The sequence below is a fragment of the Piliocolobus tephrosceles genome, chromosome 8, assembly GCF_002776525.5.
Source record: "Piliocolobus tephrosceles isolate RC106 chromosome 8, ASM277652v3, whole genome shotgun sequence".
NCBI lineage: Eukaryota > Metazoa > Chordata > Mammalia > Primates > Cercopithecidae > Piliocolobus > Piliocolobus tephrosceles.
In genome coordinates this window covers 53,777,933-53,915,201 of record NC_045441.1, presented here as the reverse complement: position 1 = coordinate 53,915,201, position 137,269 = coordinate 53,777,933, and the positions used below count along the sequence as shown (strand labels likewise).

At 49.2% G+C, this 137,269-nt stretch overlaps 11 protein-coding genes, 4 long non-coding RNA genes and 1 pseudogene across 19 annotated transcripts in view; 5 read left to right on the top strand and 11 right to left on the bottom strand.

Moving 5' to 3' along the window:
• Positions 1–23,771: 23,771 nt before the first annotated feature.
• On the top strand, positions 23,772–24,389 carry LOC111551859 (annotated as a pseudogene).
• A 9,418-nt stretch (positions 24,390–33,807) lies between these two features.
• On the bottom strand, positions 33,808–36,981 carry HOXA1 (homeobox A1). Of its 2 annotated transcripts, XM_023225892.3 has the most exons (3): positions 36,371–36,981; positions 36,073–36,167; positions 34,127–35,603 (listed from the first exon to the last, which is right to left on the bottom strand). In XM_023225892.3, the coding sequence occupies exons 1-2, from the start codon at positions 36,722–36,724 to the stop codon at positions 36,108–36,110; spliced, it is 414 nt and encodes a 137-aa protein (XP_023081660.1). In that variant the 5' UTR covers positions 36,725–36,981; the 3' UTR covers positions 34,127–35,603; positions 36,073–36,107. The 2 variants fall into 2 exon arrangements, with proteins under 2 accessions (XP_023081659.1, XP_023081660.1); XM_023225891.3 differs by having other exon boundaries at positions 33,808–35,603; positions 36,073–36,981.
• LOC116418891 lies at positions 36,901–41,463 on the top strand. Of its 2 annotated transcripts, none has more exons than XR_004229094.1 (2): positions 36,901–37,206; positions 40,578–41,463. It is a non-coding gene; the product is annotated as an uncharacterized LOC116418891 (long non-coding RNA). The 2 variants fall into 2 exon arrangements; XR_004229093.1 differs by having other exon boundaries at positions 37,071–37,206; positions 39,867–40,715.
• Positions 41,182–44,027, bottom strand: HOXA2 (homeobox A2). The gene is made up of 2 exons (XM_023225890.2): positions 42,935–44,027; positions 41,182–42,290 (listed from the first exon to the last, which is right to left on the bottom strand). Exons 1-2 carry the CDS (start codon positions 43,317–43,319, stop codon positions 41,551–41,553), a joined length of 1,125 nt encoding a protein of 374 aa, XP_023081658.1. The 5' UTR covers positions 43,320–44,027; the 3' UTR covers positions 41,182–41,550.
• Positions 44,028–47,076: 3,049 nt separating this feature from the next.
• HOXA3 (homeobox A3) lies at positions 47,077–67,936 on the bottom strand. The gene is made up of 4 exons (XM_023225887.1): positions 67,799–67,936; positions 63,467–63,549; positions 51,018–51,663; positions 47,077–49,632 (listed from the first exon to the last, which is right to left on the bottom strand). The coding sequence occupies exons 3-4, from the start codon at positions 51,541–51,543 to the stop codon at positions 48,827–48,829; spliced, it is 1,332 nt and encodes a 443-aa protein (XP_023081655.1). The 5' UTR covers positions 51,544–51,663; positions 63,467–63,549; positions 67,799–67,936; the 3' UTR covers positions 47,077–48,826.
• Positions 67,937–69,435: 1,499 nt separating this feature from the next.
• Positions 69,436–71,706, bottom strand: HOXA4 (homeobox A4). The gene is made up of 2 exons (XM_023225893.1): positions 71,036–71,706; positions 69,436–70,489 (listed from the first exon to the last, which is right to left on the bottom strand). The coding sequence occupies exons 1-2, from the start codon at positions 71,649–71,651 to the stop codon at positions 70,143–70,145; spliced, it is 963 nt and encodes a 320-aa protein (XP_023081661.1). The 5' UTR covers positions 71,652–71,706; the 3' UTR covers positions 69,436–70,142.
• A 10,247-nt stretch (positions 71,707–81,953) lies between these two features.
• On the bottom strand, positions 81,954–86,539 carry HOXA5 (homeobox A5). Its single transcript, XM_023225889.1, has 2 exons — positions 83,948–86,539; positions 81,954–82,979 (listed from the first exon to the last, which is right to left on the bottom strand). Exons 1-2 carry the CDS (start codon positions 84,840–84,842, stop codon positions 82,729–82,731), a joined length of 1,146 nt encoding a protein of 381 aa, XP_023081657.1. The 5' UTR covers positions 84,843–86,539; the 3' UTR covers positions 81,954–82,728.
• A 2-nt stretch (positions 86,540–86,541) lies between these two features.
• Positions 86,542–89,339, bottom strand: HOXA6 (homeobox A6). Its single transcript, XM_023225894.3, has 2 exons — positions 88,147–89,339; positions 86,542–86,801 (listed from the first exon to the last, which is right to left on the bottom strand). Exons 1-2 carry the CDS (start codon positions 88,586–88,588, stop codon positions 86,542–86,544), a joined length of 702 nt encoding a protein of 233 aa, XP_023081662.1. The 5' UTR covers positions 88,589–89,339.
• Positions 88,009–96,784, top strand: LOC111551827. The gene is made up of 3 exons (XR_002734477.1): positions 88,009–88,251; positions 92,448–92,554; positions 93,152–96,784. It is a non-coding gene; the product is annotated as an uncharacterized LOC111551827 (long non-coding RNA).
• Positions 94,565–97,528, bottom strand: HOXA7 (homeobox A7). Its single transcript, XM_023225895.1, has 2 exons — positions 97,016–97,528; positions 94,565–96,064 (listed from the first exon to the last, which is right to left on the bottom strand). The coding sequence occupies exons 1-2, from the start codon at positions 97,392–97,394 to the stop codon at positions 95,751–95,753; spliced, it is 693 nt and encodes a 230-aa protein (XP_023081663.1). The 5' UTR covers positions 97,395–97,528; the 3' UTR covers positions 94,565–95,750.
• Positions 97,529–103,279: 5,751 nt separating this feature from the next.
• Positions 103,280–106,362, bottom strand: HOXA9 (homeobox A9). 2 transcript variants are annotated; one of them, XM_023225942.2, is made up of 2 exons: positions 105,703–106,362; positions 103,280–104,681 (listed from the first exon to the last, which is right to left on the bottom strand). In XM_023225942.2, the coding sequence occupies exons 1-2, from the start codon at positions 106,280–106,282 to the stop codon at positions 104,443–104,445; spliced, it is 819 nt and encodes a 272-aa protein (XP_023081710.1). In that variant the 5' UTR covers positions 106,283–106,362; the 3' UTR covers positions 103,280–104,442. The 2 variants fall into 2 exon arrangements, 1 of the variants encoding a protein (XP_023081710.1); XR_002734487.1 differs by having other exon boundaries at positions 104,566–104,681; positions 105,100–106,355.
• Positions 106,363–109,714: 3,352 nt separating this feature from the next.
• LOC111551865 lies at positions 109,715–112,757 on the top strand. The gene is made up of 3 exons (XR_002734488.1): positions 109,715–109,813; positions 110,110–110,573; positions 112,153–112,757. It is a non-coding gene; the product is annotated as an uncharacterized LOC111551865 (long non-coding RNA).
• HOXA10 (homeobox A10) lies at positions 111,416–115,159 on the bottom strand. Its single transcript, XM_023225941.2, has 2 exons — positions 114,194–115,159; positions 111,416–113,017 (listed from the first exon to the last, which is right to left on the bottom strand). The coding sequence occupies exons 1-2, from the start codon at positions 115,149–115,151 to the stop codon at positions 112,743–112,745; spliced, it is 1,233 nt and encodes a 410-aa protein (XP_023081709.1). The 5' UTR covers positions 115,152–115,159; the 3' UTR covers positions 111,416–112,742.
• A 7,233-nt stretch (positions 115,160–122,392) lies between these two features.
• On the bottom strand, positions 122,393–126,162 carry HOXA11 (homeobox A11). Its single transcript, XM_023225918.2, has 2 exons — positions 125,316–126,162; positions 122,393–123,909 (listed from the first exon to the last, which is right to left on the bottom strand). Exons 1-2 carry the CDS (start codon positions 126,019–126,021, stop codon positions 123,677–123,679), a joined length of 939 nt encoding a protein of 312 aa, XP_023081686.1. The 5' UTR covers positions 126,022–126,162; the 3' UTR covers positions 122,393–123,676.
• LOC111551847 lies at positions 126,162–130,150 on the top strand. Of its 2 annotated transcripts, none has more exons than XR_002734483.2 (2): positions 126,162–127,128; positions 129,458–130,150. It is a non-coding gene; the product is annotated as an uncharacterized LOC111551847 (long non-coding RNA). The 2 variants fall into 2 exon arrangements; XR_002734482.1 differs by lacking the exon at positions 129,458–130,150 and adding an exon at positions 127,552–127,714 and having other exon boundaries at positions 126,406–127,128.
• A 5,050-nt stretch (positions 130,151–135,200) lies between these two features.
• HOXA13 (homeobox A13) overlaps positions 135,201–137,269 on the bottom strand; it is a 10,490-nt gene continuing 8,421 nt past the window's right edge. Inside the window, exon 3 of the mRNA XM_023225946.1 lies at positions 135,201–137,269. This exon is cut by the window's right edge and continues 1,991 nt beyond it. The gene's annotated coding sequence lies outside the window, so the exon portion shown is untranslated.

Sequence of the window (137,269 nt, the reverse complement as noted above, 5' to 3'; positions counted from 1 at the left end):
TTATTATGTGTAAATTTAAATAAATAAAAGAATATTCACCATGTAATTTCTTTTTATTACTTTTTTTGTCTTTTTGTTTCTTTATTGGGTTTTGTTTTGTTTTGTTTTGTTTTGTTTTGTTTTGTTTTGTTTTGTTTGAGATGGAGTCTCCTCTATCGCCCAGGCTGGAGTGCAATGGCATGATCTTGGCTCACTGCACAACTCCACCTCCCAGGTTCAATCGGTTCTCCTGTCTCAGCCTCCTGAGATAGCTGGGATTACAAGCGTGCACCACCATGCCCGGCTAATTTTTATATTTTTACTAGAGACGGGGTTTCACCAGGTTGGTCAGGCTGGTCTCGAACTCCTAACCTCAAGTGATCCACCCACCTCGGCCTCCCAAAGTGCTGAGATTACAGACACTGAGCCCAGCCCATTTTTTAACACTTAGGGACAGGGTCTCACTCTGTCACCCAGTGCAGTGGCATAATCATAGCACACTGCAGTCTCAAACTCAAGGGATCCTCTCACCTTAGCCTCCCAAGTGGCTATGACTACAGGCATGTGCTACCATACCCGGCTATTGTCATGTCATTTCTTTTATCCCTGTTACAACTAGTAAGACATAACTTAGAGATAACTTATACATGATACATATGTATTATATAAGACATAAGTTGACAGCCAGGTGCAGTGGCTCATACCTGTAATCCCAGCACTTTGGGAGGCTGAGGCAGGAGGATTGCTGGAGCCCAGGGGTTTGAGAACAACTTGGGCAACATGGCAAAATTCTGTCTCTACAAAGAAAAATATAAAAAATTTTAGCCAGGGGTGGTACACGTTTATAGCCCCAGCTGCTCAGGAGGCTGAGGTGGGAGGATCACTTGCGCCTCGGAGGTAGAGGCTGAAGTAACCATGATCATGCCACTATACTCCAGCCTGGGTGACAGAATGAGACCCTGGAAGAAGAAAGAAGAAGAAGAAAGAAGAAGAAGAAAGAAGAAGAAGGAGAAGGAGAAGAAGAAGAAAAAAGAAGAAGAAGGAGAGGAGGAGGAGGGGAAGGGGAAGGGGAAGGGGAAGAGGAAGAGGAAGGAGAAGGAAGAAGGAAGAAGGAAGAAGGAAGAAGAAAGAAGAAAGAAGAAAGAAGAAGAAGAAGAAGAAGAAGAAGACGACGACGACGACGACGACGACAACATAAGCTGACAAACAGCAATATCACTTGTTGAGGCACCAGCCTCCCTATGGCTATGGCTCTTCCCTAAAAAATGCAATGCAGGCCAGGTGTGGTGGCTCACGCCTGTAATTCCAGCACTTTGAGAGGCTGAGGCAGGCAGATCACTTGAGGTCAGGGGTTCGAGACCAGCTTGGCCAATATGGGGAAACCTTGTCTCTACTAAAAATGCAAAAATTAGCTGGGCATGGTGGCACATGCCTGTAGTCCCAGTTACTCAGGAGGGTGAAGTAGGAGAATCACTTGAACCTGGAAGGCAGAGGTTTCAGTGAGCTGGAATCGTGCCACTGCACTCCAGCCTGGGTGACAGAGCGAGACTCTGTCTTTAAAAAGAAAAAAAAAAAAGCAATGCAATGCTTCATAATAATTTCAAGGCCTTTATGTTCTTTCCTGCATATTTCTGCATATCCAAATCCAATATATATTCCTCAGCTTATTTCAACTCCATGCAGCTTCCCAGATCCCAGAATCTGGGAGTAACAAATTTTCTCCTTTTCAGAATTCCCATTTTCCTCTTATGGCACTTCATATTCTACTTAGTGTAAGGGCTTATCTCCAGTAGATGGTAAGCACCTTGTAACCAGGATTCTCGTCATTTCCACTTTAAGTTACCCACAGAACTCGGAATAGTGCTTGGTATGTAACAAAAGCTCCAAAAATATTTATCAAATGAATAAATCAATAGCTATTTCCAGTTGCTCTTTCCACCCTGCCTTGTTTCAGTATCAGTGGACAAGCTGTTCATGCTGGACATGCTGCTAGAGGTCAAAGCCTCAATGGGACCTTTTGAATTACAGGCTGCAGGGGAGAAGCCTCACTGACAACTTGGTAGAAATTATGCCAGATATTTTACTTAAAAAGATATTGATGGGCAGGGGCAGTGGCTCCCGCCTGTAAACCCAGCACTTAGGGAGGCCGAGGCAGGAGGATAACCTGAGGTCAGGAGTTCGAGGCCAGCCTGGCCAACATAGTGAAACTCCGTCTCTACTAAAAATACAAAAATTTAGTCGGGCGTGGTGGCAAGCACCTGTAATCCCAGCTACTCGGGAGGCTGAGGCAGGATAATCGCTTCAAGCCTGGAAGTGGAAGTTGCAGTGAGCTGAGATCGCACCATTGCACTCCAGCCTGGACAACAAGAGCAAAACTCCCTCTCAAAAAAAAAAAGGAAAAAGAAGATACTCTTAAGTTGCAGGTCTAAACTTTGATTTATAATCTGTCTTACAACAGTCCTAATTGAAATTTTTAGCGTAAAAATTCCAACCACCAGTTTCTTTTGGAACCTGGTTATCCCAGCATATCAATCCATACATAAGAAATTGGTGCAGGCTGGGCTGGGCGTGGTGGCTCATGCCTATAATCCCAGCACTTTGGGAGGCTGAGGCAGGTGGATCACAAGCTCAGGAGTTCGACACCAGCCTGATCAACATGGTGAAACCCCATCTCTACTAAAAGTACAAAAATTAGCCTGGCATGGTGGCACGCGCCTGTAATCTCAGCTACTAGGGAGGCTGAAACAGGAGAATCACTTGAACCCAGGAGGCAGAGGTTGTGGTAAGTCAAGATCCTGCCATTGCACTCCAGCCTGGGGGACAGAGTGAGACTCCGTTTCAAAAAAAAAAAGAAAGAAATTGGCTCAGGCTAACCAAACTGACTGGGTTGCCTGTGTTGAAACTCAAGATAGTATTTTAAAACATTAAAACAAATTTTGAGCTTCACATGCAATTTATAAATAGTTTTCTAAGGAATTCAGTTTCCAGAAAATAATCGTGTTGAAATCCCAAGGGAGAAAACCTTACTTTCAAAAAAACAGACAACTGTTAGACAATCAGATCCACAAAATCGGCAGCTGCAGCAGTTTTCAAAATGTCTAAACTGCTTCAACAGGAAGCCAGCCAAAGTTCTGTCCATTCAGGCATAGAACAAACTTACCCTTTTAATTCCTTTCTTATTGTGTGGAATACTGTAATATTGTTGTATTGTGAATGCTCTCTAGGCCTGATACTGGGTCAAAGGTGTATTTGGCTTCTAGGGTTTTAGGAAAAACGAGTTTAAGCTTCCGATACCCCAGCTTATTTGGATTTATAGCTAAATCTTTTCTAGCTGTATTAAATAACAAACAAAACAAGGCCAATTTTTCTTTAAAAAACTTTTGATACTGTGGTATGTAGGGGTAAAATGGCATGGTATCTGGGATTTGCTTTAAAATACTTAAGCAAAGGGGGAAAAGGAGATGACAGATGAAGACAATTACAAAATCTAGATAGTAATTTTATTTGTGTGGTGAGTAGATGGGAGTTCATTGTACTACTTCTCTAACATTTGTGTACGTTTGGATTTTTTCTTTTTGAGTGTTACTTTATTGCAATAACAATTTTAAATTAAAAACAGAAATCTGGACAAACAGGGCCTAGAGTCCTGAATCACTCTTGAGAACTGCCGGGTGTATTCCATCTTAGTGTATCTTAGTTCAACTCTAGACTCATGTCCTTAAAGTTTGCATGCTGGCTCTCAGCTTTGTTGTTTCCTTTAAAAAAAAAAAAAAAAAGTGTTCGCCGGGTGTCGTGGCTCACGCCTGTAATCTCAACACTTTGGAAGACTGAGGCAGGCGGATCACCTGAGGTCAGGGGTTCGAAACCAGCTTGCCCAACATGGTGAAACCCTGTCTATATTAAAAATACAAAAATTAGCCAGGCATGGTGGCGTGCACCTGTAATCCCAGCTTACTCAGGAGGCTGAGGCAGGAGAATCACTTGAACCTAGGAGGCGGAGGTTGCAGTGAGCCGAGAACAAGCCACTGCACTCCAGCCTTGGCAACAGAGCAAGACTCCATCTCGGGGAAGAAAAAAAAAGGTGTTTTTTTTAGCAAGGCATGATGGCACGTGCCTATAGTCCCAGCTACTAGGGAGGATGAGGTGCAAGGATCTCTTGACCCAGGACAGAAGCTACAGTGAGCTATGACTGTGCCACTGCACTCTAACCTGGGTGATAGGCAAGATTCTATCTCTAAAAATAATAATAATAATACATTTTAAAAATGTTTTTTCAGGAAGTCCAACTCAAAAGTGAGATGTGCCTGTGGTCCAGGGCACTAAAACACAGCCAGAAATTTCAGGATGGTTCATGACTTCATATCTCATCTCTAAGTTTCTGGGGACACAGTATCTTCTTGGTAGGGGTAGACTGCTTTCTATTTGTGGTGGACATGTGTTGCTTTTGCTGTCCAGGATTTACACTGTTTCCTGCGATTAAAAAAGTCCCTAGATTTCCATTTGGGGATCCATCCTAGCCCCATTCTCAGTCCATGATGAGGCTAATTCTACCTTTGGATTTGGGGGTGGAGTTTAAGATCAAGAGTAAGTCAATCAGAGCATCCCATTCCCCCAGCCACTGACTTTTTCATAGATGAGCACCTGACCTAAGTCAGGCCAGTAAGAATTAAGGGAGGTTCAGGTTTCAGACTTAAACCTATATTTGTGCTGCCAGGAAGTGTACTCTCTTTCTCATGTGATTTGGTATTGGGTTAATGTGTTCTTGTAGGGCTTGAAGTCATCATGGATAGCCTGCCAACTAATTAAATACAGCAGAAAGTAGCAATGTAGCCAACAGATGTGAAAAGAAGATAGGTTCTAAAGACGTCATGTGAGCTCTGACCAGTTGCCCTTGAAGACTGTCCCTGTCCTTTCTGTTATGTGAGCCAATAAATTACCTGAGGAGTGCTGGCTAATCCGTAGTTTAATCGCTTCCTCTTATAATTAAGCCACACTGTATAGTCAGATAGCTTGATAATATAGCACTTTCTAAGGTTTGCACGCCAAAAGAAGATGCATAAACTTAAAGCATAATTCTTACTTATCAAAATACATGAATGAGTTCTGGAACTGTGACGTCATGGTCATTAAATTCTGTGATTAATTCAACTCATATTGCATGCCTATTTTGTGACTGTGCTAAGTGCTGATTCTAGCAAGATAAGGGCAGCTCAGCAATGGAAAATAAATGCAGTCCCTAAATGTTTTAATTTGCTCAACTGACATATCTACTTCTTTTTGAAACTTTTATAATGAAACTTTTTTTTTTTTTTTTTTGAGACAGAGTCTTTCTCTGTCGCCCAGGTTGGAGTGTAGTGGCGCAATCTCAGCTCACTGCAAGCTCCACCTCCCAGGTTCACGCCATCCTCCTGCCTCAGCCTCCCGAGTAGCTGGGACTAAAGGCACCTGCCACCACGCCCGGCTAATTTTTTGTATTCTTAGTAGAGATGGGGTTTCACCGTGTTAGCCAGGATGGTCTCAATCTCCTGACCTCGTGATCCACCCACCTCGGCTTCCCAAAGTGCTGGGATTACAGGCGTGAGCCACCACACCCTGCATATAAGGAAACATTTTAAGAGCATTTCAGTAATGTAACTGTTACTAGTCAGACTCCCTCCTAGATATTTGGGGGTCCAAATGACATATGCAGGCTAGGTTTTTAAGAACAGGGGTGGGAATTTGAGTAAGAAACTCTATGGCTGCTAAGTCTAGAAACTATGAAGATCCCAAAGACAGCTTCTGGAAAGAAAGCTGAGAACAAGCAACACAATCCCACCAAAGCAATAATATGAGGGGAATGTACATAGGGTAAGAGAGAAATAAATGGGAGTCAATGGAGAAATCAAGAGCAACTGGTTGGAAGAGACGATGGAAGAAGACGGAGAACCTCTGAGACCCTGGTTACTACATCTTCAATCAACACTTGGGAAAGGGCTATGGAGGTGCTAAGCTGTTTCAGATAAATACTAGAAAAATATTGGAGCGCCATTTTTAAATTTTTACTACTTTAGTGAAAAAAAATGTACTCATCTAAATGAAAATCAAAGGTCATAGGAAGAGGAAGAGAACCCACAGATTTCCCTTTTTTTCTTTTTTTTTTTTTTTTGGAGACAGAGTTTCACTCTGGTTGCGCAGGCTAGAGTGCAATGGTGCAATCTTAGCTCATGGCAACCTCCACCTCCCAGGTTCAAGCGATTCTCCTGCTCAGCCTCCCGAGTAGCTGGGATTATAGGCATGCGCCACCATGCCTGGCACATTTTGTATTTTCAGTAGAGGCAGGGTTTCTCCATGTTGGTCAGGCTGGTCTCGAACTCCCGACCTCAGGTGATCTGCCCGCTTCAGCCTCCCAAAGTGCGGGGATTACAGGCGCGAGCCACCGCACTGGCTTCAGATGTTACTGTTACATACTTCTGCTTCTTTAGATGGAAATAGCAAATTAGCCACACCATTCCAATGTCCTTCCAAAATGCCTTTCAGTACTGCAGAAACTAGAATGCTAAATTCACATTTTCCCTACACTCCCCTGCAGCAAGAGTTCTAGGACCCAATAAGATTCAATCATGTGAGATCTAAAAGGTGGAAGATATATGATGGCAATCACCCTGCTGCCCTCTCTGTATGGTTAGGGAGGAGAGATGCTGGGTTTTTCTGCAGCAGAATTCCAGTGTCCTGTCACTAGCTCTGTGAGGCTATTGTAGTGAGTTCTTAAATTCTACAGTTCCATGGCAGCCTCCTGATTCCTCATCTTCATGATCAAGTAGCAGCTAAAATGTCAGGTCAGTTTATCAGTATTACTCTGGGAGTCACTCCTGCAAGCCCAACCTTGAGCTCACTACTCCAATTTTATGAGGACCTAATTCCTTATATTTAAATCTCTTTCTTCGTAAAAAGATCTAGAATGATTTCTGTTTCCTGAAACTAAATGCTGAAGCATTCTACTTTCTAAAGCATTATAGATATGTGATGATAAACAAGTCAAACCAAAGATGCATCTCATTTACAGGGAGGTGTCAGTTGGACACAAAAAAATATTACTTGGAAAAAGCATTGGGGTATATGCAAGTGAGCAAAGTGGCAGAGCATATTAATCTCTGAAGCAGCCAATAGTAAGACTGTGTTACTGTCCTCAGCTAGACATGTTTCTATGGGGCAAACTTCCATAATGCCAAGCCATTTGTTTAGCAGTGTTAGCCAAGTTAATGAGGTCACTGGTACTCACTTGTCATTTTCCCATTGTAGGCACTTACGCACAATGTGAAACATTAATGAATTGAATAGGTCACCAAATACAGTGGTCTGGTCAAGATGTAGCTGTTTGTAAAAGGTTATGAATCAGATCAAAATCCTCGTTTGTCACAGAGCAAGGGAGGCAATGCTCTTCCCTTAGCCACAGATCTCTCCACACTTTTCAGAGAAGAACTATTATAGAACTGTTATAATAATTACAGTATTATTAGAAAGTATTACCAATTAGAATATGCAGATCACTACCTGTTTCTCTCATAAAAAGCACAGCAAGGAATAAAAAACCATAAAATGCTATCCTGGGAAAAGGATGGGCTTGAAGGTAAATATGAAAGTTGAACTTAGCATTCTTTAATGGCCCTAGAGGAAAAGTGATTCAACTAATATTGGGATTTGTTAGGATTTAATTAAAAACCTCTATCACTTTTCAGTGCTACAAGTATGAGGCAAGGTCTTTTTCTTCCCTCAATGGAGTCAGGCTGGGAGCTCCAGCTCTATCCTGTATTTAGCACTAATTTAGGGTCATATACCCTCAAAAGACCTGGGAGTCCAGTTCCCATGGAACCGCCCATGGAACTCCCAAAGCGTCTCCAGCAAATTCCCAAGGCAGGATCTACCTGCAAGCTGCAGTAGCCTTTGAAAAACTAAAAGAGAAATTTGAGGAGCAGAGTATGAGGATTATTCATTGCTTGTGAATAATTTTTTTCTCTTTTCTTTTTTAAGATAGGGGTCTACTCTGTCATCTAGGCTGAAGTGCAGTGGCATAATCATAGCTCACTGCAGCTTTGATCTCCTGGGCTCGAGTGATTCTCCAGTCTCAGTCTCCCAAGTAGCTGGGACCACAGGCACACACCACCATGCCTGGCTAATATTTAAATTTTTTGTAGAGATGGGATCTCACTGTTTCCCAGAGTTGAATAATTTTTAAATGTATTTTACACTTAGAGAAGATTGTACCAAAATCATCCATTTGCATTTTCACTGAATGACATATAAACATTTTAGTTATTATATATATGCTAAAAGTATAAAAATTTTGTTTATATCTTTTTTTTAGTATATCTACTTTTCATTTGTGAGAACCCTAGAGGAAAAAGTGTTACCAAAAAGAAAACAACCGCCAAAATCTCTACTTTAATGAATAAAAGCTAATGAAGTAGGCTGCATTCCTATTATTTAGTTTCTCTAAATGTCTATTCCCTTATTAATAACTCTGCTTTATTAAAGTAACTGTCTCAGCTAGGCGCAGTGGCTGATGCCTGTAATCCCAGCACTTTGGGAGGCTGAGGCGGGCAGATCACCTGAGGTTGGGAGTTCGAGAGCAGCCTGGCCAACATGGTGAAACCCCGTCACTATTAAAAACACAAAAATTAGCCAGGCGTGGTGGCGGGTGCCTGTAATTCCAGCTACTCGGGAGGCTGAGGCAGGAGAATTGCTTGAACCCGGGAAGCGGAGGTTGCAGTGAGTCGAGATTGCACTCCAGCCTGGGAAACAGACCAAGACTCCATCTTAAAATATATATATATATATATATATATATATATATATATATATATATAACTGTCTCACATAGCATTTCTGCAACAAGGTAGCAGGGCAATCAAGCTCAAGTCCATATTCTAAAGTTCTGTTTGTGTGCTTCCCCTATTAAACTATCATCATTAATCCAGCTGGAAAGATGTTAGGAAGTTTAAATGTAAGCACACCTTAGGGTTAAAGAGCTACCAAACAAAGGGTATATTTTATCATAAAATGCCACATGTGACTTTATGCACTTTAGAGTATATCATTCCACCCACATAAAATCAACTATTGATATGTTTGTGTAGGTGTACAAAATGTATTTACAGGCCGAGCATGGTGGCTCACACCTGTAATCCCACACTTTGGGAGGCCAAGGCAGGTGGATCACTTGAGGTCAGGAGATCGAGACCAGCCTGACCAACATGGTGAAACCCCATCTCTACTAAAAATATGAAAATTAGCCAGGCATGGTGGTGCACACCTGTAATCCCAGCTACTCTGGAGGCTGAGGCACAAGAATCACTTGAACTCGGGAGGTGGAGGTTGCAGTAAGCTGAGATTGCAGACTAAGACTCTTTCTCAAAAAGAAAGAAAGAGAGAGAGAGAGAGACAGAAAAGAAAGAAGGAAGGAAGGGAGGGAGGAAGGGAGGAAGGGAGGAAGGGAGGAAGGGAAGGAATATATACATTTATATACAGTGGCTGGGTGCAGTGGCTCACGCCTGTAATCCCAGCATTTTGGGAGGCAGAGGTGGGCAGATCACAAGGTCAGAAGTTCGAGCCCAGAAGTAGAAACCCCATCTCTACTAAAAATACAAGAATTATCCAGGCATGGTGGTACATGCCTGTAATCCCAGCTACTCAGGAGGCTGAGGCAGAAGAATCACTTGAACCTGGGAGGCAGAGGTTGCAGTGAGCCAAGATTGTGCCACTGTACTCCAACCTGGGCAACATACTGAGACTCCATCTCAAAAAAAAAAAAAAAGGAAAAAGAAAAAAATATATATATATATATATATATATAATAGTATCAATATTTGAAAACATGGTTAAATTGGAAAATTTTAAATAGTATTTTAAAACTTACTGTTTTTTTATAAATGTTAACTTTCCAAAGGAAGAAGCAAATAAAATAAATATTAACCACTCACATCTCTATTTCAAAATATATAATAAAAGAGCATGGCGTTTGCATCACTGTTTATCACCTATGTGTCTATCAGACTTTGCAAGTGATTCTGCAGTTGTTGCACAATGGGAGTTTCTAGGCCCGTGAGATATCTGATTCCTGTGCTCTGCAACAGATCTATCTCCTGAATCCAGCAGAGATCAGGGTCATTCTTAGGTCATAGTGGTTAAAGACGGCTGTCAATTCACTGCTTGGGCTAGGTTTCAAGTCTCCTTTATCTCTGTTATATTGATGATTCCTAGTGGTAGCTTAAGAAAGTAACCATACTATCAGTATGCATCTCAATGTTCTGTTGTGTAGCACCAAAGTGACTGTATTAAAAGCTCAGAGTACTGTATATGAAAGTCGGCTACCCTTTAAAAACTAAGAACTGGAACAAATATATTTGAATAAATAGTTATGGTTCTATGCTGTGCTACAAATTTTTAAAAGGGAGGTTATAATAAAAGGTTGAAACTAGCTGATCCTGCCTCCCTCTCAGTGCTAAGGTAATTATTATTCAGTCAAAAAATAGGCAGTGAAAATAAGTAATTGCATAAGAAGATATTATAATCCTGAGCGTATACACCTGGTGTTATTTTTATGAATACCCTTTTGGATCCCCATGCCTGTGCAACTTAATGTTCATCACAATTCTCCATGGCAAAGTAAAAAGATAAGTCTTAATTGTAAATATGTGCATGCTTTATTGCCAATGCAATGGCATGAACACATTTAACAGAATTGTCATTCCACTTAATTACTCTGATTTTGACAGGGACCTATTACAGATAAAATTGATAGCATGAGTAATAAGGACCATAAAAAAAAAATCACTGCTTTCTGGCTGGGCACAGTGGCTCACGCCTATAATTCCAGCACTTTGGGAGGCCAAGGTGGGTGGATCACCTGAGGTCAGGAGTTTGAGACCAGACTGGCCAACATGGTGAAACCCCATCTCTACAAAAAATACAAAAATTAGCCAGACATGGTGGTGCGTGCCTGTAATCCCAGCTACTTGGGAGGCTGAGGTAGGAGAATCACTTGAACTCAGGAGGCGGAGGTTGCAGTGAGCCGAGATCACGCCACCGCCCTCCAGCCTAGGTGACAGAGTGAGACTCTGTCTCAAAAAAAAAAAAGAAAAAAAAATCACTGCTTTCTCTTCAAAGGATGAGTATTAAGATCTTCTTCCATATTCTCTATGGCTACTTGCATTAGGTGAAGAAAAAAATAAAGCATAATAATAGGATAGCTATCCTCAAATTGCTTCCTTCCAAGTTGAGTTATGTTTATGATACGACAATGATGCATGGTCATTTCTTTAGACTAAATGGGTTAGATCTGTGACATCTAAAGAAAAGCAACAAATGAATAATAAGTAGGCAAGTGGACAAAAATAGAGGAAAGTATTCTCCCAAATTAATTATTTATGTGTTAATCATATGTGCTATTTCTCAGTTTTTTCTCGGTGATATTTAAAGGTATTCATTACACTTTTGCCTGAGACAGGTAATAAAAGTTCAGGAGCGGAACACTAAGCTTAAGAGATGTACAGATAAACAGGAGGGATGAGAGGACTATGGTAACAGTCAGTCATTGCCAGAAATTTGAAATTGGCATTAAGAGGAAACCAGCAGCTCTATTCAAGTGACAAAGTAGTGGTGTGGTTCTTGGCATCCTGGCATGTATAGCCAAATGGAAAGGTGCCAGGTATTGGCTGGAAGAGCATAAACTACTGATTTTCTCTTCCAAAAAATAAGCAAATTAAGGGAAGGAAGAGTTTTAGCAGCACGGCACCAATGTTTTATGTAGTCACATTAAACTGTCTGCTACTTGAGTTCATTTTCCACATTCTAGTTTATGATTCACTTTTCAAAAAGCTAGTGTCTTCATAAAATGTCTCCATACGCCTCACACCCCTGCTCATGAAGAAAAAAAATCTAAATTTCAAAATACACCTATAAATCAATTACCCAAATAGGTAATGAATCAAAGCATCTCCTTTTTGGTCTTTTTTTTTTTTTTTTTTTTTTTTTTGAGAGGGAGTCTCGCTCTGTTGCCCAGCCTGGAGGGCAGTGGTACAATCTCAGCTCACTGCAACCTCCGACCCCTGGGTTCAAGTGATTCTCCTGCCTCAGCCTCCTGAGTAGCTGGAACTGCAGGCATGTGCCATCACGCCCGGATAATTTTTTGTGTTCTTAGTAGAGATGGGGTTTCACTGTGTTAGCCAGGATGGTCTCGACCTCCTGACATCATGATCCACCCGCCTCGGCCTCCCAAAGTGCTAGGATTACAGGTCTGAGCTACCAGGCCCAGCCTCCTTTTTAGTCTTTTAAACTTGAAACTGTCATTCAAAATAAGCTCATATTTATTTGACTATTGATCAAATGGATATCTTCAATAAAAATATTTTTCCCAAGCTACTTTTGTCTTTCAATTTAGAAATGGTTTTATGCTATGCCAATAGGATGAGATATTCAGAGGATTAAATCGATAGACTATAAATCATATGTAAAAATAACTTTAGGTCACTACCCTGACACAACAGATTTATTATTAAAGTAGGTAACTCCATAGCAATTCATATTAGTTTTTATAAAGTAAGAGACAGGGAGAGATCAATGATAACTTTGGCTTACTGCTGCTTTTAATGGTTCATTTATAACAGCTACTTATCTCCTATTATTTTAGCTTGCTATAATAATGCCAAGTCAAGAAAAAAGATAATCACCATTATGGGAATATATATTTAATTCAAGTCTGATTGACTGTTCTTTAATCTGATTCATGTATTTGTAGAGTGGCCAGAAGTACTCTAAAAGCATAGTGATTCTTAGGTACACATAAAAACCCCATTAAACAGTCTATATCAAGTTTAGAGTAAAACATATCTGTCGTTTGGGCTTTATTTTCATAGGTATATTATTATTAAACAACCACATTGCAGGGCACACCCAAAACCCACCAGCTCAAACCCAACTGCTACTATCAACATCAAGGATAACAGCCAAATCTTAAATGGACCTTTTAGCCTCACTACGTTTCCTGGAGACTACTATCTTTGCAAATAAAAAGCAGATTTTTGCTCTACACATGCACATGGATCCACATTCCATTCCTGGATTCTCTACAATCATCTTGCCATTCTTGATGATTAATTACCCTGATTGCAGTGGAGATTTGATACAGGTTTCCAAAGGCCATCTCAAATGAAGGAGGAATAAGCTCACAGATTTCGTTTAAGAAGGTTGAACAAGGGCAGTCCTCACCAACCAATCCCCCATATCTTTTCTTCCACGTTAACTGCTATTAAATAAATATTAAAGGACAGGATTAGGGTTATAGAATTAGGGAGGGAAGGCTCCCCAGTACCATCACTATGGTGGAATGGTAAATAAGGACTCAAGTCTTCTTGACAATATAAGGTAGCTCTACCACTGTTCATCCCTACTGCTTGCCTTGTTAAGTCTCTGCCCAGAAACATAAGGAACCTGACTGATATCTCCCGACTCTCTACATCTCTGAATGACACTATTGGTGGTGTAGATGCAATTTCAATCCAAAAGCAGTGGTTACAGTACATTCTCGAAAAAGCTAAAATTAATAAGACTGGCAATACCAAGTGTTGGCAAGGATGTGGAGTAACTGGAACTCTCATACATTGATGGTGAGAGTATTAAATTGATACAACTGGCTGGATGTGGTGACTCACACCTGTAATCCCAGCACTTTGGGAGGCCAAGGCAGACAGACCAGACTGGCCAACATGGTGAAACCCCATCTCTACAAAAAATACAAAAATTAGCCAGACGTGGTGGTGCGTGCCTGTAATCCCAGCTACTTGGGAGGCTGAGGTAGGAGAATCACTTGAACTCAGGAGGCGGAGGTTGCAGTGAGCCGAGATCACGCCACCGCCCTCCAGCCTGACGTCAGAAGTTCAAGACCAGCCTGACTAATATGGTGAAACCCCATCTCTACTAAAAAATAATACAAAAATTGGCTGGGCATGGTGGTGGGCACCTATAGTCCCAGCTACTTGGGAGGCTGAGACAGGAGAACTGCTTGAACCTGGGAGGCAGAGCTTGCAGTGAGCTGACATCATGCCACTGCACTCTCGCCTGGGTGACAGAACAAGACTCCATCTCAAAAAAATAATAATAAATAAGTAAATAAATAAAATGGTACAACCACTTTAGAAAACTGTTTGGCAGCCTCTATGAAAGTTAAACACATACCTAGCCTATGATCTAACAATTCCACTCTTAGGAACATAGCCAAGAGATATGGATACATATTCTCACCAAAAGACATTAACAAGAGTGTTCACAAAAGACTTACTCAAAGCCAGGTGTGGTGGCATGTGTCTGTAGTCCCAGCTACTCAGGAGGCTGAGGTGGAATGATTACTTGAGCCCAGGAGATCAAGGCCAACCTGGGCAACATAGTGAGACTCCATTTCTAAAAAGAAAAGATTTACTCAAAACAGCCAAAAATTAGAAACAACCAAAATGTCACCACAGTAGAAGAGATAAATGAAACACAGTATATTCATACAATGGAATGTTACACTGTGATTTTTTTTAAAGGACAAACTATTACTAGCTATAACATGAATAAATTCTACAGATATTGTATTAAGAAAATAGACACACATGCCGGGCGCGGTGGCTCAAGCCTGTAGTCCCAGCACTTTGGGAGGCCGAGACAGGCGGATCACGAGGTCAGGAGATCAAGACCATCCTGGCTAACACGGTGAAACCCTGTCTCTACTAAAAAATACAAAAAACTAGCCAGGCGAGGTGGTGGGCGCCTGTAGTCCCAGCTACTCGGAAGGCTGAGGCAGGAGAATGGTGTAAACCCGGGAGGCGGAGCTTGCAGTGAGCTGAGATCCGGCCACTGCACTCCAGCCTGGGCAACAGAGCAAGACTCCGTCTCAAAAAAAAAAAAAAAAGAAAAAAGAAAATAGACACACAGTAGCTACCATATGAATCTATTTATATGGAATACAAAAATAGGAAAAGTAATCCAGCAGTAAAAGTCAGAATAGTGGGGGTGAGGTGTGAGGGGTGGGAACTGACTGGAAAAGGACACAAAAGTATCTTCTGGGGTGCTAGAAAAGTTCTATATCTTGATCTAAGTAATCAAGATACACATCACAACAGGTATGATCAAGATACACATCAAATACAGGTATGTGATGAATCTTTTTTTTTTTTTTTTTTTTTTTGAGACGGAGTTTCGCTCTGTCGCCCAGGCTGGAGTGCAGTGGCAGGATCTCAGCTCACTGCAAGCTCCACCTCCCAGGTTTACGCCATTCTCCTGCCTCAGCCTCCCGAGTAGCTGGGACTACAGGCGCCCGCCACCTCGCCCGGCTAGTTTTTTGTATTTTTTAGTAGAGACGGGGTTTCACCGGGTTAGCCAGGATGGTCTCGATCTCCTGACCTCATGATCCACCCGTCTCGGCCTCCCAAAGTGCTAGGATTACAGGCTTGAGTCACTGCGCCCGGCCTGTGATGAATCTTAAAAGCATTATAGAAAAGAGACACAAAAGTCTATACGTAGTATGATTTCATTTTGGAAAGGGCAAAACTGTAGGGACAGACAATAGGTCAGTGGCTACCAGAATATTTGGGTAAAAGGAGGGAACTAACTGCAAAGGGTTAGAAGCAAACTTTTGGGGATCATAGAAACAGTCCATATCTTGACTGTGGTTGTGGTTATCTGACTCTACACAGTTATCAACACTCATCAAACTATACATTTAAAAGGATGACTCTTAAAGCTCAATTATAATTCATTGCCTACTTTGAAAACATTCTAACAATCTAAACACTTAAGATTAGTATACTTCGGCTGGGTGTCATGGCTTACGCCTGTAATCCCAGCACTTTGGGAAGCAGAGACAGGCGGATCACCTGAGGTGGGGAGTTCCAGACCAGCCTGACCAATGGAGAAACCCCATCTCTACTAAAAATACAAAAATCAGCTGGGCATGGTGGCACATGCCTGTAATCCCAGCTACTCCGGAGGCTGAAGCAGAAGAATCCCTTGAACCCGGGAGGTGGATGTTGCAGTGTTCCGAGATGGCGCCACTGCACTCCAGTCCGGGCAACATGAATGAAATTCTGTCTCAAAAAAAAAAAAAAAAAAGATTAGTATACTCTATGTACTTCCTATACTATGTGTATATTATACTTTACTTTTAAAAAGTTTGAAAGGTAAAGAAAAAAAAAAAAGAGGTTAAGTGGTTTGTAAGGCATGCATTCCAGTCCAGACTTTGCTACTGCTATGTTATGTGAAATGCTTTAATTGTTGCTACTGAATAAAAATACAGAAAGTGTTAGACCTGGAACGGGCCCTGAAACTCACATAATCTCACTTTGATCTACAGAGGAGAAATGATCTCTGAAATATCACTAAGCTAGTCAGTTGTGGAGGCAGAAGTGAAAACCTAGGACAACTGACTCTCAGACTCTAGTTCAATTCCAGTTCAAGTGAGATTTTTAAAAAGTCAAACTAATCATTTAACACTACAGAAGTAGCAAATTTTCAATGAATTGTGTAATACTGGGCCTCTGTTTACACATACAGTCATGTGCCACATAAGATGTTTTGGTCAACAATGGTCAGGCACGGTGGCTCATGACTGTAATCCCAACACTTTGGGAGGCCGAGGCGGGTGGATCACCTGAGGTCAGAGGTTCTAGACCAGCCTGACCAACATGGTGAAACCCCATCTCCACTAAAAACACAAAAATTAACCAGGCGTGGTGGCAGGTGCCTGTAATCCCAGCTACTCGGGGGACTGAGGCAGGAGAATCGCTTGAACCCAGGAGGCAGAGGTTTCAGTGAGCCGAGATGGCACCATCGCACTCCAGCCCGGGGGACAAGAGCGAGACTTTGTCTCAAAAAAAAAAAAAAAAAAGATGTTTTGGTCAACAGTAGACTTCATATACAATGGTGGTCCTATAAGATTATAATGGAGCTGAAAAATTACTATCACCTAGTGATGTCATAGCTGTCAGGATATAATGAAATTAATTTAAAAAAAATAAATTTAGTGGGCCAGGCACAGTGGCTCAGGCCTATAATCCCAGAAATTTGGGAGGCTGAGCAGGTGGATTGTCTGAGCTCAGGAGTTCGAGACCACCCTGGGCAACATGGCAAAACCCCATCTCTACTAAAATACAAAATATGAGCTGGACATAATGGCACATGCCTGTAATCCCAGCTACTCAGGAGGCAGAGGCACGAGAAACGCTTGACCCCAGGAGGCAGAGGTTGCAGAGAGCCAAGATCACGTCACTGTACTCCAGCTTGGGCTACAGAGTGAGACTCTATCTCAAAAACATGGCAAAATCCTGTCTCTACTAAAAATACAAAAATTAGCCAGGCATGGTGGCACTCACCTATAATCCCAGCTACTCGGGAGGCTGAGGTAGGAAAATCATTTGAACCTGGGTGGTGGAGGTTGCAGTGAGCCGAGATTGTGCCATTGCACTCCAGCCTGAGCAACAAGAGTGAAATTCCATCTGAAAAAAATAAAAATTTAAAAATAAATAAATTAAGTGTAGACTAAGTGTACAGTGGACTTTTTTGGTTTGTTTCGTTTTTTTCGTTTGTTTGTTTTGTTTTGTTTTTTTTGAGATGGAGTTTTGCTCTGGAGTGCAGTGGCAGATCTTGGCTCACTGCAACCTCCGCCTCCTAGGTTCAAGTGATTCTCCTGCCTCAGCCTCCTAAGTAGCAGGAATTACAGGTACCTGCCCCTATAACTGGCTAATTTTTGTATTTTTATAAGACATGGGGTTTCACCACATTGGCCAACCTGATCTCGAATTCCTGACCTCAGGTGATCCACCCACCCTGGCCTCCCAAAGTGCTGGGATTACAGCCATGAGCCACTGTGCCTGGCCAGTGTACGGTGTTTATTAAGTTTACAACAGTGGATAATAATGACTTGGGCCTTCTCATTCACCAACCACTCACTCCCTGACTCATCCAGAGCAACTTCCAGTCCTACAAGCTCCATTCATGGTAAGTGTCCTATACAGCCACACCATTTTTATCTTTTATACTATATTTTTATTGTGTCTTTTCAACATTTAGATACACAAATACTTACCACTGCATTACAATTGCCTACTGTATTCAGTATAGTAATAAGTTGTGCAAGTCTGTAGCCTAGGAAGAGCTATACCATATAGCCTAAGTGTGTAGTAGGTTATATACCATCTAGATTAGTGTAAATACACTCTATGATGTTTGCACAAAGATGAAATAATCTAACAACACATTTATCAGAACATAGTCCTGTCATTAAGCAACATATGACTACATTTGCTTTCCACTTCCAAAGATGCCACTGTACTACTTCAGCCTGGGCGAGAGAGTAAAATCCTGTCTCAAAGAAAAAAAAAATTATTATTATATATATGAGTTATCAGTGATCCTTTGATAATAGCAACTTACCCAAAAATGTACATTATGATAGCCTCCATTTAGGAAGCTCCAACTCAAAACTAAATCTTGCCATACCATCTACCCCTTCCTGTCTGGAGCCATCTCCAATATCACTTAGTCATGCAAAGTACCCAAACTGCTCTACTACTGGGAGAGGTATTTTAGGTACAATCTAGATTATATGACTCCTTTACTAACTCTTCTGAAAATTTAGTTCCTCTGAAACAAAGTCAACATTTTTAAGTCCACACATTCACAAACACCCCAGATCTTATCAAATTCTATAATATAAGACGGTGTTCATCGTGCTATATAGTTCCCAACAATATTCTCATAAAATTACAAACAAGAGCAGTTATGCCATACTTCTCTTGAAAATTGAAACATTAAGGAAATGCTAAATCAGTAATCCCTAGTTTCTCTTTCTATGCTCTGTAGCTATCTAAATGACCTTTTGACCCCCCCTTCCCTCCCATCCCTCACTAAAACCCAAACACTAACTTCTCTCTGACCTCCACCCCCTGCAAAACAGAAAAGAAACTAGTTTGTTATTTACACTTTTTGATTGACTGACTAGTTACACTTTAGTTCCTTTGATGTTGTTGTTGTTGTTGCTGTTGTTGTTGTTGTTGTTGTTGTTGAGATAGAGTTTCACTCTGTCACCCAGGCTGGAGTGCAGTGGTTCAGTGACTGCTCACTGCAGTCTTGACTTCCCAGGCTCAAGCAATCCTCTTGCCTCAGCCTCCCAAGTAGCTGGGACAATGGGTGTGTACCACCACATTCTGCTAATTTTTATTTTATTTTATTTTTAGTAGAGACGAGGTATCATTCTGTTGCCCAGGCTGTTCTCCAACTCCTGTGCTCAAGTAATCCTTCCCCCTCAACCTCCCAAAGTGCTAGGATTACAGGCATGAGCCACCACACCTGGCCCACTTTAGTCCTAGTAAGTTTTAGCAGTATGTTAATTCAAGCAATATTTACATTTTAAGTCATTTTATCCCTTATTGCATAATGAAAGGCCAATTGCTTCTCCATTAAAGAATTCTGACCTTCAATTTAACTTCAGTAAGCAAGTGAGAAAATATTTTAGAAACAAGGAAGAACTTGCAACCACACTTTGTATTCCTAGTCTTGGGGAGGCATGAACATTAGAATAGCTGAGAGGAGCTGGGCACAGTAGCTCATGCCTGTAATCCCAGCACTTTGGGAGGCCGAGGCAGGTGGATCATGAGGTCAGGAGATCAAGACCATCCTGGCTAACACAGTGAAACCCCATCTCTACTAAAAATACAAAAAATTAGCTGGGCGTGGTGGCATGTGCCAGTGGTCCCAGCTACTCAGGAGGTTGAGGCAGGAGAATCTCTTGAACCCGGGAGGCAGAGGTTGTGGTGAGTCAAGATCCCACCACTGCATTCCAGCCTAGGCGACAGAGCAAGACTCTGTCTCAAAAAAAAAAAAAAAAAAAAAAATAGCTGAGAGGCTATAAAGAAAGAACCCAAAGGATCATTTGCTCATTTAATCACTCATTCGTGTATTCAGTAAACATTTACCAATGGTCTACCATGTGCCAGGTATTGTACAAGGCAGAGAGAATCAATGATTAATAAGATATGGTCTCTATCCTGAAGTATTTTGCAAGGAGGAGTCACAAACATATTAAAAATATTTAAAGCCCAAAAGTGAGAAGTGCTCTGACAAGTAGAAAACACTGAAAAAGAACAGGAGAGATGGGATTCACTCCCCCTGGGCAGTCAGAACAGGTTTCATAAGGACAGATCTATGAGCTCAGCTTGAAGGAATGTGACATGTTAAAAGGCAAAGAAAGGGTTGAAATGAGTTTCCCAAACTTTCAGCCAAATATGAAAGGAGACAGGATGAGGGGAATGGGTTACCTTTCTTTGTGCAGAGGGAATTTAAGGCCAGAGAAGATAATGGCAAGGCCAGAGAAGCTAATGGCAAGCCCAGTGTCTACCGCAGCCACAAAGAAAAAGGGCTGTGGCAGCAGCTGGGCCCTTTCCTCTTATCTGCAGTCACACAGAGAAGACAGTTGATGACAAGCCTTGCCAAGATGCCCTTAGCCACTTTAGGGGAGGACAGGTGCAAACATTTTCATATAAATCCATGCTCAGCCTACACTCTTTAAAAAGTTATGTTTGTATCAGGATATATCATTGGAACATAAATTTTATCCACATCCTTTAAAATAGTTATTACAATTTGGTTTTGCCCTGTTTTTCACCTAAGAATTTCAAAGCCTTTGTTGGTGTTAGGATAACAAAGGTTTGTAATCAAACAACATCCTTGCCTCAAAATAGCTTCCTTCTAGCCAGGGAAGTATTAGAGGGGGTCTTGCCTAGCTATAGCAGATAAAGGCTTATTCCTGGAAACTTGTTGAAGGCAGAGAAGCTCCTATTCCATCCTCCCTAAATTCTAGCAAAGCCAGGCGTGTCTCTACAAAATCCAGTGCTGACCTCTTTTGCACAATTTCTTGGCCTAAGCAACTTTCTTAGGTCTTTAACCCTCCCTTGCCCCAAAATGTGCAGATGAATAGGTTGTCATAAAGCATATTTGATGTTATTTTAGTCAGTGTCTAATATTTTTGTATCACACGCGTTTTTCTTAGAGTTCTAAAATATAGCTCTCAAGGCTGGGCACCGTGACTCATGCCTGTAATCCTAGCACTTTGGGACACCAAGGTGGGTGGATCACCTGAGGTCAGGAGTTCAAAACTAGCCTGGCCAACATGGCAAAATCCCCTCTCTACTAAAAATACAAAAATTAGCCAGGAGTGGTGGCACATGCCTGTAATCCCAGCTACTTGGGAGGCTGAGGCAGGAGAATCACTTGAACCCAGGAAGCGGAGGTCCCAGTGAGCCAAGATCATACATTCCAGCCTGGGCAACAAGAGTAAAACTCCGTCACAAAAAACAAAAACAAAATAGCCCTCAAACCCCTACATTATTCCAAACTCTGCTAATGTAACAACGAATATCCATTCTTCATTCTTTTAAAAAATATATTCATTCTTTCAACAGCATTTATCCAACAGTGAGGCAACGGGTTAGTTATCCCCTCAATGCCCATTGTCTCCTTCTTCCATTTTAGCTGGGCTCATGGCCACCCACCCAAAGATGGTATTTCCTAGTATCCTAGGTGTGGCCACACGACTACATTTATCAGAATGGAATGTCAGTGAAATCTCCAACTATATTGTAAATTCCTGGTGATCAGAAACCCTGTCTTTACATATATTTTATTTCCAACAGTACCCATCCAGTATTATGTTAATAAATGTTTGTTGATCTAGCTTTTTATCTTGACTAATGTTTCATCCATACTATATATTTTGGATCAGAAATAAATTTTATGATTCTAGAAACATGAAAAAGAATAGAATGTAAATGGAAGTAATGTGTACAACATACAAGTCATTTACTTCACAGGAAATTGCTTGCTCTACATTTTTGCTCTACTCCTCTTCCTAAAAACTGAAATAGGGATGTGGAGCTGACACAGCTTCAACCATGTAGACAAGACGAGGGAATGTCAGAGCAGCACAGTGAAAGAAACAGATTCTGAATGACTTCACATGCTGAGGTACCCCACCAGTGTGGACGCTTACATTCCTCTAACATGTTACATGCAAGAGAATTAAACTTCAGCCATATTTAAGTCACTTAATTTTTCGGTTTCTTTGTTACAGTAGCTTAGCTGGACCCTAGTTTTTTGTTTTTTGTTTTTGTTTTTTTTTTTTTTTCAGACGGAGTCTCGCTCTGTCACCCAGGCTGGAGTGCAGTGGCCGGATCTCAGCTCACTGCAAGCTCCACCTCCCAGGTTCACGCCATTCTCCTGCCTCAGCCTCCCAGGTAGCTGGGACTACAGGTGCCGCCACCTCGCCCGGCTAGTTTTTTGTAGTTTTTAGTAGAGACGGGGTTTCACCGTGTTAGCCAGGATGGTCTCGATCTCCTGACCTCGTGATCCGCCTGTCTTGGCCTCCCAAAGTGCTGGGATTACAGGCTTGAGCCACCGCGCCTGGCCCCAGGGGTGTCCAATCTTTTAGCTTCCCAGGGCCACAATGGAAGAAGAATTGTCTTGGGCCACATATAAAATACACTAACACTAACGATACCTGATGAGCTAAAAATATGTATCACCAAAAAAATCTCATAATGTTTTAAGAAAGTTTACAAATTTGTGTTGGGCCACATTCAAAGCCATCCTATGCCACATGCGCCCATAGGCCATGGATTGGACAAGCTTGCTCTAGAAAGTGATACTAACAAAAAATGTAAAACTAAATTTTCAAACTGTGCTAAGTATGTAAAGGAAACAAAGAGAATGCTGAAGTAGAATATAACAGAGAGGGATACATTCTGAGTGGAATAGTCCACTAAGGCCTCCCTGAGGAAGCATCATTTAGCTAAGGCCTCAAGGTCATAGAAAGAAATGGGGAGAGGGAGTCCATTCTAGCATGCAAAGACCTAAGGCAAGAAAGAGCTTGACTCTTTGAATCAAGCTCAACCACTCACCTTACACAATTATAGATGCTCAATCAGGGTCTCCACAGATGCCTTCATGACATGCTCAAAAAAAGAAAGAAAAGAGAGAAAGAAGAAGAAGGAAGGAATGTAATGGAAGGCGAGGGGAGGGAAGGGAAGGGAAGGGGAGGGGAGGGAAGGAGAGGGGAGGGGAGGGGAGGGAAGGAGAGGGGAGGGGAGGGGAGGGGAGGGAAGGGAAGGGAAGGGAAGGGAAGGGAAGGGAAGGGAAGGGAAGGGAAGGGAAGGGAAGGGAAGGGAAGGAAAAAAAAAAGAAATTTCTAGTCAGTCAAACCAGTTAGGGAAAAAGTAGAGAGTGTCATTAAGAATGAGCACTTGGGAGTGAGGCAGCTGAGTTTAAAAGTGAACTTTGCCATTTCACAGCTGGGCCACCTCTCATCTTCGGTTTCCTCTTCTGTAAAATGTGGGTTATAATGGCACCTACATCTCATAAGGTTGTGAAGAGGATTTAAATGAATCAATCCATGTGAAGTACTTAGCACAGTGCCCAGCACAATGTAAGGGATCAACAAGTGTCAACTACTGCTATACATATAGGAGCCTCAGAAGAATAAATACTCAAGCGGATATGATAGGAAGGCTGTAAAATAAAATAGAAAATAAATTATGCTGTCCAACTCAATTAGATAAATTTGTGTTTTCTTGGTGGGCAAAGAAAAGGGCTATCATTCACCCTTTTTATATATTTGTATAGGTTTAACAAGGCAAGAGAGTGCGCATTAAAATAAACCAAAGCGGCTGTGGGAGCCGCTGTGCTTGCTGTCCGCGGAGTGGAAGTGCATGCCTTTGTTAGTGTCCCTGGCCATGGCGCTGCAGCTCTCCCGGGAGCAGGGAATCACCCTTCGCGGGAGCGCCGAAATCGTGGCCGAGTTCTTCTCATTCATCATCAACAGCATTTTATATCAGCGTGGCATATATCCATCTGAAACTTTTACTCGAGTGCAGAAATACGGACTTACCTTGCTTGTAACTACTGATCTTGAGCTCATAAAATATCTAAATAATGTAGTGGAACAACTAAAAGATTGGTTATACAAGTGTTCAGTTCAGAAACTGGTTGTAGTTATCTCAAATATTGAAAATGGTGAGGTCCTGGAAAGACGGCAGTTTGATATTGAGTGTGACAAGACTGCAAAAGATGACAGCGCACCCAGAGAAAAATCTCAGAAAGCTATCCAGGATGAAATCTGTTCAGTGATCAGACAGATCACAGCTACAGTGACATTTCTGCCACTGTTGGAAGTTTCTTGTTCATTTGATCTGCTGATTTATACAGACAAAGATTTGGTTGTACCTGAAAAATGGGAAGAGTTGGTACCACAGTTTATTACCAATTCTGAGGAAGTCTGCCTTCGTTCATTTACTACTACTATCCACAAAGTAAAGAGCATGGTGGCCTACAAAATTCCTGTCAATGACTGAGGATGACATGAGGAAAATAATGTAATTGTAATTTTGAAATTTAGTTTTCCTGAAATCAAGTCATCTATAGTTAATATGTTTCATTTCATTGGTTAATTTTTACATGGAGAAAACCAAAATGATATTTACTGAACTGTAATTGTTCCTTTTATTTTTTGGTACCTATTTGACTTATCATGGAGTTAACATCATGAATTTATTGCACATTGTTCAAAAGGAACCAGGAATTTTTTTTGTCAATGTTGTGATGTATATTCCTTTGAAGATAGTAACTGTAGATGGAAAAACTTGTGCTGTAAAGCTAAATGCTTTCCTAAATCAGATGTTTTGGTCAAGTAGCTCGACTCAGTATACGTAGGGATATAAAATACAGCAAAAGAAGTCTAAATATTCAGAATCTTTGTTAAGGTCCTGAAAGTAACTAATAATAACTATTGGATGCCATCTTTAGCACCTTTATCATGGCTGTGCTAGAAATAGATGACCCTGCTGAGAAAGCGAGGATATGGCCTTCTCAGACTTATAATGCAAAATTCTCTAAACATAAAGGGTTCAGACGGTAGCCAAGCCCATCAAAAAAGAAAAAAGAAGCCGGCACGGCCAGGCACGGTGGCTCAAGCCTATAATCCCAGCACTTTGGGAGGCCAAGACGGGCGGATCACGAGGTCAGGAGATCAAGACCATCCTGGCTAACACGGTGAAACCCCGTCTCTACTAAAAACTACAAAAAACTAGCCGGGCGAGGTGGCGGCACCTGTAGTCCCAGCTACCTGGGAGGCTGAGGCAAGAGAATGGCGTGAACCCGGGAGGCAGAGCTTGCAGTGAGCTGAGATCCAGCCACAGCACTCCAGCCTGGGTGACAGAGCGAGACTCCGTCTCAAAAAAAAAAGAAGCCGGCACGATGGCTCACGCCAGTAATCTCGACACTTTGGGAGGCTGAGGCGGGTAGATTGCCTGAAGTCAGGAGTTCAAGACTAGCCTGGCCAACATGGTGAAACCCCATCTCTCCTAAAAATACAAATATTAGCCAGGTGTGGGGGTGGACTTCTGTAATCCCAGCTACTCAGGAGGCTGAGACAGGAGAATCACTTGAACCCAGGCAGCAGAGGTTGCAGTAAGCCGAGATCATGCCATTGCATTCCAGCTTGGATGACAAGAAACTCCATCTCAAAAAAATAAAAATGAACTTTATTCTATGTGTGTATATAGTCATCTATGTTTTATTGTACAAAACTAAGATCATATTGTACATACTGGTTGAGTATTACATGTCTGAGATGCGTGGGACAAAAAGTGTTTCAGATTTCGGATTTTTTTGGATTTTGGAACACTTGCATATGCCTAACGAGATATCTTGGGGATGGAACCCAAGTCTAAACACAAAATTCATTTACATTTCATATACCTATTATACACACAAGCCTGAAGGTAATTTTATGCTTTTTTTTTTTTTTTTTTTTTTTTGAGACGGAGTCTCACTCTGGTCCCCCAGGCTGGAGTGCAATGGCACGATCTTGGCTCACCACAACCTCTGCCTCCTGGGTTCAAGTGATTCTCCTGCCTTAGCCTCCTGAGTAGCTGAGATTACAGGCGCCTGCCACCACGCCCGGCTAATTTTTGTATTTTTAGTAGAGACAGGGTTTCACCATGTTGGCCAGGCTGGTCTCAAACTCCTAACCTCAGGTGATCCACCCACCTCGGCCTCCCAAAGTGCTGGGATTACAGGCTTGAGCCATCACGCCTGGTATGCAATATTTTCAATAACTTTTGCATGAAACAAAGTTTTTGTTAAGTACTTACATGTGGAATTTTCCACTTGTGGTGCCATGTTGACACAAAAATTCAAGATTTGGGAGTATTTCAGATTTTGGATTTTTGGATTAGGGATGCTCCACCTATATAGATTTTAACAGCCTAACACCAGGTTTCTAAAATATAAATGTATTTTAAATATGAAGTTAAATTTAAGATTAGTTTTAATTACATTTCTACTTTTGCAGTCCTAAAATATGAGATTTCAACATGTGATAACTGAATGAAATGCATGGGCTGCAAATTCCAACTTTGCTAATCACTTACTGTGTAATGGTGAGACACTTACAGAACTTCCCTAAGTCTCAGTTTCTCCATGTGTAGATGGGAATAAAAAAACCCATATCATAAGGTTGCTATGAGGAAAAACAAGATCATACATAAAAAACCTTTAGCTCAGCATCTAGTGCCAAAAAAGTCTTCAATAAATGTTAACATAAAAATATAAGTTGTCACAATTTTCTGAAGTCTAGATTTCTCTCATAGAAAGAGTACTTTTGTTTTCTTTTTTTTTTTTTTTTTTTTTTTGAGACAGGGTCTCTGTTGCCCAGGCTGGACAGTGAAGTGGCACAATCACAGTTTGCTGCAGCCTTGATCACCAGGCTCAGGTTCAGGTGATTCTCCCACCTAAGAGCTCCTGGGTAGCTGGGACTACAGGCATGTACCACCACATCCAGCTAATTTTTCATACTTTTTGTAGAGACAGGGTTTCTCCATGTTGCCCAAATTGGTCTAGAACTCCTGAGGTCAAGTGATCCTCCTGCCTTGGCCTCCCAAAGTGCTGTGATTATAGGCATGAGCCACTGTGCCCCCAAGAGGAAAGAGTATATTTTATGTAAGATAATGAACTGCAAGTAAAGTCTTTATGGTTCATCCATGAAGCCAGAATGCCCTCAATTTCCAAGGTTCTTGAATCAAACAGTTGACTAGGGAGTTAACATGCCATCTGAGCAGCTTGGGCAGGGCAATTATAAAGCTTGCTCTCTTGATTTTTTTCTCTGTCTCATCTGGCAAATCATGTAAGGAATTTGTGAAATGGAAGGCATAAAATAGATCAACCAGTTTCTCTTTATCCATTGGGCAGGAGAGCTGTTACCCTTCCTATAGGGTTCATGAAAGTAAACAGGAAGGGAAAAACCCTCTGGCCAAATATCTGTTTATTCAAACCTGCTTATTTTTAATAGCTTTAAGTTCTTCAAAATTTAATGATAACTATAATTAGTATGCTTGATATAGTAATTAATAATTAATGTTATTAATATATCTAGTCTGGAATTAATTTTTGCCTGCTTTATTAAATACTTACTTAAAGTACATATTAAAGATATAACTAATTTTTTTTTCTTACCGTTATTGCTGCTAACACCCTTCTGGGCCTCAGTTTCTTCACCTGTACGATGGAGAAGCCAGATTAGATTATTTTAAAAGGCTCTCATTTGATTCTGTGATTATAGATATAATTAATGTCAGTAATTTCTTTTTCTTTCTTTTTTTTTCTTTTTGAGACGTAGTTTTGCTCTTGTTGCCCAGGTGGTAGTGCAATGGCACAGTCTAGGCTCACTGCAACCTCTGCTTCCCAGGTTCAAGCGATTCTCCTGCCTCAGCCTACCGAGAAGCTGGGATTACAGGCACCTGCCACCATGTCCAGCTAATTTTTATATTTTTAGTAGAAACAAGGATTCATCATGTTGGCCAAGCTGGTCTCGAACTTCTAACCTCAGGAGATCTGCCCGTCTCGGCCTCCCAAAGTGCTGGGATTAGAAGTATGAACCACCGCGCCCGGCCAATGTCAGTAATTTCTAATGCCGATAATTATACCAAGTCCTTGTTCACTTATGCAAGTTAAACAAAAAAAAAAAAAAAAAAGGGAGGCTGGGTGCAGTGGCCCCAGCACTTTGGGAGGCCAAGGCGGGCGGATCACTTGAGGTCAGGAGTTTGAGACCAGCCTGGCCAACATGGTGAAACCCCGTCTCTACTAGAAGTACAAAAATTAGCCGGGCTTGGTGGCACGGGCCTGTAATCCCAACTACTCGGGAGACTGAGGCAGGAGAGTCACTAGAACCCAGGAGACAGAGGTTGCAGTGAGCCGAGAATGCACCACTGCACTCCAGCCTGGGCGACAGAGCTAGACTCCATCTCAAAAAAAAAAAAAAAAAAAAGTGCTGTTGTTAGGAGGGGAAAGCAGAAAAACTGGGAAGCAGTACTTGGAAACTTTCTAGAAAGAAGTGAGACGAGGCAAGGCGTTAAGGCATCTGACTCAGCAACTGGAGGAGCAGAAGCAAGGCAAGGATGCGTCCCTGAACATCCAATGTTCAGAAACCCGCACCGCTACTGTTTAAAACAACTCAATTGAACTAGGAGAAGAATGAATATGTTACTCAATTAAACACATTCTGAAGACATCTGGGGCAAGGGGCGGACAGGGAATCAAATCTCCTTTCCCCTTTCAAATCTTAGAGAGACAGACGATGGGTGAGGCCTCTGACCTGGGTTTCCTCCTCTGAGGAAGTGTTGGGTCCCGAGGCCCTCGCCGGGAGAGTCAGGTGGCGGCCCGAGGCAGCTCAGACCGCGCCTCAGGAGCGCTCGAAGCCGGGCGACGCTGACAGAAAGGAACGCGAGGCCTCCTTGTCCCCAGAGACAAAGCGGGCCTCTTCGCAGCCTCGGGGACGTGCCCGGAGTCACTTTCCTTTCCCTCCGAAACCACCTACCGGCGCGGGCCGGGAAACGCACAGGCCCCAAGCTGGGCCCTCAGCGCGAACCAGGGAAGAGCCCGGATGCTGCTCCTTTCCCGCCCCAGGCCGGCTCCGGTCCATCCAGAGGCGCGACGCCTGCAGGCCGGGGAAGGGCCCGGATGCTGCTCCCTTCTTGCTCTGCCTGGGGCCCAGGAAACAGGAGAAACGGAGCGGCGGCATTGGGTCAAGAACTCAGAGGGTGAAGGCTGGGAAGCCAAGGAATGAAAGCCGTCCTGACCTCGGCGTCTGGGCTCCCCTGCAACCTCGCAGGGCCGCGAAGGTCCTGCGGCATCTCCTTTAGCAGTTGCCCTTGCCCAGCCGACCGGGGGCAGGCGCTGGTATTCCCTGCCCGCTCCTCGCGGCCCCGGCAGAGCCGGAGTTCCGGCGGCCACCGCTGCCCGAGTGACTCGATCGCCCGAGCCGACCTCTTCCCAAGCCTTGGACAGCTGACCCCTGCGCACCCTAAAGGAAAGACCCCATTTGTTCCTCAGAATGGGAAAATTCCCGTGCATACTTTGCCAGAACTGTGTTGCTGATATTTCGGGGGTTGGGGGTACCATTTTAAATTGTGGCTTTCTGCCTTCTTGTCATGGTTCTGTGGCGACTTAAAACGAAGTGGGTCGTAAATCGTAAAAATGTCCAACGCGGCTGAAAAGTGTCCCCGTTTGAAAAGTCGCTCAATAATTTTTCTTTTATTTTCTGTTGCAAGCATTTGTGTATTTTTTCCCAACCAATTAACCACACAAGCCTAAATGAAAATGCAAAACTGATTTCTATAGATTAGCCTTGTGACTAGACGTTTTACCAACACGTTTTTAATACAAGAGTAAAATGTAATGAGCTGATTAAAAAATGGAAACACGTGTTTTAGTTGTGTTTGAACATGTTGCAAAAAGCGACATTGGTCTTTTCATTTATTTCCAGTAAACTCAAAATGCAGTCATTTAAGCGTGTTTTGCAGGACATGATGAGGGTTTAGAGTTGCCTAAGGAAAAAAAAAGCAAAGGTGTTTAGAGGCTAGCGCCTATTGAACATACCTGTTTAATTGATATTTTGTTTGTAGTTCTGCTATCGAAGGTCAGCTAGCTGTATTTGATAGCTGATATTATTAAAAATAAGACATTAAAACACTGAGGATTCCAGCTCACTCCTTCAAACACTGACAACCATTGATGTCCCTTTGGGCATCAGGTTCTGCTGAGATCAGTAGGACCCCACTGGGATGAGATGAAGGAGAATGTGGAAAGTTGCATTGCAAAGAGACTTTATGTTAATAGTTTGGGCTTGCGGGTGTGTGTGTGTGTGTGTGTGTTAGGTACATGAGTGAGTCTTGGAAAAAATTAAGATATATGAGTCAGAACAATTTAGAAGGTATGCTGCGCCACAAACTAGCCAGAAAAAGCAAACACATTTTTAAAAGGTTCAGAGTTAGAACCCCTCCTGGAATGTCCCTTGTATCTTGAAGCCCTTTCTACAGGATACTTCTTGACAATTTAACGGAGGTCGAATTTGTGTGTAGGCAACTCCTCTTTCATTTATTCTTTCCCATCTAAGTTTAAAAACAAAACAGAAATATATGTGTGTGTGTTGAATTTTACTTCCCTCTAAGATTGTTATTTTTATATTTTAAAAACGTATGTCTTTAAAGGTAAGTAGCACATTTTATTATTCAAACAAGATGGCAGAAGCATTCAACTCAGGTTGTTTCAAAGATTCAGTGTTCCTAATGGCCTCAAAGTCAAGAACTTGACTGAGTGGGTGGCCAGTAAAACAGAAATGGAAAAAATAAATCATATCTAGCCTGAAACAGATTGCATGGAATAAGTCAGGGAGGGACAAAATCGAATAAGGATTTTAGAATTTAAAAATGCACTGGACTCAGGTTCTAAGGTGCCCTGTTTTTTATTTAGGAAGTGAGAGTATGAATACTGACTGCTCTCAGTCAAACCAATCCACCTCTGGGTGCCTTTTTCTGATCCATAGGGTGAGAGATTAGGGATGTGGGTCCCATTCAATTCTGATCATTTAGGCACAAGGAGTCCTAAGGCAGAATTTTTGTGTGTTCTCAGAAATGCAGGCACAAAGGGGACTTATCTAAGGCAGAGGGTCACCAAAATTGACCAGTGACTAGCTTATCCAATAGTGGCATGCTAATGTGTGTTCTTGTATGTACTGAAAAAGCTATAGCGTTTCTTTTACAGCCCCATCCAATATAAAGAAAGATGTTGTTCATGCACTAATTTCAAAATTTTTAAGCAGAGGAGTTGCCTCTCAAAAGAAATTAAAGCCTGAAACGCCTAGAGCTTCTACTTTAAGAATGATTATTCTTAAGGAGGAAACAAACAGCAGTGACCATTTTTTACAGACGTGCTCAGCCATCAGGAAAGCTTAATAAATCCCTATTTAGTATGCATTTATGCAGTGATTACATGAACTTTGACCTCTGAAGAGCTGTAGCAATTAGCTTCAGTGTCTAGCATCTTCTACTCACCATTCCCCACTGGCTTCCTTGTGTCTTTCTTTTTCATATCTCAATACTTCATGTATTAAGAAAGCATAAAATTTAAAAGTTGACTTTCCACCTGAGGTATTTGCTTCTGCGCAAGCCAATTCTCCCTCCTGTCTTTCCCACTCAACAGCCATCTCAGATGGATATTGGGGCTCTGATTGTCAATATTACTCAAACACAAATGGATTTCAATTCAATCTTGCCCTGTACTTTCACAAAGATAAACTCTAATGGCCCAAAGAGCTTCATTTCATAGCTCGTGGCATCTGAAATAAATCAGATATCTTCTGTGAGACTAATTTAACATTTTTAAAATGTTTGATGTAATTTATTTAAACTCAAACCTAATGGATTAGCAGAAAACTAGAGGAGGAGGCAGGAGAAGGGCAGCTGGAAGCGTCCAAAAAAAAGAAAAAAGAAAAAAAGGAAGAAAAGAAAAGAACCAGGAGGGGAGAGGAAAGTGTTTTAAGTTTCTGGTAAACATTGTTTAGCAAAAGAATAATAGGAAAGTTGCCCCTTTCCCAAAGAGGGATGAAACTATAATTGTTGCCTTTAGCTGAGAGCTCAGATAAACTGCTGGGACTCATTCTAAAGTGACCCATCACTGCATTCATCTCTTCTTGAACTTTCAGTGAACCTGAGATTAAACAGGGGTGAGCAGCTAAGCAGTTTGTTGTTAGCAGCCTTTTCAACAACCCTTTCAGACTGAGTAAATATTGATCGGTTTGAATCTGATTGTCCCAAAGGAAAACACCACCGCATTTGAATAGCCTCCAAAAGTAAACTTTAAAAGGTGAAACCCAGAGCAGACTTCAGAGCCAAAGCAAGACCTCAGCTCAGCCTAGTTTGGGAACACTGTATTTGGGGAGTACTTTGGATAAACATAGAGGAAGTAAGGAAAAAAACATTAGAAAACTAGAATTTTATATCACAATTAGGTGTCTAATTGAGACCCTTGTCTCCTTTTTAAATGTATCAATAAAACGTTATTTTCAGTTTTCCCAATCTATGTTGTTTCAGTTACCATTGCTGTCATTTTTCAAGTAGCTAACTGTGCTTCTTAGAGACCAAAGCAGAAAGAGAGAGACCTTGAAATAGGATGTTTTAAGCGCCTTTGATTTAATCGATTGGGACGGCTAAAAAGATACAAATGTTTTCCTTGTTGAAAGGTGTATTAATGTTTCCTAAATGCATTGCTTGTTAACTGATTTATTCCATGACCTAGAGAAAGCTAGAGATGGTTAGCCATAATTTATTGTTCTCTCTCTCTGCTACATTAAAACCAGCACCTTAAAGACTGGAATCTCCCGGATTCCAGCGGATCAGGCCCTGCTTTTAGATATTGAAATGGAGTCAATGGCATGCTAATGACACTTTAACACATTAAAGTATTTGGAAGCCAGCCATCTGTTTTGCTGTGTGGCCTTACACTAATAAACAAAAGATACAGTATAAGGCCAGGCAGGAAATTAAAGAAAGGGTTGACCGTCTTTGAAGTTCTTCTCCATCCACTTGAGTCTTTTACAGGCAACCTCCGAACCCAGCAGCTGAGGGGAGGGCACCCGGTGCCCTTGATATGGCCGCAGCAACTGCACCGCAAAGTTCAGCCTTCTCTTCTTTGACAGGGAAGTGCAGGAATTCTCACGAGGGCTCTAGACGGCCTGCAAATTCCAAGTTTTTGTAGGATTTTTCTCCTCCAGCCCATCCTTTGTAAAACACCCTTTGGGGAGGAAGGAAGTCATATGTCTGTATTTGTTTTCAATGTCGTAAATTCTCTGCTCTACTGTTGGTCTAAATAAAATGCCTCCAAAAATGTGTGAAAGTAAAGGAAAGCAATAAAGAGGTCTGGGAGGAGAGCCACTTTGAACTCTATAATTTGCTGGTTTCCTCTTTTGAGAGCAGATATGTACCTTGGTCAGAAACAACTTGGATATTGAAAGGCTTCAGGGTAGCTTCCACCTGGGAAGTACCTGTTGAGCCCAGAGAAGAAAATGACTTTTTTTTTTCTGGGTTATGTGGCATGGAATTAGAACTATGGATCCATTACAGCCATGGTGGCTATGAAATCAAAGCTGAGTCTGAAGGGAATGAGATATGCAACCCAGAGATGGGGAAGAAGGAGGGAAGAGCCACAGGAAGGGATGGATGTTGACAGGAAGAATGGGGGAAGGGATGCAAGGGTTTACTAAAAACACTCCATTTGAAGGGTGGAATATATCAGAACTCTGCGTGATAATCCAAAAAGAAGGAAGAGGAGTGGAATGAGGGCCCCATCCTCACAACAAGTTTATACTGGAGCTAATTAAATGTGAATCTCTTAGCTCTTGGTTCACTGATGTGAGGAAAGACTGACTGAAGACAGTTCTGGCTTTTGAAGGGAGTTCTGTGTATATATATGTCAACATCCAGTTGGAGGTGAAAAGGTTAGCACTTGACCCAGGAAGTGTCCATGTTTATTTCAAAAATAAATCTGCTTCATAAATTTCTTCATCAGTCTTTTTTTTTCCATTATGAGCTTTGATTATAATAAAGGAGCTGTTACTAACTTTTATTCAAGAAAAGGCCCATCTCTTTGAAAATATTTACCACCCTTCTCCCTTTCCCCTCATGAAATATGCCAACTTCGTAGGAATTAACAAATTGTAGCCCAGCCAAATACATGGATGCTTAAGCATACCTGAAACTTGAGTATATTTATTTATTACAGACATCCTAAGACCCGTAAACTCTGCTCTGGATCGTATCTCTCCAGGATCTCAGAGCTATTCATGATTGTACAGGAAATGGGGAATATCATAGGCTCACAAAGGATAACTGATAGAACTCAGTGTGGTAATTCGGGGACATCAAACATTGTGCGACATGCAAAAGACTATTCACGAATCACACAAAATATACATTCATTGTGCCATCCATCACATTAACAATTGACCTGAAAATACATTATATCCAACTAAGATAACTAGAAGGAAGAAGTTGGTTTGAATAATACTTTTAGGTTCTGAATAACCCAGCACAAATTTTAAACAGAGGGTGGCCCAAGAAGAAAGGAGCGGAGATTGGGAAAGACTTAGCACAGGAAGCTGGATTTCTGAACTTTGTGCTCTGCAGGGCTTCTTAAATGTAAGAACAAATTGAGGCTACCCTCTGAGGCATCTGATTGGGTTTAAATGAGGGAATTTGTTCTTTCACTTATAAAATTGTACCAGTTTTGAGAGTTTGCCCACCCTGTTTTAGTAACCTACACATTTCTAGAAAATCTGTATAAAGATAAATCTCTTAGGACAAAGTATTTACAACCAGCAAACTCACACACATGAAAATGACTTAAATTAAGGGATGAATTAATTGTGTAAACACATAGCGTATCTCTTCTTCGTGAGCTCCTGGACTCTCCTTTCACTATATCCTACTTTCAAGGACAAGGGAGGAGAGCGCTGTACATATAGTTAGATAAAAGATGAGAAGATTCCTTCTGGCATGTTTCTGTTGACAAAGGGAACTATTTTCCAGAAAGTCATCTGAAAGGAACAGTAGGTTCTGTGAATTCTCTTAAAAGCAGGAGGGATGTTAAGGCCCACCAGAAAATGTATGCTGGCACCCAATCTGGATTAAGGTGTTAAGGAGGCACCAGGTCTCTGGTCCAGAATTATCTGCAAACATATTATCCTGGCCAGGAGCTCCCCAGATAGGACCAGAAAGGAAGAGACTGTAAATGGAAAGAAAGATAAGCTAAGCATGTGCTTTGGGTAAGAAGTCCCAGCCCAAGGAGATGCCTGGGCTGTGGTCTGGGACTGGAGCCGCCTCAGTGGGAGGTAGTCAGAGTGTCTGAGGTAGAAGACCCTGGGGAAGGAACGCAGGGCGAAGAGCTGGACTTCTCTGAGGATTCCTCGGCCTTCTCGTCGTTTCCTGGAGGGGTGGCTGGAGAGATGGGCAAGAGACCCTCCTTCTCACGTTTCTTTTGCTTCATTCGGCGGTTCTGGAACCAGATCTTCACTTGGGTCTCGTTAAGCTGCAGGGATGCAGCGATCTCCACCCTGCGGGCGCGCGTCAGGTACTTGTTGAAGTGGAACTCCTTCTCCAGCTCCGTGAGCTGCTTGGTAGTGAAGTTGGTGCGCACCGCGTTGGGTTGACCCAGGTAGCCATACTCTCCAACTTTCCCTGGGGCAAAGTGGGAAGCCATGAGATGGAAAAGTAAAAATTTTTAAACCGACTTGAGATTACCTACACGCTTCATGGCAACACTCAGGTAAAGAAAAGATCAAGAACTCAACACAAATCGGGCTGTGGAGGGTGAGTGATGAGGTGTAAAGTGTTAACCTGAAGTCAACCATTAGCGTGGTCAGATCGATGATTAATGGAGCCTTAAGATATTAGCAGAACACTACCGTCACAATAACCACCCCCACACACTTCCTACTTCCCAAATGTATAAAATCCTTGAAAACACACCAATCCCTGAGGCTTCTTTGCCCCAACACCTCTGGACACCCTCTCCATGCACTACAACACTAGTCTTAAAGCCTTTACAAAAAAAGAGAGAGAGAGAATTATTAATTTTCCTTGGAAATTAAGCATACCAGCTCCTTCCAGATTAATCAAGGAGCATCCACCAACCAGCAGGACTGACCTGTTTTGGGAGGGTTTCTTTTGACTTTCATCCAGTCAAAAGTCTGCGCTGGAGAAGATGTCTCCGATGCAGGGGAGTGACAGGCTTCTTGGTGGCTGGCGTGGAGAGGGGACAAGGAGTTATTATACGTAGCCAGGGCCAGGCTCTGGTGCTCTTGTCCATATGAGTGGTGAATGTACTGAGGCGAGCCCACCGCGCCCCCGGCATAACCCTGGTGGTGGTGGTGATGCTGGACCATGGGAGATGAGAGATTTCCAGAGTAAACAGCGGGAGCGCACTGGGGGTACCCACCACTTACGTCTGCTTCCTGATTTAACGCGTAGGGGCTGTAAGGAGCACTGAAGTTCTGTGAGCCATAGCTTGGACCACAACTCGAGTGGGAGTAGGACACCCCCAGGTTCCCGGAAGTCTGGTAGGTAGCCGGCTGGGGGTGGTGATGGTGGTGGTGGCGGTGGTGGTGAGGCGAACCGATCTGCACCCCCCTGCCCACTAGGAAGCGGTCGTCGCCACCGCAGCTGTTGGTACTGACCGCGCACGACTGGAAAGTTGTAATCCCATGGTCCGAGGGGTAGGCTCGGGCTGAGCAGGTCCCCGAGTCGCCACTGCTAAGGATGGGGTATTCCAGGAAGGAGTTCATTCTTGCATTGTCCATCTGTCACTGAGTGACCTGGTCCTGCGAAGCCCTGGGTGACCGTGCCAACTTTCTCACTTCCTCCATGGGGCCTGAGAAGAAAAATGATATGAATGTACAGTGCGCAAGGGGGGGGGGGGGGGGGGGGGGGCGGAGGACGCTAGGGGAGGGGCACGTGACGGTGTCAGCCAATGGCTGAGCCTCCTGCAAAAGTTTGCCGGCTTCCGCGGTGATGGATCACCGTTTCAGTGGCATTTAAATCCCCGGCGCTCCGCCGTCTAGGTGACGCGCAGTCGCCCCCCCAGGCAGCCCAGGCGGCGGCAGCTGCTGCGGCGACTGCAACGGCAGATTTGAAGTGCTGGAGCGAAGAAGAGCAAAGGCTGCCTTCTGCGCGCGCCCGACTCCACTGCCCGCCCCGCCAGGCCTCCGGGAGGTGGGGGCTGGGAGGCGTCCCCCGCTCCCGCCCCCTCCCCACTGTGCACTGAAAGATGAACTGGCGAGAGGTGAGAAGGGAAGAGGGCTCCCGGCTCTCTCGGGGCGGAAATTAGTGGGCGGGAGGTCGCCGGGTGGCCGCAGGTTCGCGGGCCCAGCCCGGAGCGCGCCCAACCGGAAGGCGGGGAATCCGGCTGACACCGAGCCCCGGGTTCCCAGGCCGCCTTCTCTGCTCTGAGGCTGTGCTGGGAGACCATGGGGCTGTGAGGAGCGCACAGAACCGTGGCAGAGGGCGAGGCTGGGCCACCTGCTCTCCAAACGCGGAATGGAGAGGGAAGAGCGCAGAGGGCTGGCTGGGAGGAACTCGGGTGGGCGTGAAGGAGACGAAGGCAAGAAAAGAAACTTCCCTTCTTCCAGGAGAGTCTCCGAAACCCTCTCCCTACAGCCCCCGCTCTTCATTAGCATGGCAATGAGGAGTTTCTGTAATTCGACCGGGGAAGGGGGGGTGCGGATGAGCCCTGGAAACAGGGCTCGCCGGAAAAGGCCGGGGGCGGCCGGGCTCTTCTTCCCCACCCTCCCTCTCTCCTCGCTCTCCGCCGTTTCTTTCCCACTCAGTTTTGCACCGGGAGCCCTCCGGGATGCGGAGCTACTCGACCGCCGGATTTTTAGGGGTAGGAGGCGGGGGAGAGAGATGACGCTGGCGGACGTGGCCAGCGTGGGGGCCGGGCCGTGCGCTGCAGGCCATCTGCCGGCGCCCGAGACCCAGGAGCCTCCGCTCCCGCGTGGGCCTCGCAGGGCCGGTCCACAGCTCCAACAAAGTAGCTGAACTCCCTTCGTTGCGTTCCTCTTTTTCTGGAGGGGAATGTCAGAAGAGAGAGAGCGCTTCCTTTTGTAACCTTCCTCATTCTGCTGCGCGTCTAGAGTGGGTGTGGGGACTGGCAGGTGGGAGGGGCGGTGGACAGATGGCTGATGGTGGACGGAAACAACGACACCTCCTCCCCTTTCCAACTGGCTGAGCAGTTGCTTATGAGAACCTTCAAGTCTTTCCTTAGAGAGACACGTGAAAATCTGACCCTCATCCCAGGCCAGGGGTCCTGTTCCCCATCACCCTCCTTCTACCCTGACGCTGCTGAGGTCGTTAATTGTTGTTTACTATGAGGTTTCACTTAAACTCTGGGCTTATAGAGAGGAAAAAGCCAAACGGAGACCAATAATTGATGCAGTCTTGGGTAGGAAAAATCGAGAGCTCGTCCAGGAAGCTTTGCAGCCAACTCTGTATAAATTTTACTCCAACCATGTGTACAATGTTGGAATCAGATGAAATTTATAGTGAGGAATGTATGTGGGTTTGGGGTTTCCACTCCCCTTCAGCCTTTCCTCCCCTGTTAGAACAAGGAAGGTTTTTTTTTCAAGGCAGGCACATTTCAAATATGTTAGTCACCCTTTCGGTCTTCTGTATTCTGTTCTCCACGTACCGAAGTTCCCCCAAATCTGTCCCCTCAAGAGGGAAAACCCATGCTGACTCTGGACTACCTCAGTAACAATGAAACATTCTCCCCAAACATTTCCTTTCAGGATGGTATTTCTCTGTGACTTTGATCCATTCCAAGCATGGTTAAGAGGGAGCAGGGGCAGGAAAGACCCAGGAAAGATCCTGGGGTTGGGCAGCCACCCCTGCCCCAGTTTCGGCTCCTGGGAATCTTCCTTCTGGGGAAGGGGAAAGGCAAGGCGGTCCTCCTGGAGGTGGCTTCCTTGGGAGCGCCAGTTTCCAGCGGCAGGGAGAGAAAGAGCTCCTGTGGGGCCGTGGGCAGGATGTGAGGAGGTCGGTGCTGGCTATGCGAGCAATCCTTCCTCCAAGCCTGAGCAAGTCGGTACATTTTCCCCCGCTGCCTTATTCCTGTACCTTGGTTGCCCTCCTCAGCCTGGGTTTGCAGGACCCTCTCGGCTGCAGGGCGCCTGCCACAAAGCCGACCCCGGCAGGAGCCACTCTCCCTCTGCTAGTTCGTTGCCTCGGCGCTGCTCTCCCTCAGCCTCTCTTCTCTCCTGGCCTCTTTTCGGGGATATCCTGGGTGGAGTGTTTTTCTTGGGATCACGAGCTTGCACTCGCACACAGGCCGGCAGACACACAGGTCCGCGCCCGCCCTCCTCCGCTTACTGTTCCCGGCTCCCCGCAGGCCGGGCGCTCGCAGCCGGGCTGGCTATTCCTCGGCTGGCAGCCCAGAGCGCCGCTCTCCGGGAACAGCAGACAAAGGCAGCCTCCCCTGGCCTCGAGCCCTTAGGCTTCTGTGGCTCGGTTCTTTCCCCACACCCCTCCCCCAAGAAATTCTGGGGGCTGTTCCACCGAGTAGGAGATCCTTGGCCCTCTAGGCAAGTAGGTCAGCGCCCCAAGACTCTTTCAACGCCTTGGGAGACTGGGTGAAAGGCGAGCTTGGTTACGCTTAAAATGATCGCCTACAAGCGGTTCTCTTGGCTCAAAATGCCTCTTTCAGGGCTCTTATACTAGAAGGGAAAGGAATGAGGAGGAGACAAAACGCCGCCGAGGCCCTGAACTGTTCATGGCATATGCGGCTCAGCCAAGCTGTTGTTTTAAAAGAGCAATAAAAATGAATTATGACTAAACGCCTTCTAACTTAATGCTTTCAGACGGGGATCCCCGGCAAATACGTAAGAGGATTTTTATTTGTGCATGTGTTCCTGCAATTGATCTCTTTGATGACATTTTCATTCATAGAAAGCGTTTGATTTATGAGCGTTAGGACGAATCGCATCCAGGAGCTGCGCAGCCCTGGCCGCGACCGGGACGCCCTGCTCCGCGAGGAGCTTGGGGCCGGAAACCAGCCATAGTCCCCACACTCCGCCGCGGCAGCTGGGATTTAGCGGAGGAAGGGGCGAGGGAAGGTAGGGAGCAAACCTATGAAGAAACATCGCGTTGTCATTGGAACTTCCAAGCCTTTGCTGTTAAGAGCCAGGTTCTTAAATCAACCCGTCCCACACACGTGTTGCTTACATGCTGCGTTTTCTCATGGTAAGTACGTAGGCATCAGAAGAGAACTCAGAAAGGGAAAAATATCGTGGAGAGACCTAACAAGGGAGGGGGAAAAAAGCAACAACCCAGTGACACACCCTAGATCACGTTTTATTGATATTTCATTTAAAGTGCTTTTCTCTCTCTCTAGAACCCGGGTTAATTTATAACCTAGGGTGTAGAAACACACCATTTTAAATCTCAACTTGCTAACCTGACTTCGAAGCATTAATGATCCATTATTAGCAATGTAAACAGATTTAAGAATGAAATATTGATTTTTCTGACCCTGAAAAAAAAAAAAAAAAAGAATCCTAGAGTGACTGAACCAGAGGATTGGAAAGAATATTTTCTGGGGTGCATTTTCCAGATAGTAATCACTGTTTTGTTTTATTTTTGTTTTTCTCTGTCTTTTAGGTCTGTTTTGCCTGAACCCATCAAGAGCTGGGAGATTAATCAACCACACTGAAAATGTGGAGAGATTTATGGGGGAGGGGGTTGAAATGTGGATGTTTGAAACAAAAGTGTATAAATAAATGAATTGTTGATAACTTAGTTATTGACCTGGAGACTCGTAGCTTATTAAAGAAACTCCATGTTACTCATTCCTGGAGTTGGAGGTTTCTGTAGGCACTTTATTTCTCCACTTTCAAGAGCTTGGGCTTGGCCCAAATCTTAGACTGCCCAATTCTGTCTCTATTACCAATTTAAATCTATGGCTTGAACCTGTGCACTGAAAATCAAATCTATTCCCTTTAAAAAGAAGGAGAAGAAGCAAAAAAGCAAAAACAAACAAACAACAACAACAACAAAAAAAACACTTATTAGAAGCCCTAGTCATTTTTTGGCTTTCTGTTTTGTTGCTGTCCATTGAAGACTTTGAACATGCCGCCTTAATAAATGTATTAAAATTGAAAAAGAGGATAAATTGTGACTAGAATTTTATTTACCAAGTTAGACTAAAAGAAGAAAAAGAAACTGTTATGAGCCTTGAAAAAGGGGAGAAAAATAAGAAAGCTATTTATAGCAAAGGAGAATTTATTCTACAAAAAATATGCATGACAATGCATCGTAATGTAATACAAAAATAAAAAGAAAGTGAAGATACAATTAGATGATCACTTTCTTGCAGGTCTCATATTGCTCTCAGGAAATCACATAAAGGGTGGTTGAGTTAGGTTTAAAACAACTAAAACTCCAAAATAATCTGTAAAAGATTTCTCTGTTTGCAACTGGGTCAGGGAATCACTAAACAGAAAATCCTCCACATTTAAAGGAGGGAAGGGGTAGGTCAAGAAGAAAATAAAAATAAACTCCAGAATAAAAGAAGGCAAAACCACCTGGTCAAAGGGGTTTTTGTTTTGTGATGCTTTGTTTTGCTTTAATGTTTTTAGTAATTCAGATGCTGCAAGTCGATTGTGGTGAGTGTGTCTGTAAAAAAGTCAAAGCTGTCAGCTGAAATATCTACGGGACTGTCGAGGGAACCTGGCAAACTGGGTGAAACTGTATCTGAAAGCTGCAGGCAGGAATCAGTGGAGAAAACGTTAAAGTCCTGCAAAGAGGGGACCTCGAGGGCCTCAGGACTGTCATTGTTTAGGCCAGCTCCACAGTTCTGGCCCATTGTTGACAAGCAGTTAGGAACAGTGGGTGACTGGTGCTGAAAATGTTTCAGATTTTTCTCATTGCTGGTTAAAGGCGAGACTGGGAAACTTTGGGAGTCGCCATTGTGTCCATTGGGAGCCTGCTGCTGAGAGAGGGCATTTTGCTGAAAAGTGTAGCCTTCCCTCTCCAGAAGGGCCCCAGAGACGCTAAGGGCTTGCTCAAAGAGCGTCTTCTCTTCCTCGTCCTCCTCTACTTTCTCGGAGTCCTCAAGGTTTTTACATTTCCCTTCGCTGTTTTGGTTTTCCTTGCACTGGGTCTGCCTCTTGTGCTTCATCCTCCGGTTCTGAAACCACACTTTCACTTGTCTCTCAGTCAAATCCAGCAGCGCTGCAATCTCCACCCTTCGGGGTCTGCAAAGGTACTTGTTGAAATGAAATTCTTTTTCCAGCTCTAGAAGCTGTGTGTTGGTGTAAGCAGTTCTCAGGCGCCGCGATCCCCCGCCGCTGCCATCGGCGATTTCCAGGGATTCTGCGGAAAGGGAAACCAACAAGAGACACACGCACAGTTGGAGGTGGAGGGGTCCGAGCGGGGTTATTCCACTGGAGAATAAATATAGCAGAAAAGATCAACTGCAACAAAATGGCCGCCCCTGGATGCAGTAGAGCTATTGTGCTGCCTTTCCTGGGAGCCCAGCCTGGGGAGACCCCGTCTCCTCCACCTCCATCGAATTCATGCCTGTGACTCCCCTCAACCTCTTCATCCGGGAGCAAACTTTATATTAGTCACAACACAATTTATAATTAATGCATCAGCTGCTTAGCTGAGCAAGAGCGATCTATCACTCTTCATTACTGTCAAAAAGCCAAACTCTAGGACAACTAGACAGGAGGAGGTCAGTTCCAACTCAAATAAATCATCCCGCATTACACAAGTTCGGGAAAGTTTCCCCCCACTTCCTAAAAATATATATGTCTCATTGTAGAGCACAGGATCCCCTTTCCTCTCCATCAAACCCACTCCTGAGCCCACAGGGGCAGGGACAAGGCAACCAAGCATCTCTCCCTCTCCTCCTTCTCTCCCAGCCCACTCTCCCCTCCCCCAACAGCCACTCTAGGGGCAGCCCGGAGAAGGAAGAGGGTCCCGGAGACCTGGGGCCAAGTCTTTGGACTGACCTTTGTGGCTGAGGCAAGCAGGGCTGGTGGCTGCGGCGGCGGCGGCGGCGCCCGGCGGAAGTGCGGTTTTCTTGGCCGCCTTCTTCTCCTTCATCCAGGGGTATTCGGGCGGCTGCAGGGCGCCGGCGGGCACCGGGCTGCCGCGGCTGCCCGCGGGGCTCGGCTTGGGGCGGCCGCCAGCGCCGTGGCGAGGGTGACTGCCGGGGTTCAGGCTGGGAATGGTCTGCTCAAAAGGAGGAGGAATCAGTGTCGAGTGTGAAAGCGTCGAGGTCTTGATTGATGAACTTTGAAATGTATCAGCGACAGGGGGAAAAGATGTCAGGCACTCAGCGAGCGACGGCTGGCTATTGATAAAACCAATCTCTCGCTCAAATTCGTAATTCATGGCCTTCTCCTTGGAGCCCCCTCAGAGAAAAAGTTCCCTCTTTTGGAGGGGCTTTGGGGGGGCAAGGCCCAGGAAAAAGGCGAGCGCAGAGGAAAAAAAAAATCTATCATAGAATATCGCTGCTAGGGTGTTTTTTTTCTAATTCACTGATTACAGCCGTATGGGGACCGCGCTACTATTAAACTATTGAATTCATGGAGACAAGGTTGAAATTGGACCGAATTGGCTGTCACATGATTGCTTCTGCCCAATGACAATTTGGGCTTTAATCAAAAGAAGCCACTGTCTGTTTGATTGATCCAAAAAAGTCGGGAAGGAACGCCTCATTGGGGGCCAGCGAGGCTTTATTTACACTTTTTTCAGGGCAGAAATACATATATGTTGGTGTGGGTGGGGATGTCCCGGAGTACGTGGGGGCGAGGGTGCCTGAGCGCCTCCTGATCTGCAAGGATCTGGTGTGTGCGCCTGGGAGTGTGTGTGTGTGAATGTGCGCGAGTGTAAGCCCTGCTGTCGGTCCCGCCGGCGGCTGCCCTCTGCCTCCCCCGCACACTCCGCGCATTGTTTGGGACTGTCGGGAAGACGCCTCGCACCTCACAAATCATTTAAGCACCTCAGTCTGACGCCTGCAGTCATTAACAAAGTAATCCATTAATCTTCAAAGTTTTGACACCCGAGGGCCCTGCATCCCAGCCACATAAGTTATGTTAAAGCAGGAGAAAGGAGCAGAGGGAGAGAGGAGATGCGAGAGGGAGAATAAAGAGAGAGGGAAGAAGAGAGAGATGGAGAGATGGAGAAACAGAAGACAGAAAAGAGAGAAGAAAAGAAAGATTTTGGTTGGGAGGGGGTCCTCCTTTTCTTTCCCTTTTCCTCCTTCACTTTTCCTGAAACCAGTTAGTTCCTGGATCTCAAAACTGATCTCTCTCGGTCTGTTTTGCTTCCTGCCTGTCTCTTTCCCTCTTTTTCCTCTTCTCCCCCTTTCTCCCTCCCTCTCTCTTATGTCCGCCTCCCCTTCTTCCCGCAGCCTCTCGCCCCCCTCCCAGTGTCCAGCCCAGAGTCTGTGCCCCCGGCCCATTGTTAGCAGGCTATTCCACGGCAGCTTTGCATCTGGCTCCGGCGGGAAGCGGAAAACGGGAGGCGGCTCTCAAAGCTTCCCGACCTTCCTGCGCCATCAACTTCTCAGGAGTGGCTGGAGAAAGATGCATGTGCCAAGCGAGACAACAACCCCAGGTCCATGTGTCCAAATCCCCGTAGCCAGGGCGGCGGCCAGCCAAAAAAATGCCGCCCCGAGCAGGCGCGTGCGGCTCCTGGCATTCTGGGTTTCATACCCGTAGGGCTCGGGTGCGGTGAGTATTTCCGATTTCCGGAAAGTCTGTTGGAAGTTACCAGCAAGGAAAGAGAAGATGCTTGTTCCTCTCTCTCCCTTCCTCTCTCTTTTTTTCTACCCTTCTTCTTGTCCTTGACGCTCTGGTTGGGGGCTGGTTGGTTTAGATACAGCGAGTGCTCCCTGGCAGCCTGAACTGCCTCCCACACCTTCCTGATCCTTGGGCACCGGGGATGTTTGCTTCCGGGTTCTGTTGTGGGAAACAGCACTGCGGGGGAGAGGAGGCGACCCAAGGAGGAATTATAAAGATTCTCGTTCTCCTTCATTCTCTTTTTTCCAATTCGGAGACTTGAGACTGAGCTCATCTTGGACGGTGCTAGAGGGTTCAAAAGATAACACCTTTAGGTACCAAAAAATAATTTTTAAAAATCCACCAAGCCAGAAAGAGGTAAGGAGGCTAAGAGGTAGATCTGGAGGTACCTCTTTTCCCCCCCAAACCCTAAGGATGGTGATTCGCTTTTGCTTCCTTTGAAATAGACCAAGTGATCAGAGTCCCCCAGGCCGGCAGGCATCAATGGCAGGAAAATAAATCATTCTGATGGCCAGGGAGAGAGAGGTTGGAGGGGGAGAAAAATCTACGTAGAAAACAAGAAAGGACAACCAAGGAGCAAAGGCAGGACCCCATCTCTGAGGCCGGCATCAAAGAGGGTTTGGGGTGGAAATCAGAAATAAGTGGCCTATATCATTGACCAGCCCAGAGCATTGCCTTGCAGATGGAGATGCTATTTCGGAAAATGTGAGGTTTTTTAGTTTTCTTGCTTTTATTCCAAACAAAGCTCCGAAGGAAGTCTGGGCGCGATCAATCTTGCTCACCAAAAGCCTTGACAGCTTCTAGCCCTTAAGAACACATTTCAGCTTCCAGCTCCTTCCAAGATAAAATGTGACCGAGCAAAGAGGAGAGCAGGAAATGCAAGTAAATAAGGAAAAGTAGTCTTTAAAAAAATATATTTTGGCAGTGAAAAGGATTAGGGCTTCTTTTAGGAAGGGTGCTTTGTGGACTCTGGGATGGCTGCTTTTGGCATTTGTTTTTACCAGAAAATATTACAGGCTTAAGGGAAGGGGGGTGCAGAGAGGGAGCAGCGCTGCCCCCATATCTCTGAGGCTTTGTCAGGGGCTGCGTGGGTGAGAGGTTTCTGCCGCCTCAGCCGCCTTAATTCAAATACCATCTGGAAGAAACCCCTTTTCTTTGACCACTTAACGCTGAAATCTTCCCCAAGTCTATTACTTTAACTCATGAGATATTTTAATAAGGATTTCTTTTTAATATCTAGGAAACTGGGGGGCTGAAGTCAATACTTTTTTCTTTGAAAGCCAAAATGAATGTCTTGACTGGTAAGATATGGGAAATCACATTAGAATCTCATTTTAAAATCTTAGCCCTGGGGGAAGAAGGAAGCCTCCAAACCATCCCTCCCTCAGCTAAAGAGTAGATTTCAGAAATGGGTTCAAATAGTGATATCCCTGAAAGATCTTCATCCTTAGGTGAAGATCTTTATTTTTCCAGGTAATTTTACTAGCTGATCCTTATTTTTCCAGGTAATTTTACACGTGTCTCTAAACTGATTACTTAAAAGAAGACTCCTGTATCTGCTCAGTGTGACCAAAATGTGGAAGCTCCAGTCCTCACAAAGCCTGGTTTTGCAGCCTCTGCATTTCTGAGGTGCGCCATATTTTGGCACAGAGGTTGAGGTGCGGAGAGCAAATCTATTTCTCCCTCAGCCCAAACCCTTTTTTTAAAAAGGATATACATAATATTTAATATATGTATATATGTGATAGATATATATATGATATATATATCTCAACAGCCTTAGGACAGATATGGGGAAAGCACCTCTGGGTGTGAGAGAAACACTGAGCTCTCCACAGCAGCCTGGTTTGGCATCCTCCGAGCCTTTTCCTTAAACTGAGGAGTTTCTCTAAAAGCAGCTCGTTGGTACCCAGCAGTACCCAGAAATGGCTCCAGTGCCTGCTTCTAAGAATAATCTGAGGGAGCTTCACAGGGGGAAGATAACGGCCATGATGATGGATATTTTGGATTGCAAACAAAATGGCGACATTTTCCACTTCTGCCTCTGAAAGATACAATCCAGGGAGAATAGGGATTTATTTCCCACATCCGATGCTCCTGATCCCCAGACGAATGCGGTTCCTCACTTCTAGCTCTGAAGCGGGTGATGATAGGGATGCAGGTCTAAGGTTTGCATTTTCTGAATTTGATTCCTTTCTCGAGGAATCCTTAAATCTGAAGATGAAAATATTTCCCTTTACTGTGCCTTCTTTTGCCTCTACCAGCGAGTCAGTAAGCAGCCCTATCTTAAATCCAGGAGTGGAAATGTAATATTTAGCTCGTGTAACATCAAATCAAAAAAGTACTTATAAAATTGCATTTTTATTACAAAGATACCGATCTCCTTGCTCTCTCCCCCTCCCCCTGGGGCCATAAAAAGAAAGCTGGGAGGGAAGGAGAGGAAATAAACTCAGAGAATGCCAAATACTACATTCAGTAGGAAGCTGATGCTGGGATTCAGGCAGTCCAGGGAAGGACTGACTCAGGTGACTCTCCCCAGCTCAGTCCTCCGTTTCTCTCCCCAGCTCAGTCCTCCGTTTGCTGGAGACCCGGGTGAGCCTCAGTCCCTTTCAAACTGTTTCGCTCCTCGTGCAGATTTTAGGAACCATTCTTCCCTTCTGACCCTGTAATAGACTGCGAAGCATCCCAGAGGAGACCAGGAGTCTGATTGCTCCCGGAAAGTGCTCGGCATCCTCTGCGCGGCTGGCTAATCCCGAGGTTTAGGCGTTAGTTGGTCCGCTTTGACCCGAGCAAGAGCGTGGAGCAGAAGACCGCCCTGCGTTATCCCCCGGCTCGGCCGCGGGGCACCTGTGCGCTCCCGCTGCGCCTTAGGCCGGGCTGTCTTTGTTTCTTCAGAGCACGGCACTCGGCAGCCCCTGCGCCCTCGGCCTACCTCCGCAGCAGCTGGGAACCGGGCAGCCCAGCGGGCCGGCCGCACGGCGTTACCAGAGCTGCCGCAGCCGTCTGGAGCCCCAGCCGCCATCCTGAGAATTCGCCGAGCTTCCAAGCGAATAGCCTGGCCAGGCCCCATGCTGGAGCCGGAGGGCTGCTGAGCCCGGCCTGCTCTGCCGGCTCGCCTCGGCCTGAATTCCACGCAGACCCACGTCTTCGGCCAAAGAACCCCTTCTTAACACGGATATTATTCAGAATAAAAACTTTATTTCTTTTTGTTTCTCAGAATGTGAGCAGCAAGGAATGTAGAATTCTCAAAACAAATCTAGTATTTTTCGCGTTTACAGATTTTTTTTTTCTTTTTCAGTTTTGCCGGATGTTACAAACCTAAATCACTGTTTTCAAAAGCTGGATCTTCTCTGGTTTTATTGCATCATTACCGTTTAAAGGAATTATATTTCCCTTTGAGATAAAAAAAAAAAACTCTAAGTACGCCAATACACAATTGAACAAAAGGCCCAAGAACCCTCTGAACCATCAGGGTACAGAATTTCTTTAATATAAATACGAACGGATGGGGATAAATAATATTTAAAACTTAGATTATTCAATGCTTGCAAAAAAATATAAATAAATCTGACTGTTCACCAGCATACACACACGGAAAGACGTACACTTAGTCATCCTTGCACAGGGAGCCCCTGTTTCAAAGCGCCTTTGATTTTTTTTTTCTCATTCTTTACAAGAAGTGCAATTAAAAAATTAAAATTAAAAAAAGTAATCGCTTCCCCTCGGGAGCCATAATGTACGAACAAATTCACATTGAAAACTCGACTAGAAAATTTGTTCATATACCCTGTTTCTGATCAAAGAGTGGAGAAGGTAAAGGGTGCAGGGCCAGTGGCCTATCGAGGAGCAGGAAGAGATAAATATCGCTACTGATACAGCCATTCCAGCAACCAAGATTGCTACGTCACATAAACTATAAAAACGCCTTACCAACGAGGGGGGAAACCAGGAAACGGAGTGCGGGGGCGGAGAAGAGAGAAAAGGAAGGAAGGAAGGAAGGAAAGGGCAGGAAGAACCTTAAAAAAAAAAAAAAGTAACCAAAGAAAAAAGGTGGGTGGGGGGAGACTCTCCTGGCGCGTAGCCCCGAGCCCACCATCACAGGTGGGTGAGTTTGGGTGCTTCCTGAATTCTTCCCTGAGAAGGATGGTGGGCGGTAAGGTCCGTGTAGGTGGGGTGCGGCTCCCCAGGCCCCGGCACGTGGTGGTGGCCGCTACCCAGCGGCCCGGCGCCCCCGTAGTCCATGGCGCCCGAGGCAGGGTGGGGGAGGTGAGTTAGACCAAAGAGGGCTGGCCCGGAGTTGCTCATGGGCTCCACATAGCTGCCCCCTACAAAGACGGGGCTTCCCTGTATGTGTGGGGTCCCATAGCTGCCGTTGCCCTGCAGGCCATGAGCGTGCGGGTCATAGTCGGGGGTGCCCCCTGCGCCCGCCCCTGCCGCCGTGTAGCGCTTCTGTGGGGGTGGTGGGGGTGCACAACTGGGCAGGGATGCAGGGTAGGAGGCGGGGGGCAGCCCGTAGGTACCCTGGGGGGGCTTGGAGAAGGGCGGGGGCGACTGGGGCTCGTACGGGACGCTGTTGACCAACGAATGCATAGAGTTCAGATAGCCACCGGCGCCGGGGGGCACGGGACTGCGACTTGGAGACTGGCCCCCCGATGAGGTTAGCATGCCCTTGCCCTTCTGATCCTTTTTGTACTTCATGCGGCGATTCTGGAACCAGATCTTGATCTGGCGCTCAGTGAGGTTCAGCAGATTGGCCATCTCCACCCGGCGAGGCCGGCACAGGTAGCGGTTGAAGTGGAACTCTTTTTCCAGCTCCACCAGCTGCGCGCTCGTGTAGGCCGTGCGCGCGCGCTTGGACGAAGCCTGCCCCGGTGGGCTCTTGTCGCCAGCGCAGCTCTCGCCTGCGAGGACAGAGAGAGGAAGAGCGGCGTCAGGGGCTGCCGCGGCCCCGCCCAGCCCTTGACCCAGTCTGGCCCCTCCTTCCACCAGGCCCCAAAGGTTCCTGAATCTGTCAGGTCCCAGAGAGAAGTAGGAACTAGGTGCTCTTCTCTTCTCCTGGTGGGTAAAACAGTGGCACTCTCCATTCAGCCAAGGAGCAAATCACAGGCTTCTCAAGGGGGAAAGGACAGAGAAGTCGAACTCCCGGTTTGCCTTCCTGGTCTGGATTTTCTTTTTAGAGCTATTAACTTTCTGACTCATTTACTGGTCCCTTTGGCCTATGGGACAACAGCCTCCCTGTGGGCCAGTCTCAGCATCTCTATTCCCTTCACAGTAACTGAAATGTGGGAAACCTAATGTACACACTCATTCCCCTCCCACACTGTCCGACAATAATTAGTCAGTAGCTTCAACTGGCCACTTTTTTCTCTCTACCCAGAGGAGATGGGCAGACTGGAAACCTCAAACTTTGGGCAGAGAAGGCCCAAACAAGAGATCCCATTGAAGGTATTTCTGGTGGGGAGGCCTAGGCCCTTCATGCCATGTCCTATTCTTTAGGGTTCCCTATGTCATCAAGCAGCCTGCCCCAGCTTTTGTCCACTAATCTTGTACCCTTCTGTCCTCCCTGGCCCCCCAGATCCTAGCTATGGAGGTCCCAGATGCTCAGGCTCAGAGTAGAGCACTGGCAACTAGAGAAGGCAGGGGCAAAGGTAACCAAAATGCTAGGAAGCCTAAGGCCTGGGGCCTTTCCTCTACTGGAGCCTGCTTCCAGGAGGCCCATGTGGTTCCCATTAGGATGACAACTCTGCATCCCCCTCCTCCAGGAGATCTTTGGCTGCTTTCATTGTACTAAGTCTGAGTAGGGTCTTCCCAGAGGTAAGGCAGCCACTCCATCTGCTGGAGCAAAAATTGGCTCTGATTATAGGCAAAGCATTGATTCTGTCTTGGAGGGTGATTAGGCCTGTTTTTATTCTGCCACATTGTAGTATGGGGAGGATGTCACTGTTTTATTAGAAGAGCTATGCTAAAAAGGTAGACAGTGGAGCTCAGGTTGTTTCTCCTAACTCCGAGAGTGGAGCAAGAAGGGATTCCAACTGCACTAGACCCTACTTGCCCTTGGAGAAGTCCAAAGGGACTCCCAGCAGGTCTCTGGGGTTTTCCAGCCTACAGAGGCCTATCACCTCCCTAAGTTGCAAAGACTCTGAAAACCTTTTTGGTGGGCAGTGGTGTGGGAGCAGTGAATTCCAGATATGCTCCATGGCTTCTAGGCTGTGCTGGATGTCGTGGGCAGTAGCTCAGGGACCGGGAGCCAGGCCAGAAGACTCTCTTCCAGAAGGCACTCCTTTACCTGAGCTAGAGCTGCTGGTTTTCTGCTTTGTGTTTTGTCGAGACTCTTTCATCCAGGGGAAGATTTGTTTGGCCACTGTGGGTGAGTTGAGCAGGGGGCTCTTGGCCGCGTTGGCGGGGGTGGGGTTGCTGCTGGCATTCTGAGGTGGAGAGACAGAAGAGGGAGGCGGGGGCGCGGCAGGGGTAGGTGCAGGGGGCTGAGGTGGGGGCTGAGGCAGCTGTGGGGCAGGGGGCGCGGCCTGGGTCGGCGGCGGGTGCAGGGGCGGCTCGTCCAGGCTTGGAGGCTGGCTAGGTGGGGCGCTCAGGGTGCGCAGACACGCGTCACTCAGTTCGTGTGCCTTGGGGTGGCCCCCGGCGCTGGAGGGAGACTGGAGGGAGCAGGCGGGTCGATGGTACTCGCCGTCGGCACCCAAAGCGACGGACGCCGGGTACGGCTGCTGATTGGCATTATAAGCGAACCCGTTGGCTGCCTGGTAGGGGTAGCCACCGTAGATCGCCGAGCTGTCGTAGTAGGTCGCTTTTTGCATCGCGTTGTTTCACGATCTTGATCGCACACTCTGACAGGGGTTTGACACTCGTGAGGGCGCACATTGGCACGCCCCCGCGGTCACGTGACACTCCGCCGCCAATGGCCGCCCCGCGCAGACCTGGGGGGGCGAGAAGCGCAGCGCGGTGAGGGCTCCGCGCAAATCCATCTTACTCTCAATAGCTAAGTGACATGAAAGCCATAAAAGAAAAAGTGGTCAGCAATATTTAGCAGCACGACTTGGCCCCGGGCGCAGGGAGCCGCGCTATAAAAAAACCGCTGGAATTTACTGGCAGCTACAAATATTTGCTTAACTTGCGTCTGGAGTTGGGGGATTTTCCGGGGAGAGAGAAGGAGAATGAATGAGGGCTGGAAGCCGACTTTCAGGAGCCGGGGTCCAAAAGGAAAAAGGCTTGATAGGCTAGAAAGGAACAAGGCTGGGAGCTTTCTTTTCCAGGGAAGAAGAAACTTGGGGTGTCGCTTAGTTTCTGCTCCTTGGCCTCCTCCAGAGGGCCCAAGACTCCTCCACTCTGGGAATCTTGGGAAGGGAACGAGGAGGCAAAGGGGAGCTTGGGTCGCCAATGTTTTCTCGGCTTTAGGATTGATGTTTGCCAAAAGAGCCTTGACATGGAGTAACTTCCCACCCAGCTCCTTCTTGGACCTTCCTGCTCCCAACAGAGGTTTGCACAAAAAAATTTCAGGCAATTTGCCCCATCCAACTATGCTGGATTTCAGAAGCTGAGCTTGTTAGGCAGTTAATCCACCTTGTTGGGGATATGACTCACCTCCTCCAAACGAACCCCTTGTGGCCAAGAAGGGGGGTGGGAAAACTTTGGTTGGAACACGTGTGTGTGTGTGTGTGTGTGTGTGTGTTTGGGGGAGGGAACAACAGTAACACCCCACCCAGCAAGTCACAACTAAAATCCTGGAGAGTTCTTTACTCCTTTCCTCTCCCTGTTTCTTAGGCACTTCCCAGCAAGCCACCCCTACTTCTTTACTTCTTTCCCCCAGTTATAGGAGGTTCCCAGAACCTCCTATCTTGGACTTTCTGAGGTGCTGTTATTCGGGGCAACTATCAAATTCTACCTGTTAAAACATGATGGATTAGAGAGAAAAAAAAACCCTCCAGGAACCTGAAAAACCAGCGTTCATCTCCATGACCACGGCTTGAACTCTCCTTCCAACTTAACGATAATAGGTTCTGTCTTAGAAACTGCTATGTAATTTGATGTATGGGGGTCATTTGGCTCCGGAGGAGGGATGGAAGCACAAGCCATAAAATCCTGCCAGAGTTTCCTGATCTTTGTGTACTGTTGTTGTTGTTGATATTTGTTACTTGGCCTATTTACCTGCTTCAGAAATACCAAGTAAAGGATAACCCTGAAAATATAAAAAGCAGTTGAAAACCCCCTCAACACTCTTTCATTTAGAAAGCAGTTTGCAAAAGTTCAATCTGTTTTCTTTTTGTTTTCAGCCAATGCATGGCCAACCTCTAGTTCTCAGTACAGAAAAGTTCCATGTGAGTTTCAAATATTCACCCCCACACACACTCGGAATGTTAGTCCCTCTGACCACTTAAGAAAATCATAACAAATTCAAAAGAAAATGGTTAACATTCAGTCCAACTATATATATTGAGTCCCAGAATTATTCACGTTTTCCAGGAATATTAGATGCTTTGTTAACTAGAAAAAAAAGATAATGTATTGCATCTACCAGTAGATGATTATAATTCCATTGCTAATAATGGACTCCTTTAGATTTCATTATTAAGCCAACAATCTGACCAACATCTGCAAAACAGGCACAATTAATTTTCCAGAACCTCAATTAAAAATTACAGCATCCCTTATCCAGAGTTATTGTCAGTGATCATGAACCCCGGAGCATTGTTCCTCTCTTGGAAATAGGAAGCTACACATACTATGGTTGAAAGTAAATAAAGGATAAAATAAAACTGAATAGCAATTTAACGTATCAATTTCCTTTTCTTTTACTGAAAACAGTTCCTATTACATTTGGCAGAGTTAATGTCGGTCATTATAAATTTTTTAGATACCAGGCTTGTGTAAAATAAAATGTCAGGTTAAGAAAATTAGACACTCGAACAGCAAGATATTAGATAAAACAAAATTAAGTTGATTTTGCACATGCAATATTTCTAGTGACTTGCTAATCCATTATCACAGGTTATTACCAGCCTACTACTTAAGTCTTTTTATCAAGTTGTGCATTGTTTTGCAAAATAACAAAAATATCTTTGAAAATCAAAGAGCATACAACAGTCCCCATAAACTTAAAATATGAATTCGATTCTGGGATCCCACCAAAATCCTTCCCATTGTTTGAGGTCAGCAGACCACCACCTTGGAGCTCATACATCCCCGCACCCCAACCCAGCCCCCAAAGTTTGCAACCTAGTAAAGAAGTTGGAGATTTGCCAGGCAGGAAACTTTGCTTTGCACTGCCAGGCAGGAGACTTTGCTTTGCACTGCCAAGCAAGGGCGGGGATGAGGGGAGATTCCTCCACAAAGATCTGTGTCTGGACAATAATCTCCAGGTGCAAGAGCCGAAAAAGAGTTGAAGAGGCTAAATTGAGTGCAAGAAGCAAGCCCTATTGCCTCTCTGGAAGATGTGCCCAAATTCACCCTCCGTCCTTCAGACATCGCTCCCTCTTCCCATTCCCTTCTCTTCCTTAGCCTTCCCTCACCCCAAATCTGAGCAGGTTCGTCGGATAGGAGCCCCGAGTCCCCTGCCCACCTCTCCTTCCCTCTGCAACCCAGAAAAGTTAAGGCTGGGCTAGGGGAGAGACAAGAGGTGGGGGCGGGGATGGGAAAGCGGCCTGAACTCGAAGTGTAAGGGTATCAGTCACTGCCGGGAAGGAAGCTCCGGCTTGTGAACTCTTCTTGAACCGAGATTTAAGTCTGCAGCCATAAATCACCGAGACGTAAACTCCACCATTCAGCGCCGGGAGCGGCCGGTTGCGGCCCTGCTTACCTTAACTTCTGACGAGCGCTGCGAGCGCAGGCTTGGGCTCAGGCTCAGACACGGGCTCCGGCCCCCGGCCTGGCTCAGCGGCCCGGCCGGGTCCCCTCGGCGCCGGATGGGCACCGACCCTCAGCATCAGCCGAGACGGCAGGCGGGCGGGAGACCCTGAGGCCCGGTCACCGCCGCGCAGAGCGTGGCCGCCTCGCTTCTCCAGCACAGCTCGTCCAGGGCCGACTGGGGCGGCTTGGACCCCCCTCCCACCCACCCCACCCACCCACCCCTCCCCCACACCCCCGCCCCCTGCCCTTCCCGAGGGCAGCAGCCGCGGCCCGGAGATAAGCGCTAGTGCGGCGCCGGGCTCTGCCTGGGCTAGTGGCACCGACTTGGGTATGTTTCTTATGAATATTACACGCGGAGTAGCGTCTGGTCCGGGGGTGCGGTGGGGGGTGCTGGGGCGGGCGGGAGGGGAGACCAAGGCGGCTGGGGAAGCGCGGGCCGGTGTGGGGGATGGGGCTGAGGCGAGGGGAGGGACCGGAGGGAGAAGGGGAGCTTGGCTGTGGCGGGAGGAGGGCAGCCTGCCCCCACCCCCCAACGCCCTCCCTCTCCTGCTCCCAGGCGTCACTAAAGTCCAGGAAAATTATGCTAATGAGGACAAACGGCTCTCACAAAGGGGCTATCTTGCTGGGCTCTATTTCTTAGGAATTCGTTTGAGAATAGAATAGAACCACGTATTCCTCTGCCCTGGACACTTTCAACTGCGGGGTGAGGGGAAAAAGAACCAAGAAAAGTGAGTTTCCCAGACTTTGCCCAGTTTATTTCACCTGCAACCCCCAAACAGATCTTTGGGCGGAGGTGTGGGGAGCTGGGACAAGGCTTTTCTCTAGGGACCCCAAAGAGCCAACTGGGCTCTCTTTGGTTATATTTTTAGGCAGAAATTGCTGACATCTTAGCAGCCAGGAGGGAGGTGTCCTGGGAGAGACAGGCAATTGTTCCAGCAGTGAAATGGGATGCTCCGGGCTCAGGTACACACAAGGGTGCTTAGAAACGCGGATCTCCAGGGCTCGTGTGCCCATTTCACAGTGCACACACGCAGCTCACCCGCAGGGAAGACAGAGAAAGCTCTGACCCCAACAGAAACTGATATCGTATATGTATATAAACACACACACACACACACATATGCAGGGCAGAGGAATATGTGGTTTCTCAAACGGATATATATGCGTATATATATATATACACGCATATATACATATTTTCCTCATTAGTGGGAGGGAGTAACGCTGAGCTGGGCAAAAGAAAGGCTCGAATTTGCCTGGTAATATTGCCACAACTTGAAAGAGGATGATTTTCCTCCTAAAGCCTCCTTTGCTCCCCAGCTTCAGAAGCAAACTCTGCAAGGGTTATGAGTGTGGCAAAAAGAGAGAAATGGAGATTTCCTGCAATCCCAAGGCGTCAACGGCGGGTCCTTCTCAAAGGAAGGTGTTAAAAATATAAGTAGTATGTTTAAACTGTCAAGGAGCCAAAGTGTCACCTTAGAGCAAAAACAAAGCCAGGGGAAAAGGGAGAAATCAAAAAGCACTCCGGGCCAGGGTGGCCTCATGCATACCAATGGTTTTTGTCATTTATGGCTGGGCAAGATTTATGACTCGGCGCCCCAAAGCTGTAAACAGAGCACAAAACAGCAAACACTTGCTCCTTATGGCATATTGCAGAGCAACTTGAAAGGGGGAGCCGGCCGCGTAGGAGGTGAGAGCCAGCCGCAGAAATCCGTTCGGCGGCATTTTCTCTTCAAACCCGCCCGGTCGGATGTAGCATTTGAAGAAAGAAGGCGTGGGTCAATAATCAACCCGCACTTTCTCCTCCAAACTGCTGACGCGACTCTCACCGCCTTCTCAGCTAAGCCAGCTGCCGGGAAGGCCAGCTCTCCGTGAGAACCTGCCGGGGGAAGGGATTCTCTGGGCCGAGGGGACCGAGGGCGCCCGAGCTAGGGCTGGGGCGCCCGGATTGCATACCTTTCCACTGGCGCCAAGACCCTGCCGGGCAAAACGCGGGGACCGGACCTGAGGAGCCGCGGGAGCCCAGGGAGATCTGGGGCTGGAGCTTCCTTCCGGCCAGGGCCTCTATCCGCCCCGATACGTGGCTCGCGGGCCGCGGGCCTCAGCGGGCAGAAGTGGGGCTCCGACCTCAAGACGAAGGTCCGGCGTCCTGGCACGCAGATGGTCGGTGCCCCAGCCTCAAGCCGCTCTGCTGAAATCCAAAGGACTGGCTTTGGAGCAAACGTAGGCGAGAGGATTTTAAAATAATAATTTATACTGGCGGAATGTTTTTATTTGTCGGTTTGTTACTGGTGTTTTGTTTTGTTTTTTAAGCGAAAATGCCGGTTGTTGATTTCCACCTCCAGAAATTACCGGCCGCCGCCTCTGAGCCCTTTCTAGACAAATCCCACAGCAGTTCACCCCGCTCCGCCAAAACCGCAGAGCTTTTCTTTACTGAGAGGACCCCTTGGTTCCACCAATTGCCCCAAATCCCCATGGCTCCCGATCTCTCATCTAGGGGGACTAGAAGAAAAGATTTTTCTCAGCACTAGAAGAATACTTGGAGCAGCAAAGGTGTCCGTGGTGCCTTTCTACCGTTCAAGGGGGTGTCCTTCTGAAGGCGTCTGAGAGGGCCTCTGGCGGTTCCAAGGCTGTGCAGCCAGGGAGGAAGGTGAGGAATATCGTTTGTAAGAAGAGGCATCAAAATCACAGAATAGGGAGGAAAATTATTGAGGAAATGTACTTGCTTGTGAGAGTGAAGCTGGCATTTTGAGGTAGAAGGGGACCAGCCTTTTTTTATATCTCATAGTTTGTACATAATGGACTGACTTCAGCACTTTCATGGGAGGAAAAACCAATCTGAGCTCTATAAATGTGGCTCTTGGCTTCTCACTGTGCATGCTTTTATATAGAACCAGAGTCCATCCTTAGATATTTATTCAGCTTGCTGGCACTGAAGCAACAATAAAAAGATGCCTCTAACAGACCTCTATTCTCTCTCTCATTCTTTCTAGCAAAACTATATTATTTATGAGTCTTTAACTGGGTCAAAAATGCGCCAGAACTAGGTCATAAATCATATGAAATGCTGACAAGTAATTGAACAGCAATTAAAGCTTACATTTTATTTCCAAGGGGTGTTTTAGAGCACTTGAAAGGGCCTCAGTTAAGCATGGTTACTGCTGAGGCCGGCATAGGGGAGAGCAGAAGGGCCCTTTCCTTCTGGGGTAGTAAATCCCACTCAAGTAGGGGATGCCTGATTTGATATTTTTTTCAAGTACAGAAAGGAATAATCTATATTTTAAGAAGTCAAAGGGGCAAATCCAACCTCTAACTCCTTATAAGCATCCCTTTCCCTTCTCCAAGGAGCAGAATAAAGTAGAGTTTCCTGCACTTTCCAGGGAGTTTCCACCCTTCCCAGGAGCGTGGGGTCCCCAAAGCCCAATTAGCTGGGGCTTTCCCAATAATCTGGAAACATGCAGTTTAACTTTCATCTGCCTCCACCCTGGCTACAGCTCTGTTTTGGGGGCTATGAAGTGGAGAGATGTCTGCCTCTGCTTCCTGAGGATTCTTATCTCTGGACTTCCCTCCAACCCAGGGCCCACTGGCCAGTTCTGGAACTCTCCAAGCCAGCTGGGGGTATACAAGGAATGCCCAGATCAGGCACACTGATGAAGTCCAAACCTAATCCTGGCTCCCTCCTTCCTCTGTCTCCTGAATGTTAGAATAAGGAGCCCCTGGGCATCCAGCATGCTCACCCCACCCCAAGGCTCTCCTAGGTCTGAGCTAGGTCAAGGCTCTCCTAGGTCTGGGGCAGAGGGTGCTCAGGGAAACAATGGCGGGCCCTCCAGTTCAGATCCTTGGGTCCGGCTTGTGGGGAAGCATGCTCTGCAATCTGGCACTAAACAAAGTGCCCGGAAGCATCATCAATAAAATGGCAGCACATCTGCACATTTCCCTCATCGATTTCCCTCTTCCAGCTGCTCAGGCTGCTCAGGTCAGCCCTAACCCTCCATCCCCTGCCTGAAAACACCACCATCCGGGGAGAGATTCCCCTTCTTACCCACCCATCCCCCATGCCTCCCAGGCAGTCTAGAACTGCAAGCCGGTCCACCTCTGCCTGCACCTGGCTTCGTACCCTCTTTCTGCCTCGGGATCAGCTCCTGAGACTCCAGCCGTGCCCTGCTACAATGGACAAAGCCACCCTTGCACTGGGGGCCATTGGGCCCACCTAGGTGCCCCCCTAATGCCCCCTCCTTTACACCCCCAACACTTTCCAGGGAATTAAACTCAGAGTCTGAGGCGCTACTGGGAATCTTTCATATGGTTTCAGTTCTAAAAGAGAAACAAAGGAAGAGAGAGGCTGAGGGTCCTGTCCATGAGCCAGGGTCTCCTCGCCTGACCTTTGTCTCTCACAGCCATAACTCACTCTAGATATGAACAATCAGCGGAAATACCTTAAAATAAATTCCATCCTCCTGGTATGGCCTCGACTTCCATCGGCTAACTCGCCCAGAACCGCTCCATGAGTGCTGAAAACTGCAATCGGCTCAGAGAGCGCTCTCCGGAGAAGGGGAAGAAGGAGGAGGAGGTGGGTGTGTGGGGGTTGGGGGAAAGCTCTGGCTCTGTAGAGAATCTAGAAAACGTAATCACAGGCGAAGCCTGCCTGGGTCTCCGCTCCAAATGCCACAATAATGCGCTGTATTATGTGCTCACGTGGTCATACGTCAACTTAAATCCTTTTATTTGAAATATGGAACCACTGAAGGAACTAGGTTGCCAAACAGAATACTTAGCTTTGGGGGAGGGTAGGTGGGGAACCTCGACCAGCAGTTTTGAGTTTAAGAGTTCTGTCTAAGCAATAGGATGCTGGGAGCCATCTCCCCACGAATGCCATGCAAGACATACAGGCTTATCTCCACTTACATTTCTTTACACACACTCCAAATACAAGGGTACAGCAATGCTATTCACATTTTTAAAATCCATTTAACTTTCCTTACAGCCTCCCACCCACGGACAAGCTGGATCCTGCACACCCATGCACCCCAGTCTCCTCTGGCCGGCAGGCTAGTATATCAAAAGGCAAGGGGCAGGCCCAGAAATAACTGACCTGGACAGTGGACTTCCTCACAGCCTGCCATCGTATGGAATTTGCTAACACACACACCATACACCACAGCCACTACAGAAACCAAAAAGGACCATAATTACCTGACAAAAGGTTAAAGCATCTCCTCCAAGTCCAGTTGGTTTTGTTCAGTGGGAGCCCACTAGGAAAGATGTGCTTGGCTATACAGTGGTGGGTCTGGGTTTTGCAAAATCTAGAGAACCCTAGTGCCCTGACCAAACTTGCACTTAAGCATTTCCTCAGTACACATCTGAGGGATACATGGAATTATAGGTTTCTAAATATGAAAAATATCAGAGGAAATGATCTAATTGCTCTTCAAGAGACCCTCCCCCTCCAAAAAAAATAAAAGAAAAGGAAAAGAAAGAATCAACCTTCACTGGAGTGCCTTAAGTTAACAAGGCAAGGCAATCTGGGACCTCTCCACAGGCAGGTCTGTCCACCCACTTTTCCAAGACAATTCTGTGTCCACCAGCAAATCCTACCCCCACCCCCACACAATTCCTATAGAGACATAAACTCAAAGATGAGAAAGAGCCCCCTTCAGAACTCTCAAAATAATCTTGAGCAGAAAACCAGTAGAGAACCAACTGTGCTCAGGAAGCTGCTGAGCTGAAACAAATAAGCTGCTCCCACCCCTGATTCCACCCCTACTCCTGCCTTCTGCCTGGTGACATTGCTCACTACTTTCAACATTGTACCCTTTCATGAGCTGTCTAAAAATCTTTTCTTTTCTGGTCTTAGTTTCTGGACTTCTGAGAGTACTCTGAGGCTAGTGAGATCCTCAGGCCATATTCTTTTGTTCCTGGAGAATGGGTCTTCAGCTAGCTATGCCTAAGTGTGAGGACTCACTTATAGCAGCTGCAGGAGGCTGTGCATGATGTGATTCCTCCCCTTCACTCCTCCCCTGCAGAGGAACAGAAGGGGTCTGATGAAAATGTAAGGTCCTTAATAAGAGAACCTGGTCATGGGTTGTCCAAATCAGAAGGGCAATAAAAGAAGAGACCTAATCCCTTGGAAGCAAGTCCTGGCCTAAGCTGGTGACAGTATTTCAGTAAGGTTCAATCTGTGGTGTAGCTGGAAGAGAACCTCCATGTGAACTTTTCCAGCTCTTATGTAAGTTACAAGCTGGAAAGTAAGAACTCCAAGTGAAAACCTGCCTCTCTCAGGTTTGGGGGATAGAGGACAGGAGTAAGAGCTTGTTTCCAAAAAGCATTCTCCTGTCCCCCCAAAACTCACTCCTCTCTTTCTTACTGCTGCCTCCCTCATACCCGTCACCAATCATTCACATTGAGCTCTCCAGATACCCTAGAAAGGGACCTGGAGGTATTACTGGCAAGTTCCTCCCCATCCCCAAGTTTCTGAAGAGGCATCAACTCAAAGATGAGAAGGGGCCCCCTTAAAAACTCTCAGAACGGTCAAGCAAATCAAAACTCTTAAAGCCATAAATTGGCTGGGTATGGTGGCTCATGCCTGTAATCCCAGCACTTTGGGAGACCGAGGTAGGTTGATCACGAGGTCAGGAGTTCGAGACCAGCCTGAACAACATGGTGCAACCCCCGTCTGTACTAAAAATACAAAAATTACCCAGGCGTGGTGGTGCATGCCTGTAATCCCAGCTAGTCAGGAGGATGAGGCAGGAAAATCACTTGAAACCAGAAGGCAGAGGTGGCAGTGAGCTGAGATCATACCACTGCACTCCAGCCTGGGACAGAGCAAGACTCTGTCAAAAAAAAAAAAAAAAAAAGCCATAAATCAATGAGAGAAGTCATTGGTACTGCTTCAGAGAAATGCCTTAACGCCAGCAAAGCTCAGAGGCATCTCAGCTCCAGCCTGGGGCCTCCACAGGGCTGCTTACATCCCAGTTAATGCTCCAACTGCTGTTTAACAATTAACATTAACGACTTGGGGTGGGATGGGGTGATTTGGTGGGATGAGAAGGGAAAAATCTGAGAAGTCAAAAGACATTTAACTTTTGAGGTTAAAAAAAAAAAAAAAAAAAAAAAAGCAGCTTCTCTATGAGAGATCTTGCTGGGCAGCCTATCTGGGGAACCAGCAGCTGAGAGTTCTCCTTTGCCACTCTGCAATCCACTTTCCTGGAGCAAAGCTACAGGCCTTTTAAAAACCCAGCTGCCAGTCTCTCTTCACTCACTTCACCGGCCTCCAACTTGGCCTGGGCTGGGACTCATGCTGTGGTCCTGGTCACCAGAGCCAAAATAGGGGGAAAGTTGGCTTGGAAAAAGCAGGCAACCAAGGATACAGACCGTTAGTCAATATTTGCAAGGCTGTTGGCAGATTAGATATATCTGTACTCAAACACTGCAATCTGATTTCTCTGTCAAAAGTACACTTAACATTTTTGTCCCATTACTTAAATCTAGTGGATTTTCTACTCAGCATCAGGTAAGGCTCTCTTAGCCCACTCTGTGTATGTGTGTGTGTGTGTGTGTGTGTGTGTGTGTGTGTGTGTGTGTGTGTGTGATAGATTCTTATTTAACATGAGATATTTCCTATGGGTGCAAGGGTAGTACAAATGGGCCAAGTTCTCTGGACACGTGTGGATGTGTATATTGTGTTATACAAAAGGCCCGAAACTCCTGTAACTATTTATACATGCAATTGTTCTGTTGTTTGCTGAGATGGAAATCATATACACAGAGTTACAAATTCCTGAAACGTTCCATCTATATTTGATATACACAGACACACAGTAGCTGAGCAAGTAACCCAGGCTGACTATTGCTCTGTTTACCTTCTATTGGAAAAAATAATTGTATCCAGAACACCATATCAGCCTTAGAGCACCACTGAATATCATGTTGCAATTAATTAATAATCTGATATCTATTTGGGAGCAAATTTAAGGGAAGACTGAGGCCGAGGGAGTAGAATACAAAATCTCAAAACTTTTGAAAAAGAAGTAATTACTGAAAGAACAAAGCAAACCCATTCCTTCATACCATGCTTTTGAAAGCTATTCCAGCAGCCCCTCCCCCAAATAGGCACAGTAATTTATGGATCTTTTACAAGGTAATAAACCACAGCAATTGCCTCCCTGCATCCCAAACTAAGACGACAAATTAGGTCAGAACTTGAAAATAACTTAAAAGAGTTTTCCCTTGTTTCGAATAGGAAAAGAAAACGCCAAGACAGAAAACCACGCTTTTCCCGTAGGAAGAACCCATGATGAGCCCCGATGAAAGAAGGGAGAAGACCCGCTGTCTGCGAAGTCCTAAAGGTTAGAAATACAGCAATCTTTCTCATGCGGAAGGAAAGGCAAAAGGATCTAAGAAACCGCAAGGCAGTGATACAAGTTTTCCTCAACAGCGGGGCTGGGACTGTCGACAATTTCTTAACTCACAGCCTCCTCAGTCGCCTCAGTCGACAAGAAGAGCAGCCCACGCAGCGGCCGCCGCACCCGTGCCCGTGGCCTTTACTTGCTTTTGCCCTGAAGTTCAGTGTAGTGGTTTGGGGCTTGCAGGAAGAAACAAGCACACCCCCTCTGACTCTCCACAACCCATCTTTGCCTTCTGCAACCGTTTCTCCTGCCCATCGCTGGCTTTGGGGTAGGCTCTTTGTCTGCCTGACGCCCCGCATTCGCAGGGCAAGAAGCTTAAAGGAATCCAACTCCAAACTCCTCTGAAGTTAAATATTGACCAGAACCTCTTTCAACAGGCCGCGGTTGCCAGGAACCGTGGAGGGCCAACTCCTCCCAACCGTCCTTGTGCAAAGTCCCACGCGGTGAAGAGTTTTGGAGCAGCGCTTACCTAGAAAGATGTTTAAATCTGAACCAGGAATTGTCTCCAACTCCAGGCGCTCAGGGAATCGCCTTTTCCGGTGTCCAGGCGCTCTGCAGACAAATAAACAGCAGAAGGTGAATGGCGGCTGTGAGGGAAGGGAGTTGGAGGCCGGGAGTGGGAAGCGCGGCTCCTGCGGGCGCCAAGGTGGCCCTGGAGGTGACGCGAACACCAAGGAGTCGCCAGGGCACTCGTCCATGCGGCGCACTCATTGCTCGAAATGTTCCAGTCTACAAATGGCCCGAAGATGGTGATTTATTTTTGTAAAATAAATACATACTCCATCTCCACACCCATACTTTCTCCTTTTTCTTTCTTTTTTTGGGGGGAGGGGGTGCGGGGGTGGAATGGGGAAGGAAAGAAAACCAAGCAGAGGAAGCTGAGAGGGTGGAAGTGGCTTTGCTGGTGGTGTGGACTGCTCTCAGCTCTCTCCTCAGGCACCCCAACTTGGAGAATGTGAATGCTCGCTTGATTTTCCTTTCCTAACAAAAGGAAGCCTTGTCTGGGAGCATTCAATCACGGACTCTCCTGAAACCTCACTAATAGTGTTCATTTCTGTTGGCGCGAAATCAGACCCGAACTCAGTCCACTGGCCAGAGGCAGTCTTGGGAGGTTTTGTCTTCTGGTTTATGCAACTCTAGGTGCGTTGCTTCTAGGTCCTAGCGGGCTGGCGGGGCTACCGCAGCACCTAGTCCCTCAGAGCAGGCCAGCTAAGACTGCTGGAAACTGGGAGGGACGCCGGCTGGTACAATACCTGCCCAGGGGCCCTGCTCCTGCCTGGCCTTGCGCAGCGGCCACAGGCCGATTTGATGCCTTGATTCTGCTCAAATCTCGTCCCTCACAATGTTTGCAACTCTCTCTTGCCCTCTAACCAACAAATGGTCCCCGAGCCAGCAGTCAGCCTTCTGGGAGTGGGAGACGCTGGGGAAGGGGCAAAGAATCGTCCACTCGCCGGACCCTGGCTTGAAGAAGTTCTGCGCTCCGCTGGGACTCTGTGGGCCCTTTGCGTCTACAGACCTATCCCTGCCCCCACTACCCCTTCACTCAGACCCAGGTAACCTCTTACTCCAGCCTGCCCCAAACCAGCCCTCCGCTGTCTGTCTGCCTTCATGCAATTCTGTAGATAGCACTAAGAGGGGCTATCAAATAGCGGAGGAGTCTCCTGACCCCTGGCTTCGGAGCCCCTGAGCACGTTGAACAAGTGGCCGCACACCAGCAGCTGCGCTCTGCCACCATGCGACCCGCAGCCCCCACAAAGCAAAGGAAAAGGACTTAGGATCCACGCTGCACCCCCTTTCTCTTGTTCAAACTTGCTTTCTGTGTCCCCAAAGGGAGTGCCCACTGGTCTTGGGGATCCTGGCATCCCCAAGCAAGGTGGACTCAGCCATCCTGCACTTTGCCTCTCAATTTCACCCGAGAAAGATCTGCTATGCCGCCATCCAGCACTCCCCTGCGTGTAATTATTATGTTTATTATTATTTTTGCTGTTTCCTTATCCCCAAGTCTAATATTCATGGCTGCTGTCCCCCATAAATCGTTCAGACTAATGAGTCACAGAGAGATGCTGCCCAGGTCTCTCACTCTGCAATGGCCGCCACTGCCGCCGTGGCTTCGCTCTCCGCGTTTTTGGCGCTCGCTTGCTCCCTCGCTCGCCCGGCGCGTGTGATTTATGAACGCCGGGAAAATTGAACAAAGCCGCGCGCCCGTCCTGTGGTATCTCTGCAGCCTTCCCCAGCGTGAATCAGAACATTACCAACTGTCTGCGCATCCGTCCTACTTCACCACCAAAGCCAGGATGTGACCGCAGAAAACCCAAGCCCGAACTCACGATTCCCCGGACGCGGCGCACTCCCCGGACTGGCAGAAACCCTGCGGAAAAAGCCCCAAGACCTGGCGAGGGCCCGCCAGCTCCGTCCTCCCTGCCGAAGGGCTGTCTCCTGCCTTCCTGAAGGAGTTAAAAGCTTTTGGAGATAAATCTGAGGGTGTGTGTTTTTAAAAATCAAATGGTAAGTTGGAGTCTCACTTCTGAGAGATTTATTCCTAGTGAGGCCCTGACGACTCCGATCCATTCCTGACTATCTGCATTAATTATTTAATGAGTCACGTGACCTCAAAGATTACAATTTCAATATCTCCCTCGAACAGACGCTACACCTTTATCAGCTGCAGCCAGGGTCCTTGTTTGGCTCTGCAGGCCTCTGGGGCACATTCATCCTTGCCCTGGTCCGAAGCAAGCCACCACCATCGAAATAGCAGGACAAGCCTGACAGAATTAGTCATCCTGGGATTATGACTGTTGTGGATAGTTGGGAGTCCTCTGCTCTCCGAGGCGCCCTGACATCTGTCCCCTCCTGAGCCCAGTGCCCAGTCCACCTGTCTGAGCTTCATGACTAGGGTGGCTTGGTTACAAAATCTCCCCAACAGCTTTGATGGCCCATGAGGCAAGAACCCATCCTTCTTCTCTGGATGTACACACCTGTGACCACCCAGGTCAAGTGTAAGCTTAGATGCATACCTCCATTCCTGGCAGAATACCTTCCTAAGAGGAAAGATGTCTGTGCCCTTACTGCTCTCTAGAGTGAGACTAAAGGTTGCATTCCACCCTCATACTCATTAACATAAGGAACGGTGGAGGGAGGATCATTCAGCTGCCTCAGTTTTCTCATCTGTAAATTAAGAAGATTGAGGCAAAATGGCCTCCAGGTCTCCTTCACTTTGGACAGTCTTTCAATCTGGGAATCTCTTTCAATTCCAGGAATCAATCCCAGAGAAAGTGGGGCTGGCTTGAAAGGGAGGGGGTTTCCCCATGAGTTTGGAGTCTTCTGAAGAGGTGCCAGTTCTGTAAGTTGCAGACTAGAGGATTTCAAGACAGCCACAGCAGCCTCCCTCATACCACCAAGGGAACAGAACACAAGTCTCTTCCTCCTATTGTTTCCAGCCCATGTGTTTCTTTGAAACACGAAGCAGAATTATTCTTGGGACAGTGTATAATAGAGAGAAGGGGCAACAGAGCAGCAGTTGAGAAAGGTGAGCCTGTGTTCTTCTATACAAGACTGTGTCTAGGGATGCAGAAACCAAGGGAGTGCCAAGGAAAGCCTACTGCCTGCACAGAACCCACTCATTCAGATGGGAAGCCCCAGGCCTTTTTGCTACATTGATTCTTTGGGTTTTTCTTCTCTTTCATTCTAAAGAGTCATTGATCTGTTTCTATGCGGGAACTGCTAGAGGGAAGGCAACAGTGAGGAGAGAAGCAGAGTTTGGAAGCTTAGGGGAACAGGGGGACAGAAGAAAGATAGGGATATCCACCCCACCCCACCCCACGGGGAGGTGGCTGAGATGTAAGGGAATGGGGCCCCCTGGGACAACTGGGTATGAAGTCGGAGATGCTCTGCAAAGGGACTTCCCTCCTCCCCCATCCATCTAGGTAATCTTCCCATGAGCTCCATCCTGGGTATTAAGTACTCTACTATGCCTGTCACAGTTGAATTCCTGCTGTAATAAAACACCGGGTATATCGTAGATTTCAGCAAAACTAGGGAAGGAAGCCTGCAAAGTGCCATTTTTCTTCAAGGGGGAGAGTGTTAAGTACTTAATTCAAACTGTGACTATTAAAGTGTCTCCTATCCGATTTAGGTTGATTTCAGATGTTGACAAAACTTTTATCTCCAGAGTCATGCCCAACTTGGCTCTGTGACTAAAGCAGATGAGTGTGTATTGGAGGGAGGGAGAAAGAGAGGAGAGCATGTGTAAGGCTTATTTTGGTAAAATTATAGAGCTTACACAAAATAGTGTCTTTAAAGGTCAAGGGTTTGCGGGGCCAGTAGGGTTTGCTTAAAAAAGAAAACAAAACAAAACAAAACAAAACAAAAAACAATTAATGAGATAGAAAATTTGTCCTCTCAGTGAACTCTTAAGGTTGACCCAGCAAAGGGCAGACAATGCATGATTTTGAAGCACAAAGTAGGATTTTCCAATCTCTTATAATAAGCTCTCTTAAAGGACAATTTGAAGCAGGCAAAACAACACTAAAGAAATGACAATCATTTGAATCATTTTCTATAATCTTGGTTTGTAAAACTCACCAATACCTTAATAATCAATACAGTTGGGACAAAAAAGCCATCTTGTCCTGTAATATCAGAAAAAATGATCTCAATCCTCTATCTTCCCTTTCTGGATAGACTTATAAGTGCAAGTGAAAGAAAGTCACCCCCTTCATCCTCATACAACTGCCTCCAGCATGAAGCTAATGAATGTTCCCATACCCCTGTTTTCCCACAAAGGAGAAATATAAGAATTTACCTTAAATGATGATAGTCTGCCATTTGAGATTTTGCAGCTTGACACTCAATTTCCACTGAGAGTCTAGGCTTTTTTTTTTTTTTTTAGCAGACAGCCAAGATGCTGTGTCCTTGCCTGAGACCACATTATTTGCAAGAAGATCCCTCTCTCTTCCACAGACTTTTCCCAGAGAATGCCTTTCAGAATTGCTGTTGAATTACAAAGAAGTATTTATTGTTTGAGGTGATTAATGATTCCTAGGAAAATTGCTATTTTCAGCGTGATTTAATTTTGTTTTACAAGTGTGTGTAGTAGGGGGAGGGTTAATAAGTTTCAGCAGCAGTTGCTTTGCCTCCAGAAATTCCTGGCACCCATTCACACCTTATAAAATGCACTTTATGCCAGGTTTCTTCTGATTTGGGAAGGTAAGTGTGTATTTGTTTGCTCCTGAATTTTCTTGGCTCCTCAGAGACTGGTATCTATCACTTTCCTCTCAAATCTGATTTGTGGGTATAAAACTGATCACCCTTGTTTGTATCACACACAGGGCAGCAGGGGTGAAAGGGGTAACAGCTCTGACAGTAGCTAAAGGGTTTTGCCACTAATGAAAAAAATGTGTTTAAAAATTCTCTGATGTTGCAGAGGCAGGTGAGCACCTACTCCCATCTATGCTAAAATTACATAACCTAAAAGCTGCACTTTTTCAAGGCCAGGTGACAGTTCTAATATTCTGGGGCTAGTGCGCACCGGTTTTTGCTGTCTTATTGTAGGGGACTCCCTGCAGTAAGCACCAAATCTAAATCAGTAAACAAATACTAGGGTTATAGAGATTGAGAAGTGGGTTTTGATTTTCAGCCTTTTGGATCTAGATCTCTGGAATCGAGCAGAAAAATCACAAAGCATTTGAGGAAAGTGACCCTAATTCAGAGTTTGGCTATTTTCCAGCAGTAAACTCTCCCAGGTCTACTTTGCATGGGGTGAACTTTGGGGATATATTATGCTTTTTCTTTCCTCAGGAGAAACTTTGGAGAGTGTCCTTGTAAAATTCAGTTTATGTGAAAGCTCCTTCTTCAAAAAAGAGAAACAACCAAGCAAACAAACAAAAATTCCTAGTCTGTAGTTAGTGAAGATGACCTTAAGAACAGCCAAGAAACAAAAAGTAATCTCAACCCTTTGCACGAACTATTTTTTATCTCCAGGGAAACAGGCAGATTAAGTGTGAAGGTGCAATAAATACCAAAGAGACCACTTCTTTCCAAGTGTGCTCAGAGTTCAGTGTGTAGAACAACTGCAGAAACTCCTGGGCCCACAGCACTGCATGGTTTCAACTTTCATTGCAGGGAAGGACACATTTCTATGCCTTACAGAGACTTGAAGCCTGAAAGACTGGCCAAGTTTGGGAAGAAGAGGAGCCCTCTCAGAGCTCAAGAGCCTTCCTGATCTTTGGAACTTTTCCACAGTAGGCCAAGCTTGACAAGAGTTCAGCTCAAGTTGAGCATACATACACACACTCTCACACACAAATTATGTGAGCTGTCAGAATCCAAGTGAATACAGCTCAAGCTATCTACAAGGTTTTTACATGAAAGGTCAAGTATCTCAATCCAGAGGACTTTTGTTTTCTTAATGAAAAGCTTAGAAAACACATGAATCTTAGATTTTTAATGTTTTTTAAATGGAGTTTATTCTTAGCTCATGGCTTTCTATATAGCCACATCACAATTTGTACAGTTCCACATAAGTCTAAATGCACTCCCCTCTCCCCAAAGACTGTGTCCCAGAAGGGGACAACAGTATCTCTGTGACAGTATCTTAAATAAATGCAAGTAAGGAAAACTAACATGTCACACCTACCATCAAGGTCTACACATCTTAAGAATTAAATAATCTTGTGAGGTCCACAGTGTCTACTCTTTTATTCAGTTCAATACAAGCTTGGATGAGCTGCCTTAATGGGGGAGGAGGAGGTAAGGAAGGTGGGGAAAGAGTCTCTTTTCTTCTGCTTTCAACAAAGATGCAAGTATACGTCCCCAGTCAGCATGGGCTGTCCAGCTAGCTGACTGTAGCCATCTCAAAAGTATTTGATACCAAGTAGTCCTTCTCAGGTATCCACACCTGGCAGCCTTGTTTCAGGCCAGCAGGTTGTTCCACCAACCAGCATCCTGGACAACTGTCCTCTCTTGGGTGGCAACCAGCACACACTCTTACCCGGATAATGTCTTCTTTTTGGTTATCCTTTACACCAATTTGGGTTTGTTTTGGTGTCTATTATGGTCCGGATGGGGAGGGGTGGATGAGGAAAGGAGCAGGAGAAGAGAAGAGAAAAGCAAGTAAGGGATAGAAACTGGTCAAGGTCTCTAGAAGATTATATGGAGGAGGGAACCGGTGTGGAGGTGCTCGGGTGGGGGTGGGGATGGAGGTGCGGGCTCTCAGTTTGTGCTTTCCCTGGTGGGCCGGCAGAGGCCGAGGCCGAATTGGAGGATCGCATCTTGGTGTTGGGCAGTTTGTGGTCTTTCTTCCACTTCATCCTCCGGTTCTGAAACCAGATCTTGACCTGGCGCTCGGACAAGCAGAGCGTGTGGGCGATCTCGATGCGGCGCCGCCGGGTCAGGTAGCGATTGAAGTGGAACTCCTTCTCCAGCTCCAAAACCTGCTGCCGGGTGTAGGCGGTTCGAGAGCGCTTAGGCTCCCCTCCGTTATAACTGGGGTTGACTGAAAACCCAGAACCCCGAAAGAGAAGGCCAAGGAGGAGGGAGCGGAAGAGAGAGAAAGGAGGAGGAGAGAGAAGGTGGGGTGGGGAAGAGCAATTGGACATCATCATTATATAATAACCTGACACCAAGTTCACGCAAGATACATAAAACCGCAAAGAAAATGTTTCACAGGCTATTGACAACGGGAAACACCCGAGAGCCATAAAGAATGGTGCTGGGCATTAGGGCTGAAGAAAAGCTTCAAAGACACATGGCCTGAAGCCTCTGCCAGGGCAATTAAATTTATGGGGGCTATAATTACTGCCCTAACAGTTTGGCGTCTCGTAAATCTCCTGATAAAGGGACCCTGGGTACAAAAGGGTTCTCACGTTGGGATCAGGCGGCTGGCTGGTGCACACATACCCACATCTCACCGCAGCCCGGGCCAGATGGGGACTCCCCTCCCGAGGCCCCCTTCCCCTGAGCTTCTCCCTCCTGACCCCGACCCTCGAACCCAGGTCCAGCCCCGGCCCACCTCCCGTGCCTCCCCAGCGGCGCCACGTACCGGCGCTGACATGGATCTTCTTCATCCAGGGGTACACCACGGGCTCCTTGCCCTTCAGGCCCAGCGGGCTCTTGTCGGCCAAGAGCAGCGGGCACGCGGGGGCGCTGCCCCCTGCCGGGACGCCTGGGGTGGCGGGGGCCGCCTCGCAGCGCCGCGGGGCCGCTGGGGGCACCGCGCGAGGCTGCAGGGGCGGCGGCGGCTGGGGCTGCAGGACGTGGCTCGCATGCAGGCCGTGCGCTGGGCCCTTGGCATGCGCCGGGGGCTGCTCGGGCTGGGGCGGCCGCCCGGGGCTGGCGCCGCCGCGGTAGCCATAGGGGTAGGCGGTGTCCGCGGCCCCGTGCGCGGGGTACAGCGCGGCGGCAGGGTAGGCGGGCTCGCGGGCGGTCCGCGGCGCGTAGTAGGAGGCAGGGGGCTCTCGGCCGCCGCCCGCGTGAGGGAGCTGGGGCTGCTGCGGCGGCAGGTGCTGGGTCGGGGGCGCCGGGGGCTGCTGGTAGCCGGGGCCCCCGCCCGAGCCGCCGTCTTCGCCGCCCGGGCCGCTGTGCTGCGCGTACTCCTCGAAGGGAGGGAACTTGGGCTCGATGTAGTTGGAGTTTATCAAAAACGAGCTCATGGTCATTAATTTGTGAAGTGCAAAAATACTAATTTTTCTCGCGTTGTCGTTTTTTCTGGGCTCGCCGAGGCCCCTCCCCCTCCTGCCTCGCTTCCCATCCCCCTTTCCTCTGCGCCCTTCCCCTCCCCCCGCTGTCAAGTGCCCACCCTTCCCCCTCCCGCAGACGCCGCCACCAAAGTTCGAGCCGCTCCTCCCCAGCCCAGCGCGCGCCCCGCCCCGTGCCCCACGTGCAGCGCCCCCACCAATGGGCGCACCGCGCGCGCGGACCCGGATCAGGAAACGCGCGGGTGCGTGATGGATGCTGCTGTCCTGTCCCTGGGCTGGGGGAGGGAGCAGGAGCTTTGGACCCCAGCCCCCCAACTTTGGTTCCCCCTGGGAATTCGGGCCCTGTCTGGCTGTAGGTCCTCTTGGGAGCCCTCTGCTTGCCCTACTGCTGGCCTAGGCCTCGGGCAGTCTGGCAGCCGCGGCTCAGCGCTGACCTCGGGCGCAACCCAGTCAGGCTTCGCGTCCTTCAGGGGTTCTAGGCTAACGGGGGAAAGGAAGGGCGTTGGGACCAAGGGGCATCCTGGCTTTTATGTACGCCCCTGAGAGGCCACCAGACACATTCTCCCAACCGCAGATCCCCCTTCCCCACACCCTGCTCCTTGCGTGTCGGCCTGAGAGCCCTTGTTTTGAGAAGCTTGGCAGAAGCTGCAAAGGGTGGGTGGGCAGCTAAGAGAAATCGACCCAAGGATGTAAAGCGAGGCCATTCCATTATAACTGGATGGACGCTTTTCATTTTTTCCTTCTTTCAGAGACAATCTGTTTCGCGTTTTCCTAAGAAAAATTGGAACCTTCCTAATAGCATCTAATTTGATGGGATTGTCGATGTGAGAGCTAAATATGCCCGCGATTGCAAGGTGCGATAGTGAGAGAGAAGTTGGCCCAAGGATGGGAATGGATAGAAGCAATACCTCCACAGAACCGAGCTTTGAAAACAATAACTTCCTATTTCAGAACAATCCCCAAACAAAAACAAGCTAAGGGTAAAATAAACGCCTTGCCGGTCTGATCGCTGATGGGTCTTTTCCAGCTAAGAATTTCATGTTTTCTCTTTTAGATCCTGCTTTCTCAGGCAGTATCTGAGACTAGAGTTATATTTACAGGACAGTCTATAATTTCTTAATTGCTGAAAATTAGCGTATTAACGATATCAGAAGCTCTGGAAAGGAGGGAGAGGAGACTGTTGCCTGCCATTTGGTAATTGAAATTTGATGGGTACACTAATTACGCCATTATTAACAAATAAATTACTTATTCCACCTAATGTTGATCTTTGAAGTAAACACTTATGCCTTATTTGTACTGTGTACTTTCTCCCTTTCTTTTCTGAGTAAGAGACATATCTAGATCCTCTATTTTTCAGCCTAGATTAAAGCAGTGCAAACTAGCATAGTCACCATTCTAAAAATATTTTCATATTGGCATGCAAAAACAAGGATTTTTCAGCTGGTGCACCTTAGTTGATTTTTCAAAGAGCAGTATAAACAGCCTTCTCACAACTGAGTCTGGAACGCAGACAAGGAAAATTATTTCCTAAGCCTGGAGACACTTCAAAAGGAATGTCAATTCTATCTTCATTCATATTGGTTACTCATAGGAGTTACTAAATGCTGGAATATATCCATTTGATGGATAGTCATTTAATGCTTAGCCACATAAAGCCTATTATATGGGACTAATCTTTAAACTAATTTAGGAAAAGAGGTTAAAAAGGGGATCATATTAGCTTTCTAACTGGAATCACCCTGAAGTGGTACAAAGAGATTTTCCATATTAGGTGTATGTGTGTGTGAAGAGTGCCGTCCATTCACATGAGGCATCCTGAAAATTTGTTTTTAATGAAATCTGAGCCACAGACAGAAATCAACACTGAGTGTAATCTTTAGCCATCCTCTCTAGACTGGAGGAAAAATTCAGCCTGTGATACATCTACCTGAACCAATATCTCTCCCTAGCAAGAAAAAATAATATACACATAGGTTGTATACAATGTAATATAAATAATATATAGTTATATGTATTACAAATCTGAACCCTATAAGTTTCAGGGGGACAAAAAGCATGACAAGGAAATCTTCCCTCCTCATTTCATCAACCTTGAGTACCAGCGTCTTAACCATATCTGTTTAATATTTACAGGCACTAAAACACAAAATTCTGTTGTTTAGCCTCAGAACCTTGTACCAAGTTTCTATTTTTAAGTATTAATGAGACATAAGCACTGTTTTGTATACGGTTAACCCAAACGAGTTAGCTGTGCCTGTGTTTTGTGTGGTTCTATTACTTTAGGAAGATGGCCTTACACAGAATCCCTCAAGGCCTGTAACTTGTCTTTGTGGTTCGTATCATAAACACAAACGGAGCCAGGACCACCAAGTGTTATCTCACACACCGACATTTTGACATTTTACTGCAAGATTTATGGCTGTAATAAACAATCTCAGTACCTTTTCTGAACCTTCCTCAATCTCCCTTTGCAAACCGTAGCATCATTCCATTGAATCAAATAATCTTTTGAAAAACATTTTTTAAAATACCTCTTGCTTTTACACAATATCCAAGACACCAAAGTAAAGCCAGGAAGAAACTAACTCAATTAATAAACAAACTGAAGTTTACCAGCAGCATCTCGCCTGAGAAAAGATGGGATGCCCTGAAATGTAGCAGAGAGGGAGCATGCAAATCCTCGCACACCAAGTGGCTCCAGTCCCAAGCGGGGTGGAAGCGTTATCCTTTCCTCAGGAAACTGGTGAGCACATTTGCTCATTTCCACGTGCAGGGGTAACATATTCCCAACAAAACCTTTCTTAAAATCCCATTAGGTGACACAACTTTTCGTCATGTCCTCGAATCCCAGATGGAGAAGAGTGAAGGGAGTTGGAGGGAGAGGGAGGGTGAGAGGGAGGCAATGTTTTGCAGCTTGGTTTGAATCTGATTTGAATCATTTTGAATATATTTGTAACAGCCTTCCCTCTTGAATGCAATCCTGTCCCAAGTTTCAAAGTGACCGAACAGTGACACCGTGTGCATTTTGTTTCTTATTAATCTTACACATTGACAGTCTTTGTTAAATCACAAGGCGCGCCCTTCACCAGCCGACATTTTCATATTTGTTAGACGCACTGACCTGAAGTTCACCTCGGCCTTGGACTTTGCGCTTGTAAAAGGTCTATACAGTGTCTTTTAGCGAGCAGGGTGCTTTGCCCAGGTCACTCCTTCTCAGGAAAAACCAGGGGGAAAAGCCAAAGGAAATGTAAACGTTATGGAATGTATTGACTGTATTTGTCCTTTGTTCTTTAGAGCGAGAGTCCCCCAGACTGTTCTCTATCTGATGCATGTTTCTGGAGCTGAACAGTGGAGTGGCCGAATTTCAAAACGCCTGATGGTGGCATTTGAAGGTTTTCCCCCCACACCTACACTAGACACAAGATTTGAGAGGAACAACACTTTACCAGCCATTTGACCAATTAATAGTTTGGGGGTAATTTTCTTGTAGTAGTTTAAAATAATGCACACAACCCAGGGATGAGGACTGATATTCATATTGGGATTACACATGAATTTTAACTTGGATTGTTTGAGAGGCCTGAGGTTCAAATTCCTCCAAATAAATAAGCAAGCACTCTAAAAGCAATAACTTCTGCTAGTACCCTTTTCTTTTACTTTGAAGACTAACTAAGATATATCTATGGTTTTTGAAGTTGACGTGTTTCTAAGGTGTGTCACATGTTTTTAACAAAAAACACAATAAAAAGGTTTTTCCCAAAGAGACACATAATTATCTTGTTGACTCATCGAGGGGTTTCAGTTTTCTTCATTTCACTAGCCCAAATGTGGTGAAATGTTCACTGCTGCAACAGCAATCACCACAGTTGTTTCCTTTCTTCTGTTTCATCTGGCAAACCCCCATTTGGCTTCAAGCTCTTGGCCAGAGTGAAAACTTTACACGTTGCACAGAAGCACCCTGATTACTTCCATGAAGGCAGTGTTTGGGAAATATTTATTTTACAACTGAACATACCTGGCACTGTTAAATCCAATCAACCAAAACATATTGGGATGATCTTAAACATTCCTGCAAGAGTCTACATTCTGAGTAGTTGAATTATCTCCAAAGTTAAAAAAGAAAAACCTAGGGAAAATATTTCACCTTTCTCTTCTCTGTTTTCCTATACTGATCCCTTGAAGGTCAATTCATCGAAAAGAGAAATATGTCCTCTGGAAAATAGATTCTTATAGCACCAACACTTAAAGCCATTCTAGATGCATGAAAAATAAAATATTGTTTAGCTCGTCAGTTGCAACTCACACATGAAGCATGGTTCCAGTCGGCTTCCTTAATACACTATTCCCTTTCTTTTCTGCTCTCCTACCCTTCTCCTTAGGTTGCTTTCTCTTCTCCTTGACTTTTTCTTCAATTCCACCTGTATTATTAAAAAGTACATTCTGAAGAATAGAAAATATTCTATTCTGTCCTGGTTGTCTTACACAGTGGCCTGGTATTTGTGGATTTCACCTTTCTGCATTTCCTACAGTCTAGTTATTCACTTATAGCTTATAGTACTTCTCTTACATTCAATTGTAGTTTAATAATAAACATAACAAAAATTTCCAAACAGGAACATTTTCATGCATCAATAAGCATTTTGTCACTGGTAGTGCTGGTGGAAGGGGTGAAGGGAGAATTCTGTGTCTTTCAGGAGGGTGTCCACTTCCTTCCTTCCCCTTCTCAGATCTCAGAACGCTTTGCATTCAGCGGACTGTAGTTTCACAAAAAGCATATTCTACGTTTGAAAACTGCAAAGATTACATTTTGCAAGAAGTGCCTGTGTTTGCATTTGTTCTTACACACTTTAGGGGTCATCATATGTACTAAAAAGACAAAAAACTAGCCAATCAAAATCCCTCTTTTCAAATAAAGGAGGTTTTCTGCACCATTCTGTTGCCTTTGAAGGCATAATGAAATATTGGAAACTTGCGACATTAGTTTTTAAAGCTCCACAGATGAGTTTTTAGCATTTTTATTTTGTGACAAACCCACAGACTCCTGGTTCTCCAATACCTAAGGTGTTGGTGTTTCAGTAATCTATGCCTATTTACCTGCTGCTATTCCCTCAGAACAGGAGAGATAATTCAAGATGAAATACAGCATGTATTACTCTTGAAAAGAGGAATTTTCTATCCTTTCCTCCGTAATTGAGGTCATTCAACCACTAGGGTTCACCTGGAGTCCATACCATGATACACGCGTCACTCCGAGCCATTTTATCTTTTGTGCTGATAGTCAAGATCACAGCTCTAACATTGACATCAAACTCTGTCTGAGCAGATGACTAAGAGCACTGCACAATGTAAACTTTTGACCCTCAACTTTTTGACCTGCAGTTGTAACGCACTAACCACAAAGATACACAAAGCTGAGCCTCTTCTTTCAGGGGGAAGGGGCCCCCCTAGCATCTCAGGACACCCTGCTTCTGCCACTGCCATATGTGGAGGGTGAAATGGATATTTTTGTGTGTTTGTGACTGGACTTTTTGTTAAATCAGCCTACGACCCCTTTGTCAGCACCTAGGTACTAGATTAACTTGAAATCACTCGTGATTCTATTTTATGAGGAAAATTTGGAGCAGAATGGGAGAACCTTGTAAAAAGTGAAAGAAAAGAGAAGATGGGGGAAAGCAAGCAATGGGAGGTGGAGACACTTTTTCCCTTTATTTAAAACTAAAGACGCAGCCCTAATTGTTGGGAGAGCTGGCCCAGGCGGGTGAGTTGACTGTGAACTTGTACTAAAGCGTGCTCTGCTGGCGATTCCTAGGGTGTGCAGATTTATCTTCTCTGCATTTACTTAACCCGGCAGTGAACTGCGCGGGCGTCATTTGTTAGGCGATGACAGACTTCACCTCCAGCAAGGGCTGCTTCACAAAATCGCAATAATTATCTAATAACCTTGATAACAAATATTATTATTGAAAAGACTGGCTTGTGGGGAGGGGATCTGGTGGGAGAAGAACAAATTTATTGTGAACAACACCAAACAAAACAAACCTGGGCAGACCTTCAAGTTCTGGGGCTTAGAAAGGCTGGGGCTGTGGATTCTCTCCCCTATGTGGGTGGGAGCTTAGGCTGACCCCCTCAGCCCTGCCTGGGAGCCCCGTTTATAGTTTTGCCATTGACTAGAAGGAAATTCCTTCTTAGAAACCAAAGGGATGGAGCCCACAATGCTCTGCACTCTCCATGGTGGGCAAGCCATGGACAGACCCCCAGCCAAGTCAGGGGAGAGGCTGAGAAGGGCATCTTTTAACCTAAAAAGATTGTTTTCCTCCTTAATTGCCCATCTTTTAAGATGTGATTTGCTTTCCACTCACTAATTATTTCAATATAGTACTCTCAGAATCTCAGCAAATGAACAGGACTCTGTTTTTGGTAGGAAATTCTGTCTTGCTCTCCCAGAGCCGCCAACAATGAAGCAGGGGAAAGAGCAGGAGAAAAGGAATCTTGGCATAATGTTGTGAAATTAGACCATGGAAACCCTAACAAACCCCTAAGTAAGTGTGACCAGAAGCTTCCTGTTGTATTTATAGTTCAGAAATATTGTCTCTTCAGCTTGTGGGAACAAACGAGCCCCCGCACATTGCCGCTGAGGAGGAGCACAGACACGCACTTCTGCCACCGGCTGAAGCTGGATGTCTTCATAAAGCCCTCAGTGACAGACATATTTTTTCTTAGAAAGTTCCTCTGCAAGAACAACCCAAAAGAATCCACAAAAGAAATAACTTATCTACAGAATGAGCAGAAAACCAGCCATCCTCTTTATTATGCTTTCTATGAAAATAGGAAGAAAGAAAAAAAAATCCTCCAATAACACATAGGTCTGACTGCATGATGTATTTTTAAAGTCATTTAATTCCATGTGGCCATGTGGGTTTGCCTGCTCTCTTAAATTCTACTTAAGTTTTGTGAAGATTAAAACAGACAGAAATAAGCAAGCTGACAATATTTAAAGCCTATAATTTTTCTCATTCCTTGGAAAGATTCTCTATGTTCTGTGGTGCGGGATATGACTTCAACAGGCTTTCTGCTCATTCCCACACCCCAAGGTGGAATATGGCCATGAAGTAGTGTGGATATTTTCTGTGTAAGTTACTCAAACTAAACTGGCAGAATCCCTGTCACTTTTTTTTTTTTTCTAATTTCAATCACCAAGAAATCACTCAAGCAAGATCACCAAATGAGTAACTAAAATGGAACCCTAACCCGATATTTTCAATAAGGAGCCCACAATTCAGAGCAGCAAAACAAGGAATCCAGTATTCTCACAGACACATAACATTATAAAAGAGAACCATACCCATGTAGAGTTTATATCCTTGTTCCCACTAAGATGTGGACACATCTTCTTGAATGCCGAAGTACCAATGTTTACTTTAATAGGTTACATACAATTACTTCAGGATTCTTCACCTGGCCACTATTCATGAGAAGTAACACTTGTGGGAGGGTTTCTATTTTTCAAAAAAAAAAAAACTTTCTAGGTTTTGCTTTCTGGACCTCTGACTTTGGGGACATCTGTTGGACTTATGTTGAGTGTAGGTGGCCTCTGCACAATAAAGTTTATTGAAATTCCAAATCTATACTTTCAATTTTTTCACTTTAAGCACTTAATAGGTATCTTTACCAATTAATACTTGCTGAAAACTGCCCAGCTCCTAAGGAGAAAAGCAGATCCTATTTTTTGTTTCATTTCTGAATGCAGTAGGAGAATTTGGCTTAATTCCTAAAATAGGATTGAGGGAAATCTACTGGGTCCCTTGTGGGTACCCATCCAGAAAAAGATCCCGGGACAGGCCACAGTCTCCAGTCACTGGGCTTGGGTTTTGCCATTGAAGAATATGGGGGGTTGGGGCCAGAAGGGGTGACTGGGGCCAAGATGGAATTGTACCCAGGATAAACAAACTTATTTCACCTTACTTCACCCATTGGTGCAATTTTGGAGATTGTTCTGGAAATCATAGATTATGTAAATTTCCTGGGATCAAACAGAAAGAGCAGCTAACAAAAGAAAGGCGGAAATCTCCCACTGACAAAGGACCAATTTCTTCCCTAAACTACCGTTTATGATGTGTCAGGAAAAACAACCTAATGGCTCTGGGGACTTTTAAGTTGGGCATTGAAGACACCTCAATTTCCCCCCAAAACTTTAGAGCACAGTTTGGAACAGAGAATTCGCCTGCATGTTGAGGGGGAGTGAATTTCTCCAATCTTAATGTTATCTAGGGGGCCGCCTAAGTTGCCTTCTGAGGGTCCTGTGCCTAGATGTTTTTAATTCTACAAAGAAGGAGAGGAAAAGGAAAGAAGAGAGGGAGAAGAAAGGCAAAGAGGAAGAAAAGAAAGCGCTTTAACCCCTTTCAATTAGCCTGGGGATTCAAAGACTAAAGTTAAATCCGGCCATAAAGTTTATTGCTTCAGACTCACAGGCGGGTGAGAACAGTCCCACCGAAATAAAAAGAACGTGCAGGCAAACAGGGTTCAGGGCCTGGTCCCGGGTGCGGGGGAGGGGGTGCTGAACACCCCCACACACCAGGGTGGGGACCCTTGGTCCTCAGGGTCCAGTGGGCGCTAGCAGCCCAGGATCCACCTTGCAACCCGGGGGCCCAGCCTGGAGGTGCTGCCCCCGCCTCGCCGGCCTCTGCCACCCTCCCGCTCTCGCGAGCTAGCCTGAAACCCGGCCCCGAAGGCCGCCGCCTCAATTCAGCCCTGCCAGATGACCCCGGCCCGCGAAGACTTATTGCCACAGCCCCGTAAGGAATCCCGCCAGAGTCCGCCTCGGCCCTGCCGGGGCCTTTCTTTCAAACTCCTGAGCGCAGCGCGGCCTCTGCGCCTGCGGCCGGCGCCCCACTGTCTCCCAGCCCCCACCCCAGGGCTCCGCGACCCCCAGGAGCCGGCCCCGGCCGGCCCAGCAATTGCGCGAGGGACTGGGGGTGCGGCCTTGCCAGGTCTCCACACACAGGCTCATTCGCACACAAAAAATCATCTTTTTGCACGCCGGCGGGAGCAGCGGAAGTCATTAACATCCGCGGTTGTGCAGCAATTAAAGTTAGGCCTGGGGATGTGGCGCGGCCACAGGCGCTGCTCACCCTGCTGCCTCCGCAGAGCTGGTTCCTGGCGCTGCTCTTTCGGGCAGAGGGAAAGTTTACTCTGCCTTTTCGAATTCAGAGGCAGCCTCACAGTTATTGAACCAGAGAGAGAGAGAAAGTTTCCGAAGTACAAATAAACTTGAAAGCGCTCAGGAGGCGAGCTTACCTTAACTCGGAGGGAGCCATTTTTCAGAGTTTTGAGAACTTGTGGTTTGGACACTTCTGGACCTAAAATTGACAGTTTGAATGGCCAGGCGGCACACGTAGCCTGCAAAAGAGTCAAATGGAGTCCAGCGTTAGTGAGATTATATGTTATGTGGTATATAATGTTGGATGTCAACTCCCCAAAACCATAAAACTTACTTTAATGGCCCCACGTGACGTTTTATAGCCAGTGAGCCGATCTGTCTGTGCTATGGATGATTTTACGATCTAATTCATAGACAAAACCCTATTCATTTGGCACCCAAATGTCATATAGCCGGAACTGGGGCTTATAAAGTTTACTGTTTTATAACTTTTAAAAGGAAAGACGGCATCAGTGTAAGCAGTCGGTAAATGTGCAAATCTCTAGTTGCGCTTTAGCTGCTCTGAGGAGTTTCCCAATCGAGCTAGGATGGGGTAAGTACCTTCCATTTGTAGCAAATTAATAGTAGCAAAAGAAGCCAACTGGGTCCAGGGTGAAGAGTGGGGAAGGGGTGCTGGGATGGGTTAAGGGCAGAGGGTTTGGGGTCCACAGCCAGACAGAGCAGCGTCTTCAGCAAGTGGAGGCCTAGGACAGCCTTAGGAAAGAGGCAGGATCTGTGTGGCCTGAGGGTGGCTAATAAAGCCCTGGGTTTTTCTCCTTTTTTCTTGCTCTTTCTCTCTTTTTTTTGTACCCAGCAAGTTAACTTGGTTTCCTCAGAGATGGGTAGGGTGGCCTGGAGCTTTGGAACCGCCTACAGCTTTTTCCACCTTCTGCCCTGAACTTTGTGATGGGTCAGAGTTAGGGAAGCGATGGGCCAGTCTTGGTATGAGGTCTCCCTGCACAGGTCATCTGCTCAGGTAGCCTCAGACCCAACGGTTTCCAGGACTGGACAGACAGACAAAAGCAGACAGAGCCACTCACTCTTTGGCACAAACCAGGCCAGGAGAACTTACAATAGAAAGTTTATTTTTTGTTCCAGTCAGTATTTTTTCCTTAAAAACAAATACAAAAAAAAAAAAAAAGCTGATCACAGTTTGCTTAAAACAGACAGACTTGGACAATATTTGTAACTTTGTTCACAAAAACATACATCACTGAAGCTGCGCTTATAAGAGCCACTTCCAGAGTTCGTGCAAAGGGTCCTACAAAGGCACGCAGGGACACACCGCTTGGAGTCACAGTTTTCATCACAGAGTCACTAGTCACTACACGTCGAACAAGTTGTGTCTCATCAAGTCACCTCTACAACAGCATTAATTACACAAGGAATATAGGTAGTTTGAATAAAAATATCTTTAACAGCTTGGAGCTATTGAGACAGGAACACTTCCACGCACATGCACAGTTAAACAACTTGAGTGCAACACACAACATTGGCACTAAACGAGATTGAAGGGGGACTTTTTGTGTGTTTTTTTTTTCTCTTTTTTTGTTATAGTTACTTCAAGTAACACAGCTTGCTTCATATAAATAAGTTAAAACATCTATTTTTTTTTTTTTCAAGACAAAGCCATTCAGGACAAAGAGATGAACAGAAAGCAGATCTACTTATACAGGCGCTATAATGGCAATAAACAGGCTCATGATTAAAAGATGAATTAGGGCAACGAGAACAGGGCTTCTTCACAGAAGGAACACAAGGGAGTTTCAGAAAGTCACCTTAGTACTGACACTAGGCGGGATCCGCTAATACTGCTCAGTACTTTAAACGCTCAGATACTCAGGGACGGAAGGCCCCTCCTGCCGCGGCCATGCTCATGCTTTTCAGCTTATTATCTTTTTTCCACTTCATTCTCCGGTTTTGGAACCAGATTTTAATTTGTCTCTCGGAGAGGCAAAGAGCATGTGCTATTTCAATCCTTCTTCGGCGTGTCAGGTAACGGTTGAAGTGGAACTCCTTCTCCAGCTCCAGGGTCTGGTAGCGCGTATAGGCCGTCCGGGCCCTTTTGCCTTCCGGGCCGCCTATGTTGTCTGCAATAGAAAAGTCAGCGGTTTAGCTACCAACTCCTGTCTTCCAAAGTCCGCCAGGGGGACAAGCTTGGGTCCTGAGCAGGGAACCCAGGCGAAAAGCTCAACAAGTTCTCCCTACCAGCCCGCACACCCCTCCCGAATTTCCTTCCCTCTTCCTTTCTAGAGAGAAAACAATACGATTTGGATCCTGAGAACAATCTGCCCATCTGAGGCTGGGGCCGTGTCCCGGAGGCCTCCGGCGTTCCCTGGCCCCTCTCCTGCCCTCTGCGCCCTGCCCCGGGCGCCCCGATCGGGAGGCACAGCCCTCCCAGGCTGCCCACCGCACAGAAACCCAGGAAGCAAGGCCCTTTCCTGAGCGTCCAAGTGGCCTTCGGGTCACCCTCCCTCAAAGTTCCAGCCCCGAGAGCCGCTTCCAGTTTCCAGCCTGCAGGGTTGGGGCGCCTGCTTTCTTTTTCTTCCCTTCCCTTTCCTTCTCTCTCCCTCCTGCCCCCAAAATTCAGAATCCTGCCGGCTCTCGCCTCGATTCTTCCCCCCAAGCCCCTTTTCGGGGGCTCTAATTAGTAACGCTGTTTCCCCAGCGTAGCCCTCCTCATAAATTATCCGCCCTGACAAGCCCGATTCACGGCTCCTACTGCCATCCTCTACCTCTCTGCGCCTTGCTCAGCTGGCCTGACCCGGGAGCGCGTTCCAAGGCGTGGGGTTCCAGAGGGGTTTTTTGCTTCCTTCCCCTTTCAATGTCTAAACTGGCCCAGCGAATGCCTATTTCCCCCACTATTTGTGAGCGCGGGGTGCTTGCAAAGAAGAGGAGGAAGGAGGAAGGCAGGGGAGGGAGAACGGCAAGGAGAGGCTCCGCAGGGGCTGAGAGAAATGAGACCAGGAGAGAGACTGGGAGAGGGCGGCAGGGGGGAGAGGGGGACCGAGAGCCGCGTCCCCGCGGTCGAGTGGATTTAGAAAAAGGCTGGCTTTACCATGACTTATGTGCAGCTTGCGCATCCAGGGGTAGATCTGGGGTTGGGCGGGCGGCGCCGGGCTCGGCTCGCTCTGCGCACTCGCCTGCTCGCTGCTGGCAGGGGCGTCCTCCTCGGCTCCGGACGCCGTGCCAACCCCCTCTCTGCTGCTGATGTGGGTGCTGCCGGCGTTGGCCGAAGCGCCGCTGGAGTTGCTCAGGGAGTTTTTCCCGCCGTGGTGGCTGTCGCTGCCGGGCGAGGGGGCCACGGCGGAGCAGGGCAGCGGGTCGGGCGGAGGCGAGTGCGTGGACGTGGCCGGCTGGCTGTACCTGGGCTCGGCGGGCGCCGCGCTGGCGCTGGCCGCGTAGCTGCGGGCGCGCTCTCCGGAGCCAAAGTGGCCGGACCCCGAGCGGCCGACGCTGAGATCCATGCCATTGTAGCCGTAGCCGTACCTGCCGGAGTGCATGCTCGCCGAGTCCCTGAATTGCTCGCTCACGGAACTATGATCTCCATAATTATGCAACTGGTAGTCCGGGCCATTTGGATAGCGACCGCAAAATGAGTTTACAAAATAAGAGCTCATTTGTTTTTTGATATGTGTGCTTGATTTGTGGCTCGCGGTCGTTTGTGCGTCTATAGCACCCTTGCACAATTTATGATGAATTATGGAAATGACTGGGACATGTACTTGGTTCCCTCCTACGTAGGCACCCAAATATGGGGTACGACTTCGAATCACGTGCTTTTGTTGTCCAGTCGTAAATCCTGCCTGATGACCTCTAGAGGTAAACTCGTGCACTAATGGGGGAGTTGGGTGGAGGAGAGAGGGGTGGCGCGCACGCCTCGGGCGCGTGCCCGCCGCCAGTTGCCGCCGTTCAGTCGGACTCGAGCGCCACCCGCTGGAGGCAGGGCGCATCGCCCAGTTTCCGACCGGGGGCTGCAAGGGCCGGGGTCGAATTGAGGTTACAGCCCATTATGGCAAAATTATTGCATTTCCCTCGCAGTTCCATTAGGATGTACCAATTGTTAGGCCGTCAGCTGCCGATCGCGCGCCCGGCGAGGATGCAGAGGATTGGGGGAAGGTGGTGACTTGCATTTTATTTACAACAACTTTATTTCCCCCGTTTTGCAGCCCCTCTTATTTTTGTGTCGAGGTTGGGGTCGGTTCTGCCCGTCCTGCCAGCAGCTCTGAATTTTGAAAATACAGATACCACCTTCGGGGAAGGGGGAAAGTCATTTAGCCAATTGGATAAATAAATCCTGCCCGCAGCAGCAGCAGCTACAATTACGGCTCTGTTTTAGCGAGCGCATGAGGGACAGTGTCCCTGCCGCTCTTAAATGACAGGCGTCTATTAAAGATAGCTTTTGTGTAGTGTTTCTGCAAGGCGAGGTCAAATTCCATACACTTTTATAACCGTAGTCGATTTTTCTTTCGTGTGAATATGGTTTTTGTGTCATTAGTTTGCTATTTGATTTGCTAACGTATCCAGCCTGGAAAATCTTCATCACAGGGTCCAGTTCCTCGAGCCAGCCGGGCCCCAAGTTGGAGGGTTCTCCTTGAACCCAGCGAGTGGGCCCAGGCTCCCTGCAGCCACAGAGGCTGCTTGGGGTCTGGGGATCCGTGGGGCGGGTTACTGGGATCTTGCTTAGACCTCCAGGAGTAAAATGAGGGTAATAATGGAAGCATTTCGTGGCAGTGCGTAGTATCTCTGTAGTTATTTTCCACGGCTCCGAAAGATTCAAGTAAATCACAAATATAGCTGAGAGGCAAGTGGAGTCTCCCCGCTGGAGGCCCGGCGTTGCAGGCGCCCCTGGCACGTCTGGAAGCCAGGACTCTGCCGGCTTCCATGGCCCTGGGCCCCTCGTTGGGTCTTGAACGCTGCTGTGGCGGCGACGCGGGCGCTATCGGAGGCAGGGAGCGGGAATCCGGAGCCGGGGGCCTGAGGGATCCCAGGGGCTCCCCGGGATGTAATGTTCCACCCGCGCCCAGGTTAGCTTGCCTCGGCTAAGGCTGCTTCTTTTCCACTGACGGTTGCACACGCGGGACCGAGAGACTGGGCTCTGTTGGGGCCCCCTTTGTTCCTCGAGCTTCCTGTTCTGGGAGGCGGCTTGGGAGGCCGCGACAAGGCCGGGCTCCAGCACTTAGACCCCCTCTTTCCACTGGCCAGAGATAATTTGATGACGCCCTTCGGGACTTACTGGCGAGGGACCTAGGCAGAGACTCCCAGACGCGAAACGGGGCTCGGCCCAGGGCTCTTTCCTCCCTAGCAGCCCCGCGTCCCGAGGTCGGGGAGTTCAGAGGCACTAGCACAGGAGCCCCGGACGCATTCAGGGCGCACCCCAGAACTCGGGAGCCGGTTTGGGCAGCCTTGTGGAGTGGGACTGGGTGTGTGCAATGCGTCCCGCTCCACAGCTGGTATTGGCTGTGTGTGAGGTTTTGTTTTGTTTTGTTTCTTAAGAAATAAATGCACAGACGCTTGCAAAGCTCCGGGCTCCCCTGAAGCTGCGGAAGCCTCCGGATGGGAGCAGGCGGGGAGAAAAGTTGGGGAGCAGGCGAGGGCAAGGGGGCAAAGCCGAAGGAGGTTGCAGCGCTGGCCTGGTCCCTGCCCAGGCGTCTACTCGCCCGCCTTTGCCTCTGAGTCCTCCCCGCTGGGCTGCGTGGAATTGATGAGCTTGTTTTCCTTTTTCCACTTCATGCGGCGGTTCTGGAACCATATCTTGATCTGGCGCTCGGTGAGGCAGAGCGCGTTGGCGATCTCGATGCGGCGGCGCCGTGTCAGGTAGCGGTTGAAGTGGAACTCCTTCTCCAGCTCCAGTGTCTGGTAGCGCGTGTAGGTCTGGCGGCCTCGGCGCCCATGGCTCCCGTACACAGCACCTACGAGGAGAAACAGCCGGGCGCCGGTAAGCCAGGACCTGGATGGTTGACCCACTCAGCCCAGTGCCTTCCACAAGAGGCATATGAACTGAAAACCACCCCGCCTTCACTCCAGCCTCTCCCACTATGTCTGGGGCCCAAAGCACACTGAATGGGAGGTTATTTCATACCAAGCGAGATGTTTTCCACCTATAACGACTTGGGGTGGACATTATTGTTTTTGAAAAATCTGCCTCATAGGAAAACCATTACAATCAAAATAACAGAATGGGCATTCTTAATTTGGGACTCCCAGGTCGTGTTTTTGTGGGGATGCAGGGTGTTGGGGGGGGCGTGGGGGAGGTGTGGAACCATATAAGTAGTGTACACACTCTGAATTCATAGTGATCTCTCTGAGGATGCTACTGTGACCAGCCATGTCAGAACTCAACACATTCTTTGACGAGTTAAAAATGGTCAGCCCTCTTGAATCTTTACACATTCTCCCATATTATATGACCCTTCTGAGAAATGCAGAACTCCCCCAAGGATAAAGTGGATTTTAATGCAAAACATTATAATTTTCACAATCTGCATTAGGCTCTGTCCTAGGGAATTCCTAGGAGTCTTTGGGATTCCCTGTGGAGTCTTTGGAAACCAGAGGCTAAGAGATAGAGCTATAGTTAGTCTAGGATTTCTAGCAATGTAGGATTGTGTTGGGCTGTCTGATCTGTGCCAAAGATCCCCAGGGGTGGTGGGGATCCCTCCAAGACAGGTGTATGAACTCAGGCATGGGCTCAGAAGAAGGCAGAAGTTGGCTAAGAGTGAGCAGTTGAGTGGAAGGGGGAGGAGGTGAGGGAGGAGAGAGAGAAAAAATCCTGAGTCTGGGGCTGTGGCCCTCCAAGGCTTTGGGGAGACACTGGAAGAGGCCAAATGGCCACCTCTCTCTGTATGGGTTTCTGAAGTGCAGAAAGGAGAGGGGGGTTGGGAAGCAAAGGGTATTTATCAGTGATCAGTGCAAAAGGCCCTCTGGCTTGGGAAGCTGAGCAGGGTACCCAGGGCACATGGTTCCCCACCAGCCTCTCTCTCTCTTCAGGCTGTCCCTGTCACAGGTCTCATATACGTCTCAGTGCCCCCATCCTCCCCTAAAGTGTCACCTTACATGGACACTGGGGCCCTGCCCTTCCTCTGCCATGGCCTGATTGTCCCATTGGGAACTGATTTTTTCTTCTCTTTTAAAAAGCCAAAGAAACTTTGCTAGTTCTTTCCTCCTTTCTCTCTATTCCTCTTTCTACTCTGTTTCCTCCTTTCTTTCTTTTCCTGCCTCCTTTCCCCTCTCCCTCCACTGTCTTGGGATATGCCTTACCCGCGCAGGAGTTCATCCGCTGCATCCAAGGGTAAACGGGACTCGTGTACTTCCGGTCGGCGCCTTCGTCATGGAGTGCTTTGCCCTGCCCGCTGCTGCTGTCGGGTTTGTACTGCTGCTCGGGAGAAAAGTGCAGGTAGTCCCCGGGGCCCCTCTGCTTGCCACTGCCCGAGGGCGAGGCGCCACTGAGGTCCTTATCAGAATAGAAACACGAGGCCCCGTACTCGTAGGAAGCCCGGTTGCAGGCCAGGACAGAGTTGGACTGTTGGTAGAAACAAGGTGAGGTGTACGTCTTGTCCGGGAGACTCGACGCCCCGTACGAGGCCGGGAAGGGCCTCAGCGCGTCATAGCCGGCCTGGTAGAGGGGCAGCTGGCCCAAGAAGGAGTCCTGGCCGCTGGGCAGGCTCCCGGGGAAAGTGGGATTCACAAAATAGGAACTCATTTGCGCGCCCCTCTGCAGGACTGTGATTTGTTGTGTATTAGTACATCTGGCTATAACTATTAGTAGTCATCGAACTGGTTTGTTTCTGGATGGCCGAACGCCAAAAGCGACAGCAGCAAATCGCACCAGCTGACGCCGCGGCGGCCAATGGGAGCAAGCGCCGGAGCCCGCTCCCCAGGGACCGCGGCGACCGAGGCAGCAAAGTTACAAACAGCCCCCAGCTCGCCCGCCCGCCGTCCGCCCGGCAGATTAATGGGCGCGCACAGCCAGCCGGCCCGGCTCTCTTCCTGAACGCCAGCGGCGGGCACGGCCCGTTCAGGGGCGAGCCGATCAGGCCAGAGTAGGGACACTAACGCTCAGGCCGCCGCAAAGGCCCCGCCAGGCCCCCTCCTTCCTCCTCCCCTTTTTGCTTTATTGAATTTTGCGGGTTCCCCGCCCCTCCTCCTCCAAACAGGAAACCTGAAGGTCCTGCTCCAGGAGGGGCGGTGACAAAGGTGGCTTTGCTCCCTGCCGGCCTGCACTCCAGGCATGGCCCCGAATTGCCCCTCCCCTAGCGCTCCCCTATTCGTGGGTGCGAGTTCTTGAGCTGGAGCAAGGGCCATGAGAAACCAGGCCTTCACTCTATGCTCTTCACTCGTGCGCCTTAGCAGTCGGTGGACTCCCTTATTCTCTCCTTCTCCACTCGCACCAGGGGCCTGGGCCTTGCAGCCCAGAGCTGAAGGATCACCTCGAGCTGACCAGGACTCAGCCAAACGTAGGTTCTTCCCACCCATTCCCTCCTCCCACATACACATCCTGTTTGAGTCCCAAGGGGCTCAATGACCCGCGCCTGCCTGGTCTTAAAGCACCCCTTCCAGCTGGGCGTCCCCGTCCCACCTTTGAATCCAGGGAATTAAGAGGCCAGAAACCACTGGTTTTAACAAGAAAGGACCGACAGAGCAGCGGCCGTGAGACTGGGCTCCTAAGCCAGCCAAGGGACCTGCTCTCCTGCCCAGCGCCTGGGGACTCGGCATCTGCTGCGAGAACCGCTCAGAGCTGAGGCGGATAAAAATCCAGATGTGTAATCTTTCTCTCCACATTCCAGAGGCACAGAAGACGCAGGGGCCCTGGCCAAGCTGGGCACAGGGGGCAGCTCTGCGGGGCCCAAGGCCCCGGGATAATTGATGGGCTCGGTTTCCGGGGCGCCCGACAACCGACACTGTCCTGGGGCCGCCCTCTTTACTGCCCTTCCTGGGATCGCACGGAGGGCTGCCGCCCCTCAGTCTCTCCGGAACCGGTAATAGTTGTCTCACCGGCTCCAGAAATCCTGAACTGCTTTCATTGCTGTTCCAGGCCTGGCGGTCCCCAGACAGGACATTAAAAGCCTGTCCTGGGCTGCTCACTCTTGCCTGAGAGGTGTGCCTTCGAAATAGTTGACTTTTACAACACATGGATCAATCTCGTTTTGTAAAATGTGATAGCAGCCCAATGGCATTTTTACAACTGTGTTTGTTAGGCTTGTAAAACCCCTTGAATTAGCTGTAAAATCCTCAATTCTGTGGAGGTTGAAGAAAGACTATTTACGTGATTTGGATGGATTTCTGGAGACTGTTTACAGATCTGTAAAACCCTGGCCAATGCAGGCTCACCGGTTCCGGACTTAGTGGGGAGGTGGCAATTGGCAGTGTTCCAGTAGGAATCTAGTAATGACTTAGTCTCTTCCTTGCTTTTTCAATTTTTTTCCTGAGCTCTTCTGCCCCAAAGGGAAAAAATTGGGAAAGGACTGGCCTAAGGTCGACCTCCAAAGAGCCCAAGAGGCACTCCTGGAAGGCGGCTACTAGCCCGGCAATGGGGGCTACCCCTGGAAACTGGATGCCTGTTCCCCAGTCAACCTGTCCTGGAAAGGGTTTACTTTGCATATAAAGCAGGGCCTTGAATGAGAGGATAGAATTGGGCATTTCCCACACATTACTTCAGGGAAAGAATTCAATAGGTGAAAATGAAAACTGGAGTCAAAAAATTAAAAGGGACTTTTAAAAATGGCTGTTTGAAGAAAATAATGTTTGTGGTGTTTTTTTTTTTTTCTTAAAATTACCAGAAAACGGTGAGTTTAAGCAAGTTATTGTTTAAGATGAAAACAACCGTTTGGAGATGTCAATCAATGTTTACATTTATAATTTCCTTTTCATTCCTCTATGTCCCACACAGTGGTGGGGTTGGTGTCAATTTACTGTTGTTATTATTATTTGTCATGCCTTGACCAGGATTCTCGATCTAATTATTGTTCCAGCTGACAAGAGGATTTTATTTCTCAGCTAAGAGCCAGAAAACATTATATTTCTAGCCTCTATAGGCCCTAAGATGGAAAAATATATATTACATTGGAATCTTTACATGTTAGCCAAGGCTAGTGCATATCATGTTGGCAGCTGACCAATTCATTTCTCCAACCAGATACACACACACACACACACACACACACACACACACACACACACCTCTCTCTCAGAGAGAGGACCATTCCGGCAAGAATAGGCAGCCCAGACCCTCCAGAGAGCCTCTCCTGCGATGGTGAGAATGGTCACCCCAGGGCTCTCTCTCTTCCCTGCCAAAGCCACGCAGAAAGCGACTTACCTTACAGTTTCTCTCCAAGGGGGGCAGGATGGCGAGCTGGGCCCCACCATCTGCCCTTGCCCTGGGCTGCCCATTGAACAGCTCCACCTTCGCCAGCCTGAAGTATGTAGGTGTGGTACCTTGAAGGCCACCTCAGTCCAGCCAGCTGGCTAGCCCAGGCCAGAGCCCAAAGCACACAGGTGCGGCCTCTGCCCTTCACAGGCCCTCGCCTGGAGCCAAAGCCCTCCTTCTTTGCCATAGCCCATCCTCCTCAGAGCAGCCAGGCCTACAAGCCTCAGGTAGTCTCTCCGATTTCAGAATCGCAAAGTCAGAGTATTCCCTGAACCAGCGTGCACCCCCAGGACGCCTTGGGACGTGCAGTTTGGGCAGAAGTAGCCATGTCATGCCAGGCGGCCTGTGCACCCAGTCTCCATGGTGCTGGAGTGGGGGTGGGGGGAGGACCCGAGTCTCTTCCGGCGTCCGGCTGCAGTCAGGGGTAGCCGAGGCGGGGAGATTTCCCGGCCAAATAGGCTCTGGGTGATAGCCCCCAGGTCCCCTTTCGTCCCCCTCTACCCTGCTTGCTGGGAAATCTCTGAGGGGCCGGTACAGCAGTCGCGCCAGGCTGCAAGAGGCGGGCTGCGGCTGGCGCCGGTCCCGGCGACGGCCACGGCGTGGCAGCAGCGAGCGCCAGCACGGTCGCAATAAATAATCCGCCAGCGGCGGCCGCAGGCAGGAAGGCAGCGACCCTAGGATGCAAATACGCCGCTTTATCCGCCCCGAGCGCACCCAGAGCACGGGCGAACGTTCCAGACATCCACAGCCCCTTCCTATTTATCGAATCCATACCAAGATATTGTCTCAAGATGGGGAAACAACAACCCAAACAAAAAATAAACAAAAAGAACCTCGGACTCCTTTCTTGTCGCTGTCCGGGGAGTTCCCGGGGCAAATCTGGTCTGATACGCACTTAGGCCGAGCTACAGTTCGAGCCACCGCGCTACGCAAAGCCACCGCCAGCAGCACGCTCTGCGCTTCCTCCCTGGCAGGTCCACAGTCCTCTCCCGGCTCGCGGGAGGTGGGGAGTGCGGTCGCCAGTCCGTTGCGCCAAGGTGGATTGGGGGGTCCCCCTATCGCCCAGACTCGGTTTGCGTCCTTCCTTCAACCTTAACTGCGGGCCCCTGCCACCCGCGCTAACACCATTATGTCCTCTGCACCGAAACTTCCCACCAAGTAACACCAATTAACCCCATCCTCTCCTCCAACACAGAATTCCACCCACGCACCTATTCCCTCTCCCAGCGCTTCAGACACCTCTCTCATCGAAAAACTGGGCGAAAGGAAGCCGTCAACGAGCAGAGAACTCCGGCTGAATTAGTAAGTTTTTCTCTGTTTCTCCCTTTCACCTTTCTCTCTGAAACCAATTCCCACGGAGTAGAAGGTGCTGTGCTGATGCTAATAAAATGACTGTGGATTAATGCACTTTGCCATCACCTCTTCCCACCTTCCCAGGTCAAAAACGGTTTCCTGTTGTTGGGGAATCCAACAAAACCAAATAGGGCCGTGAAAGAAAACATAAAAATCCAAACCCAAGGGGCTGGCGGGGAACACAGTGTGCCGGGCCACTTCCTTTTGGGCTTCACGGGGTCGCTGGGGAAGGGAAGAGAGACGACCCAAGGGATGCTGCCCTGTGCCTGGGTGCTGTGCCACGGAGGGCCGAGGGAAGGCGGGCACTTACTGCCAAGGCGAGCCAGGGAGGGGAGAGAAAGGGACTGGTGTGTGTGCGTGTGTGTGCCTGTGTGTGACATGTGTGTGCTGTAGTGTGTGATGGGGGCGAGTGTGAATGGGTGAGTATGGTAAGGGGGAGTGTGCCCCTCTTAAAGCCTTCCTGGATGCCCTCTCCCACCGCTGCCGCCGCCGGCTGTCACCTCACCACCTTTGCTCCTATCTCCTCCCCACATGTCTCACCTTCAGACGGCGACTCCCAGAAGCTCCTGACGCTGTGACAGCTGTCGCTCGGGCAGCCCGAGGGACGAATTGTCCTCCTTCTTGGTGCCAGAGGACGCAGGAAATTAGCCAGGTTGCGAGTTGCAAAGCTGCTGCCGCGGCGCCGGGAACGGGGCGCGCCCCATCTCCAGCGGGAGCCGCCAGGCCTGGCCTGGTCGGGGCTTCCCTTCGCTCGCCATCTCCGGACAAAGCGCAGCCCAGCCAGGCTCGAAGGCAGAGCTCCGAAGCAGGCAGGACGGAGCGGAGCAAAAGAATGCGGCTCTATTCTCGCAAGGGAAATTATAAAAAAGTTCATGTTCACGGTTCTCATCCACATGACCGACAGCGGCCAATGGAAGGGCCGAACAACTCATAAAGTTGTATTGCAAAGTTGTAAATTTTCATAAACAACAACGGATTTATGACCCTTTCCCCATCACTGAGAGGAGGCAGCTCTTACACCGGCGCCATCTTACCACCGAGGCCGCCCAGACGTGGGGCCTCAGGTTTTACAGACCCTTTTGGGCCCGGTTTTACTAAAAGAGCCATAAGAAGCGGACCCAACCCAGGCAGGAGACTGGAGACGAGGTCTTGCAGGCGGAACTCAGGATGCTCTGAGCTGCCTGCACAATCCCTCGCCCTTCGCCCCTCGCCCCTTCCCTGCACCCAGATGCCCCCAGCTCCTGCCCAGGCTGCGCAGCGCAGCGGGGGTCTGCGGTCCTAGCCCCTCCCCACGCCACCTACAGCAGTGCCAGACCCTGGGGCGCCCTTGCCTCGCCTGCAGGCGGGGTGGGGGCCTTAAATCCCATTTCCTAGCCTGGGGCTGGGTTCAGGGCGCATGCGAAATCCGTAATCAGCCTCTGGGTAATGCCCCTTTCTAAGCCCACTGCGCAGCCTTAGAGGAAAGGGTGGATTTGAAATTTCCTCATGGAATTTATGGAGATTTTTAGGGAGCTTCATAGAATATAACGTATCTACCAGAGATTCCGTTTTCAAGGGATCTAGAAGATGTTAAAAACCAGACAAACGTCTCTACACGGATAAAGGCACATATACAATTATGCACACAGGGAAGGGCATACACTCTATTGTGGGCACAGAATGACATGCAATTATGGACACACAGAAACACATGCACCCAATTATGGACACCAAAATATACACAATCGTGAAATTAGGTAAAAACACACACACAGAAATACATACACAGAAAAATAAGCACATACTCATACAAATACACATATTAAAATACATAAAAAGATACATGACACCAATACATGGGCCTCCAACACTTAGACCATCACAGGCCACCCCACTTTTGCTTCCCCACTGCCCCTTTCCCTCCAGCCGTGCTCACCTCCCCTTTCCCAGTCTCCTCTGGATAAGGCAGTCCACGTTTTTCTTTGTCACCAAGCATCTTTATTTTTCAGTTACATAAAACACAGTTAGCTGGGCTGGGAAGTGTGCCTTCCCTGAACCCCAGGATGGAGCTGAGGGGGACACAGGACAACACAGGAGATGAAGGGCATTGCGGAGGGCATTGGACCTCCCCACCCACTACAGTTAGCTCAAGACAACATACCATGCTACAAAGTCACCCCATTAACACATCCTTTCCAAGTCAAGACACTGCCTTACAAATGAACTCCAAGACTATAGAAACGATCAAACAAAAAAATCTTGTTCAAATATACAGTATCTGCTATTATAGGAAACGTCAGGGCGTACATATTTAACACAGCTGAACAGTAAGATACAGGAGCCAGAGGAAAGGACAGCGAAGCTGGGAGCATCTTCACAGTCCTACTAAGCAGAAGCTAACCCAGAGATCTGCAGCCAGCTCAGGAACATTCCCCTCAGAAGTGGGGGTTGATGGGCCTGAACTTTGGGTGCCAAGCCAGAGAAGGAGGGATTGATTCTAGGGTGCAGCACTTAGAATGCTTTTTGGAATAAATATATTATTTTTCAATTTAAATAGATGCCAATACCCTGATCCTGGACCTCAGCACATTCTCAGGGCAGCCTCAGGGACCCCAAAAGCTGCGAGCTGTAAGCAGCAGGGGCCTTGCCTGGGAGCAGTCGGCACTAGGTAGCAGGCAAGCCAGCCAGCACAAAATAGGTAGTTTTAGGGGAGTAGGTAGTAGTGAGATTCACGTTCTTGCGGATCTGGAAGGGTGGTGCTGGGTGTCTGCCAGTGCTGGGATACATAGGGGCTTCCTGGGAATGGAGGCCCTCTGGGCTGGATACATAGGTAGTTTGGGGGTGCCTCGAGCAGAGGCCTGTGCTAGGTAGTATTTTGGCCGCGCCAGCGCAGGGCCGGCTGACCTGGGGTTGGGGGTGTCTTTTGGGGTCCTCAGAGGCAGAGGGAATCCAAGGCGACCCAGTCGCTGTGGCCGCTCAGTCCACAAAAGTTGGGAGCTGGAGTAGGTGATGGGGGCCGGGTTGGGGACTGTTTTGTTTGTTCTTTTTTTTTTTTTTTTTTTTTTACATTTTCTTTTATTTTTCCCATTTTTGTAAATAAAACCAGTGAGTCTCTTAAAGACGCTTTTCCGACTGTCCGGTGCAGCGAGGGCCCCGGCTCAGCCCCTCATTCCTCCTCGTCTTCCTCTTCTTCATCATCGTCCTCCTCGTCAGCCTTGTCCGCGGCAGCGGTGAGGGCGGCAGAGGGCACGGCGCCCTCGGGAGCTGCGGCGGCAGCCGGACCTTCGTCTTTATGCTCTTTCTTCCACTTCATGCGGCGGTTCTGGAACCAGATCTTGATCTGGCGCTCGGTGAGGCAGAGCGCGTGGGCGATTTCAATGCGGCGGCGCCGCGTCAGGTAGCGGTTGAAGTGGAACTCCTTCTCCAGCTCCAGTGTCTGGTAGCGCGTGTAGGTCTGGCGGCCCCGCTTCCTGTCAGGTCCTGAGAACAGACATGCAGACACAGGAACACACGGACAGACAAGTAGACAGGGCACTCGTTAGGCTGCTGTCCCAGAGCCCACACCTTCCTCCTGGCCTAGTCCCAGGTGAGCATCGCCCTCTGCCCCAGGCCCCAAACTGAACTAGAGGAGGAGGGGGGGTGTTAGGGAAAGACCCCAACTGCAGTGCCAGACGCGCAGGCAGCTCTGTAATCAGCAAAGGCACAGAATCCCAACTTTACAACCGCCTTTTCCAGCCGGCTAAGCTTCCACAATGTCCTGCTTCCCCTGACAAAGGAAAACTGTAAATACAGAGTGTGGGCAAGTGGGAAAAGCTGCACTTTTGCCATTCAAAGATGAGCCCGGCCATTCCCCCACCTTGCTAGGCAAGTGGGTGACCCTTCCCAGCAGCCTGAGACCTCAATCCCCAGGACCTTCCTAGGGTACCCCGACCCTCTGTCCTCATTCCCTCGCCCCTATCTTGAAATGGCCCCTATCTTGAAATGGCCCCTGGCACAGGGTCGGGTGAGAGGCCCTGGAGGGCTTGGCTCTCCCAGCTTTTGAGAAAGAAAAGCCAGGCAGCAAGGAAAAGGAGGAGGGAGAGAAGAAGAAAGGGAGGGAGGGTGACAGAAGAGGAAGAAAGAGAGAATAGCGAACAAACTTAATATTAAAATTCCAAGGCAAATGGAGTTAAATAAATTTATGAGGACCGAACCCATTAATTGGGCCATAAAAAGTTTTATGTGCCTCATTTACATACAATGCTATGGGCTCCACGCAATGGCGCCTCCGCTCTAATTAAAACCAGAAAGGCTGCGCCGGGAGTCACGGGGCTGCCAGCTCACAACAGCCTGGCTCCGCTCTTCCGCCCCCCGGCTCCGCGCTCACCAGCGCCGCGCTCCCCGCTCCCGGTCCCGCTCCGCCAGCCCGGCCAGCCTAGCGACGGCGCCTACCTGAAGACCGCATCCAGGGGTAGATGCGGAAATTGGCCTCGGCTGGGCCGTGCAGCACGCCCTCGTCTGCCTTGTCGCAGGCGCCTTTGGCGAGGTCACTGCAGAGCCCGGGGATGTTTTGGTCGTAGGAGGCGCAGGGCAGGTTGCTGTAGGCGTCGGCGCCCAGACCGTAGCCGGATGCAAAGGGGCTCTGATAAAGGGGGCTGTTGACATTGTATAAGCCCGGAACGGTCGAGGCGAAGGCGCCGGCGCCCGCCCCGTAGCCGCTTCTCTGTGAGTTGGGCGCAAAGGAGCAAGAAGTCGGCTCGGCATTTTGGAACAGAGAAGCCCCCGCCGTATATTTGCTAAAAAGCGCGTTCACATAATACGAAGAACTCATAATTTTGACCTGTGATTTGTTGTCCGGCAGCTTTCAGTGTCGGTTTTACGAGGTAGCGTGATATATGATAACATTACACCCCCAGATTTACACCAAACCCCATTTTCTTTTGGACGGAGCTCGCCGCAGCACGTGACCGCCCACATGACCGCCTCCGCCAATCTCAGCAGCCCTCACAGGTGGTCTCGCTCCGCTGGGCCCGCGGCTGCCTAGAATGGAAGGGGAAGAGGCTCAAATATGCGGCCAACGAATCTGCCCGCGCCCTGCGGGCCTGGCGCGTCCGGCGGAAAAAGACCCGGAGGCTCCGCGGGAGCGCCCAGCTGGCCGCCAACCTCGGCAGTGGGGTCTGCAGACGCCGGGAGGCCCCGGCCTCGCGCAAACCCCCCACTCCTGCTAGTGAGCCCTGGACCCAGCTTGGGATCCTCCCCATCCCTCTCCTGTCCGCTTGCCCAGCCCCTGGAAGGATCTCTGTTCCCCGCAACAGCCTGCCCCTCTGTGGCCTTGTGGGCAGGACTCAGCTATGAGCAGATCGACTCTGCCCAAGTCTTCTCTCACCCAGGTCCAATGGGCGACAGGCCGGACTTAGACTCGATCCAGACGGGGAAGGCGCAGCATCGCTTGCAGCTGTAGCGAGAATGCCACCGCAAACTGGAACCATGTGGTTCGAATAAAGTCAACGTCTCTCAGCTTCCTTTCCTTAATCGCAGGCACACTGTTTATCCGCCCTAAAGGAAACAGTGAAATATTTATCTATTAATGAGACTCATTTGCCAACAGATTTATTAACGTGGGGTTCCTCTCCCTCCTCCCGGACGCTGTAGTGCTGCAGGCTCTGTGCCTTCGCTCCTGGGCACCTGGCTGGCTCCAGCAGTTCGATAAATGGCTAAAGATTCTTTTGTCCTTGCCACAACTTCTGGTTCCCCTCTGGCGCATGGGGAGCCAGGGCTGTTTCCCCAGCTTGGAGAAATCTCAGGCCTGCACCCTTCCAGACGCTGCCAACAGTGGAAGGTTTCTGGTAGCCTTCACCTCAGCCACCCTTAGGCCTCCACCTCCTAGGCCGGGGTGCCTGGGAACAATACATGCTTTAGAGCCGATTTGGAGAGTGGGCTCTGGCGTCTAGGGACTGCAACCCCCTGTGGACTTCCATTTCTTTTGAAGACACCAAAAACAAATAGGGGGACCACCCCCTAAATGCCACCCAGCTGTGGAGGCTTCACCTATCCAAGTACCAGCTCACACGGAGCTGAGCGCACGGTGGTCTCACTCCCTCCCATCCAGGCCTCCAATTCCTGCCTTCCCAGGCCTCCCACCCCTGCACCATGTTGGACCAGCTGAAGCCTCTGCGGCCCACCGCTCGGTGGAGGATGGTGGGGAGAACCCTTCCTCTAAACGCCTCATAAACTGCCGGGCTGCTCTGGAAGCCCAGCCACCTTTTACTGCTCAGCTCGATTACACACCATAAACCCGACCTCACAATGGAATTGCCCCGGAAATTCTCCTGTAAATTACAGAGTTGAGTTCCTTGTGTACAAAGCACTTCCCATCACTTTCAGAGGGTCCAGGCCGCCCCCGTTTACCGCACCCTCTCAGGGGGTCCCAGGAATACAAAAGGTGGAGGGAGGCTTCAGATTGAGACGCCATGGAGCCCCAGTCCCTGCGCATGAACCACCCTGGCTTGGGAGTGAAGGCGGGGGCTGGTGGGGCAGGTGGGCCCTGGGCTGTCTCCTCCCGGGCCACGGAAGTCCAGGGATAGGGATGTGGGATGGGGGACAATATCCGGAGATGCCTTTATGGCGGATCAGATGATACTGGGTGTCCGATGGAGAACAGAGGGAGTAAGACAAAAAGAAAAAACCTAAATAATCTCTGTCGCATCGCCTTCTGGAAGGAAATAAAAACCCAAGAAAGTTAAAGGAAGATGAAACAAACAAGAAGGCTAGGAGATCAAAGAGACAGAATTAGACCGCTTTAGACCAATAAATTGTTCCTGGGGTGACACAGAGCAAGATGCAAAGAGAAAAGACCAAGGCCCCCGCCGCCGCCGCCGTCTGTCTAGACCCAAGCGGCTGGAGGGGCTGGCAGAGCTGGTGTTTAAAGTAGAACCTGCCCAGTCCAACAGCCCGAGCGGGGAGCGATTTCGGGGAGTGCGGGAAGGAACGCACTTCGCCAAGGGAGGGCTGGGCGCCCTCGCCACTGGCTCATCCCTGCCCCGGTTTTGCCCGGCGCGCGTCCAGGAGGTTCTGGCAGGACACACTGCCCCTCTGCCCTGGCCAAGGAGGATCCGGATACCGCCCGCAAGGCTTCGGCCCTTATGGACCCAAGTCAGCCAACTGGGCCGAGTCCTGCGGACACCGAAACCTCCCTTTCGTTTCCAGGCTTCTTTCTCCCCTCCTGCCCTGTGTGGTCTGATTTAAAACGAAAAGGTCGGATAAAATGAGGCTTTCAATAAGGCTTCTTTAACTGCGTGTTCTCTATTCATTGGTTCTCTACTTATTTGACTGAAAAGACACAAATGCACTAGGTTATGTGAGATAATTTTCACAGAAATACTCATTAACTCTCAGCCTGAAGCACGCACATGTAGGCGGGTTTCTAATCAGCCGAGCTATCTTTAGATAGATATTTTCAACTGCTGTCCCTGAGCTTCCTTCCTACCTACTGGCAGAGCGTGTTCACCCTGCTTCTTGTTACCAAATACCAATATCTAAATTCAATTATGAAGGCAAAGCCAGCTCTAGGCAGGGAATAGCGCCTTCCAGAGATTTGGTGGGTGGCTGGCGAATTGCTTCCTCAAGGTTTCCACCCTTGCCTCTCTCACCGGCTGCATCTGTTCCCCACCCAGTCAGTGAGTGATCCCTGGCCTGGGCGCAAAGACAAAACCGTCCCCGTCCGGTACAAATGAGATTGGGTTGGCGCGGGGTCCTGCCTAGGTGAAGGCCCGCTGCGGGGAAACCACTCCCAGGCTTCCCAGAGGAAAAGCAGACTCCCAGTCACCAGCCTGCCAAGGGCAAGGGAGGCGCCTTTGGACAGTCCACCCAGGCCTGGGAAACCCTGGGCTGCCTGCACCTACCTGAGGCCTCCGTGATCGGTGGAGAGACGCAGTCGCCAACGATCTGTGATTTCATTTATTTGTAGTTACACAAATCGAGTTTTCTCTCTGAATCCACAGATCTGCGACTTCACCATTTATTTGTAGTTAAAGAAATTGAGCTATCTGCAGCTTGAATACAAAGCCACGGTTAACTCCCGGGGAAGCTATAAAACCCTTCTTACAATCAGATGTTGTGAAGTTATATACGGAAATATAATAAAGGCGTGTGTCTGTAATATCGATGTGTATATATATACGCATATATGAGATGAGAGAGAGACGGAGAGAGAGAAAGGAGAGATATTGTGTGTGTGTGTGTGTGTATGTATGAAAGGAGAGAGAGAACAAACACCCGGGAGAGACATCAGCCAAAATCCAGTCCCCAGTTTTACAGCGTGTACAGCGCTGAGATGCGGGCCGTAAACATTTTGTGGGCTTGGCGGGGACTATTACGACCCAAATAAATGCACTGTGCTGCGTGTTCACAGGGCTCTGGGACGCTTCGAAAGGTTCTCTGTTTGCTTTTGCGTTTTCCCTCTGGAACCATTCGACATCCGTGGCTGATGCTCGCACCCGAGAGGAGGCGGCAGCGTGTTCCCCGCCTAGGGTCCGCGAGAGGCTGCGCCTGGATTGGGGTCCCCTCCCTTCTGGCCTCCTGATAGGTGAACGCCAGAGCAGCCTCGGTTCCTCTACAGCGGAGGACATGCCGCGGCTAGAGACAGCCCGGGCGGCTTCCCCACCGTGTGCGACACTTTTTGTGCTACGGTGATTGTTATATTAAACATCACATTAAAAAAAATAATCAAAGCAGTCCCTGGTTTGTCCCCCGGGATTCTCTTCCCAGTCAACTCGGACCGGCCCCTAGACCTACAGTGGACAGACACCGAGATTGCCTTTACGCCAAATGTTCACCGCCTAATTTTATTGTCTCGATTCAAGCCAGCCGAGTCCCGGGGTCCTGGCTCTGTCTTGGGTTCTGACTCGCCGGGCCCTGACCCAAGTCGCAGGTTTCGAGGGCCTCCTGGGCGGCCGCGGGACCCGGGGCCACGGTGTGCGCCCTCTGCACGCACTGTCCACACCCTCCGGGCGGTCATCAGGTCCGGGGGCTGCAGGCGTTCTTCCAGTGTCCAACAGTCAGCCGCGGCTCCCTGGAGCTTGGTTGTGTCAGGCCTGTCTCAGCTGAGGACGGTGACCCTGGAGCCGCGCCGGCGCCTGGAGCTGCTGCCCCGCGGCTGCCCGGACAGCCGCAGCCCGGCTCGCTGGGCGCTCAGGATGGGGTCAGGGAGGCGCGAGCGGTGAGGGTCGGGCAAGCCCCCGCCGATTCCTTGTTTCCCAGCGAGGCTTCTAGCCAGGCGTGAGGAGCACCGAAAATATAGGGCGGCTGTTCACTAAAATCTGGGGCTCCCATTCCAGAAAGGCTTGTGTCAAGTCGACATCTTAGGAACTTCCCCAGGGCTGCGGAGGCGGGAGATGGCGGCGCGGAAGCCTCTTGCATGGAGCCACACTGCCATCTGCTGGCCATCGTTCGGTACTGCAGCCTCAGCTACCTCGGCCGGCCTGAGCTTTGGGAGCCCCCAGCTAGCTCACCGCACTCCACTCCCAGAGGAGGGGCGTGGGCCTAGGTCCTGGGAAGTCTGCGTGGAGCCCGGAATCTACTGCAGAGGAGGCAATGCCAATAAAGAGCTGTTTCCGCAGTCGCTTTATCGGCGGCAGACAGAACAAATGAACAAATGAAAGGGCTTTGGTGGAATATCCTAATTAGGGCTGGACAGTTGTAAACTCATTAAGGGACGAATTCCAGACAGTTCGCAGACCCGGCCTTTATGGCACACTCTTACTGCCTATTCTTTGAAGTTCCTTCTGTCTGCAACAACAGAGGGCGTCCCAGCCTGGCGGCGGGGTGGGGGTGGGGGTAAGGAGACGCCTCATCCACCCGCGCCCTAGTTCCCCTTTTAAACTTAGAATACATCCAACTTTGCAGAAGTCGTGGAGTGGGGGAGGGGGAAGGGCGAGAGAAGCAAGGGGGTGGAAGCGAGGCCGAACCCTCCGGCCACATCTGGAAAGCGCTCAGGCCTCCGAAGTTGTGGCCGTTCCCCCCGCAGTCCTTTACACCCCATAAACGGTAACAGCCCTCATTTTCTTTTATGGCGCTTCGGGGCTAGTCAGTTGCCTCAGCCCTGCCTCTGTTAGGACTTGTGCTCGGGAGGGGCTTGCAGTGCAGGACCCAGATTCTCTCGGGCCAGGCTGGCAGAACGCCGCGGGGGAGGGTGGCGAGCGGTACGAGGATGCAGGGCTTTGTTCCTTTGCAAGCCCCCAAAATGTTTGCCTGCATGGCCGCGTTGGGCCGGTGGGGCTCCTATTTCCCTCTTCAGAGCCTGCTTAGCAGGCGGTCCCCAGCTCTATCCTGCCACCTTCTCCCCCTTTTCCCCACCAAGCTAACGAAGGCCCAGGTTTGGGAATTTTCTCGGGGGCACCAAGGTGAAAGAGTTGTTTTTCCACCGCTACTGGCCAGCCCAGCCCAGCTTCTCAGGGGCTTCTCGGCCGTCTCGCACATAGACACAAGGCCGGGAGCCTGGTTCCGCCGCCGGGCTTCCCAGATATTCTCGCCGCCAGGCAGCTGGCCTGTTTGGGAGAGCTTAGCTCAGCGGACTGGTTGTGGCAGGTCCCGCTCCTGAAAGCCAGCCAGAGGCAAAATTGGGGCTCTTTCTCCCCATCCCAGCCCGCCCCTACCCAGAGACTCTACACAGGCTCCCCTGCCCAGAGAAGAAGGTGCAAAGAGCAGACCCGCAAAAAATAGAAAAGAATCAATATATTTTATTTGGCAAAAAGTTAAATATCATCTCAACACAACAATTTGGTCAGTAGGCCTTGAGGTAACTATTGCAAAATATACAGTGTAGGTTCAGTCTGATGGAAACCCCAGATTCATCAAGGATACAAATCTACAGTAGCCCAGTGGCGGTTTCATAGTGTATAATTTATTATCAATAAAATTAACTCCGTTACAATCAGCATCCATTTCCTCTGATTAAAATTAAGCACAAACCCTAGGTAGTAACCTTCTGCACATATGTATAGCTCCGAATTTCCTCACTGTTTGTCTGGTGCAAAAACAATATTCAAGCTTGTCTGATTATGCATATTTTCTTTAATTATATAGATTATATATACAATAGACAAGACAGGACTACAGATCATGGAAAGACGAAAATGCCCGCATTTTTAATGTGGAGAAAACGATGAATCTGTGCATCCCCGAGAACACTTAAAAAAATTTTTTTTTATTTCACTGGGAAATCCTTACAGCTAGTTTACAATCATAGGTTAACAGCCTAGTTTTACAGAAGACATATTCCACTACAGAGCTATACTCTATGCAACTGTTTTTTCCCCTCATAAACAACCTGAGTTCAAATTGAATTCTATCTTCCACAATCACAACGGGTGCATCACCCAGTACACAGAAGTTTGATTCACAAAACATAATTACCACAATAAAACACAGTGTTCAAGTATCTTGGCAGAGCGATCTGCCGCACAAACAGCAAATTAAATTAACTACACAGACTAAAAACTATACAGCCTACCATCAACAGTTGTGCATTATAAAAAGGTAGTTTCTTTCCTTTTCTTTTAAGTCAGGAACAGGTAGATTTTTAAAAATATATATACAAGGTAGCACACACATCTATCAGCACTAATGCCCCCCCACACACTTTTTTTTTTTTTCTTATAGGAAATGGAAAGCTTACAATACCTCCTCCATCAAAGCGGCAGGCCTATGAGCCAGCCTGAACAGGGTTTGCCTTGGGGGAGATGTGGCCTGAGATTTAGAGCCGCTTTGTGCGGGGATGGTGGAGGCTAGGGTGGGGGTGAGAGAAGGAAGAAGGCGGAAGGGGGACAGGCAGTTCTCTTTCTCTCTAGCTCACCCTTTTTTCTAAATAAACCCAAATGGCATCACTCGTCTTTTGCTCGGTCTTTGTTGATTTTCTTCATTTTCATCCTGCGGTTCTGGAACCAGATCTTGACCTGCCTCTCGGTGAGGTTGAGCAGTCGGGCCACCTCGTACCTGCGGTCCCTGGTGAGGTACATGTTGAACAGAAACTCTTTCTCCAGTTCCAGGGTCTGGTGTTTTGTATAGGGGCAGCGCTTTTTCCGAGTGGAGCGCGCATGAAGCCAGTTGGCCGCTGGGTTATCTGTGGAGAAAAGAAACACTGGGTTTAGGAGGAGGAGACGCACACCCTGCTGGGGGCAAAGGAACCTCCTGGGTGGGGTCTCTGGCCGAAGTGCAGAACTCTGCTGAATTGGTTAGGAAAGGCAGTCAGGCCTCGGACACAATGGAACCCTGGCAAACAGAGGCACAGACGGTCACTTACAATTGCACGCAGTAAAACTTCAGCTCCCCCTCCCCTCCCAGACCCTCCTTTCTCCTTCCTCCCACTCCCCGAACGCTGTATAGAATGAAATTTGGAAACAGATCTCCTTGCCACGCAGACGGAAAGCATGCTGCCTTGTGTCCTGTAGCAAGATTAGGATTCCTCTGTCCCGTTCACTGACTCGTCTTTCCTTCCCAACCTTTCTCTCTACGCTCCCACCCCCCACTCCTTATTTGACCTTCCTGGAAGGCCTTCGGAGCTGGGCATGCCGTCAGGGCGCCCCAAGGCCGTTGATCAAGTCTGTGGCTTATTTGAATAATCTGGCATGGGGACCCTTGTGGCCCGGGTCGCTCGCGCCTTATCTTGGCAGGATTTACGCCGCCACTGGCTGAAGGCAAGAAGTGGAAGGAAATCAGCCGTCTCCCCCAGCGTCCCGGCTCCGGCTGCCCTGGCTGCCGCCGCTCACGGACAATCTAGTTGCACAGAAGGCTCTCTGGGCTGCATTGCTTTCGAAGAACGGCCCAAAGTATCTCGGTCCTGGGCCCGGGCAGCCAAGGAGAGGGGCGGCCAGTCTTGGCTCGGCCCGAAGTGGCCGCCCCGCCCCCTGTCGCTGCAGCAGCAGGCTCCTCTCCCGTAGCCCTGCGGGCCGCTCTTCACGGCTCTCCGGACTTGGGGCCCTATCTGAGGCGTTCCAAACACCAACTTCTGGCTCCTGGCCCCAACTCAAGAGGCTCCTAGCGAAGACGAAGGCAGGCTCGAGAGAAAGCTGGCGGGCCAGCAGATCCGGGAGGCCGGCATGGAGGCGGCGGTGGCGGCTGATTTGAAGGGAGGAGACACTTACTGGGATCGATGGGGGGCTTGTCTCCGCCGCTCTCATTCTCAGCAGTGTTTTCGGAGAAGGCGCCTTCGCTGGGTTGTTTTTCTCTATCAACTGGAGGAGAACCACAAGCATAGTCAGTCAGGGACAAAGTGTGAGTGTCAAGCGTGGGACAGTCACCCCTTCTGGCCGACAGTGGTTCAGGTTTAATGCCATAAGGCCGGCTGGAGGGCAAGCCCGCGAAGGATAGCGCACCGGGCGTGGGCTCCAGCCAGGAGCGCATATACCTGCCGTCCGGCGCCGCCGCCGCCACGGGCGCCTGGGGGTGCACGTAGGGGTGGTGGTGATGGTGGTGGTACACCGCAGCGGGTACAGCGTTGGCGCCCGCCGCGTGCACTGGGTTCCACGAGGCGCCGAACACTGCTGCCTTGGACTGGAAGCTGCACGGGCTGAAGTCAGGGTGCTCAGCCAGCGTCGCTGCCTGCCGGGGGTGCTGGCCTAGGGTCCCCGGCGCATAGCGGCCAGCGCTCAGCTCATCGGCGGCGTCGGCGCCCAGCAGGAAAGAGTCCACGTAGTAGTTGCCCAGGGCCCCAGTGGTGGCCATCGCCGTGCCCAGAGCCTGGCCCGCCCGGCCCGACCCACGGAAATTATGAAACTGCAGATTTCATGTAACAACTTGGTGGCACCAGGGGGGGAAGTACAGTCACCTAATAAGTTGCCGGCGCCTGCGCCCCCATTGGCCGTGCGCGTCACGTGCCCGTCCAGCAGAACAATAACGCGTAAATCACTCCGCACGCTATTAATGGCCCAGTGTTTTGCAGTCATAATTTTTATAGCAAAAGCCATATGTTTTTATGTAAAGGGATCGTGCCGCTCTACGATCGGGTTTGTTTTAATTGTGGCCAACGAAGATTAAAAGATCAAATCTAGCCTTGCCTCTGTACTCCCCCGCTCCCCCCGCTCCATACACACACTTCTTAAGCGGACTATTTTATATCACAATTAATCACGCCATCAGGGAGGCGCGGATCCCGCGTGCGAGTGCGGCCAGCGGAGCCCCTCACATAAAATTAGACAATAATTGAAGTCATAAAAAAGCAGCCAAATCGCATTCTCGCTGTACTGTATTTAAATCTATATTTATGATATTTCATAAGGAGTTATTGTTTCAGAAGCCACACAGGCTGGCGGGAAGTCGGGAACGACCAACAGATTCGTTTGCCTCGCCCTGGCTCCCAGCAGTAAAAATTTACGAGGACTTGGAAAGGTTAGACTGTTGTGTTTGGTTGGCGAGCTCCCTGTAAATAATCCCTGCGGTCCCCGGGAGAGGCGAGTTTACCCCCGGCCGCCTGCGAAAAGTCAAATTCAACGCAGGATCCGTCCCAAACGGAGCAGCCGCCGGCCCTACCAGGGCACTCCAGGCAGGGACTAGTCGCTCAGGGAGTACCGCGGATGTAAGTCCCCACGGCTACCCGCCTGGAGCGAGGGGCCCACGAGCAGTCCTTAAATTCACTTTTGCTCCCAGGACCCCATTGAGGAGCTGGCCAGGAGGGAGCGGCCAGTCGCCCCCAGGGCGAAGGGTTTGAGGGCCTGGTTGGTTGTGTGGGGCGCTCGGCCCCCGGCCGTCGACCCCACGCAAACGCGCGCCCAGCCCACCCTTCTCATCAGCTGGAAATCAAGATTCCCAGGCGCAGGCGGCTGGCGACCCAGCCCTGTGTTCCAGCCTCAGAGGCTCTAACCCTGAGCGCTGCAAGCCTAGTTGAGCTCCCTGAATACCACCTGGGGAAAAAAATACTCCAAGTGGCATCAATGGAAGGAGAGTTCGGCTTGGGAAAAGGCAGCCTCGCCTGAGACCCCGCGGCTCCGGCGGCTGGGGGGCCCGCACCGATGTGGCCTGTCCCGGGGCCGTGTGAGCCTTTCAGGGCTCCTTCCCCTCTTTCCAGCTACTACTCCGGGCCTCGCCTTGGTTACCTACGGACCCGGCGACTCGGCGGAGAGGTACAAGGCCCAAAGAGAGGCAACCACAGCTCAAGGCCAGGGCTGGAAATTAGAACGGGGAGGAGCACAAGGGCATCGACTCCAGTCCCATTCCTGGGCCTGGCCACATTGGGGAAGTTTATTTCTCACCCATTGCAGGTAAATTAAAAGGTCACAGGCACTCTGTTAATTGGAAGGAAACTCCCCCCCACCCCCAATTCCTAACAGAAAGCGGCGACTCCTAGAAAAGGGGTAATCAAATTCACGTGTGGACACTGTGCCTGCAACAGTGTGTTTTTCATTAGCCCACTTCCCTGACGGCGAGGCTGGCGGACTCGGGCGCTTCCCTCCCTCTCTTTCTTTTTTGCCTTCATCCTCACCAGCAGTTTCAGTAATCCCCCCCCCAAACACCCTGACACACTTCCGGCTGGGACTCCCATATACCAGCGAGGTTGCCAAGCCGGGCGGATACCGACTGGGTGCCCCTTGCTTTACCCAGGCCTGGAAAAGGGAAGCGGTGGACACAATGAACCCCGTCCTGTCCGCCTCATCTCCCTCCCCCTAATATTTTCCTTGCCCTATAAATTCCTCTAGGTCATGCCCACCCCCACCACAGTCCACCCTGTCCTAAATATCCCGCAGTCCGCCAGGCCGCTGAGATTTTCATTTAAAAAATTAACCCTGGAGAAAACCCTGGCTCCTAATTTTAAGTGTCTGTAAATGGGCTGGGCATGTCTGGCTGCCTTTTCCACTTTTTATACCAGAGAAGACACTGATTATTTTAGTATTTTTTAAGTAAAAAAGCTGTTCCTTTAAACAGCCTTAGCCTCAAAATAAGAGAATTACTAAACAATTAGCAGGCCTTGAGTGTTAAGCAGATGTTACTGGTGCCTAGAAAGAGAAGAAAAATCAGAAAACCAAATATTGTCTCCCTTCAGCCCAAAGGTTTGGAGCCAGAATATTCAGACTTTTTTGTCTGCTTTTATTTTGGAAGTTAAAGAGATTGCGTATCATAAAGAAATAGTAAATGACTACAATTTAAAACCACCTCTTCTCGACTGAGATTTCTAAAACTGTGATCTCTGAAATTAATAAATACTCTGGTCCAGAAAATGGCACGGAGGAGTTGAAGGAAATGGGGTATGGATCCTTTCAGACAGGAGGCCGGTGGCTGTGCAACGGAACTGTTCCTGGGCCTCCAGTCCAGGCAGGGAAGGGAAACAGCTCTGGGCACGAATCTGTAACTCTGTGTGTTGGGGGTTAGGGAGAGATAGTTTGTTTTCTGTTTTCTGGAGTGAAAATTGTCAGACTGGCTCCCATCTGTAGACTACAAGTTGGAACGATGACCCAAGTTTTTATCAATGGTTCTGGAATTTGGGATTCTTTTTGCCCATCTGAAACATACTGGCTCTTGTAAGGGTCCCCTTCTCCAGTACCCAGCGGCACAAAGGTGCGGTATGGAACATATTTTGTACCTAATAGAAGCCACTAGCAAGCGAGCAGTCAAGCTTTGCCCTAGCCAGTCTCCCTCAATGCGGTCAAACCCCAAGCTGTGACCGGCAGGCCGGGAAGAGCCGGCTAAGAGCTTCCCAGAGAATGGCCAGGCTCCAGCGAGCCTGGTTGGGCCTCAGCTCCAGTTCCCAGTGAGGCTAGCAAAGGCCTCCTTTCCCTCGATATGGGCACACAAAGCTGCAGGGAATGCCCCCTAATCAGATCTCCTAGTCAGCCTTTAGCGACAGGCGGAGAAGAAACGCAAGGCCGCCGCCATCCGGTCGTGATCATAACCGAGGCCTTGTCTGCACAGTAACACACCAGGCCCAAACCCACCGCCCTCGGCAGCCGCCCCACGCGGGCCCTTCCTCAGCAGACTTCCCAACCTCTACTTGAGCCGCAGAGGAAAGTGAGACCCCCTAGGCTCTCCTGAAGCCAGCCCTGAACCTCTCCCCAAGGATGCTTTGGGAAGGAGATAAGGAGGTGAGATAGAATCTGGCAGAGAGGGAAGATGAAAAAAAGACAAACGGAAGAAAAGAAAGCAGGAAGGAGCAAAGGAAAGAAGAAAAAAGAAAGAAGGGATAAAAGAGGAAGGGAAGAGAGGGAAAAGAAGGAAGAAAAGAGAAAGAAGTGACTCCTAGCAGAGGCCAGGCTTACAGAGAGAAGGGTAAGTGACAAGGCCAGGATCCCAACCTCTGCCTGCCCTATCTTCCTAGTCCAGCCTGAGTCTCCACTGGAAGAAGATTCTTTCCTGAGCTCACACCCGGGCCTGGTGTGTGTGGTGTGTTCCAGCCTTACAAGAGACTGGCAGGAGGTCCCTGGGCAGGTGCAGGCCTCAAGTGGGGGAGGCTCAGGATGGAAGTGTGCGCCCCTGACCTTGAATGGCCCAAGGCCCAGAATTCCTACCACGCCCCCGGCGTCCGCGAAGTAGCAGCCAACCTGACCCTACCTGCTGTGGGCCAGGTGGAGGTGTGTGGTGGAAGGGGAAAGCCGGCCGGCTGGCAGAGCGCTACGGAGAAAGACACAAGGCTCCTGCGCAGGGAAAGCCGAGGATGCCACCGCAGGCCTGGCACGACCAGGGCCGTGATGCCCCGCCCGGCCCGGCCCCAGCGCGCAGAGTACCTGGAGACGATTTCAACTGAAGTAATGAAGGCAGTGTCGTGCTGTCGAGAGAAAGGTGGATCCCAACAACAGGAAACTACCTAAATCACCGACCAGTTCTGGTGCTGCCCGCGCAGGGCTGCCTCGCCCGCCGCCGCCGACGCCACCGCCGCCGCCGCCGCCGCTGCCGCCGCCGCCAAGGAGAGAACCCTGCGATCGCGCCCGGCCCAGCGCAGCCCCTAGGCAACCTGCGCCCGCCGCTGCAACGGAATGCCCCAGGCCGCCACAAATGCGTCACTGAAGGGGAAGCCACAGGCCCCAGTAAGGTATGCCTTGGAGGGAGAAGGAGGAAAAGAGAGCGAGGAAAGGCAGGGAGAGAGGAATAAAGGCGGGGAGCAGGCGAGACGAGAGTAGCTCCGAGGAGCAGTGTGCACGCTGCTTTCCCAAATCTTGCAGCCCAGCGACCCGGCGCCAAGCGGCGGTAGTCGTGTAAGGGTCGAAAGCGCCAGGGACGATACAGAGTCCGGCTCCCTGTCTGGCCCCGGCCTCCCGCCGCTCGCTCTCCCGCCTCTGCCTCCTAGCTGCCCTCCCGCCGGGGAGCGCGCTCCCGCGCCCCCCCCCCCTCGCGCCCCCCCCCCCACCACACACACACAAACTCTGGCCAGCAGGAAACGCGTGGCCCTACGGAGGGTCGCCAGGTGGGGGAGGCCGTACTGGGGGAGGGGGCGGCCCCCATGCCGCCCAGCCCGGGTCCACCTAACGGCTGCCTCCAGTGGCTAGGGATGCGCTGTGGGCCAGGCCTGCTCCCCGATTCAGATTGAGGGTCATCTGAGACTCAGACACCCGCAAAATAACCGGCCTCTGCAAGCCTCCCTGGGGCTCCCGAAAGAAATCCTGTTTGGCTTCCTCTGTCTATGCAGCTCCCCTCTCAACTGAAATCACTGGTCCAAGACAGCCACAATCCAGATATACTAGCAAGCCATAAAACTGAACAAAAGCCGACAAACCTTACGGCACCAGGGCTATAGGGCCCAGACAAATTACGACCGTCTAGGTAATATTTAAATAGATGCCTAAAGTAATTGCAGGGGGCTCGGGTTAGTCCTCCTGTTGTAAAAGTGGTGAACGGGATAAAGTGGAAGGTGAAGATAAGAAGTCAAAAAAGAGGTAAAATTAAAAAGCTTCATTCCACAGCTTTTATTCTATAAGAACATAAACATCGTCTTTTTCCACGCACAGCAGCAATACAATATTAATTTATTCTGATTTAAGATTAGAAGTAAATAGAGCTAGAACTAACATTTATAATAACGATAGAATGCATTTGCTTAAAACAAGATTGGCAATTCTTCATATTAATAGACATTTATACAGATTTGTATTTATAGTTTTTTTTTCTTTTTCTGCATCTACAGGTTTGACCCTTTTATGCATGTAACTTCACAGTATAAAGGAAATCCAAACAATGTCTCCCTTCTCTAGTTTATTCTAGTTACCCCAGTCCTCTTAGGCTTCTGTGAATTTCAGAAAGCAAAAATAAAAATAAAAATAAAAACTTTTTGTTCAAGGCGATTTTTAAAAAACAACTTCACAAGATAGGGAGAATTGTGGTGTGCTTGTCGCATGTTACCAGTGGTAACAATTTTAATGACAAAAAATCCACTAATTCCAAATGTATAAACAAAACTACATTATTTATCTACAGCCAGAAGGATATGGAAATTTAGAGGTAAATGAAACATTTTAGTCAAGCAATTTGTAAGACCTTGCAGAAACTGGAAAAGAAGTCCCCTTCTGTTGGTAATTCTTTTTTTTTTTTTTTTTTTTTTCTTTTTAAAGCTGGGATATCTTACAGAGGAAGGAAAAATTACTCTTTTTTACTTTCTTTCTTACTTTTTAAATCAGCCAAAGTCAAGCCCGTTTGCCAACCTGCATGTCCATGCCTGTAAGCCCTTCCCTTGGCCAAGGAAGAAAGGAAGAAAGAAAAAAGAAACCCAGGGGCCTGTATCCCCTGATTAAACACAGCACAGCACTCCAGGCAGACATGCCCGGTGGCGGCTCCTTGCACCATTGACCTCAGGCCAGACACCTCAGCGCCAACAATGGGACCTCGGCCTTCCGGCTAGGTTTGCCCCAGGCTGGGCAGGAAACCAGCTCGTCCGAACACAGGGGCCATTTCCATCAGTAGGACCCCAAGACAGCAAACCCAGCTCAGTCACGACTTGACACTTAAGACAATATCTATCTCTATAGAATTTTAGCACGATATGGCTTTTTCCCCCAGAAAACAACAAATAAACCAGCACCAAGCAAACACAAAGAAACAAAAAGTCAGAACAAACCAGCCCTGCACAGACGTAACGGCCCAGGAGATGGCGAGTGTGGGAGAGAAGAACAGGGCTCCAGCACAGGTGCGAGTTCCTGGGCAGAGGCTGAAGACAGAGGGAAGGGACCAGCGCTCGGGAAGTGAAAAAACCGCGTCGCCTGGAGATTCATCAGGAAAAATTAAAATTGGCTGTGAGCTCCCGAATCCGGTTTTCTCGATTCATTTTCTTCAGTTTCATCCTGCGGTTCTGAAACCAGATTTTCACTTGTCTGTCCGTGAGGTGGACGCTGCGGCTAATCTCTAGGCGCCGCTCTCGAGTAAGGTACATGTTGAACAGAAACTCCTTCTCCAGCTCCAGTGTCTGGTGCTTCGTGTAGGGGCAGCGCTTCTTTCGACCACTCTTTGCGGTGAGCCAGTTGGCTGCGTTTTCACCTTTGGAATTGCCTGGCATGTAAAAGAATAAAGAGGGGATGATTAAGTCGAGGCCACACGGGCTGCCCGCGGCGGTGAATTGCCTCCGTTTCTCCCATAAGAGAGATGTCCCAAGTCACAGAGAAGAGAGTCATGCCCCCGTTTTTGGCTTGCTGAGAGCAAGCAGTTCCTCCAAAAGTCATGACAAAAATCGAGTGGGCCTTCAATCTACATGACCCTTCCAATTTACATTTCCCCCACTTTCCCAAACACCTGTTTTAGCATTAAGCCATAGATGCTTGCAGAAGGAAAGGCCTGGGAGGGCAGACTGTACATCTTGAACTTAACGCTTTTCTTTGCTTCTTGCCATATGGCAAACAAGCATTTCCTGTAGCCCCCAGGCTAGGAGCGCAGGGTGCTTACTTGGAAGGAGGGTCAGGCAGTTTGGCTGTCTCACCCCAGGGCCCTGATTGCCCAAGACTCGATAAGGGGAGAAAGAAGGGCATCATTGGTCCAATGGGGAAAAGGAGGAAAAACCTATTCGGGGGTCCAGGGCCCTCCCTCAAGTTTCTCCAGGAGCTAGGGGTAGATAGCTGGGCGATTCCGAGGTCCAGGGGAAGCGAAATGTCCCTTCTCTGGCTCTCAGCTCAGGGCCCCCAGCTTCCAGGCTGGATTTGCCTTTTCTTCTTCCCGCAACGAAGATTCCCGCCCCTCAGCAACTTTGAAAAAAGCATGGGGGATCGTAAACTCGAACTTCGCCGGTTAATGGGCTTATTTATTGGCTCTGGCGGCTGCTTATTTTGGATGCCTTACAAACATCCGCGCTATCTGCGGGCGAGCTACTTTCTCTCCCTCCCCCTCCCCCCGTGTGGGCCGCGCCGCGAAGGCTGGGCAGGGACCAGGGCTCTGGGTGCTCCCGGCCACAGGGAAGAGCGCACAGGAGGGGGCCTGCTCGCTGATGTCCTCGCCCCGAGTCAGGGGAAGCTGAGGCTAGCGCCGAGGACGTCTTGCTGTGGGGCCCTAAGCCGGACATGAATTTTACTGCGTCCCCACGCCCAAATATTAAAAAGCAAGTTCCCAAGGTCAGCCTGCCTGCAGCTTGGGCCAAGGCCGGCCGGCTGCTGCGCGGGCTCCTAGTTCTCTGATCCTTCTCCTCCTTGCGTCTGCCTGTGTACCCGCCTGACTGCAGCCCTCTGCAGTCCTGCTTACCCAGGGAGTCCTTCTCCGGCGAGGCTTTGCTGCTCTCGGAAGGGGCCGGGGAGAGCTCCTCCGCGGCCGAGGACGACGCGTGAGCCTCCTCGTCGCCCTGCGAGCCCCCGCCGCTGCCGCAAGCCAGCGTGGGGGGCGGTGGCGAATCGAGGGCTCGCTCCTTCCGGGTCGCATCGGCCGAGCCGGAGCCTAGCGCCGGCGGCGGATCGAAGCCGCGCCCCGGGGGCTGCGCGGGGAACGGGCCGGCCCCGAGTTGCTGAGCGCCGCCGCCGCCGCTGCCATAGCCCTTGGCCGTGCCATAGGCCTGAGAAAGGCGGAAGTAGCCAGGCACTGGCACCCCGCTGGAGGCGCCCAGGGCGCAGCCGTCGGGCAGCGGGCCCCGCGGGAAAGGAGCCAGTTCGGCAGCAGTGGCCGAGCCTTTGGGGCATTTGTCCGCCGAGTCGTAGAGGCAGTAGGAGTTCTCTTCTTTGATGTTCTGCGCGAAAGAGCACGAGGTGGCCTGAGGCGGGGGCTGGGGTGGTTGCGGCGGGGGCGGCGGCTGCTGCTGGGGCGGCGGTGGCGGCCCCTCAGGCGGCTCCATCCGGCAAGACCGGGGCGCGTCTAGCCACAGGTCTATGGGCGCGGGCCCGTAGCCGTGCACCCCGGGACCTAGACCCCCACCACCGCCACCGCCGCCTGGCGACGCCGCCTCATTGCGCTTGCCGCCCAGCGCGGGGAAGAGCCCGCAGCTCTGCAGCCCGTAGGGCAGGTCGGCGGCCGGCTGCAGGTAGACCCCGCCGTGGGCGTAGTAACCGCCACCGCCGCCGCCCCCCGCGCCGCCACCACCGCCGCCCGCCTCGCCTCTGCCAGAGTTGATGAGCGAGTCCACCAAAAAAGAGTTCGCGGCGGGGCTCTCCGAGCATGACATTGTTGTGGGATAATTTGGCGAAGGGAGCAGATAGCCCTTTCTGGCTGACATTTCTTGTGCAAAACATGCTGAATACGATTAGCAATCCCCCCGCACCGCGGCGGGCGCCCGCAGCCAATCCCGAGCCAGAGTTTCCGCGCGACCACTCCCAGTTTGGTTTCGTAGGCGCGGGGCCGCTCTCCGAGGGCGCCCTCGAAGCCCGCGATTGATATAAATATGTAATCTGTATTGATGGGCCAGGAGACGCACGCCCGGCACCTTGGCCCGAAGGCCGGGAGCTGTGGGGGCTGCCCCAACGTGGCTGGTGGGGGGCCTGGCCACTGGGCTCGCCCCGCCCCTACCCGGACGTGAGCCCCATACAGGGGTCCGTTTGAAGCGCCCTTGGGCCCCGCACAGTTAACGAGTGGGTGTTTATGGTGCGCGCCCAGTCTGCCCTGGGTGCTCACCATCCCTGTCGCAGAAGCTGCCACTAGTCCCCGGTGTACTCTGACCACTGGCCATGTCGGGGACTCACGCGTTTCCCATTCAGCTCTGGATCAGGAGCTGGCCCCTTGTCTGAATTCTGCATCCTCAAAATGACCTGGCCCTATGGCTGTCAAAATCCTCAGAGTGTCAGGGGCCCAGAGTGAACTGGAAGCCGACTTGCCTCTACTTCCAGCATCCCACAGATTTTTCCTCAAAATGCAATGGTTGTTCCCTAGCCCCAACCCCCAACACTTTTCTCCCCCAGTCCGTTGATCCAGTTAGGATCTTCTTCTGTGGTGTTGTGCTCATCTGGCTTTCCTTCTCTACAACTCCTGTCAGCGGACTTTGGTGGGCTGGCAGGACTGGGGGTGGGAAGCTGCTGTCAACCTTGACGGAAAGCCGGCCCCACTCCCACTCCCGAGGCCAGAGCCAGGTCCAAGCATCCCCTCATCACGTAGGGAAGACTCTAAGCCCACAGTCATTTCAGGGAAGTAAAATGCTGGCCCTGGGGTCCTTGGCTGGACCAAAGTGAGAGACTTCGAGGGGTGTGCCCGGTGTACACCTCTGCTGCCTTATGTTCCTGCTCTCCTGTTAGCTTTGGCACTCATATGCTCCTGGAGGCTACAACAAGAACCAGTGTCACTACACTCCCGCCTCTCTGTCCCCTCCCCTCTTCCCCTCCCTCCCATACCCTCAGCTAGGGCAGCCCTTGCTCCTGCAGTGTGTGCATTTTAACGAGGCCCCGGTGAGGAAATCCTTTCCCTGCAAGGCCGGGCTGGGCTCATGGCCCTGTTATAAGAGCATGTGGAGGCCAGGCCCTTTGCTCAGCAGACTCAGGGACTCTGTTTTAGCCAACTGGAAATGGCCGGCCTGGGGTGCTAGCCCCCAAGTGTGAGCCTCATGCTAGTCTCAGGAAATGCAACCTTTTCAGGGCAGATCCAGGGGAGCCCAGGAGGTCACTGCCTTGCCCCTGGCCTGTGGGCTACAGGTCTCCAGGATACTCCAGGCCGCCCGCCCCTCCGGCTCCACTCGGAGCTGGCATTGCTGAACGTCGGCATCCCAGGAAACAGACCGCTCAGGCCGCTGCCTTCAGCTGGGAAAGACTCTTGCATCCAGGTCATACGCGGCACTTTGCCCAATGTGAATCCAGCCCAAGGTGGAAGAGGAGCCTGAGAGGACCCCGAAAGCGCACGAGAGAGCTGGCTAGGTAGAGCTCCAGGTCTGGCTTCTGAGATTCAAGCAGCTGTGGTCGCTGCGGGCCATGGCTGCTCCGAGCTCCGGGCCCAGAAGGCCACGCCACACCGCTAGCGCGGAGTTTCCGGCTACTTCAGCCTCGGCGCCCCACGGTGACCGGGCCTTGAGGACTGAGCATCAGGGTGCCGAGGAGGAGGATGGAGAGAAAAAGAGAGAGATAGAAGGAGAGACGGACAGAGGGAGAGAAAAGAGAGAGAGAAACAGGAGGGGAGAGAGCATAAGAAAGCCAGTTCTCTCCAGCCTGACAGGGTCTTGAAGCCGCAGCAGCGGCTTAGAGGAATCAAGACCGAGAGATTAACTCTCCTTCGCTCTTCACATGCTCCTGTGCCCAAGGCCAAGGCAAATTCTCTACCTGCTAGGCCCATGAGGCAGACGAACCTGAATGCAGAAAAGCTTCAGAGCACCGCAGCCAATGGCCCTATCTTTAGCTTCCTGGATCTGCCTTGTCCTTACCCTGCTCACCAGACGGGTGGAACTGGCTGAGACTGTTGCCCTTAGCAATGCCACCTGGAAATGCCACAGAGCTGGGGACTGCCTAGGAAGGAAGCTTTGCTCTTCAGCACTGCCCATGCCTCTCAGAAAAGCTGTGTCATTTGGGAAGTGGGTCGCAAGAGCATCGAGGTTTCCTCGAGGATAATGAGCCTTAGCAGGTCAGTGGGCCAGGACTTGGGCCTAGAGTTATGCCTCTCCAGGCTAAATGCAGAAAGCAGCTTCCCAGGCCAACATCTGGGAAGGTCCAGTATATTTTTGAGATAGTGGAGGCTATATAAATAAAGTAAAAGACAATGATCTTAACTTATCTTTCCTAACCTTCTAGGGAGTCAGGACCCTTCTGGAAAATCTAAGTAAGTTTTGACTCATTCTGTGAAAAACGCATATCGGTATATTCCCACAATGTGACCCATCATTTCGAAGGAGTTCACACACCCCTCAGTCTTTTCCTTAGGTCCTCCAGAGTCCCCCAGTCTCCTGGGACTTGGGGGCCCTGCCAATTTGGCTGGTAAGACAAGCTGGGTGCCCTGTGGCAGACAGCTCAGGTCAGGGCCCCGTAGGGCAGCCAAATAGGCTTCTAGGCTGGATAGAATCCAGGGACCTGCACGTGCCAACCAAGGTTACAAAAGTCAGTTTGTACTACATCTGCTACAAAAGGCTGCCTCAGCTGAAGAGTAGAGGAGCTGGAAGGCCTGCTATGGGCCTCGCAGGCCATGGCATTGGCACTTGGGTCTTCAGTGACCTTTTTGTGGTGAGCCAGATGTGTTTCTTTAGCATGACTTTTCCCCCTTGTAATAAACCAAACGGGATGTTGGGCTTGAGCTCTTTCTTGCTTTTAAAAAGAGGGTGTAAGCTCGTGTATGGCAGCCCCTCTCTGGCCCAGGACTGCCTTCCAACTCCCACCAGGGCTTGCTGAGCGGGAAACACAGCGAGACACTGTCCGTGAGCCGGCTGGCTGCAGGCGGGCCTGCTGCTGCTGCTGGTTCAAATGAGAGGATACCAACGCAGCAGAAGCTCAAGTTAAACCCCTCCCTGGCCCTCTGGGTTGGTCTCCTAGCCCCCAGCATCCGCGACCGATCCCCAAGGCTCCCATGCTCTCTAGACTTTAACACTGAAGTGTTAGGTTTCTCAATAAAATATTCCAGTTATTGAGTGCTTAGGCTTTCCTGAGATTCCCTACCCCAAGAGATTAAGAAAGCGATTCAACTGTAGTGTGGGTCGGCTTCCAAGCACTTTTCCTCCCTCGTGCTCGTTTGCCTTCTTTCTTTTTGCCATTCTTCCCAGCTACTAAATTTCTCCCTCTCCCTCAGGGTAACTTTGACCTAAATCTTCAGTGCCTGCTTGCCTCAACCAGGCCTTATGCAGCGGTTACACAGTCACCTCCAGAGCCCATGTTTAATTTAGGAGGAAATACTGCCCATTTCTACCTGGGTAATAGCCCGCCAGCCCTATGGGGCCAAAGTAAACACCAGGCCCATGGATTAAGGCCTTCGGCAAGGATCAGGCTGCAGTTCACTAGGTACTCCTTCTGAGTAGGCCCTTGTAAGCAATGAGAAATAAACTATTATGAAAAACAAGTTCCTAAAGAAAAAATACCAGGTTCTGAGATCGAAACTGCTGGTAAAAAATTTGTTTCTGGAGGGCACTCTCAATGCTTTCAAGGCTCTGAATTATCCAGCGGTGGAGTTGGGCCGCAGCCCTAGAGAGGAAAAATAAAGTCTGCTTTTACATATCTGGCTTTAGCAAAAAAAATTTTTAAAAATCAGAGCTTCTCAGATCCATGCATTTATGCATAGTTAGAAAATTTTTCCACAAGCAATGACGTTCTTTTCTGATTCATCTTTAAGAATGTCAACATTTTCAGGGATATTTGATGTCTGTTTTGAATCTATCAGGTGCAATCTATTACTAAACAACATATTTCTAAAGTTTTTCTAAATCCAACCATTGAGATGGCCCCACCCCTGTTAGGAAAGTGTTGGGGCCTTTTCACACACCCTTTGAATTGCAATATTCTTAGTTTTGTTCATAATGAACCTCCTCTTGCCTTAGAACTGGAGGCAGCTCGGGCATTGTAGGGCGGGCTCCCGCTGCAGAGAGCAGCTCACTGGGTGAACGCTCATTTCTTGCCTTGTTGCTTTGCTCCGGCATAGTTTGGGAGCCAGCCTTCAGCAAAGACTATGATAGGCCAAATTTACACAACAGGGAGTGCCTACTTTCTCTGGGGTTCCCCCTACTCACCATGCACTGTACATTTGGGAAAAGAAAAAGATGTGGGAAACTAATGGAAAAATAGTATTAAAAAATAAATACAGGAGAAAGAGGGAATTTGAATCGGCCCTCCAAATGTAAGTGAATTTTTATCATTTAAAATGTGTTTGATGACAACCCCGATGGAGTGATTGCTCTGTCAAAATTTATCCTCGGCCCCAGCTTAAAAAAAAAAGTGTTAGTATTTACCAATACATTTTTGCATATTTGCAAAATATCTTTTACAAAAGATCTAATTTTCACATGTACGAAATTGCTGCAAAATCGCCGGGTTTATAACAGCGCACTCCAAGTATGCAATACAGAGACTTGTCTGGCACTCTCAAAAATCACATGCGACTTCTCCGAATTGGCCTTCTTCGGAACAAAGGTTTTCTCCAAGCTACTGGGCAGACCTAGAGATGCACCTAGTAGGAAATCAGTGACCTCCAGGACGTCTGCCCCTGGGAATGCGCTCGCCTTAGCGGCCGCAGACTTCTACCACCCCATTGTTTAGAATGGAAACTTTCTGTTTTCCTCAGCCCCCCCATCATCTCTCCCTCTCTCTTTTTTTTCCGCTCCCACAGCCCCCTATCCCAGCACAGCTGGAACCCTTTCTCCTAGATACCTCTCATCCCTAGCCCATTCTATTCTGAGTATTTCTACAAAAATCGAACGATTCGCCTTGGGTGAAATGCTAGCGCAAGGAAATAAAATCCTCAACTTTTCTACTTAGGCCTCCCCCTGCTTTCCAACCTTCGGCAGCAATGGGATGGGGGCTCCTTACCGCATCACCCCACAAACCCAGCCACGTTCCCGAGAACCCTGCTTAGACATCGGCCACCTTCCCACTCGCGCCCCACCAGACTGAAATTGCTAAACTTGTGGCCTCTTACCTTGACACATTTCCGAAATCACTGCCAAGGGGCAGCTGGCTTCTCCGCGCGGCGACGCTCGCGAGGCCTAGCGAATGTGCGTTGCTTTAAATTACAATACCAACCACTTCTTGAGGGTGAGCTCCCTTTTTCTGATACGAAGGGGAGCGGGACAAGTGAAATAATGTACCGTGCTGCTCTTAGTATCAGAAACGAACAAAGGCCAAGAATCACGCTGGGGTTCCCGGCTCCCCGGCGGCTTTGACATTGATCGGAAGTGCGCCATCTCGTGGCGGCTGCGCGCCTAGGTTGGGCCGGAGCTCCAGCCCTGAGCGGAGAGAGGGAAATCGGCTCCGGGCAGTGAGGGAGAGAGGAGAGGATGTGCCCAGCCCGCTGCTATTGAGATCTCATTTTTACATCTAAGAAATCGCTGCAAAACCCCAGCCGGGTTTATAGCAGCGCATTCCAAATATGCAAATTCGCCGGCCCCGGACGGGTTTACGACCGCATTGTCACAGCCATCGGAGGATGGGCTTTTATAGGGCTCAGAAATCAAACCCGCGCCCGCCCGCCGCCCGCCCGCCCGCGAGCAGTCCTCCTGACTAGACTCTCTCTAGCAACTTGAGAGACTTTGGTTAATCTTTAACCATCCCAAAGGAAGTCTTTCCCTAAACCCAGGCTTCCCAGCCCGCCCCCTCCCTGCCCCCCAGGAGGGCCCTTGTTCGTTTCTGCGTGTCTGCCTATCAACCTAGACATTCATCTCGGGGTCTGTCCCACTCCCCTTTCAGCTCGATTTCCCCAGTCGCGCCAGTTAGACAAACACACAAACAAATAAACAGAGTGGGGTCTGGGGCCTCTCTCCAAATGCGACCCTATCTGCTGCTCTGGCCCTGCCTGGGTGGCTGAAGAGAGGGTGGGGTGGGCAACAAAGGGCTCTGTCCTTTCAGCCCTTCTCCTCAAGGTTATGGGTGATGTCCAATTTTAAGGCAGAAGTTCAAAGGCAGCAAACAAAGAGGAAACCGGCGTCCTTTTTTTTCTTTCTTTTTTCCCAAAGGGAAAAAACAGCCTCTGCTGGGAGTGGGGAGAAAGCACCCTTAGAGGCTCCTGGGAGTCTGCTCTGCCTTGGAACCCAGACCGGACTTGCTGAAGCCTCCACGGGCCACCGGACGGTCCCACTGTAGGCCTAGCGGTCCTGAGGTGAGCGAGGGCAGCCTGGGGTCTGACCTGTTGGCCACCTCAGGCCCCAAGGCCCTCTCTAGGACTGAGGTCAGTCTGAGGGGATAAAGTCCATTATTCCAGGCCCTGAGATACCCCATCCCCAGGTCCCCACTTCCCACAAGGACATAGCCAACCACCTTGGCTTCCTAAGTCTGGCTTCCATTGTAGCCAATTCCTGACTTAGTCACCTTCTCACCCTCTCAGGGGCCTGATAACTTGCCCCTCAACTAGGTAGGGCGTTTTTTTTGGGGGGGGTGGGGGAGGGGAGCAGACATTTGGCAGTAAAAGGTGATCAGGGAGAGGAATGTCACACCAGGATACTCCAATTTCCACCGTCTTTATTTTCCTTGTGTCCAGTTGCCTGTATACATGCTGCAACACACATGGTGGGTAAGAACCAGAATTGAGGACAGGCCAACACTCCCAGTACAAATGGAGCCAATAGACATTTCTGAATACAGGAAGGCAAAGGAGATTCAACGGGAGGGTGCCTGGCTTTCCCAGATGAGATCCCCAGTCTGGGCAGGCCGACTGCCTCTGAGCATTTCCCTAACACTTTCCAAATGTTGCAAGAGATTAAAAAGACCATTCTCAATACCTTTTCCACCCCCTCCAACACCCCAAAGGAAATCAACTAATGGAGAAGAAAGAAAGAAAGAAAGAAAGGAAGAAAGAAAGAAAGAAAGAAAGAAAGAAAGAAAGAAAGAAAGAAAGAAAGAAAGAAAGAAAGAAAAACAAATTGGTTATGGTTCCTTTATTTACAAGTTTTTTGAACACCATCCCTGTATGAAGCATACATTCAAATATTCTTAGCAGTGAGCGAGTTTAACCATGAAACACTGTAAACAGATAGAGCCTTTAAATATTTTCATCATCTCTTTTCCCCTCTACATTGCATCTTTTAAAATTCGCTTTGGTTCTTTCAGGGAAATATATATATATAATATAATATTTATCTTTTAAAATAATTCCACCTCACTCTCAGGCTCTTGGAAGGTCACCAGAAGCTTCCAAGCTCAGTTCAGGAGCCAATGAGGGTAGAGTGTGGTGCTGGAACCCGGTGTTTTGGGGGACTCAAGGCCCTCATAGCTAAAGCTGGAGACCTGCTGGCCAGGCCTGCTGCTCCGCAGCCAGACACTGAGCAAATCCAAGCTTCATTACATGTGGTGGAGAGTTTGCCAAACTGCCGCACTCCACAGCCATTTCCTGCAGAGATCTCAGGGGCCAGTGGCCTGGCTGCAGCTTCTTGGCTTTTCCTTATCTCCCACCTCAGGGAACAGTCCACTCTGCGACGAGGCTTTGGGCCTGAGTGGTAGGCTGGAACCAAGACCCTCTTTTGGTAGAAAGAAAAGCCAGGTGGGCTGTAGGAGGCGGTGGCTAGGAACTCAGGGCTGGATAAGTGTGGTGGGTGGCTAGGAGGAGTGGAAAGACACTGACGCCACCTGGAATCACAGATTTCTTTTCCCACAAGGATTTGCAGCCCTCTTCCACCTCATAGCCACCTCTCAGTCCAGCTGCCGCCGTTCACATTGGCTTTGGAAAGCAGCCTCATTCTGGGCACCTAGTAATCCTACCCCTTCCTCCTGCCCCTGTCCCCAAGCTGAACTGGTCTTGGAGAGCACACAGCTTTTTGACTCAGGGGTCCTGGGGGTGGGTAGGCTCCCAGTAGAGGGAGGATGTGGAGGGGTTAGCCTCCAGGGGGTCTGGCCGGGGGCCCAGTCCCCAGTGGAGACCACACCCAGCCCACAGCTCTGCAGGCTCCAAGAGTGAACCACCAGGGGTCCCAAACCTGTCATTCTAGCTGATACACAGCTCTCAGAATCCAATGATTATTAGGAATCTTAACCACTGAGATCTTAATCAAGAGAGTCCCAGGCCGCCTCTTGTGGGGCTATCTCCATGCATCCCTATCTTGCACACCTCTTTTCAAAAGTCACCATGTGGCTTGACCTTGTCAAGGGCAAAATCTGCATATTATCTCATGTGTATGAAGCCCCCCACCCAATTCCAGCCGCTGGAGCCTTAGAGGAGTGGATTCGCTGAGTAGTACTGTAAACGGTCTCTGTTAATTTTTTTTTCCTTCATTCTCCTGTTCTGAAACCAGATTTTGACTTGACGATCAGTGAGGTTGAGCATGCGGGACAGTTGCAGGCGCTTCTCTTTGTTGATGTAGACGCTGAAGAAGAACTCCCGCTCCAGCTCTCGGATCTGGTACTTGGTATAGGGGCAGCGCTTTTTGCGGGTGCGTTGGCCACCTGTGGAGGGAGAAAAGGCAGGGGGTGAGTCAGGTGTGGGGCTGCAATCCACACCAGAGCCCATAGCTGAGGAGAAGGGCTGCCACAGGGACGGGTGGTCCAGCGCAAGCCCCGTCAAAGTCTCCCCAGGCCCCTGCCTTTAACGCTATGACTGCATGCTTGGAACCGTCGCAGTTGGAGGCTCAGCCACAGATAAAAGCCAGCTCCCTAGATAGGCCCCCGGGGAAGCTGCTCCCGCTGCCCCCAGAACAGAAAGGAGGGCTTCGCACAGCAACAGGCGAGTTTGCGCTGCCTAAGCCTCTTTGAAAGCAGCCGAGTGGGGGTTGCCGGCTGCCTCTCACCGGCCAGACTAAACAAACAGCCGCCTGAGGACATTTCACCTTCCAGCACCTGGGCTGCCCCTTCACAAGGCAGTAAAGGCGGCTCCAGTCCCAATCTTTCCAGGCTGCGGCCAAGACTGGGCAGTCCTTAACATCTGGGGCGGCTGCCGGGTCTTTGTCAGCCTGAGTCCTGGCCACCAGCTCCTGCCTCCCCAGCCGGCCTCCCGGCTCCCCCGAGGTGGGGAGGTGGCAGCGGAAGCCCCCTACCCTAGGCCTTCGCTGAGCACCACGGACATACGGTCACCCTGCACACGGCAGAGCAGCGGCGCTATCTTAGATAGGGTGAAGGGAAAGGGGCTTCCCGAAGCTGCGGGCAGGCTCTACTTGATCCCCCTTACAAAAAAAAAAAAGACCCACAAGACAAGAAAAAAAAAATCGCTTTTGACAGATTGAATAACAATTGTGAATAACATGCAGTTGGGCAGAAGGAGGCACGTAATTGCCACCACGCCAGAGGAAAATGGCTTCCTTTGGACAAAAAGGCCAACTTTGGGTTAATTTGTTTCTTTTAATATATTGCTGGAGCTAAGCGGGCTACTTTATCTGTTAAACGCGCTCCTAGCGCCGTGGTTAAACAGCGACGCCTTTGAATCCCGGCCGGACCGGAGTCCCGGCGCAACACATGGCTTTTATAAAAATCTCCGGATTACCTCGCTATCAAAGGCTCCCGAAGCCCTTGCAGGGGGAATTTACAGGCGCCCACCTCTGGCTCCCCAGCCCGGAGCTGGCCCCGAGCGGGGTCGAGCTGCCGGGCTTGGGAGCTGAGAAGGGAGAAAAGGAAAAAGAGGAGTTGTTTTTTTTTTTTTTTTTTTTGCAGGCATGCCTTGGCCGGTGGGTATTTCACGGCCAATTTCAGCACTCGCCACGTGATCCCGCCTTTTATAACAAAGTTTTGTTGGGGGAAACCTACAGGCCCTTCATAAACCTTATATGCTTATAAAACAGCATATAAAAATTTAACAGCGGTGCTGCGCTAGATTTCCAACTCCCCTTTCATAAAGCGCAGGGCGCTGCCTTTATACGTACTGGAGCCGCCGGCCTTGTCCTCAGTGTGGCCGGAAGACGACTCTGGGCTGCTGCTGCTCTCGGGGCGCCGCCGCCGCTCTTTCTCCTCCGCCGCCGCCGTCTCCCGGCAGCCGCCGCCGCCGCTGTCCGAACTTGAAGTTGCCGGCGCGCCCGTGGCTGCCGCCGCCGCCGCCGCGGAGGTCGCCGTGGCCGCCGGGGGCCCCTTCTCGGCGCTCTTGTCCCCGGGATAGTCGGAGGAGGCGAGGTTTTCCGGGGTGCCGTAGGCCGTCTCGAAAAACTGGTCGAAAGCCTGTGGCAGGACGCCGTTCCTGCCCACGGTGCTATAGAAATTGGACGAGACGGCGGGGGTGGGGTGGTGGTAGACGTTGGCCGAGCTCTTGGCCAGCACGTCGCCAGGCACGCCGGCCGCGCTGGGCGCCTGCAGGCAGTCTCTGTGCACGAGCTCCTCCGCGGAGTAGCAGTGGGCCAGATTGCCGCGGGGGTGCCATTTAGTGGCGGGCTCAATGGCGTACTCTCTGAAGGTCACTTCGCGCACGGGTTGGACCTGGGGCAGGTTGGAGGAGTAGGAGTATGTCATTGGGCGCGAAGACGGGGTCTGGGGCAGAAAAGAAGGGAGGCTGGAGAAATCTGGACCCGAGACGTAGTAAGTACAACTTGGCAAATACATGTTAGAGGAGCAGGGACCACGCTCATCAAAATCCATCATTGGGCTACCTTGGGCTCTCCGCAGTAGCCGAGCTTAACATGATTCTCCACTGCAGCTGCCTCTTTGAAGCGGATCCGTGAAGTAGAAATTTGGAGACGTAAGCTGACGTGGAAATCTATCCCCATCCTTAGCAGGGAGGTGCTGGTCATGTGACCCGATGTTGAAATTGACAAGCTGCGAGCTAGTCCGGGCCTTTTTCCCCCCCTTTCCTTTTTTTTTTTTCTCCCCTCCCCTCCCTCCCGGCTTCCTTTCTTTGTAGCCACCTCAGGGGAAGCAACAGATCGTCACTCGGTGTTCTCACCGAAAGCACGTAATCGCCGGTGTAACTCATGTTGGCTGGGGGCCTCCCGGCGCGCGGAGAGGCTGGGGTGCGCCCCCATGCAGCATGCTTGTGCTCAATTGCAGGGTCCTGGTTCTCGAGTGTGCAGAGGGCGGTGAGAGCTCAACTCTCGTCCCCACCTCCCACCCGCAGCTCCCCGGGTGGGTGAGGGGTGCCCTGGACTGGGGATAGCCAGGTGGGAGCCCGTCGCTGTGTGGCTTGTGGTCTCGGAGTCTGTTCTGGAGGCTCGCATTTGCACCCTCTTCTTCGCAGTTCCCCCCCGCCCCCCACCCCATAGACTTGCTCTGGGAAGCGCCTCTGCCTCCGACCCTAGCCAGAACCCCTTCGGGGCCAGAGTTTGAAGCTGTGGATGTGCCTGCCTCATGGCTTGTCCGATTTGCACGGTGACTTGATTACACTCTCTCATTCATGGTCACTTCCGAAGCGCTTTAGTGCCTTCCGTCCCTAAACAGCCCACAGCCAGAACGGCTTCTCCCCGCGGTTTGTCACTGATCCGCAGGGCCCGGAAGGGCCTTCGTCTTACCCGGGATCCACCTCTCCCCTCATCTTCCCTGCCTGCCTCCTCATCCCACCTTCTGTCCTTGGAGAAACCCCCTCCTCCTCGCTGCCTGCCGGGCTTCGGAGTGACTCGGCAGAGGGGCTGCCCCGCTGCTCACCGGTCCACCCATCTGCCTGGTCTTCTGGAGCTGAAGACGCGGGAAACCATGCAATTGAGGCAACCCTTGGGCTGCTTTAGAGGCGCTGACATCCGAGGAGCCTTCTCCTGGGTATGCTGCATCTTTGTGGGGGGCCCACCAGGCTGCTTGCAGAGCTCCAGGGGTGTGGGGAGAATGGGGGTGGAAAGGACGGGCTGAGGGCCAAGGAGAGGTGGCTGAGAAAGGGGTAACTCGCCTACTCTCCTGCTCTCCTCTCTTTCCTTGCAATGTGTGAGAGTGAAAGCAAGGGATGTGCAGGGCAAAAACTCAGAGAGCTCTGTGCCTTTCCTACTGTTGATTCCACAGAAGGAATACAATGCCAGAGAAAGGAGAGGTGCTTCCCCAACTCCCTGCACCTGGGGGGACAGGTATGCCTTTAAAAGGCTAGGTTTGTGCTAAGGATAAAGAGAAACCATAGCAATACTCTGAGTCTAGCTTTCTTGAGAAGAGGAAAAAAATAAATTAAGAAGGTAAAATATGCTCCACAACCTGCAGGATTGAAGGAGCAATGTTTGGAGGAAGCAAAAGAAGGGAGAGGACACAGAGCAGCCAGGCAGGGCCAGGAGCTGAGAGGGGCCCAGACCTAAGGCCTCCCAACAACTCTCTTCTTGGAACGATCTGGGGTGTTGCTGAAGGAAAATAAAAGATATATAAAAAGATAACCTTTTGCTTTTCCCTCTCCAGGAAATAGCCAAAGGTATTTACATATTTTGGGGGAGATTTAGAGTATAAACTCTAAGATCTTTGGTATATAAGTGTCATCATCGATTTATTTATTTATTGCTGAGCTGACTGTAACTGACTCAATAACAAATCTAATCATGTATTGCACTGGAAAATAAATATTCTCATTATGTATTTTCTCCAAATAATGGCCTACCATTGCATTTGAATACCTGCTGTAAATATCAATAATATCGAGTAATTACTCTGTAGTAAACTAATTTACTAGCATTAATGTTTCTGTGGCTCTCCACCTCCCCCCACCACCACCTTTGCAAGGATTGCTTATCACAAATCAAGCTACTTGGACACATTGGTTTAATGAACTCTTTATTCAAGATTTGCTACAAGAACTTTCATGTCCCTTGAATCCCTGAGAACTGAACTTGAAATTATTTGTGCATCTTTAGCTTGACATATTTGTCCACTGTGGCTTGTCCAGAGGGCAGCAGTGCTGTGAGTGAGAAGTTCCAATGGGAAGGAAGGTTATTGGAGAAGAGTAGCTTCAGACCTCCTAAAGCTGGGAGGCACATTTACAGAATTGCCCTGCGGCGAAAATACTTCTATTTCCAGCAGTGACCAACAAGGCAAAATATTTGTTTCTCCACAGCATCTCTTTTTTAGAGACAGAATATAAAAGACAGAAGGAGAGGTTTCAAACAAAGGTATTCGAGCTGTTCCCTGGCTTGATTTTGGCTATCCCAAACTCTCTCTCTGCAGCCCACCCAGTCCTCACCACCCCTACCTTCGAACAAAAGGAATGCATGAAGGGTTTCAGTGACTTTGCCATAACAAAGGCGCCACCATTGCGGGGCTCGCCCCGCCCCTGGGTGAAGGCAAACAAATTCTTGCACTTGTATTAGGGCTTTTAAGACCATAATTGAACCCGGGGGCGTCTAGGAAAACCGAAAACAGTTCTAGACAGACCTGCGGTTTTATAGCAGTTTTGGCAGTCAACTTCAGCTTGTGCCTGAACAGACGGGGCTGTGGTGGCCCGCCAGCGGGAGATGCCAGGCCACCTCCCCCAGCAGCACGCAGCCCCTCTCTTAATTAGATCGGTTTTCCCCTGGTGTCAGGGAGAGCGGTCCCGGCAGAAAGGTCGGTATGGGGGTGTGCGCTGTTCCACATAACCATTGCCTCCCATGTCCTCCTGGAGGGCCACACCGAGAGGGTGCTGGCAGGGCTGGATCCCATGGGTGTCCGCAGAAGACAAAGGCGAATTCCGGATAAAAGGCTGGGGGTGAAAAAGGCGCTCCGGGAGCGGCTGGCAGGGCATTTCGGTAGGCTGCACCGAAGCCGGGTGCCCGGAGGGACTTGCAGCCTGGAAGGGGGTGTGTGGGGGCGCTGCCCTGAAGATGGATGAGGGAAAAGACTTTTGATATCAGCAGAAGGGAAAAAGCCTGGAGTGACCGAACGCTTTTAGTTGCCCAGCAGGAATAGGAGAAGGGTACTCAGGTCCCCCAGACTGCGCAATGTCCCAGTTTTGCCCGCTCCTGCCCTTGTGTGCGGAATACGCTGGCGGTGTGAATGTGAAGGTTTCTCCAGGCAGGCGGCTGGGGTGAGGGGTGGGCGCAGCTCTGAGGATCAGACCAAATTTAGGGGAAGAAGAGAAGGCAGACCTTCGGGTCCTTGGTTTTGACTTTGCTCTGATCCTATGATTGACTCTTCAGCTTTGCAGGAGGTCCAACAGCCGAGCGTAACCCACTGAGCTCTGGGAAAGACCCGACTGAGGCTAAAGCCGCCCCGGAAGGCCAAGTCCGAGTTCCATTTCTTGAAGAGGCCGGCGCGGATAAGGCTGTGACATTGGCCCTGGCGACTGGCTTCCCAGGAGCTGTTCTTTCTCAGGAGCTCCAGAGCTCGCGCCATCTCCAGAAAACTGTTCAGGGTGTATTTCCTTTTATCGTCAACCCAGAGCCCCACCGCGGCTAATGCAAGAGGCCAAAAAATGTTTGGAGGAAGAAAAACAAAGGCAGGAAGTGGCGGCGGCCTGACGGTGCGTGTGTGTCTGCAGAGAAGGGAGGGAGCCGGTTCAGTCTCTTCTTGTTTTTCCAAATTTCAAGGTCCAGGCAGCCCTCCGCAAGGCCGGGCCCCATCGCTCCCGGTGCGGCATTTGGAGGTGGCCACCCGGAGAGGAGAAGGCCGACGTCTGCGCCAGGCTTGTCAGGCGGAAACGGCTAACAAGGAGATTTGGTCAGCAAAACAGACCGAGCCTTTCCGAGGCTTCGTCTGATTTGGCCCGAAGGGTTGGGGAGGGGGGGCCTTGCGCAGCGCCTCCGGGACCCTCCTCTCTGGGGACGACCATCCCTGAGCCTTACGCTTCGTTCCACCGCCTTTGCAGGCGGAATATCGGAATAAAGTGAGTCCAGGCGCCTCTGCCGCCTCCGCTTCTTCTTGCAGCCGGAGGGGTCCGGGAGGCAGCGGGAGGGTGCCGGCGGGCAGTGCCCAGGCGGGGTGGCCTTGAAGCCGTCGGTGTACACCGGGCAATGCGAGGCCTTGTTACTGTGGTTGTTGTGCTGGGGGCGTTTCCAGCACAGTCATTCAAGGGACGTGAGCTGCAAGGATCGTTACTTGACAGGCAGCTTAACACCCTCTCACTCCAAGGGAGGATAGAGCCGGTGGCCGGGAGCACCTCCACACTCCAGGCTTCCCAGCTCCAACTGACAAAGCTGCTGGGCCACCCTCTTCTCTCCTTGGGGTTGGCTTGGGAGGCAGCAGCTGCTCCTTGTTCCAGAAATCTGAGAATGCGAAGTCCCCAGTACTTGCACATGCAGGCCTTTGAATGCCCAGCATTTGTCCATAGTCTCAATGTCAATGCCAAGCTGCCCCAGTCACCACTGTCCTTCTCAAGGGGGTCCTGTCCCCCTACAGTTCCTGATCCTGCTCCTGTGCCCCCTACAGTTCCTGTCTCCTGCCCTGCCTCCTTCCAGCCATTCTCACCTGCTGGGACTCTTCCCTACCTTTTTTGATGCCTCTGGTAGACTGAGCAAGGGCTGAGGTGCCACTGGAGGGCACCCAATACTCAGGTGCAGAGAAGAGGGGCTGTTAGGTCCCTGACTCTTCCCCAACTTCGGGCCTCCACCAGAGCCTGAACTAAGTCTCCCATCTCCTTCTTTGGAATACTCCACCCCAAGGCCCCACCAAGTCCAGCTTATCTCTCTTCCTCTCCCCTCCCTTCTCTACCCTCCTTTCTTCCCCAACACTTCCTCCTTCTCTTCTGCAGACCCAGCTGCTGCTTTTCTAGGCTAGGCAACCCAGATGGCATAGGCTTGGGAGGGGTGAGGATCCACTTGACAGACTGAATCTCACTCCCAGATGGCTACAGTTAAGTTTCTCTCTTGTTGGATTGCTTAGGGCACCATCAATATTTTGCCTTCTCCTGCTTGCCTAAGCCCTTACTTTCCTCTGTCCACAAATGTCGTGCTGTTTCTAGAAAGCTACACAGAAGAGTATTTCAACCCTGGTGATCATACTGCACACAGGTGCAAGAACTGGCCGGGAGGCCCTGGGTAGAAATGGCAACAAAGCTCTTCTCTTCCATTTCAGGAATATCTCCTTCCAAATAGAAGGGTTCCTGTGGGCACGTCTGTTTTCCATGGTGAGCTGGGGAGGTGGGTTGCCCGGGAAGGCCCAGGAGATCTCCCAGTATTTGTTCTCAAGGCATGGCTTATTGCCAGATCATTGCCAATCCATCACATTTTCCAGGCGCTGCCCAAAGGCAGCACTGAGGCTTCGATAAAAAATCAAGAGATCACCTCTGTCACTACCAGGTGGAGGCAGGGGTTAATTTGTCCCTTTGCTGAGACACTCACCCTCCTCCAAGGTCCCCTACACTTCCTAAAAGCTCAGAAACAGGTAGTGCCCTGAAGTTGACCTCATAATTCTGCTTGGTCTGACTGGCAGTTTCAGTCATCCTTCAAAGCCCCTAAATATCTGAAAAGGCCCATACTCTTCCCCTGGCCACTGCAGAGTGGGGCACAGGGCTCAGCTGAGGGTCTCAAGTACCCAAGCAATCTGGTTATCATTTACATTAGTGGATCCCAAACTGAAGGGAGAAGAGAAGATTACTTCCTTTAATAACTATTTTTATTTTTATTGTTGCCAATTATTAGACTTCTTTTTCCTATAAAGTGGGAACAAATGGGGTGGGGGAGACTTTGAAGGGCAAAGCCCTAGTTCTCAGGATCTGCCTTCCATTCCCCGTGCAGCTTTGGCCCAAACGGGTTTCCCAGCAGAGTGTGTCTGAGATAAAGAAGACAAAAGGGGGTGGCCCAACCCGAAGGTTGGCTCTGGTCCTTGGGTCTCGGTCCCCACAGCTGTAGCTCACAGGAAGCCCCCATGCCACAAAGCTCCAACTGCTTCCTAGGGCAGCTCCATTTCCACTCAGTGCTCCTGGTAGCTCACATTCCAGGCTTGAGAAGAACCATCACCCCACCCAGCCCTCCTCCCCTACACACGCTGCCAGGCATTTCTGCTACCCATTCACAGACAATTGTTTCTGCTATATATGCCCCCACAGCCCAGCCCAGCCCAGCCCAGCCATGTAGCCCTAGGGGTACAACCCAGATTTTTCGCTTCCGCGAAAAGAAATGCTTTGCACGTCCTCTTTGGTTCACCTGGAGAGATAGGCTCAGCCGCAGATCAGGCTTAAGCTAACTGTTTACCGCAGGGCCTGATGCTCTGACCTGCTGGAGGCAGGCTATGGGCAGGAGGTAAGGGGCTCTCTCCCTTGCAGAGTGCAGTGAAGGATTCTTGGGGGCTGGGAGTCAGGGGTTTTTACCTTGGAAGATTGCGCCTCACATCTCAGTGTGGATTTTAGGCAGGAGAAGAGCATCAAGGGTCTCACCAAAGGCCTGCCACGCACTACGGAGGGGCCTGGACTCAGGGACCCCAGAAGAGGCTCTCCAGCAGGGTCTTGGCTCCCCTATCCTCTTCCCCGCCAAGTCGGCCCTGCTGGGCCCTATGTTCCTACCAGGACCCAGAACTCCGATCCAGCCACGTCCTCTCCCCTGGGCTTGCAGGCGCTCCCTCTCGCCCCTGCTAGGCCTCAGCGGGCTCCGAAGTCTGCTGGACTGGGGCAAATCCCGCTCTTCTGGGACGGGGACACAGCCTGGGCCACCCGTGGCTGCCAGGACTCCTTTCCAACAGGGCTGGGAATGGGAGAGTTGGAAATCAAGAAAGAACCTCTGCCTCCAGTGCACGAGCCCAGAGCCCAGGCTACCAGAACCCGCTTGCAGCAAGCTAACTGTGCGTCTTGTGCCTTCTTGAGGCCGCGGCAGCGACCTGCCCTGACCATGGAAGGCGGCAGTGGCGCGGAGGACTTGACCTTTACGGCGAGAGAGAAGGGCGCTCGCTGAGCGGCGGGGAGGGGGACTCTGCTCTCTCCAGCCTCCTCCACCCAATAGCAGTCCGCTCGACCCACGCCTGCTGCGCGCTCACCCCCTTTCCCCCTCCATTTTGTGCAGAGTCCGCAGACCCGAGGCTGGAAACAAAGCCCCCAGCCCTGCTCTCACCACCCTTCTTGCAAGCTGCTGTTGCCAACCCCCCCAGGCCAGAGGCTCAAAGCTAACGCCAAGCTCCTTAAGGCCCTCTCTCCAGGGCCCTCTTCTCTCGCCTGACCCCAGCCTCCCTCAGCCAGCGCCTGGGTACCACTCTGGGTGCCAACCGGGACCTGCCGGTGCCACGGTCCCATGCGCGGGGTCCCGACCTCGGGCTGCAGGCGGCGCCGGGGCCTACAGCCCAGCGGCGCGGAGCGTGGTAGAGGCGCGGGGCGCAGCGGTGCCCGAGGCTGCCTCCCGCCCGGGCGGCCGGCGCGGCCGGTGGGGTGCACAGCGTGGCCCCGCGTGCCCTGCTTGCTCTCCACTCCCTCGGATCGCTCCCTCCCCTCGGCTCCGGGTTCAGAAAGCGGAAGTATTTGGTAGAGAAAAACACGGTTTCTTTTCAGCTCGTCTCAAAATCCCTTTTAGAGAAAATGCTCCTGTCAAGTTTTATTTCCCGTTGCAAACCACCTTCCACGCTGCCAAGAATTAAGACCGGGAGAGATTAAATACCGGATTATTCTCTTGGGGAGGGCGGGGCGGGGCGGAGAAGTGGGCACCCGCACCAAACATTCCTTGAAGTCGGCTTGTGCTGATCCAGCCGCGCCCGGGGAGTCCCGCGAAGGCCCGCGCGGCCTGCGGTGACGTCAGCCTGCAGTTGCGGGACCACTCACCCGCACAGACCCGGCTCTCGCGGTTCCGCGCTGGCACATCAGCCCGCCGTCCTACCGCAGCCCCGACCGGCCCGCGTGCCGTCCGAGGGAGGCCGGCTTTCCACAGGCCTGAGCCTCCATTTTGAGTAGGGGGTTCTTGTAGAAGCTTGGAGGGTTTGGGGCCGCGCCTCAGTCCCCGAGGGGCGCGACATCAGGTAGCTCTCGGAGTTCACACCCCAGTACCTGGGGGAGGTCCTATGTCGCCGCACAACAGCCCTTAGAGGCTTGGAAATCTCTTGAGACGCGTTGTAATTATTTCTGCCCGGTGGATCCGGCTCTTCAGCGCCACGAGAGCCGGGCAGAAATGAAATCAACTGTGGCAAGGCCTTGGCTGCTTTCGTGGAGGAATTTTTCTGCGCCAGTGTCTTTTTTCTTCCCTTTAAAATAAAATTAAAAATAGCAAGCACTATTCAGGCATTCATCAGAGATGGGTAGATGCACGAGGATTGAGTGGGCATTTTCATAAAGAATGAGACCGGCTGTTATGGACCCGGCGGCCTAGCAGATGAAAACTTAATTAGCGTGCCTGTCCTAAAACCTAGGCATAAATCTCCCACTGCCTTTTGGATAACTCTACATCTTCGCTTATGAGAAACGGGATGTGAGCAACTCGCTGCACATTTCTCTGATTCTCCAGGTCTTGGTCGGCTGACACGCATTCGATCAAGTTTAAAGGAATGCGCATAAATCAGCAAGCCCCTAGCGTCTCCTTGGGAGAGGTCCGCAAATCCAGGAGGGCGCCTCTGAACCCACCGGGTCTGGGGATTAGCAGTCCAGGGCAATCTCCGTCTGGGCTCCTGAACTCGGGAATTCGCAGAGGAAGCAAGACACTGTATCTTCACCGAGCCCTGCAAACACATGCAGCAGAGTGCAATCTGCACTTACATCTATTACAAAGTGAAATCTGTGTCAACTCTCCACACACAAATGTTGCATCTGCAGCTGAATTTCGCTGCCTAGTGGTGAATTTTTAAGAAAAGATTTCAACTAGGTTGTTTTAATTTTTTTCTTTCCTTTTCTGTTATTTATTTATTTTTAACCCACAACTTGAATGGGTGGCTTCAGCTCTGCATCAGTCACAAATAGGAGTAAAATGCACTGCGACATTTAACAATCATCCACTTAAAGTAACTAAATAAATATGACAGTACTGAGAGCAGATAGAAAAAGTAGGTTTTTTTTAAAGTCCTATTTTTATTATTTTTTTATTCGGGAAGAGTTTTCTTTTTAGAAAAAAATACTTCAGTCAGGTTTTCAACAACATTATCCATGGATCAGTGGCTGATACTATTATTCCTGTTTTTCAGGAGGTAGCTGGTCTCTCCTTGGACTTTTTTTTTTTCTTTCAGGTTTTAGACTGATTGCTATTTGGGCATTAAAGGAGCCATCATAAATAATCCATGCCCACCTCTGGTTATCTGGTAGATCCATAGAAATTTTAAATAGGAGGAGAGTTAGGTAAGATCGATCCTATTAATGACCATTTTAGAACTGAGGGGGGGGAAAAACCCACAACAACCCTGAAATATCTTCTGTCATTACAGTTTCAAAAACTAGAGAGAAAAAAAGAAGGCTACTACTTTACCCAGGGTTCCTGTAGTGGTGATGGCATTCGAAAGGGGCGGTATCCCGGCTGGAGAGCTGCTGTTGGCCTCCTTCCTAGGCTCGAGGCTCAGAATATTTCTTACATCTAAAGAAAAATATCCCCCGTCAACAGAAGAGTCCCTTTTGGAGCTGTTCTTAAACACACAGTTTGATCCAGCTTTGAGGGGATTTTCCACCACTTTAAACATTTTGGGAGAAAGTTGTTACTTTGGCTTGATGGCAGCTCATTTGGAAATGGAGTACTGTTTGGAACAAGAGGTGGAGAGGTGGGTCTGAAGCAACATTATCATTTGTTTCCACAAGTGGAGTGAAAATCCTCAGGGCAGCAAAACATAATTGAATTTCTCAAGCCCTTTCGATATGTATGTTTCAACACCAGCCTGTTTTTGAGACAGCTTTAGAGACTCTTTCCATAATTCTCATCTATAAAGAAGCTGTGAGTCCTCAGGAGAGGTTGGAGAGGTTTCCGGCAGCCACTTTTGTAACCAATCAATATTATTTTCCATAAAATGTTGAATCTGGTTCTTCCATTCACTGTTACTTTCCTCTAATATAAAGATAAAATTAGCCTGCATCTCACAATTCTGCATCCCACGGCTACTGGTTCCACCAACATTTTAATACATATGTGCATAGCATAGATTCGACAAAAACACATTATCCTATGTGTGTATTAAATATACAAACATACATATGTATTCTTTATGACTCTGAACACAGCACCTGATTGTTGTTAGAGGTCAACAGCAGATATATTATTATTATAGTTTTGATGGAAGTTGTTAATACTAAACATACTTATTTATCCTACAAATAAAATGGCAGATTCACAAGCATCAATATAAGATTGCACACCACCCTGGAGCAGTACTCAGCTCTGAGTTATCTAGGATAACTCAGATCTGTATCCAATCCTGTGGTCATTTTGTAGATATGAAATATTAAGTCTTCTTTACTGACCTCTCAAGAGGGGTTTCTTAGAATTTCTGAAACCTAACTCTAGAACTCTAGAATTAGCAAGGCATCTGAATCTTAATTTGCTGTAAAGACTCCTCAGTAGCTCTAATTAGAATGCGAGACCACATTGGAGGGTGAGGACCAGGAAAGAATGGTGATTTAAGAACACATCTTTGACTGTAACAAAAATGTACAGCTTTAAAGCAGATCTGCAGAAATCTGATGCAGAGAAAGCCACTGTGAAGACAAATCGAACTTAGCCATTAGAGAAAAGGAACAAGGCTTCATCTTGTAAAGTACATTTTGTACCTCAACTCTAGGAATCACCTTAAATTACAATATCTTGGGTCATTAGCAATTAATGATACGATATCTGTACAGATTCTACAAATACATATACAAGCACACACAAGGACTAATATGCAAATGTATACATGTGTACACATATGATATATATTTACATATATACAGGGACATGTATAATTTACATATATTCAAATTTGCTCCATCTGGAGCCAAATAATTGAGTACTGAATCTCTAAAGTCAAGGAGGTAAGAGCTCTTGATTCCCTTGGTTGAAGAATTACAAGGAGGCTTGTCAACGCGAGGTGGCGCCCTTGATCTACTAATCCAGCTAAGGCCAATTCATGAGCTGTCAAAAGTCAAGGTCACAAATTGTCT

Coding starts and splice junctions, on each gene's coding strand:
- HOXA2 (XM_023225890.2), bottom strand. CDS start 43,319: ATGAATTACGAATTTGAGCGAGAGATTGGTTTTATCAATAGCCAGCCG. Junction 42,291..42,934: donor TGCTTGCCTCAGCCACAAAG/GTCAGTCCAAAG, acceptor CCCTTTCCGCAG/AATCCCTGGAAATCGCCGAT.
- HOXA6 (XM_023225894.3), bottom strand. CDS start 88,588: ATGAGTTCCTATTTTGTGAATCCCACTTTCCCCGGGAGCCTGCCCAGC. Junction 86,802..88,146: donor GCGGATGAACTCCTGCGCGG/GTAAGGCATATC, acceptor TTCTCCTCGTAG/GTGCTGTGTACGGGAGCCAT.
- HOXA5 (XM_023225889.1), bottom strand. CDS start 84,842: ATGCGCCCTGCCTCCAGCGGGTGGCGCTCGAGTCCGACTGAACGGCGG. Junction 82,980..83,947: donor CAAGCTGCACATAAGTCATG/GTAAAGCCAGCC, acceptor TTTCTATTGCAG/ACAACATAGGCGGCCCGGAA.
- HOXA7 (XM_023225895.1), bottom strand. CDS start 97,394: ATGAGTTCTTCGTATTATGTGAACGCGCTTTTTAGCAAATATACGGCG. Junction 96,065..97,015: donor CCCCTGGATGCGGTCTTCAG/GTAGGCGCCGTC, acceptor GTCTGTTCTCAG/GACCTGACAGGAAGCGGGGC.
- HOXA11 (XM_023225918.2), bottom strand. CDS start 126,021: ATGATGGATTTTGATGAGCGTGGTCCCTGCTCCTCTAACATGTATTTG. Junction 123,910..125,315: donor GGACAAGGCCGGCGGCTCCA/GTACGTATAAAG, acceptor CTCCCTCCACAG/GTGGCCAACGCACCCGCAAA.
- HOXA10 (XM_023225941.2), bottom strand. CDS start 115,151: ATGTCAGCCAGAAAGGGCTATCTGCTCCCTTCGCCAAATTATCCCACA. Junction 113,018..114,193: donor GCCGGAGAAGGACTCCCTGG/GTAAGCAGGACT, acceptor TTTACATGCCAG/GCAATTCCAAAGGTGAAAAC.
- HOXA9 (XM_023225942.2), bottom strand. CDS start 106,282: ATGGCCACCACTGGGGCCCTGGGCAACTACTACGTGGACTCTTTCCTG. Junction 104,682..105,702: donor CAAGCCCCCCATCGATCCCA/GTAAGTGTCTCC, acceptor TTTTCTCCACAG/ATAACCCAGCGGCCAACTGG.
- HOXA1 (XM_023225891.3), bottom strand. CDS start 36,724: ATGGACAATGCAAGAATGAACTCCTTCCTGGAATACCCCATCCTTAGC. Junction 35,604..36,072: donor AAGAAACCCTCCCAAAACAG/GTCAGTCCTGCT, acceptor ACTTTGCCCCAG/GGAAAGTTGGAGAGTATGGC.
- HOXA4 (XM_023225893.1), bottom strand. CDS start 71,651: ATGACCATGAGCTCGTTTTTGATAAACTCCAACTACATCGAGCCCAAG. Junction 70,490..71,035: donor GAAGATCCATGTCAGCGCCG/GTACGTGGCGCC, acceptor CTGGGTTTTCAG/TCAACCCCAGTTATAACGGA.
- HOXA3 (XM_023225887.1), bottom strand. CDS start 51,543: ATGCAAAAAGCGACCTACTACGACAGCTCGGCGATCTACGGTGGCTAC. Junction 49,633..51,017: donor AACCAGCAGCTCTAGCTCAG/GTAAAGGAGTGC, acceptor CTGTCCTCGCAG/GCGAGAGCTGCGCTGGCGAC.